At 38.4% G+C, this 121,665-nt stretch overlaps 1 protein-coding gene across 2 annotated transcripts; it reads right to left on the bottom strand.

Moving 5' to 3' along the window:
- Positions 1-62,409: 62,409 nt before the first annotated feature.
- PI15 (peptidase inhibitor 15) lies at positions 62,410-89,603 on the bottom strand. 2 transcript variants are annotated; one of them, XM_069004965.1, is made up of 6 exons: positions 89,456-89,603; positions 88,185-88,526; positions 72,753-72,871; positions 72,407-72,539; positions 72,122-72,237; positions 62,410-68,341 (listed from the first exon to the last, which is right to left on the bottom strand). In XM_069004965.1, the coding sequence occupies exons 2-6, from the start codon at positions 88,455-88,457 to the stop codon at positions 68,206-68,208; spliced, it is 777 nt and encodes a 258-aa protein (XP_068861066.1). In that variant the 5' UTR covers positions 88,458-88,526; positions 89,456-89,603; the 3' UTR covers positions 62,410-68,205. The 2 variants fall into 2 exon arrangements, with proteins under 2 accessions (XP_068861066.1, XP_068861065.1); XM_069004964.1 differs by lacking the exon at positions 89,456-89,603 and adding an exon at positions 89,084-89,245.
- Positions 89,604-121,665: the final 32,062 nt, after the last annotated feature.

Raw genomic sequence — 121,665 nt, 5'->3', positions numbered from 1 at the left:
AAGGCGATTTTCTCTTTTTTTTTTTTTTTTTTTTCCTGGATTGGTTTAGACCTTTGCCACTGGAGATGTAACTGCTACCCATAATTTAAAATTATTATAAACAGTTAAGTACCATTACATCTCTTGAAACAAAAACTAAGTATCCTTCCTTACCGAAGGCACATGCAGAGAGTGCATATGCAAACTGGTGGACTGAGTAACTGTTTTCTGAATAGCTATAGCAGCAACAACAAAAATTGCAACCAAAAACCCACTTGAAAGAAATAAGTAAGAGGTCACCAGGTACATGCTGCACAAGCACAGAGAATATGGCACTAAGAAAATCCTGAAAAGGAAGATTTTAGCCTGAACTTTGGCTAAAAGAGATTTAAAGTGTGAAGGGAAAAAGCATCTTCTGCTGTTTGAATCTTCCTGCATTTAATGAGAGCAAGTTACAGCAGTCATTGTAAATAAACAAGAGTATGAATAAAAGATATTTTTCTTCATCATCAATTTGTTTTCCTAATAGAAAAAAATACGTGGGGTATGCAAATATGGATAAGTGAGCTAAGAAAGAGTGACACCACCAATTAAGGAAGACAGACTGTAATACACATAAAGCGTATTTAACAAATCTGCTAAATTATAAGAGCTGGGCTTTTAATTGAAAACTAAAGGAAGAATCGAAATCCAGGCTATTTTTCTGTTGATTTTAAATGTTTTTAGTTAATCCACCTTGTGGTTTGCTGCTTGATGTTATAACATCACAGCACTGTATTGACCAAAAATAGCCATTAAAAAGTCTGATCCATTACAGCAATTTGGGAACATCTTACTTTTTCCCCAAAAATTACTCACAAAAACAGTGTTTAGTTGTTACCTGGTCCTTTTGGTGACTAAAAGGCAACTAATAGTTATGGGAACGTTTTTCGCCAGAAAAACCTGCTGTACACCTGAAGTTCAGCCTCTGGAGGTGTATATTACTGCATATATCACAAACCTGCTGTCAGACACATGAACTTCAGTGACTCCCAAATCAGGACCCCCATCTGCCTGTCTCTACTAACAGTGTGGCCAATTTCTTCAGACTCACACAAAAATGGCCAAGCAGGAGACTTTTCAGGAGAATTGTCTGTGAGGTGGGAGACCACTTTTCAGATGTAATCTCTTCCTGACCTGGAGCAGGTTCCTGAATGCTCCTTTCCTGAGACCTAATATGCCTGCCATGTTGCTGAGTGGTCTGAATTGATTTTTGCTTTTGGTGTCTCTTGTTTAATCTGTTGTTTTTTTTTTTTTTCTTTTTTCACAATTAAATATACATAGAGTTAGAGAAGGTAAATATATCCATGTGAAAGTTGGTGACTAAAATAAATGAACTCTGCTCAAAGCCTTGCTTTAAGCCTTTGCCCAAACAGTCCCAAACTGTGGGGTTTTTTTATTTTTTGCTCAGATTCAAAAAAAAAAAAAAAAAAAATGCAAAAGACTTCTGGAAAGGACAACAAATGAAGAAAAGAGATGATGGGTGTCAGTGTTCCTGCTCTTCTGGGTGTGGTTACAATAATGTGCAAGATTATTCCAGTGTTGCAAAATCTTTTGATAGACGGATTCTTTCAGCCGAAAATGAATGTCTTGGCCACATCCATTGTTGAGGACTTTGTGAGCTGTTTTCTTCTTTGGTAATTCAGAGACAGAACTCAGGGGAAAAAAACAAAAAACCACACACACAAAAAAAAAGCCAAAACCAAAACCAAACAAACAAACAAAAAGCCCCTATAAAATAATGGGGCATAGCTTTCCTTTGGCTAGGTTTATCAGAATAAAAAGATTCCTTAAGATCCCATACCATCTATCAGCAGTTGTGCAAGTGCCTGGACATGTTCCATGTACCAGGTAGCATTTCCTTGCATTTTCCTTTATCTTCCATGCTTTTCCTTTTGGTATTACTGCATGTTCCCTAGTAAAGTTTGTGCTACATGATGCTCATTCAAGTGTTGTAGCATCATAGAGAAAATGTTGTATCCATTTCTTTTGGTATTATACCAGCAGTGTTCACAAAGATCAGGTTTCCCATCAGTCTCTCAGAAAAATATTTAAAAGAACAGCATTTAACAGATACTTGTAGCACTTCACAGTTCCTGGCCTTCAGGAAAAGGAGCTAGATCTAGTACCAGATACTATCCATTACTAAACTAAAGAGCAAGATTGGCAGGAATGTTTTTCTGCACCATTCTCTGCAGCTATTTCACAAAAGTAACTGAAAATGTAATCATAAAATTCTGTAAAAGTAAATAGTCAAATATAAATTGTTATATAAAGATACATGAAATCTATGAAAGTTGTGCAATGATTCCTAGAACAATTAGTTAAACATAACTTTTTTATACTTGTTATGAATAGATGACATTAAGCTTTTGTATTTTTGTTACTAGTTTAAAAAGTTTCATTTAAAAATTTTAATACAGTGATTGCATGAGTACAGAACTATTATTTTATATCATTGTATTACTTTGAAAAAGGCATTCTTGTGTATTTAGAGGGATTGGAAGCAATTATTTCTGCTTAGGGGAGGTACTCCTCTGCTTCTAATTGAGACTAAGAAGAATTTATTTTTCTAGATTGATTTTGTCTAAGATCAACAATGAATGAAAGTTATCATCAATTAACATTCTTCAAGTGGTATGAAATCCAATAAAGATTTTAACCAATGGAGAAATGTCAGAGCTGCAAGCCGCTGGGGAGCTGGGGTGAATGGAAAGCAGGATATCATTAAAAAGAAAAATGTCATTATTTAAATTACTTTGAAGATACATTTTAAAGGAAAGATACAGGAAATTTTTCTGATTTCTGAACTGCAGTTTATTGTAAAACTGGTTAATTTGCTCCACTTGCCTCTTAAGTGCATCAAGATCAAAAAGTATTTTGTTTACCAAACAAAAAGCTCCTGAAATAAAGAACAACTGGACTCTTTTGAAATAGGCTCTGACATTAGATTTTAGCACATAGAATCATTATTTCAATATGCTTGTTCATAAAATATAACAAAAGACAAATAAATACTGCCTTTTCCTTTACACAGTATCACAAGAGATAACCAGCCAGCATCTGAAGGAGTAGGTTTCCATTTCCACCCCTCTCTAAAAGAATTTGAGCCTGAGTGCCCATGATTAATTTCCCCAACCTGTACATTACAGTGAGTCAGAAGAACATTCTCTCTGTCACTTCTATTGCATAAAATAATCAAGTATACTTTGAGCCAGAAAGATGTGTAGTAACACTTCTGTAACCCAGTGATGAGGGCACTTCTGGTAAAATGAAGTCACACTGAAAACCAATATTTACATTTAATGTGTCTGAAATAAAGTACTAATTGGGGGAGGTTTATGGTACCATATATATCTTCTTGGTGTAGTCTCACTTTTATGCTCACTCTCAAGCTCACAACCATATGCTTTTTTTGTTTTGGGGGAATAGGGGACTTATGAGCATGTTGGTTTTTTCTGCCTATACAGATATACCCAGACAGTTCCAATAAATTCAAGCCTTAAGCTCAGAAACACTTCGTTCTAAATCCCTTTGCCGCTGATTGATTTGGAATACAACTGAGAGCTTTGTTGGAGGTTATTGTCTCCAGCTATTTGTCCTGTAAAATTAACTGAATTAAATGTTGCTCTTGTGCACAGTGTTGCAGCAGAGACAGGACTGGAGCATTTTGCCCAAAACTAACTTGTATTCCAGGAGAGGAGTTTTGTCATGATAAGTTTGGAACAAAACCTAATATTAAATTTCATTATTTTTCTTATCTTTTATATGAAATATGGATGAAAATTTAATTACATATTCATACGTATTACTCACTTGACTTGCATGTATGAGGAAGCAAACTGAAGTTTGAATCCTTTCCTGCCAGTTAGAACAGAGCATTTAACATTGCTGTGGGATAACAGTTTAGCAGTTTAATTGTAATTGCCCAGTCTTGTCCAGTTTGACCCTGTGAGTTTCATTAATTCATTAATTCTCTGGAAAAGATATGTCTTGTTTTAGCCATGTCAGCCTTACTAAAGTAAGGTAGAAATATCAGTAATTTTTCAATACCCCTGTTGAAAATAGAATCTTTATCAATGTATAAATTACAGCCAGGAGTCAAAATAAAAAGGGAGAAAAAATGTTTACAAATGAGAGTTTATGGAGAAGCATGTCACTAGACCAAGATTTTTGCAATGAAAGCTCTCAAGGTTGGGGTTTCTTTCCATTGTTTGGGTTTGGGTTTTTTGTCCCCACCAAGCAGTGAATTCCTTCTCCCCAGGCATCCTAATTGCTTGTCTGAGTTGGCTGGCACAGAAGCAGTATTGCAGAGATGCTGTCCCTCTAGCCCTGTACCCTGAATCCAATGCCAGCCACAGACGAGGCTGTGCAGGGAGTGTAGGTGAGCCAAACACTTTCTGCTGTGTTTCTCTTGCAGACTGAGGTGCCAGACAGGGGTGAAGGACAAGCGCTGCCCCACCGCCTGTCTTCACAGCATGGCCTTCATGGCAGCACCTACTGCCTTCCAGGGGGCTGAAGGGGGAATCAAACATTTACCACCTTAGCCGCTGCAACCACTGTCACTATTGCCAGGAGTGATATCTCCTGCTGCACCCAGACTCCTCAGTTTATGTGCCCTTGAAAAGGAAGTGACAGAGAAAAGTCCTTCCTGTTGGCTTCTGTCTTTTTCCCACCTTGCTTCATCTGTCTCATTTGTTCCTTCTGAGTATCTCAATAAATTTAGTTTGTTTGATTGCTCATTTGTTTGGGGGGAGGTGATGTTTAAAGCAAATTTTTACCCTCATTTATCCTGTCCTCTTGCCCCAACCTAAGACTCACATAGACATTGAGGAGCAGATGTGGTGATAATTCTCTAAAATGAAAAAGAAGATGGTCTTCTTTGTGTTGGGGAATAAGACCCTGACATCAGTGGAGAAGGAAATTTCAGCATATACTATCACAACCTCCTTTGAGTTTCTATGGTAATAAGTAGTCTTCATCCCTCTTCTGCCTTTCCTCTTCTCCCTCCTCCCTGAGGCCCTTGCCTTCTACCACATGCTCTTCTTTTGTTGGCAAAACATCATCAAAGGCCAGTGGCAGCACACAGTGTGACAGAGTGAAATAGGAATATTGTCACCCTTTATCAAAGAGAACTATCACTCAACCCAGTGAATGGTTCTGCAAGAGCAACTTGCCAGAAAGAGATGTGGTCTCTTTGGGGAGACTTCCAGCATGGCCTGTACAGCTCAATCTGTGCACAGCTGTGGCACACACAGTCTGCAAGTATGAGCCTCACACGTGTTACCCATGGTGTCATACATGAAATCCCTATTTGTGCTTGGTCTTTACATATTAAGTGCTTTAATTAATTTTGAGTTAAATATTTTTAAATTGAATGTTAAAATTAACCCATCAGCCCAGGTACACAAATCAAGTTTTATTATTATGGTTTTCACTTGTTCAAAGCAGTTTATTTGCACCCTTCCCAGTAAAAAATCCCCAGTCAAAAGTTCCCCAGTTAAAATCCCTTTTCAAACATTAATCACTTGTACACCATAAGAGTTATCCTTCCTGTGTTTACTCTATACTTTTACAAGTGTTTTAAGATGTGTTGGATGTATTTTTTTGATGTTTTTACTTGTACTTTGATTCCAAGGCAAATTTCAAAACCCCAGTTCCAACAAACAGCCCAGCCCCCATAGCCATTACCCTGTAAGCTCCATGGCAACCTGAATTTTAATGATGCTTATCTCAACTAATACCACTCCTCTGACAACGATGAGCCATTGGTGGACAGAGATGATCTGTCAAAGGGAAAGCACCAATCACCTTAAACCGAAGGGGCGGGCTGTGGGCGGGCTGTGGGCGGAGCAAAGGCACTATAAAACAAGGGGCCAGAGAAGGGCACGCCCCCCTTCTGTCCAGCCTGCTGAGGTGGAGTTCAGTGCTGGGAAGGCCTACTCCTATTAAGGAGCCTTTAGTAATTTTTTTGGCTTTTGGACCAGCCAAAAGCCAGCCTAGCACTGCAAGCCCTTTTTCTCTACCTGAGGTCTAGTGCTGTTTCAGCCAGAAGATCTAAAATCCCTGCGCTCCTGGGGCATACCATCTATCGAGCCATAGGATCCCAAATTTTTATATTTTGCTAATTTTTGTAATTTTTCAACTTTTCTGTTTTCAATAAATTATTTTAATTTTTAACTAAGAGTTGTCTCATTTCTCATGGTGATGTCTGCAGGGCCTCGTCTCTATTCTGTTTTGAAAATTATTGGGAATATTGGAGGACAAATGACTGGTGATCTTTACTGCATGGGAAAAATGATACAGGCCTCTGTACTGAGCTACTTTGGCCACTGAACAAACTAGAGGGTCCGACTGACAGTGAAGAAGATGCTGTGGGTATTTAGAAGCCACCATCTTGGGATTCCAAATATTATACTGCGAGCAATTCCATGCTGACCTTTACTGTGTGACTGCATGTGAATTATGCATTTTGCTATCTGGAAGAAAGGTAAAGATGCATTGGTGTCAGACTAGATGTCCTATTAATGCTTGTGTGCTTTGTCCTTCACAGTAGCAGTAAGGCAGATGGTGACAAACTGTAACTTCGTGTGAAATTGTCAGATTTCAGCAGCTCTGTTACCCTGTCTCTGGGAAAAGCAGCAGTTACACAGCACTGGAATGACCAGCACTATGAGGTATCTTGAACTAATATCAGTGCTCCAAATCCTGCAGGTTCGGAGCTCTTGTAAGTAAGCTGGGAGAGATGCATGGGTGAGGTGATGAGAAGTATAGGAAATATCACTGCCCTGCCCCAGAGCTAGAAATGGTGCAAGGCATAAATATTTCCTGCTGACAGAAATGCTTGGGTCTGTTTTGTCCCTGTTATGTACATACTTATAGAATCATAGAATCATTGGTTGGAGATAACCCTTAAGATCATCGAGTTAACCGTTAACATTGTGCTGCCAATTCTGCCACTAGAACATGTCCCTCAGTGTCATTTGTTTGGTTTTTAAATCAAACACGTATGGAAAAGGACCTATGGAACTGCTTCTACATAGGCTGCTCTTCTTTACTCACAGTTTCCTGCACCATGATTGGAGGATTTCAGATGTCTTGACTGGTCTGGAGTAATCTGTCTCTAAAGAACACATTTTTGCCCTGGGAGAGACTCTGCCATGTTTGTGCCCCTATCTTGGATTCATCTTCATCTTGCCACATCATCCTGGTTCTTAAAATCTGTGTGCGATGGTGAGGATAGGAAGTGGAGAAGAACCAGCCTACTTACTTGGGTCAAACTTATGACTAGAAGAGAACAACAAACTAGGCTGACGGTGACACCAGTAGAGCCTCTTCATGTGAGAAACATGTTCAGGTGCCAATACAGAATCATCAGCATTGGCACCTGTAACACCTTACACCATCCATGCCACCCTAGTAAGCGTCTCTTTGGCAGCAGCCTTTCTCCTAGAGATCTCATACATCCAGCACCTCTGTGTAGGTACAGATATTCATTATCAGATCAGGCAGTGAAAAACAGTATGATTTACAAGTCTCAGGCCTTGCTTGATCTGAATTACATGTCTTTTCAATGTGGGCAAAATCAGTAAGAATATTTAATGCTGATTTTATGTTGCCATGGATAAACATGATAAGTCTTCTATTACAGGTTTTTAGTAATGCTTTTTTTTTTTCTTCTATATAAAGCACTCATACCCTGCTGTGCAAAAGAGGGTCTTTATAAATTATACCAGTATGGGCAGTTATGGGCAACTTATTAAGAATTAATTTATGTCATCCTACATATCACCTCAGTTTCCAATACCAACTCATTCTAAATGACAAAAATCAACACAATGTTTAAAACAAAGATTTTAATATTACTAATTTTTGTTATTATTGTATTCCCTGTAAATTTCCAGATAAGCATAATTAAATATAAGTTTCCACAAGCTCATGAGAGGAAGGAATGGTTTAAAAATTGATTCATAAAGGAAGTTTTAATTAGAATTATGAAGGACAATGAAAGCAATGAACTTTGTCAGTAGGAATATGCCTCTTTCATAAGTAGATCTTTGAAGAAGGTGGTCATTAGCATATTTCTATATTTTGCCCAGGAGCACTTCAGCCACACTTAGTCAAGTTTCATTAATATTTTAAAATTTGTGGCAAAAATGTAACTTTAATTATGGGGTTGGATTATTTGAAAATTAAAATACTGCCTTTAGCTGTACTAAAAGAGCACTCAAAAGAGACCTTGTGAGAATCTTATTTCTCCTTAAATCCCACAAGATGGAATCAATTTCTATTTTAATTAATAGCTTATTTGCCAGTCATTTACAATTCAGTGCGTAGCCTTGACTGTTAGCACCTCTAAATACTCATTCCTCATGCCGGGTAAATTATTTTCCAGCATCAGGAAAAGGTCTCTGCTGCAGTGTCTTTTTTGAGGCAATGATGGCTTTGGGAATTGATCCATGTGGCACATTTGGTTGTATTAAGGAGTTACAGTTACATGGAAGAATAAAACCATTGCAAGGACACCATAATGTGAATGGGCTGCCATCCTCAGCAGCAGCAGCCGCAGCAGCTTTCAGCTCTGTGCCTCCAGTGCAGGTGGTGCAGGAAGAACAATTTTTCCCTCATTTCTTCTTTAAACTAAACAGTGTCAAATGTTAATTGAAAGAAATCAGTCAGTTCTCCTCTCTACTTCCTTCTGTCCCAGTCCCACCCTTCCCCCACCCTCCACACGTCTGCTGTTTCCTTCCACCCACAAGCAACCAGACTCTGCACTCTCTCACAGCAAGACCCAACCCTTTATTTTATGCCTCTTCAACTTTGTTACTGCATTTACTTACCTGCCTCATATTGGGAAATCTGACTACTCCTCAGGAGCAATGTCTTTACGATTCCTTAACTTCCTACCTCACCACTCAGAATAACTGTGCACATTTCTAAATAGGTATGCCATTTGTTTACCACCTTTTCCACCTGTATAGCAAGGCTGTGCTCTAAAAAATCCTACATTTGGCAGCAGTATGGGCCTGGATATACAGGTGGCTGAAAAATATAAAGGGATGTTTATTGGAGAACTGCTTTTTCCTAAGAATCTCTCATTTCATCAGTCTTCCATATTCTGCTGTTTTGCATCCCGTAATCCAAACTTCCTCTTTCTTCTAACCCACTGTTAAAACAGAGCACCACAGCCAAGGACTGGGAAAAATGCTGCATCCACAGCTGCTGCAGTGGAAGGCAAATCCACAAAACTACTGCTACAGCTACAGAGGGTATGTGAGGATTTGAGTTGCTGCTTTGAAGGAATAGCACCTTTAAAAGAGTGCAGGATATACACATCAAAATACTGACCTGTTTATGTTATAAAACATAATTAGTTGCTTACAGAATGTGGGGCCCCAGCAGAGAAAGTTCAGGCAAGCAGTATAGTATAAGCTTTGCAAAGAAGCTTTCAGGTTTGCAAAGTCTATTGGTGCTTTCCAAAACAGCGTCGCCAACGTCAGCCAGGTAGGTGCCACTGCAAACACCACCAGAGTAAATACTGAAAGGTCAGCTCCCCTTTTGTGCCAGTTGTGTGTGCCTGTTCTTCAGCCTTTTCACTCTAAACAGACTGATATCTGTATGTGTGCAAATATTAAAACATACATTCTTACACTGGTGCCAGTGTCTGTTTTTCTTAAAGAAGCAGTATTCATATGTGCAAACAAGACAGTTACAGAGGGCATGGGCTGCAATATTTACACACCACAGTTCCTTCTTGCTTTGAAAAAAAGGGGAAAAGGGACAGGTCTTTCCTGATGAGGAGAGCTTTGGGATCTTGGCATCTTTGCAGTAGTACCTGACCAATCTGAGGAAAAACTTTGTGAGCCATATGGTCTTTTGCAACTGATCTTTCAAAGGATGCTATAAAATTCAGTGCAGCCAAGTGGAAGCAACATATCAACATTTACTCGAAGTCCACTTCCTTTGGGAAAGTAATTTGATGTGGCTTTATTTTAATTAGTTTGTACTATTTGAGAGAGGAGGTGTGAAATGTTCAAACTGCGGCTGGACTGCTGGAATCACAGTCTGGATCCTGCAGGAGACAGGGGTTTCTAAGGCTTCCTCACATCATCCTTTTGGCACACATCAAAGAGGTTGCCGAGGTGTCTGTGCCTGTCACAGTATGATTGTGCTATGGAGATGTGGTAATGTCAAGGAGCCGAACATTTGGGCTACTTGGGAAAGATATCACAGTCTGCTGCTGTTATCACTAATGAACCAGATCTGCAACTTCCCCTCATGTGAGTGCATGGCTAGAAAGGGGAAGGTTTGATTTCTTTTTTTCCTCTGTGCAAATCATATTGACTCACTAACACAGGAAAAAAAGGAGCTATCCCTCACATGTTGTTGATAGTATCTCCTTTGCAGTTAGCAAATCAAAATACCGCTGTGTTTGTTTTCCTTGCTATTGCTTGTCAGTCTCAGAATAGCACAAAATTTCTGGTCTCTGGTCAGTTATTAGGAAGGTGAAGTTTTAATACTTGGGGGTTTGTAATATATTCTGCAAGAGGTGTACAGCAGTTTGGTTTGGGTTTGTGCTTTTTTGAGTCTCATCATAACACTTTGAAAAATAGTAAAGTAGTAAAATACTGCCACTTACGTGCAAAGTTGTCAGGGTGCATATTATATTAAGGAGGTTTTCTTAAAAGGTGCTTATGCCTGGGTTAAATACTTCTCAGAAAATTCTCAGAAGTTAAAAGTCATTTTGGAAGATTGTGAAAACTGATCCTTGTGGTTTTGGTGAAAACTTGTGGATGACATTTTTTATGTATTGTGGTCTTTTTCTCCTAAATAATTCACATCACATGAATTTACAATGGAATTACTATGTATGAATGATAGCGTATCACATACTCAGAATAATACTATCATAATAAAAAGCCATACAGCATTAATGTGGTGACCCACCTGCCTCTGGGCAGATTTTAACTCTACATGTTTTCTCACCTCAGCCAGGTTTCCCTTCGCGATCACTTCCTGACATCAGGACCACCCACTCATTGACATATGATAAGGTTTTGAAAAATTACCTGTCAGCAAGACTCACATCTATACTTAACAAATCATGATAAAAATAACTGAAATTTCTAAGGTTCCCAAAATACACATTAGAAAAAATGTTCTGAGGGAGCTATATAATGCATTATTTCCAGATGTATAATAAGTATCATGCTTCTTTAAAAAATGCTAGGAAAGCAGTTTCTTCCAACATTTAAGACAGCTTAAGGTACAAAGGCACATAAAGTAAACAGCATTAAGTGCAGAAAGATGTTTTGGAATTAGTAATGTCTGTAGGGATTTCTGTAAAGAAACTAAAGCCCAAAGTCCTCCTAATTTTAAAGCTTGTAATAAGTAGCTTTAATTATAATGTATATATTCCCATGTGTAGAAGAGTTATTTAAAATATAGTGAAAATATTTCTATTATATTTCACATTTCCCACAACCAACTGCTTATTCAACTTTCATACCCTTCCAGGCTGCTGCTCTCGGTACAGTGCCTTTGTCAGTTCTTAGAGGTGCCTCCATGCCTACTCACAGCCTTTTCTTCTGCATGAGATGCTACTCCCAAATCTCTTTGGGAAGCCTTGATTCTTTCTTGGACTGTAGATATACTTCAAACCAAGCTTTGGACCTCTGCTGGTTCAACATTTTCCTTAATCTTAGGGTACATTTGATACATTGGTACAAGCCAAGGCAAGCTGCACATTACCAACTGCAACTCCACCTCCTATGAAGGTGGAAAGTATCAAGTTGACATGGAGAACCCTCAGGAAGGCAAGCTCCAGTTCAGATCTTACGGACAACCATGTATCCTTGATAGAGCCTAAAATATGTCTAACCAGGACTGATGCATTTTGAAGCCTTTCCAGAGGACTTGTTTGAATAACTCATAAACAGTTACATACCATCTACTGAATACAAAGAATCCACTAAGTTTTACTGGAATGCATTGATTGTTTTGTGTGTGCAGCATTCGATACTATACCCTATACTTCGTGTGCTTACAACTGTCTTTTTTCATGTTCTGTGTTTTGATCCAGTTAGCCCTTTTAAAAATATTTCCCACAATATTGTTGCACCTAGTTCTTGCCTGCTAGAAGGAATTTTCTCAGTCTCTTTCATTCCATAGTTTTGTTTTATGAGCCTGAACTCTTCCATGTTTCTTTTCTTATGCTCACTGTCTTTTTCTTTTCATTCTTGGAACAGGGCAGGCATTTGTTTTTCTGTCTCTCTTCCTTCAACTCCTCATCAACTGTTTTCCTTTTCCTTGACTTTATTTTTTCATCTTCTCTCCATCTGTCTTTTCCTTATACTCCACCAGCCTGACATGGTAGGTCAGGCTACACCATTGGATAAGACCAGGAAAACATGTCTTCTCCTGCTGTAAATGCCAAATACAGCAATGACAGAAGACAGCTGGCTTCTGTTCCACAGATAAGATTTTCAGAAAAAGTTTGATCATTAAATGGCAAACGCCTGTGTTTTCTTTTTCAATGTCTGCTTTTATCTTTACCCTTAAAGTAGCAATGCAGTACAATATCAATTTAATATCACTGCTACAAAATAGTTAATAGAACGGAAATAGAAGCTGCGTAGCGTGGAGGGAGGATATGGAGCTGAACCAGAGGCTGGGGCAAAATGGCTCTCCTTGGATTAACTCCGTTCATTATAAACTAATTGTTAGACTGACACACACCTCCATCCCGAATTACCTGCCTTCAAGGTGCAACCACCCTTCCCTGATGTTGGGGTTTTTAAGAGTTCTTTTAGATTTTTTTTCTGTTAAGGAATTTTCCCCCCATACTGTTGCTAAGAGGAAAAATTGCTGGATACTTTAGGAAAAGATAAGAGCTACCCACTGAGAGTGGGGTGCAACTGGCTACTCTTTTGTTTCACCTGGGTGCGTGGGCAGTTCAGTCCCGAATGCCGGAGAGAGAAGCTGTTTCTCGTCGGCTGCTTTTTCCCTCCCTGCTGGAGAAGCCCCGGGATTCCAAAGCCCACCTTCCCTGCCACACTCGGAGGCGGGCCGTAGCCGCCCTGCCCCGCCGTTGCTTCGAGCCTTCGCTGCGTTGTAGCCGTGCTCGCTCTGCCTGCCCAGACCTCCGGGGGGTTCCCTGTTTGGATACATCTCATCTGCCACCCGGGATTTGTGCTCATCCCTGCTGTTCCAGCCTGCTGTTCCAGCCTGCTCTTCCCGAGGGTCCGGCCGGACACCGGGATCGGCTGCCCAGGGGTTTGTGAAGCCTTTGTCCCATCCCTTCCCGGGATCCCAGGGCACCGGTGCCGCGTGCTCCCCGAGCTCGCTCCGGAGCGCCCCCTGCAGCCGCGGGGGAACCATCGCACCTGCCCTGCTCACCGGGAGCCGCCAGCGCCCCTGCCGGCTGCGAGCGGAACTGCACCCGAGGGGAAAGGGCCCGACAGCCGAGAAGGCTGGGACTGGGTTTGGGATTGTTTGCTGTTACTGCCATAGTTATTGCTGTTTGTTTGACTTGTTATACACATATAGATATATAATAGTAAAGAACTGCTATTCCTATTTCCCACATCTTTGCCTAAAAGCCCCCTTGATTTCAAAATTATAATAACTCAGAGGGAAGGGGGGTTGCATCTGCCATTCCAAGGGAGGCTTCTGCCTTCCTTAGCAGACACCTATCTTTCAAACTAAGACACCTGAGCATGTGCTCTACATTTTATTGACTGTATCTTTAAGAGTGAAATGAGATAATTTTACACCACTCAGTAAAAGAGGTATGTATGACTAGAGACACTCAACTTCCAACTAAACATAAAGAAATAGCATAAGAGTAAGTTAAGAATGGGGAGAAGTTAGGGAAGACTCCATCATAACTTCTGGGATCAGTTGACAGGCTGAACCTGTCTTCTCCCTGATTGGGATGTCTCTCGGGTGAGAACCATATTCTATGTTTGCTAAATTATTACCTCCAGCTAACTTTTATTGGTGATTAGAGCATCTATTTCTATTGCTTTGAATACATTTTTGCAGTCAGATACTATCACCAGCAGTTTTGAAACCTTAGCCAGTCACACTTTTCTATTAACAGTGTGTACATAAAGGTCTTATTCCACACATCATGGGTGTTCACGGCTGTCGCTGGCTGTGGGTGACATACTCACTAAGAGTGGAGATTCTGGAGGGAGTGAGGGAGTGCCTCTTATGCTGTTGGGTGTGTGTCCCTGAACATGTTCGTCAAACCACCCTCTGATCCAGCAGTGGAGCGTGCCCATAACGGGACACAGACAGACTGGTCAGGCACAAAGGTCTCAGCTTTCCTGGGGTGCTAGCAGACCAAACAAACAAAAAGGATTTTAGGAAGGTGCCCCCCTTTCATGTGACAGTCCCATCTCTTCAGTCTCTCACTTGGCTACAAAATATAATATGGATCCTGACTTCAATGTCCTTGATTGATTGATTGATTGATTGATGGTTATTAGACATACTATGGAATATCAGTGAGTGAAGAACTACAGCAAGCATTTAACTTTTCTGCAAGGAACTGAAAAATGTAGTCTACCTTGGTTTTTTCACAAGTTTTCTCTTCCTTGTCTGAAAGTATCTTCAGTGATTGTACACAGATAGTAGCAAACTGGTATGCTTGTTATAATATTTCTACTGTTTTGAGTTCCAGGTGTGCCATTTAATTGTAACCATTTCAAAGCTGATTTGTCTTTGAAGAAAATCCCTAGATGTCTGACTAAGCTCTGAAAACATGATTGAAAAAAAATAAATTCTTTGGTAAGCATTTCAATCCCCTAAAAGAAATGTTGATATGGCACAGGTAAATTGATGATCTGATGGAAAAAAAAGCTGATGAAAACAACCCACAATGAATTAAATTACATTATTTGTAAGCCAAGATCTTCTGGTGAGGAAAGTGACTTTAATGCACCTCATTTCTCCCCATTAAAAGAAAATCTGTAATAATATTTTGTTAGTGAAATGACTCTCCTTACTTAAAAGACTATCCTAGATCTCTGCAGATCTAGTTTCAGACAGATACTTGCTTTTGGGAATTAATTGTATGCATCAGAAAACTATTAATAGAATCTGGACTTAAAAATTGCCATTTTTTAAGTGATTTGATGGAGAGCTCTGATTTGCATCGTCATCTTCTTTTCATAGCTAGAAAAAAAAATATTTTAGTCCATGTCAGGGCTGTACTGTAGTTGGTAATTCTTTGTAGTTGAAAATAAGAGAAGCACTCCTCTCTGTCTGTCTCTTTTCCTTCCTGGGCTGCTGAATACACCATCTCATTTGTATTTATTAGTTAGTGCTACTTCTCTGTCTTTTCATTCTGCCTTTCTGCCTTCTTTTATATGCCTTTTTAATTAAATCTTTTTCTGTCCTTTCATTACTTATTAATGTTTTCATTGGCAAACATGGTTTTCACGCTCCTCACACAGCAGAGTCAATTTATTTCAATAACCTATTTAGACCTAGTTATCAGCAATAACACAAATAATCCATTTGTTAATTATGGGAATTGAAGTGACGATTTCAGAACACATATTCCTAACACAAGGTCAAATGGTCATACCTGGAACGTGGCTTCTGTTTCATTAGCAAATGTGCTGACTATTAATGTGACAGCATCTGATAGAAATTGTTTGCAACTTCTTACTAGGAACACTTGAGGTAGCTATCTAAAGATGGCTTCCCTCTATGCCCTTTATGAAGGAGACTTTGAACATCAAAGTTAACCTCCTCATTTTGGTCAGCCCTCTAAAGCAGCCTACATTGACTGTACAGGAGCTCAGTCTCCCAGTTTAGGTGCCTGAAGTCAAGCAGTGCAAATAACCTCTTCTCAATGTCTCTGCAAATTGCCATTTCTCATTTTAAAAAGTATTGACAAAGATACTTTAACTGCACCTCTTCTTTTAGCTATGTTCTCATGGAGAAGTTTCCTGGTGAGACTTCCAAACTTCTGTTGTCTGTAGACCTCCATGCACATTTTGTCTTGACTGCTACATTTCTTGTAAATTTGCCTTCATTGAGTAATGGTTTGAGGAAAAGACTCTCATTTTTTGTTCTTTGTCCTGGTTTCTCATCTTCTTACCTTGTCAGTGGACTAATCTCTAGCATTTTCACTCCTACCCTTATAAACACCAGTATATTTTACTATCTACAATTTCCTCCAGAAAATATTTAACAAATAAAATGTGAAAGCACCTCGTTTTGTATACTTTCTTCAATTTTCTGATATCTTCTGTATGCAGTGAGCAGTTTAAGCAACATTGTTTCTTCTTTCTGGTATTGGCAAAGACATAGCTTACTTCTAGTTCTTCATTATGCCATAATGCAGAAGAGTACAGGTAAAAGATTGCTACCTTTCTCTTGGCTTCAATCATGTGGCCTAGTTAAGGTTATAGGAAATCTTAGTGGGCTGACATCTGTCACGTGGCTACGGATAAGCTATGGTTCCAGTGGCTGCCAGGATCACCGTGGCTTGCTGGGTAACATCAGTCCAAAAGGAAAGAGCACACACAAGATAATTTACAAGTAGGAACCTCTTGCTTTCAGAGAGGCTGCAACATGAGCCCGAGGGGCTCTGTGTGGAAGGCATGGACACACTTCTGCCAAACAAACATTGAGTTCAAGTACCATCAGCAGCTTTAGAGTTGTAATCCAAATCAAAACAGACTGTAGAGTAAGGTATAAAAGTAGCTCACACCAGTGAAAAGTTGCTGAGTAGCAAGTGGATGGGTATACAAAAGGAAATGATTTGGAAAACAACCTATTTCAGTGCTTGCATGAAGGGAAAGGTGAACTTTTTCAGAGGTTATTGGAGCTTTGAAATATCCTTTCCATCTGACTCAATGCTCTGTTTCAAGCTTCTCTCCTTCTGTAGCTTACTGGCTCTGGACTAATTATAGGTTAATACGTTAAGAAGCAGTTACACAGAATTGCCTTCTGTGTATTGGATGTTACACACCAGCCTTTGGCTGCTATCCCCACCGCAACATCAGGCTGCTTGTGTAAGTGGTAAAATAGACACACTGGACAGTGAGGACAAACAAGCATCACCACGGCAGCCTCAGCCCCACAGTGGCACAACCACAAAACTAGCATTCATAAAATAAGGAACTACATACAAAAAGCTGCCTACGCTGAAAAAATAGACTTTTCAGATGCTGGAGTTGTTAAATAGAAGTGAGAGCACATTTCCACCCTGGTTCCACAGGAGTTAGCAGTGATATCTTTGCAGCTAAAATACTGTGATGACATGACATTGTATGGCATACAGACACCATTAGAGGACAATCCTTTTAATGCATTGACATCCACTCAAAAACTGATGAAGAAAACTGAGTATTGGGAAGACACGTTGTATTTAATTGCTGTGTCTGAGAAAAACGAAGTTTCCCAGAGAAGCAGCTGCACTTTACTTATTGATTCTGTAGTGTTATCACTCTCCCAGAGGTTCCTATGCATAAGACTGAACACATAGGGTCGTGTATCAGTAACAATTACATGAACACAGGGTCCTCCAAGTCCCTCAGCTGCATATAATGTCATGCATGCTTTAGCATCACATTGTCACTTATACTGAGGCACTGTCTCTGGGAATGAAAATTTCAGAAGACAAACATGAGAAAAAAATCAGACAGGTGTTTCTCACACAGAAAATCAGTGTTTTTCATTATTTTGTCCATTGTCACAGTGGCATGTGCTTTTCAAGAAGATAAGACACATTATTAAACATATCCGTTAATTTTTCAGTGTAACTTTTTCTCATGCCCAAAGCATGTTGCATAGTCATCATGTAAGCAAATAAGATTTCTTAATACCTTTTTCTCTTTCTAACATGTATATATCCATGTAGAGAATTTCTGACAAAGGAATAGAGCAATAAGCCTTTGATGCAGAGCCTACTAACTTGGTAAATGCTTTGATCTTTATTTCTAGTCTTCTGTTGTTTTAATTTGTGGTTACAAAAATTATCTCTTGGTAAGAATACTTTCCTGTATTATTTTGGTGTTTTGGTTACTTAGTCTGTAAATATACAAGGCATTTAACCTGAGCTTTAAGAGTTGTTTTGTGGGTATGATGGGAATATGGAGGGTACTGAAGTAAAAATACAAATACAGATGTTACATTTTTCTTGTGTCCATCAGCATCTGTAACTAATAAACACAAAGTACAATGTTAAACGTCTGGATTTTGCATTGCACCAAAATAATATTTCCATTTCTTAATTTCCTAATAAAACTGCAAATGCAAACACAGAATTACATCAGTTTTGAAAATACTTTAAATGTTCCTTTACCAGAACTATCAAGCAATAGACTTACTGTTATACCTTAACCAAACTTCCTTACTTGATGATACAGCTTAGTAGCAGCTAGTTATTTTTTTAATATTTTCTTGCATTGATAAAGGCATGCCTCTCTCTGATTTGTCAACCTGTACAGTGTTCACTCAAGCTGAACTTGTATATATGTATTTTCTTTATAGTCAAAAGAAAATGGCACACTCTGCCCTGAAGAACCACCATCATCATAAGAAAAAAAAAAAAAAAAAGTTAAAATTTAAATGCCCAGACACGTGTTGTTATGGGCTCAAAAAGTGAGTGACAAATTCACAGAGGAAACTAATATCAAAAGAGATCAAACACAAGTACATGTCTCATGCCTGAGGAAGCCCATCAGCCACAGATGGGCAAAACCTGGGAAATTATATTGAGAGGTATATACAGGTGCTTTGCTCTTTTGTTCCTCCTGAAGCACCCATGCTGTCTATTTACAGAGAGGCAGTAATGAAGTAGATCTCTCTCTCTGTTCTTTATGTTCTGCATATAAAGTTTAGATACCTACAATATAGGAGAAAAAAATAGAGAAAGTAATTGTATCATAAAAATATAATGTAATGCTAATTTCTGAAAAGCACTCCAGGAATCATACAACAAGGCAATGAGCCATATGGTACTCACTGTTTGAGATCAAAACCCACTCCCTGAAATGTTAAAAGCTAATCATGTAGATTATTTGCTGTTGGCTCTTGATGGTGATTTGGCATTTGACCAGTGAGTAATTCACAGATCAGGAGGGAGGTTTGCTTCCTGATTAAATGGATAACAAACATTTTAAACAGATGCTCAACATGAATGCAAACCAATAATAATGTACGTCCACATGAAGTTCTGAAATTTATGGATAATTTCACAGATACTGCATAGCAGCCAAAATGCTTGCTGGCAATAACTGATTAGATCACATAGATAAACAGCCATTCTAGTTTTATGCTTAAGGGTATACATATATCCCTTTCATTGTCAGGGTCCTCATTAGGTCCTTCCCACTCTGGAGTAGCCTGATAACGTGTAGCAAAACCCATAGGTATAAATTTAGCACGTGAGTTACTTTCGCTATTTCCCCTGAGAAAAGACACTAGTTTTATAGACAATGTTTCCAACTTGTCCTCCACAGAGTACCATGTATTATCTGCAAGAGTTCTTAAAGAAAACATGCCTGAATGGAGATAGTTAATATATCTCTTACAGCACCAGCATTTTAGGACTTGTTTTGCCTTGGGCAAGATTGTCCCTGAGATTTCAGTGTGGCTCATGAGCTTGTAGCAGAGAATCCAAACTGACTAATCTATGAATTCTTTTCTTCTTTTTTTTTTTTTTTTTTTTTTTTGTTCATATTAAATCTCAGAATTTTTCACATAATTAATATTTCTCTCCTATCTAATTGGACCTGACCACATAATTTCTAAAATTCAGTGAAGACCTTATTAAGCAAAAATGGGAATGATACAGATTATATGGGTTACCATTAGCACTGTTACAGAAACTAAGATACATAGGTAATTTGGCAATTCAGTGATATGTTAATGCCAGAAAAAATTTCAGGGTCGGTGATAAAGGAAGCGACAGTTTCAAGTAATCAGAGCTGCTGATGGCTTCTACATTGAGTACAGCCACTCAAATATAAAGTCTAAAAATAATTCTCCAAAACTGAAAATATGAAATGATTTTTATATGAAAGAGCAAGCTCTGACAAGACAAGCACCTACAATAACCAATATTTAGAAGGAGATTGCCTAAATGTGTTTAAATTATTTCACAATGAAAGGGCATAGGAACATCTAAATTTTTTAAAAATGTAACAGCTAAAATTAAGGAGAAGAATGTGTTTACAGGCATAGTTTGGCATCACTGACAAAAGCCAAATATGTAGGCAAGGAAAACAGGTAAAGAATATTCAAGTAAAGGTACTATTGCTTCCTTCTAGCATAGTCAAATCAATTCACAAGGTGTTCTAAACCTAAAACATTGTCCAAATAAGACATTGAAAAGAAATTTGGAGGATGCTGGACTCCTAGTTATTCTATTAAATTTAAAACTCTGATTTTAAAAAGCATGGGAAGAGCATTAATACAGAACTTTGAAGTTTCAAAAAGGACATTTAACCAAGATTAACTGCAATTAAAAAAACAACAGGATGTATATCAAGAAAAATAAAGTCCCCATTGAGGAAAAAACAAGATAAAATCACTAGCAATATAGTTATTACATAGACGCCAAGGAGATAATTTTAAATTTTAAAAAGGAGTAGGAATGTAATAATGAAGTAATAAGGATTTCAACCAAGAAAATTCAGAAAATATTCCAAATAATTTATAGGAATGCAAAAGGAATGACAGTTTTATGGACAAGTACATGATATGACAATAACACGAGCCAGTGTGCTCTTGTGGCCAAGAGAGCCAATGATATCCTGGGCTGCATTAGGAAGAATGTTGCCAGCAGGTGGAGGAAGGTGATCCTGCCCCTCTACTTGGCCCTGGTGAGGCCACACCTGGAGTGATGGGTCCCATTCTGGACCTCCTGATACAAGAGAAACACAGACATACTAGAGAGAATCCAGTGAAGAGCCATTAAGGTGATTAAGGGACTGGACCACCTCTCCCATGCGAAAATGCAGAGAGAGTTGGGACTGTTGAGCCTGGAGAAGAAAAGTCTCCAGGAGGACCTTTACTAATGTCTATAAATACCTGAAATGAGGGGGCAAAGAGGACAGATCCAGGCTACTTTCAGTGGTGCCCATGACGAAGGAAAATGGACACAAACTGAACACAGGAGGTTCCCACTGAACAAGAGGAAACATCTTTTCACTGTGAGTATGACTGAGCACTGATACAAGGTATCCAGGGAGGTTGTGGAGCCTTCCTTCTTAGAGATACTCAAAAGCTTTCTGGACATGGTCCTGGGCTACTGTCTCTACGTGGCTCTGCTTGCAGCTGGAAGGGTTTATCAGGTTCCTTCCCTCCTGACATATTTTGGGATTTTGAGTAAGGAGAGGTGTTGGAATCATGAAAAAGTGGGAGGTATTCACCAAATAGGAAATAGCATCCACCTGAGCACTTGGACCACAGAACTTTTGCTATCAAGAAGGGAACTATTGATAAAAAGATCTGTAAATGAAGTAGGATACATTTGGTAGACACTTGCATGAATTCGGTCTTAGGTTTAGTTCACAGCTGAAGAGAGGAAGATCAGGTGAACAGAAGTACTTAAGAGTGAGAGACAGCTGAGGAATATGTGTCCTAAAATTAATAACAAGAGCAATGCATTTACTGAGAGTAATATATCTTACACAGCTAGAAATAAATTAAGCCAAAAATCAACAAAAATCCTTGAAATCTTTATATAACAATAAGCTCTAGCAATAAGTATTACACTCAAAATAATCACACATCAGATAAAACTAGATACAATAGAAATAACATAAACCTGTGTGGCATACTCACTTAAATGCCTTATCCCATGTAATGCAGAGGACTTCTCCTTTACAGTTCTGCAGCTGGCTTATGATTTCCAGCTCTCCAGTTGCTCAGGTTGCCCTGGCCAGTATTTTCCACAGCTTCACTGAAAGTAATTTTCTCTTGCTCTGGTTCTGTTGCACCTCCAATCTTACACCTGCAGATTTCATAACTATTGTTAGTGCGGGTTCCAATGGGAAGTCATCCTGCAAATGCATCTCATCTCTTTGTGCACCAAATGGACTCTCATGACTCTTGGGAAGGTCTGTCCAAACAATCACCATGAATGTTGCTGATGACTCATGTTCATGTGGGACTCTGTGAACTGGAAAGCGAAGGAAACTGGTGAAAAGCCCTAGAGATCTTGTGTTTGTCTGTGAAGGCTGTCTGGAGCTTGTAGGCAAGCAAAAAATTGAAGAAGAATCGTGAAGCCTGAGAGGTGCATGTTAAGATTAATCATATGGCAGAGACGTCAGCAAAGAGACCTCTGCCTAGAAAGCCAAGATATACTGAGATTAATTGAGGATTTTTGAAAGCTAAACTAAGCTGTATATTTAAAGAAAACAAACAAAACACAAGTTAAAATAGATAATGGACTTCCCAGACCCATATCTGTGTGGGAAAAGAGGTCAAGAAATAAAGAATCACTATGCCATGCTGTGATGACTAGGTACAGTTTAAAGATAATCAAAATATAGTCTCAGACTAGATTAATGTTTTGCTTTCCTTCTCAGTAAGAATAATTATACTGAACATAAGGGCAAAGACAGGATGGAAAATGGGAAATGAGAGCATGGAAGCAAATAGGACTTCGACCAAAGTATAATCAAACTTTAAGATGGCCTGCTGTGTTGCAGTGTGCTTTATGAGAAACTAGTATTTGAGCTGGATAAGGAAGAGATTAGAACAAAAGTTGAATGACCTTGAGGACCCAAGTATTACAAATGGAAAGGAATTCAAGACTGCAAAGTGTAGGGTCATGCACTTAGAGACTAATAATAGGAATCTCTGTTATAAATTTGGGAGCTCATTATTGAGAATGACAGAGGAGGAGGAAAGCTTGTATATGCTGATCCATCACAAGAAATCTGGATGATGTGACGTGTCTGTGAAAAAGGTAAGGAAGGATATATCCACACAGAGGGAATGAAACAATAGTGCCTTTATATGAATCGTTGGTAGGGCTCCATGTATAACAGTAGTTGCTCATGTCTAGGGAAGCAGGATTCAGAATGAAACAAAGGCACAGAAGGTCTGTTAGGAAGACCACAAGAATAAAGTCCTTTTGTATAATAAGTGACAGCAACTGTATTTTTTTAACAAATCAAAGGTTGAGATACTCTCTCTAAAAATGTATTTAGGGTGTTTTTTCATTCAAAATTGGGAAGATACTACAGCTGTTTAAACTAAAGGACAGAGGTGAAAAAAGACAAAGTCATAAATAAACTATGACAGTACAGAGGCTGCAAATGCAAAGATTTTTAACCACAAATATGAGACAATAAAGTAGACTTTTAGTAAAAGTTCTTAGGGCAAAGCATAAATACTTTTAGTAAGAGTTTCTGAAATTTATGAAAGGAATTATATGAACTTGCACTATTCCAGGCCTTTTGTGGTCAATCATCTTGGAGATCCTTTCAGTCTTTTTAGGTAAGATCCAAGTTATCTAAACAAAGGGTATTGTTCACCCTCATTGCCTTCTGTGAAAGATCACAGCTAATCATGGTATCAGTGAAGTTCTGTCAGAACAGATCTCTGTGTACAAATATTTTGCAAATTCTGCTGCGTAGTTATTTCTCAGTAAGCTTTTGTGGGGATGAGGACAGCAGCAAAATCTGAAGTGAAACATTAAATGTAGCAAGTGCCTCAAACTATAGCTATGGATAATACCTGGGCATCTTTCTTTCAAAGCATAGAGCTTTCTCTATCCTTTTAGAAAAAGTTCAACAGTGTTGAACTATGGTCCATGAAGGAAATGTATTAGGCACAGAAACAGTTCAACTAGCAAGTTGTGCAGATTTCAAAGCCATAGATTTTTCTTCAATCCAAAGTTGTAGTAATTCCTTTATCTGTGCGACTGTATATCTATCAAAAGGATATTCTACTGTTCTGGTCACCACATGGTAAGTGTGGCCCAAGACTGTGGTAAAAACTGAGTGGCATCCTAAAGAAATTGTTCTTGACTGTGGATACATAATAGCAGAGAGGGTATGGAGGATGAGGACTTTACACAATCACATGCATGCACATGCAACATGCACAAACATTTACACACACCCCAGACAGCACATATATCACCTACTTGAACAGTTTGAGTGCTTGAAACATGTACTCTGTCTTTGGTCTCCAGGTAGTAATGTGTCATATAGCTCTTAGGACCAAGAAGAAAACATGGAAAACACAAGAAACATAAAGATCCAATATAAATGTGTTTACTTCTTTCTTTTAACCCAAACAGAAGATAGACCTCCTCATCTATGATCCTTATAGGACCCTTCCAATTTGAGATATTATACAATTCCATGATTCTGTGATCTATACATACCTTTAATTTATCTAAAATCTGTATACTATTTCAAAGAATTTGATTTTTATTTGTATAGAAAAATACATTTTGTGCTTTTCATATTGGAAAAATACAACACCCAGCCCATTCCCTTGGTAGATCTGATTCCTGTGTCAGTCTTTGTCTCAGCTGCCAGAATTGTGGTGGGAAAGGATAATAAACTTTCACTCAGGCTGGGCTGACTAAAGGTATCTTATCTAAATGAGTGCAATTACAGCTTCATTTTAAGCTCTCTCCTGATCCCATGTCTGAGTGCTGTTGTATTTGGCTTGGTTATACAGACTCTTATGGCACATATTAACATTCAAAGAGCTGGCTTGTCAGAGAATTTAGGCATTTTCCTAATTTTAGGAAGTGACTTCAGTGGGGCATCTCTAGTTAGACCCGTGTGTAAGTATCAGGCTGAATCAGAGCCAAGGTGTTTGTGAGTGTAATTCTTGCCTCTTTTCTATGTCTGCCCAAACCTGTCCTGCTGAGTTCAAAGACAGATTACACATTCCTTATCTTTTGTAAATTCCTTTGGGTCACCTTATTCCTCAAAGTCTATCACAAGTTCTTTTTGGTTTTTAAGACAAGTTGTTGGCAAAGACATTCTTCCTGAGGAGGCGTCCCTGGAGCAACCAGCTGTCTACTTTTTCAAAATGATGGCTGATTTTAATAAGTAAGCAATAAAATATATCTGTATGTTTACAGAATCATATAATTTATCCAGCTGGAAGAGACTCATTCTGAAATACATTTCAATATATTTGAAATATGAAATATTATATCAAGTATTTAATGTAAGTAAATAAATAATATAGTATGATAAAATGATCAGAAACCTGGCAACCAAGTGGCATTGAAGAGCTGCAAGTAGATATCAAGTCTCCCAGGTCACATCTCAATGATTAGATTTTTAAGTTAAGAAAATGGATTGGTGTGTAGATTATTTCCTGAGCATAACAGGTTTTCTGAGAGAAGAGGGAATAGGAAGCAAAGGGTCTCTCTCTTTTTAACACTTGCCATCTCAAAATGCACTGAGGGGGATAAGGTTACTTATCTTTTTGTGGTGTCTTTTTCCAAATTTCAGTCACCATCCAACAGGACATATAACAGATTTCCACATTAATTCATTAATTGACGTTACTGGCTCTGTACCTGACTTTTCTGGTTCAGTGTTCCTGGCCTTTTTTTCACCCATCATCATCTGCTTTAGAACTGCACTTTCTGGTTTCTAATTTTGCCTCCTTTGCTTTCTGGTGTTGCTGCATCTGGAAAAAGCACAGGGAGAGGTTGTGAAGGGTGAGCAGCCAGTGCTATATTTCTACTTGGCAGAAGCTACAACTCCCTCTGCCTTGGGCTGTTCTGATGGCAGAAGGCAACAGAGCATGAGAAGCATTTAGCACAGTCTTGACCCAGCTAGCAAGGTGTAAATCAATTAGCTGTTGAGCTAGCAGCCCAAGGCTGTAGAATGAGGAAGAAAATTATGGCTACCCTGAATTGGATTTTAGGATGTTGTTTTGTTTTGATTTGTTTGGGGGGGGATGGGTGCTTCTTCGTTGTTTGTTTGTTGGTTGGTTGACTAGTTTGGTTTGGTTTTGGTTTGGTTTTGGTTTGGGTTTTGATTGTTGATATTTTTTTATTTACCCCACAGGGAAAGCTCTCCTGGGCAGCAAACTATCAATTTTCAGTCCTAGTTAATTGTATCAATGCATCTGATACGTAAATGTTTTCAAATGAGAGGCTAATTCTGCACAGCACCAAATTCCTTCAGCTGCCAGCAATTAAGACGGATAGCTCAACGCCTCAGAGGTCTTATTTTATGAAAGTATGAGTTATCTCATCTGCACAGATTAATTAAGATCCACCAAGCATAAAGTTCTGAATGCTCTCACTTTTCAAAGTACTTCCCTATGCTGAGTAATGACTATTTTCCTGGGTAAACTTTGCCAAGACTGGGAACTTAATAAAGAATTTAGGGCTCTAAAAGGCAGCATTTACTCATATGAATTATGCCATTTTACAGCAAAAGTTTCAGACTGCTACTCACATGAGTAAGAATTGCAGTTCATTCATCATTTGGAAAGCCACAATAAATAAATGTTAAAATAAAACTACATGGCCATATCCTCAATACTGGAAAGAGGACCATTTTAAAGTGTACTAATAATTTAGCCTGCCAATAAATGTTCTTAATGAAGCCCTTCAGACTAGTGTTGGAATAATTTTGCTTGGTACAAGTGGAAAAATTGGGCATATTAACCTGATGGGGGGTCACTTGAGGCAATGTGCTTACATGTGTGTTTGAGAGGCTCTTCATGTAAAAGAGAAATATTCAGTAACAGAAAAATACAAATATCACAACATAAAAAATATCAAATAAGGAAAGATAATTAAAAGATTTGTGATTATGATCCTCTTATGATTTTTACACATTTCTTTTATGTGAAGAGTGCTGCTTGTTGAAGAACAGAGAGTCTGTATGTGATTAAATTTAAAATGCTTTTGTATTTAATGCCCAGGTATATTGTGAAACATATTCAAATGCAAAGCAAAATGCGCTTTACTTTCCTCTTGCCCTTAAATTTTGAACTAATGCTGCCATTATTCATACAAGGGCAATTTTTCTACTCCACACAAGAATTTTGTGCAAGAAACTTTCCAAGACAAGATGGGTTTTTGTTATGTTTAGCATGACCTTATAAACTGGATTGTAAAACATTTAGAGGGTTCTCTACAGAAAACCGTGAAGCCTCTGCTCCTACTAATTTCAGCTTTGCCTGCCAGGCCTCTCACCCTTCAAGACTGCAAGTGCTGCAAACTTTTCTTCCGGATAGAATTGAAAATTACTTCACAAGCTGTTTTCTTCGCCTGCGTAAAGATTTCCTGCTTCTCTTCCTTCTATGTTCCTGCTGTTAGAGACCAAGGAAACTTGACAAGTGCCACATTTCTGAAAGAAAGAGAAGACCAATTCCTGCCTCAGTTGTTAAATAAGATGGGTTTTAAAACCCGAGCAAGGATGGTGAAATGCTGCAAGTCCATGGGTAGATTGCTCCCTCTCCTGACAGCCTTCAATATTGCAGAAGAGTTTTTTAACCAGCTAAAGTTGAGGCCTATTTAATACATCTGCGTTAATATTGATTATTATTTTTGATCACGTCTTATTAAAAATTCATAAAATTTGAAAAAGTATTTCATAATAGTATCTGATCTCTATTACTGCACCTTACTAGCTACAATAAGGAAAAGTGGATTGCTAAACATATCTACTAAACACATCTGATGGTATTTCTCAAGGCCTGCCTACAACTAAACCTGCCATTTTTTGTGGAGACGGTTCTGAAGCAGGCATGCAAGATTTTTTAATGCTTCTACAGAAGAGAAGAAAGGAAGCTTATCTAGGGTCACAGATACTGGAATACCACTTTACGAGGACATCTATTATGTGCTCCCTTTCATAATTTCAACCAACCCAAGGTCATATTGGGTTCTCAGACTTTGCTATGCCCTGTTTCTAATCAAATCTGAGGCTTCCTTTTGCCTTACATAAAATCTAAAACTATTCAGGAACCTTTAGTTCTCCAGAATTTCCAGTCAATAATGCACCAGTAGCAAAAGAGACAGTGTTTTCAGTGTAGGCAGATTTTATTATGAAGCTCAGAATACACTTTTCTTTGCCCTGAAAGCTGTAAAGCTAGGAGTAAAAGCCATCTATAGTCAATTTTTAAGTTAATACCATGTGTGAGAGTTTGATTTATGAGGGTTTTGTTTGTTTGCTAAAGTTTAGAACTGATATTATTATCTGAAATCTTTTACTTCTGATAGAGTGAGGCTAGCTATTTTTTGGCTAGTTTTGAAAATAATAAAAATAATCCCAAAATTCCCAACATAACCAAAAAATATAAAATATCATGAGTCAGACACATTCGTTCAGCTTGCCCCTTTAGAACCATGGGGCCTAGAGATGCTCTTTTCTTTCTGTGTTAGAAGCTGAGATCTTGTGGCAAATAATTAATTTTCAATTTTCAGAGCACAAATAAAAAAATATTTTAAGAAAGACAATAAGCCCATGTTTTAGTGTTAGCTGAACATATAGAGGATGTCTGTGCCACTCAAAGGCATAGACACTAACAAAGAAGGAAAAAGTTGATCATCTTCTCTCTGGAAAGGGGTTTCAGGCAGAGGAAGCCCTCGAAGGGAGCATGTGACAAACTGGGTCTGGTGGGTCAGGCTGCAGCCAGGAGTCCCATCCATGTGAGATGGTGTGAACAGCACTGCTGGGGAAAGGCAGATGGACACATGCCCAAAAGCACCTTCTGCTGCCAGAACCTGATGCTGGTAACTGACTGAGCACCATGCTGACCCCCAAGGTCAGGGGCAAATGTCTGCTAATGTTAATGGAGGAATGTTTTTGTGAGAAAGGAATGTTTAATATATTTTTCCTTACAGTTAAATACATCCTGAGGAGACCATTTCTCTTCCTATTTTGAATTTGGTCATCACAATTTCTGTGGCAGTTCAGTTCTCCTGGGTGCAATAAGAATGGGTCACGTCTACATGCAAACCTCTGAGTTTAGAAAAGATCTCACCTGAATAAGGCATTCACCTGCATTTAAAATATGCAACAAAATTATATTAAGAAAAAAAAGTACTTAATTGCCATTCAGAAATGGCAATCACTCCCAAGAAAATAAAGCACCTAAATGGTGCAGATTTCATGATACTTTATGAGAACTGGGAGAAACTGAGAAAGTTTTTTTCAAAAGCTCTTAAATGAATCATCCATCCTTGATTACAGATCAGACACTGTGGCCAGTTCCATTGTAGGATATCAGAAAGTGTTTGGAGATAGGGAGTCAAAGATGAGCAAAAACCTGTTGGAAGATGTAAATTTGTCTTTGTGAGCCATCTATCAAGATTCATATATCTCTCTAGACAGAATGAAAGATATCATGATGGAAATCAAAAGGGAAAGAAACCAGGAGGTGGTCACACCAAACAGGCTAACAGGAAAGAAAACTTGAACAGGAAAGGATACAGAAAAGGACTTAGAACAAATTAGAGGGAGAAATATATTGCAAAGCCACAGATTATTATGAGATAACAACACAAGGAAAACCTGATATCCAACATTCATAGCAATATCTGAGAAATGCTTCTCAGAAAATAGAGATTCTTAGTGACTCACTGAAAATTTGTGGTTAGTTACCCATGATTTCTCTAAGTAAATAAAAGTTCCAATACTCATTAATTTTCTGTCAAAAAAAAGAAAAAGTAGCCTAGAACGATAAGGAATTGCACACAGCTATCAGACAAGTAGAACTACTGTAATACCAAGTTCTATTACAACTTGTTGAAGGTCTCTTTATGAAAACTTAAACACCATGATACAGATTGTTCAAAATTAAACATTCTTGTTGTGAGAAAAACTGATTTTTTGTAATGCAGCTTTTGTTTCCAGGGTATCATAGGCAACAATACAACATCAAACGTTGCAGAACTGAAACCTAAGTTCACGTAATAGTGCCACTTTTTGCCAGGAGTTAAGAGAGAGCAAATGCATTGGGCTTCTATGGAAACTCTGAGCATCATCTCAATTTAAAAAAAAAAAAAAAAAAAAAAAAAAATCCCAGCATCTTATGCCTGTGTTTCCACTCTGCTGGGAAAGGTTTTGCTCAAGGGAAATTTTGCATTTCATATAAAATGTCTAACAAGTGTATCACTGTTAAGAACTTTTAGAACTAGACAAAATATTAAAAACAAAACAACTTCTGATAAACATCTCTTTTTTTAATATGCCTTAATCTATTTTCTGCGAGACAGTTGGGATAAGATTGATTTGGGTTCTGTGGTTTTAATGTTTTTTTCTTTCATTCTCATGGGTCCTCCAAGGCAAAACCAAAACCAGACTTGTTGTCTTTTATAATTAGATTGAAATAGATTAACATAAACATTTACTTCATGCAGGTTGCTTTAAATAGTTGGCATTAAAGTGATCAGAGGTAGTCTTTGAAGTTCATACCACTTCAGAGGAAGTGATGAAATTTCACTCTGGTATTGGCACTAAAGGTTCCCTGGGCAGACTGGCAATAACTTAATAGCATTAAGACAGTGAGCACTAGAAAGTAGGAGGATCAAAACACATTTAAATGAAAATTTAACATCTGGCAGATGTTAACATCTGATGTAACATCAGTAAAATCTCTGCCACTAGGTTTTCAATGTAAGAATACATTTATGATGTCTTTCTTACTAGTTTTTGAAAAAGAAACTTCCTTCCTTGCTTGCTTGCTTCCTTCCTTCCTTCCTTCCTTCCTTCCTTCCTTCCTTCCTTCCTTCCTTCCTTCCGTCCGTCCTATAATGGAAAACATTGCTGAAAATATTATCACAGCTGCATAAAAATAGACAGTTTCCTTTTTAAAGACTTGATTTGTTCTGTTTGCATAAACATTTAGAAAACCATATCAGCATCTGCATGAGATACAGTAGAAAATTTATCAGAATTGTCTCAAATGTTCCTTTATATCACACCTGGACTATACATGAAAAATTTCAAAATCAGTGAGTGTCATTCAAGAAAAAGAACTAAATTATTTCTCAACTTTATTTGTTTAATGACCAATTAGTTGCTTTAGTGGTTTAAATAAACAACAATATAAGCTTTTGTGTGGTTCGTGTTCCTGTGCCATGTTGAATTTCCCACTCTTGATTTCTGGATTGTTGTTCAAAGCTTTTTCAGACACAGTCTGGAGCAGTTCCTGATCTTCTAGTCTCAAACAGCTTCTTTTATTTCTGAGTATATATTGCATGTCGCTGCAGTGAGACCCACAGCAGAGCACCTGCTTACTGCTACTGTGAGTGAGCCAGATCTGTCCCATGCTGCTGTCAGCAATCCAAATCTTGGTATTGACCACTCTCGCTCCTAGCCCTCAGCACATAAGTACCATTCATCAAGATGAAGAAGTAGTCACTGTATTAGGAAATCTTTATGGTACCTGTCCTGTTGCTGCCTGTTCCGAGCTTCCCTTCCCGCTCCCCGAGACAAGCCAGGACTTGCCTCTGCCATGTGTTCTGAACGCCTTTGTTCCAAGCACAGGCAAAACCAAATGTAACTCAAACTCTTTAGCAGTGTCTCATTGGCCAGTCACCCCGGGTCCGCCCCAGTCCTCCTCTTTCCCCTTCTCCGAATAAAAGAAAGGACCAAGGCAGGGCCTGCCCTCTTTTGGCTTTGCAACTCTTTCTGCGAACATCTCTTGTCTGTTTCTTTTTGAAAGCTCTAACTGCGGAAATTAGGCAAACCAAAAGCTATATTTCTCCCTCTTTGCTTCTGCTGGTGATATCACCTTTGCAGCTAATACATTTACTGCTTTTAGAGCTACTGAAATGCTGCATTGCCCGTGCTACCTCTCTAGGCTGCCTGAGGCTTTCTAAAGCATTGAACTACGAGCCTAGCCGGTAAAAAGCTGTAAGTATATCTCCGCACTGTCCCAGTTCCACTCCCTGGTGGTTTTCCAGCAATTTTTTTCTTCTTTTTTTCTTCATTGCAAACTGGCTGGGCCATTTCTTCACATGCCCACACCCAAACAACTCTCCTCATCCTTGTTTAACATCCAAACCAAGTGTCATTGGAATTCATCCTCACTCTTACACTTGGAGAAATGTCAGTTCTCAGTTAAATTTTGTTACATTTCCAAGTAAGAAACCTGCAGTCACTGAAAATAAACAGCAGCATTTACTCTAAATAATTCCTTATCCACAAATGAAAAGACTCCAGTGGACTTCTTTAATGGTAAAATTGAACACATATCAAGGGCATATGATGCATAAATTAAAAACTTGCTGTAGGTTCAAAAATCTCATGGAACAGAGGCTCTAGACTTTGAAAAACAAGAAAAATCCATTTTGAAGAGAATTCTATATTCTCTGCTGGTAGCTCTCCTTGCTTATTCCATCTATTTAATCTTCTTACAAAGGATCTTGATGTAGGTGTAAACTATGTTCATTCTTGTGCTATTTTTTGTATGCTTTTCCTTGAACAGATGATCATAATATAGCCAAGCCTGCCTAGTTGCTATGTGACCAGCAGTTTCTCATTGTTTATTTTATTGGTTGGCTTTTCTGCATGAAATTATTCGTTGCTTTGTTTGTGTCTTGGGTTAAGGTGAGTTATTGTGAAGGGAGAACTATTTTCAGCAAAAACATGGAGCATTTTAACAGCAGCAGTGTAGACATTGCCGTATAGACAAATGATAAGGTGTCTGCCCTATAAAGAAAAACCTGATCACTTGAGAGCTCAGTTTACCCTCTTAGGCTCAAACTAAAAAGTGCTTAGTTTTCATTCTGATGAGCCATGGAAACTGCTCTTTGCAAAGAGTAGGAAAGTTACGGGTCTGTTAAATAATTATTTGCAGGCTCTTTTTAACTTCCCTGTTAATGCAGTTGTCTATTCTTCCCTGCTCCATTAAAGCAGATGACCGAAGTGGGAATGTAGAAGAATTCTGAAAAATCACAACTGTCATAAAAAGGACAGATATGAATCAGCTGTTGACTCTCACTTCCTGGATAAGATCTGAGTAAGGAGGAGCATTTAATGAAGCCATCTACCTGGAGCTGCTTGTATGCAGAAATGTATGTCCATTATCTTTACTGAGGTCTCAACATAACCTTGTGACTTCTGTGCTTCAACATCCAGGTTATCCATACCTGAGATAGCTATTTAACATTGTCTACGTCTGTTGTAGAGTAGATATGGCTTAAGAATCAATTTTTGTTTCCCTGCATCAGTTAAAAAATAGGCCTATCACAAAACAAAATACATATGTGTAAAGTGGATGCTACCTTTCCTTATAGAGGGGGCCTTATGGACATAAGCCCTCATTTCTTCATGTAGCCACTAGATTTTATTTCATGAGGGGAATATGCTGCCAGCCTTACCTATTCCATCAATATGATATTCATCATGATCTTGAACATCCAGATGCAGTCCTAAATTGGTATGTAAAGATTTAATTAACTGAGTAGTCCAACAAAGAAGAAGACTAAGAATATAAATGGCAGTTCTGTGCTTTCCTTCTTAAAAGACAGAGTATAAAACATCATAAAATGCCTGTGAGCCATTTACTCAATCCAGAAGAAATTTTGTAGGAACCAAAAGGAAACCTACCTTGAGAAACTGTGCTGGTCCTGTTCCAGCCTCCAACACATGTAAATAGAAAAACCTCACTGTCAGGAGAACACAGGCAGTGAGGCTGTTATGTTTAATCCTTTTGAATAAGCTATTTAAAGAGGGCCAAAGTATCATAAAAACAATTAGGGGCTGTTTACCCCTTGGTTAGTGAAATCTTTGGATCTGTGGGTTTTGCTGTAATGGGAAAGGAGGAAGTGGCCATCTCTACCACCAAAGGCTGCTAGCTTCTCTTCTGGATGTAAAGAATCATTTTTTAAAATGTATTTTCCAAATATGAATATTGTCTGAGCAAAACATTTTCAAAAGTTTTCTTTGGCTATTTTGAAAATGCATGGTCCAAAAAAAATAGCTATTTTGGAATTATGTTTTCTGTTCAACAGCGTAGATGCATGTATGAATGTGATAGTTCTGAAGGTAAGTATTTCTGCTGGGAGTGAATCTATTGGCTCCAGATTGATGTGTGCAGATGAGGTGTTGGGTTCCCACAAATACACCACGAGAAAGAAGTCTTTTACTTTTTTTGCATGAAAGACAGCCCAAATGTATGAGTTTATTATTCAATGCACAGGACTCAATGCCTCTTGTTTCTGTCTAGGCTTTAAGAGCTTCAAGTTCCATCACTAGGAGTGCTCTAGCCCGGTCAACAACTGATGCACGTTCTTTGCAAGTACCGTGCTCACTGTGTAGTCCTGTCTAGTAGGTGTCCTCCATCTTGTAACAGAGTGAGCTGTCCCAAAAGCCCTCCTGGTAGGCTGTGGTAAATTATCAGACTTGCTACAGAGTTGCCTTCAGTTGGTGAAGAATTGATAAGGCTTCTTGAGAACGTGAGTTAAGGCTTATCTTGCACTAGGCTGGAGCGAGGCTTAACAACTGAATGATGCCTGGGGTGAGGGAAAAGTCTCAGAGCCAAGACCCTCATTAAGCCCTATTTGCATATTAACTTTCATACTCTTAAGAATTCAAATGAAAAGAGAGCATGCTTACCTGTATGATGACAGTCACCAAACCCCACCTGTAACATGCAGTTGTTCCATCTCTTTGCGAAGGGACAGAAGTTATTGTATAAGAAGTGGGGTTTAGGGGAAAAACAAAGAAAAGCTTAATTTATGTTATCTTTTTGACAGCCATACTTATGCAAATACAATGTAAATGGATTGTCTGTCTACTTGTCTACTTTGAAAAGATATGTGAAAGAATCACATTAAATTGCTTAAATTTTTAGGACCGGAAAATGCTGAAAATTTGCATTTAAAATTCTGAAAAGAAAAATTGTTGCCTTTTGGTTTGCTTCCAAAACAGATGAAAGTACCTCAAAGTACCTCACAGTTTTCTTCCTTGACCTGGGGAGTATTTGAGTGACTCAATGACTCCTTCAGATCTTCTCAGGAATGTTTAGGCATCTACTAGATGGGTTTAATAAAAATAATGTTCAAAAATCTTCACTAAAATTTTTCTTAGAAAATGTGGGAAGGCTGAATAGGATGTTGCTTTTCTCAGGAGTCTTTCCATTCACCTCATTTCGCCACATTATTTTGCTGTCTTCTACTGATGCCAATTGGATTGACCTATCTTAAAAGGCAAGCTTAATTATCGTTTAACTGCAAAGAAATGTTTTAACAAAATAAAAAAAGAATATTTTAATGCTTATAATATTTTACTTTTGAAGGGTGGGGGTGTGGGTGGGTGTATTTTTCCGTAATATTTATGGAGTTGTCATTAGTCAGGAAATTATCTTATAGCAGATAACCTCTTTAATGAATGTATTAGAGTAAGGATTAAACATAGATAGTTAAGGTATAATGGGGATAAACTTAAGCTCTGTTATTCAACTATTCTGTCAGGAATAAAATTTCTTCACTACTTTAGGCACAATACTCAAATCAAGGCAGAGTCAGTATGAACCCCACAAAATACTACAAGAATAAATTTTTGAAACCGACATCAAAATGCAGCAAAACTCAAGGGAAAGACAATATGTGTATTTCTGTACTTAACATCTCCCACCTTCATCTAGTAATTTAGTGACAACTCAAGCCTAGGGAAACCTAGAGTTGGGGTAAATGCTAAAATAAAATGTAACTTTTTGCTGAGCTAAATTTAGGAGGCACTTAGTTTCCATGAGTTGAGAGTCATGCACCAGATACCAGTATTGTTCCCAGTTGATATTTATAGATGAAGAATATCTAAATCTATTTTGCCTAGATAAGAAGTGATTTAGGTGGAATACTCACAAAATTAGAGTTGCAAGATAGATAGAATAAAATAAAAGGAACTTAAACATTTATTACTGTTATTTTGAGGGAAGGACGAATATGACTTCTGCAAGACTCAAGGATACCTAACATAATGGAGGAGTAAATATAACTATGTCTCTAAATATTTTCATAATTCTATACTTCAGAACGAAAACAGAAATGGGATGTACTCTGTCTGCTCTGAGGGAAGTCTGTGAAAAACAGGAAGTTTATGTTTGGTTTTCTTTTAAGCAAAGCAATAAAAACCTAAATAAATAAGCATAGAAATAAACCCCACTGCTTTTATTGTATTTTATTGCTTTGATCTCTTTGTAAACCCGTGTTGCCTGTCTTAACAGGAAGAGAGACTATTCAAGGATGTCCCACTTTCCCATTCTCCTGGGGCTCCTTCAGCTGACCTTTTTCTTGACTTACTAACATAACAATTTCAGATATAAGTTTTTCCCTTTCATTTCCTACAAGATCATCACAGTTTGGTGCGTTGGGAGGTCGGTGGTCCCACTTTGTGAAGAATTCATCTTCTCTCGTGGATGAAGTTGATACAGAATCACTAATATGAAGTTGCTTTGCTCATTAGCTTCCTTTGATTTCTAAGAACACTCAATACACTTTATGCCCAATAGATGGCAGTGAAGCACTGAAAAATCCACCAGATTTATGCTTTTATTTTTAAATGTCTTCTGCAGTGAAAATAACCAGCTACAGCCTAATGCTCCTCCTGAAGAGCAGGCGGAATTTAAAATTCCCTCTACATTCTGAGCTGATGTTTCATAAGAATCTGAAATTTTCATATGCATCATAATCCAGACTTTGCTTTCTGATACTTTTTTTGGTGACTGTTTCTGCTTCTGTTCCTCCTTTCTTAACTCTTAAAATACTTTCTTAAGGTTCACAAAAGTCTGTGCCTCTTTTCTCATTAGATGTCACTCATTGTTGACGAGGTGATGATAAATTCCAGTGTTTATCTCTTCATTAAAATAGCATAATGTCTTCCGTGTCTCCAGTATAGTGGCCAATTGAACCTGCTAAGTATATGCAGAAGATCTTTCTGTGTTCACACTTCTGAGAAATATGGAATTTTTTACTGAATCACTTGAAGTTTTTGTATCAACTACATAAAAAGAGTAGGCTTTGCAGCAATCCAGAGAAGTTGTGTTTGGAGTTTAGAGGTGGAAAGTTGTTTTCCACTGTATGTAATATTCCAAGTTTCATTGAATAGCAATAGGATTTTTCAGAAAATCCTATAGCAAAAATTTCACATGTCTTTGACTGATTGTTCCTAAGGGCCTTGGTGCCTTTTCACCATTAGGCTTCAAGCTAAAACTGGTAATTTATTTGCACTTCAGGAAAATGTGAGCTACAAAAATGGTGATGTCCTATTTTATGATTGTGCTTTCAGTCTAGCAAGATATTCAAAGAAAAGTACCTGCAAAGCAGTATTTGCTATTTAAGAATTATCTGAAAGGACAGAAGATGTGAATTATTTACAGAACGATGCACATAACATCTGATAGTCATAAAAATTACACACCCACTTTATAAACATGATTTATTCTTCCAAACACATGTCTTCCAGTCCCCTCCCCTTCCGTGGACAAAATCCTTCCTTAATAAAGAATTTGTATTTATAATTCCATTTACTAAGAGAGCTGCTTTATAGCTTCTTGCAAAAGTATGCAACTACTCCTCTAAAATTTCGAGATTTTGTCCTCACTTTTTCAGGTGGTCGGCCAGCTTTATAAGATGGTGTACATACACAAAAGAGATCTTGACAAGACCAGTATGAGACAGAAAAAGAAGCAAACAGAAGATAGTAAGAAAAATAACAATGGAAGGTTCCTAAGCAATGATTTTACCTATCAGATGATGAAATTCTTTGCAAGAGAAGATTTCTACCCAGCTAATTTCACTGGTTGACCTCTGTTGTTCCCATAAGGACTAAATTTAACATCTGTCTTGGGATATGGACTGCTTCAAAGCAAACTGTAGGCAAAGATGTTGGGGGCTTGCCACTGGTGGTAGGTTTCATTGCTGCCTTTCTGGCAGTAAAAGCCCAAAATACAGGCCTGCCATTTTGTGCTCCCTGCAGTGAAGCAGCTACTCCACACAGTCCATAAAGTGTGCAGTTTGCAAAAGAGATTCAACTTTTCTGCTTTGGTAGTAGAAAATTAATAAAACTGACCAATTTTTTTGGGTTGCTGTTTTTTTTCACCATCAGTTACTATGCAGTAATTTTTTCCTAACTTCAATATTCATATCATTTTGGCTCACACCTCTTTCCTGTAACAACGTTGTAATAGCTCAGTGGTTTGGATGGAGATGATACATCTTTGAATATCATGTCAAAAATCAGCCTAAATAGTTCAAAGAACTGTTTTGGCATTGGATCAAAATTCACTCAAAAAAAAAAAGTAAGCTTGTATTTATACAAAAAAACTGTGCTAAACAATGTAATTATGGTTCATCATGTCCACTTGAGTAAACTTGAAAGTTTTCACTATTTTTAATGCCATTGTGAAAATGTACCGAAAGTGAAAAACTGAATACTGTGTATTTTTTATTGAACCACAAAAGAAGTCTAAGTCCAGATAATACTAAGGGTCTCATTTGAAAACCACAAACTCCTGAGAATTTAGAGTTTAGACTAAAAATACAGTCTTAACTTATTTTGTTGCATTTAGGTACTGAAGAGGTGGAACTACCTAGGCAGAACGGGGTTAGTTAAGGATCCTAAACAGAGTTTGAAAATATCCACAGACACAGCATTATATGTCGCCAGTCCCATTTACGGATACTGCTATATTAATGACACAATATTTGTTTTAGAGGCCACCAAATATCTTTGCCAGATTAAACATTTGTAATCTGGATCCAACTTTAATATACTCTTTCAAATGGGAAAGCCACAAACAGCTATAGGCAACATCAACATAGTCTCCCTCAATCTGTTAATTTGTCAGAATTACAGACAAGGTAGAGCCAATAATAATAAGCACCTTCCATGAGGACATTAATTAGAATGTTAAAATAATGAGACTCCTTGCTATAAACAAATCTGAGTTTAATGTGTTGGAAGAAAAATCCTACACTATTTCAACAAAAGATTGGCAGTAAACAGATCAGTCCAGAGAAACGAGAGCAGTGTATAAACTTCCTTCCCTCTTTTTATCCAAACATGCTCATGATCTGCAACTTTTGAATACACCTGACCATCTTCTCTTTTTATGACTTGGTCCTTGCTCACCATTTTAGGCATGTCTGCACAGTTATCTGCTCACTTAAGCATAGAATATAACTCTCTTAGAAATGTCCACTTCACTTCTTTAGGTGGAACTAAAGGGATTATCCTGTATTTTCTCTACAGCCACTGGATTTGCTTTTTCAATTCCATGGGCTTTCGATGACATGGCAATAAGGCAAATGGAGAAGAAAGAGGAAAAACAGTATGAAATACATTGATCTGTAGCAACTTCAGCAGTGGGAACATTTTTCTGGACAAGGGCTGTGTTCTGGACTAGTGGACTAGATTAGTGACACAAATATGGGACACCTGGCCATGATACTGATCTCAGAGGAAATACAACTCATTTTCTGGGAAACTCTTCCTTATTCCCTCCCCTCCAGTTCTGGAATTTCTGTCCTCTGCTCTTAAAGAGGAATTCTTCTACAAAGGCAAAACATTTTCAGTGAAAAATAGTCTTTGTAATGATGATGCCATAAGGAGTTTTTGCCTTTTCTTTTGTACTCCTGTTATACCTTTTTTACAACTTCTGTATTCTTAGTGCTTTTTGCCTACATTCTTGGACTTGTTTGTCAAGCTGAGAGACTAAACATTTTAGAAGCTTCGTAGTTAGAGATCAGTGTGCCCAGACAGCAAGGTCCTCTCCTTACAGAACACATGCTGTAAACTAAGGTAGAACCATCCAGGGGAAGGCTCCTTGGGGAGGGGGGCCCATTCCAGCCTCTCATTGTGAAATTTTTTGATAGATATGCTAATTAGTAAAACATATAATTTTATACCCGATCTTTTGGGGTTCATTTCGGTGCATTTGACCTGGATGTGTGCACCTAAGGATCCTTAAAATAAATACCAAGGTAAAATCCCTCTTCCCCTTCTAACCGTGTATGACTCTTGATTTTAAGACCAGGAAAAGGCATCAATGAAAGGCTAATTGTTGAAAGGTTTGATCAGTTTTAAGGTTAAAAACTGGATATGCATTTGGGCTCTATGCATATTGTGGCTAAAGTGTCTATGCGGCAGTGTAGCAATTCTTTATGTGCCTGGTGCCTGCATCACCAGGTGTAAATATTCAAAAGCCACTGGGACAACCCTTTCACAAAAGGCAAAGAGCAAACCAACAGCAGATAATATGCTTCTGTTTTCCATAAAAATTTGCACTGAGATTGCATAGAAATAAAAGAGAAGTTCAAACTGGAAGGGGTATTTGCTTTCAGCCTGCTTACCCAATATACTATAGCCCAAAATGGAGTCTCTGTATGTTTTTGATTGCTATTTTGTCCTTTCTGTTTATCTCTGCATTGCCTGATGAATGGGTTTTGCATGGTCTGGTTTTTTGTAGTGGGGAGGCTGCAGGGATAGCTTCTCTGAGAAGCTGCTTCTTCCGTGTCCAGCAGAGCCAATCCCTGGTGACTCCAAAGACAGACATGCCACTGGCCAAGGTGATGAAATCAAATCAAGAAGTTGGTGTGCAGTTTTAATTGTGGCCAGAGAAGACTGTGGGAATATGTGAGACGAACAACTCTGCAGACACCAAGGTCAGTGCAGAAGGAGGGGGAGGAGGTGCTCCAGGCACCAGAGCTGACATTCCTCTGCAGCCCGTGGTGCAGCTGCAGACCATGATGAGGCAGCTGTGTCCCTGCAGCCCATGGAGACCCGTGGGGATAGAGAGATCCACCTGCAGCCTGTGGAGGAGCCCCACACCAGAGCAGGTGGGTGCCTGAAAGGAGGCTGTGACTCCACGGGAGACCTGTAGAGAGAGGGGCCCTGTTCCCATGCAAGAGAAGCCTGTCCTTGAAGGACTGCACCCCATGGAAGAGTGACCCATGCTGCAGGAGTCTGGGGAGGACTGTTGCCCATGGGATGGATTCACACTGCAGCAGGTCACAGGGAGCTGTTGCCCATGAGATGGACTCATGTTGGAGAAGCTCATGGAGAACTGTCTCCTGTGGGAGGGACCCCACAGTGCAGCAGGGGAACAACTCCTCTCTCTGAGCAGCAGGAGAAGTCAGGAGTGATGAACTGACCATAACCCACATTCCCTGTGTCCTTGTTCTGCTGGGGTAGGAGGTAGAGCTGAAAGGAGGGAGGGGTGGCAGAAAGGTGCTTTTTAAGGGCTTAATTTAATTCTCATTATCCTGCTCCGATTTTATTAGTAATAAATTCATTTCATATCTCTAAGTTGAACCAGTTTTGCCCATGATGGTATTTGATGAGCAATCTCTCCCAGTCCTTATCTCAACCCACGAACCCTTTGTTATATTGTCTCTCCTCTTTCCCATTGCCGAGGGGGGTGAGTGAGCAGCTTGGGCGGGTGCCTGGCATCAGGCCAGCATCAACACACAACACCTGACAATGCAGTCATTATTACTTTTAGAAAGTACATATTGACAGTCAGGGACATGGTTTAGGGGTATACTTGTCAGAGTAGGGTTGACTTGCACCTGATGATCTTAAGGGTCTTCTCCAACCTAATTGGTTCTGTGATCTTCATAACCCTGTCAGTCAGAGATGGCTAGAGAGAACAAAGGGGTGGGAGGTTGCAATGAATTAAGATGCTTGAACGGATGGATAAATAAAGAAAATGAGTTGGAGAAGAGGCTGGTAGGACTAAATGCTAGGAAATAAAGATTGAAGTTTGACAAGTACAGCATTTTTAACATACTGAGAAAGAGCAAGGAAGAAGACAACAGGGAAAGAGGAAACCTACTCGCAGAGCACCACAAGAGAAGCATTAATTCTGTCTTATTTAGCCCACCTATAGAAATCTGTGGAAACTGTGTGGTGTAATGTCACACAAAATACCTGCAAGCATAGTGAAGCATTTTCAGATTTGTTTGGAAAAAAACTCCTGACGACCACAGTAATAGTTTGCCTGTCTCCAAATTAAGCAAAGCAATGCCTGTATCTGCAAAATCAGAGTTTGGCTGCTCTGATTAAGAGCTTTGTGGTTGAGGCCCATGTCTTACAGAACAGGGTGCCCTGTATTTCATGGAGGTTTTAAATCATATTTACAGTGGTTACTTTTTTTCATGATTTGATGTTAAAATAAACTTGCAGTCCACTTCCTTATCTTTTAGATAGCATAAGATCCATAAATCCTCCCTTTTCTGCCTCACTGTAACATCTGTATAAGGATGCCTGTGTTCTGTCAGTTCTCCAGAAGGCATTGAACATGATCCAACACTGAACATGCTCCAAGCAGGGCAATTGAGTCCAGCAACTCAGAGCTGACATACCCAGATGTGGGGACACTCTGTGAGTGATGGTATGATTATTTGCCTCCGTTTTGAAACTACAGCTTCCTGAGCTGCTCCAGGCTGCATGATGAAGTGTAGCATCTGGAAGAGCTTAGGATAGGCAGGTGCCTGAACAATACCAAACTAAACACTAAGAAATGGGGGATAACAGTTAAGAACATTCAGAAGTAAGAGTGGATTTAGACACATCCAGATGGAGAGACACAGGGCTTCCTAATACTGAAGAGAGATTTACTTCCTTCCTTACTCCCTGGCCAGGGAATTGCATACATTGGGTCATATAGGAAATGATCAGCACAATAAGCAGCAGCAAAACAACCGGGATAATTACCTGCATTCAAATATTAAAATATGCAAATTCCAGTAAGGTTCTTTTCCATATGGGAGACAGTGCTGCTAAAATAATGGCTCCTGCCAAAAAGCCCAGCTTGTAAGCAGTAGAGCTACAAACACAATTCCCTAATAAAACTTCTTAACCTTAAAATGAACAAAATTTCTAAAAAATTGAGTTTCTTCTATCTAAGACAATGTTAGAGGCCTGTTTGTGTTGTTTGCTAGAAAGCAGTTAAGTTTGGAAAAAATCTTATGTGTGGAAGTCACTTAGTAGTGAACTCATTAAAACTGTTCAGATTTGTCTTTTTGGAGTTGAGACATGTTCTTATTGTGTATAATAGTCTGCAAGCACACAGTCCAAAATATGTTGGCACTGAAGTACCCAGGCTTTTGTGTTGCTGCTTGGTTGTTTTACTGTGCTTACTTTATTAGTAGATCCATACCATATGTAACATATGCACCTTGAAAGATCATAGCTGGAGGGAGTGACACTGAATTATAAAATTAGTTTTGAGTGCTGTTATTGATATCTCTTCCAGAACATAGGTTTAAAGGAAGGTGCTCCTGAGAATCCTGGTACATTGGGAAATAAATCAACTAGTATACAGGTGTGCATCACAAATTTTTTCTGCTTTTTCAGGAGTTCAGAGAGCCAACAGATTTGCAAAATCAAACTCTGTTAAAGTGCTTTGAGCTCCAACACATATATTTGCATCCAGTGGTTAAAATTGCATATTGAAAAGTATTTTTAGAAGACCCTCTAAGGAAAGAAGGTCTTCATATTCTGTCTTATTTCCTCATCTATGAAAGAAGCTGGTTAGTGTTCTCACATATGCCAGGCCATTTTTAACCAACATTTGTACATATGCAGCCAGCAATTACAGAAAGTTGCAGGACATCCAGAGACACATAAGAAAGCCTCTACCTCTTCTGGTAAAGCAGAAATGGACTCCAACAAACAAATATTTATTCAGATCTGTGAGTCACAGATGCTTTAACTTCAGGTTACAGCTTCGTCTTCAAGCCTGCAAAGTTCATCCAGTTCATATTTGCCAACTGCAGCACTCTGCTCTGTGTGCTCTTTTGCTTTACTCCAAAAGCAGAAGCTCTATGACCTGATTCCATGTCTCTTTTACGTAAAGATATAGAAATCACTTTTGTAGAGAATTTGATGATGTTCATTTAAGAACGTAGTTAATTTTTCCAATATACAATATGAGGAAAAAAAGAAAGATTTGGCCTGGTTGTTATTTTTGTGCCTGATCTGAATTTGACATACTCTTTCAGGGACTGATCCAATACCTACTGAAGGTAATGGAAGGATTGTGTTCTTTTTCCATAATAGATGCTCTCAAATTACTTTATTTATGATGTGCTAATGTAAAATATTTTTTCTTGTGTTCATCAACAAACAAGAAAATTACTATACATAGAAACAAAATTCTTAAAATGTGACAAAATTTAAAATTCATAAACCCCATCTTTTCCAAGGCAATTTGTCTACACAATCTTCAAAAAATTAGTCATTTAAAATACTCAGATGGCTCAGAAGACATGACTGTGTTCACAGGGTATAATTTTTGGTGATGTGGTATGAGAGTTGCTGTCTACGGGGTGTAATGATCTGTGACCATAGACAAACTGACCCCAGGATCATCAGCCAGCCACAAACACAACACTGGGATTTAAATGTGGCTTCCAAAACCACAGACCTCCACCCAGTGGGCTAAAACAGCAACTCTACTAGATCAGCTAATAGAGGACTGATGAGCAAACACATGAGGAGATGCATCATGTTTTCACTGCAGCACATGTGTACTTCAGTGATCACATCATTAACAGGTACCAGAAGGTTAAGGAAAATAAAAGCTTCTCACACAGAGACAGAGGCTGTACAGAGGAAGATCTATATTTGACAGCAGCCTTGGGATATGCTTGGTCCCTTTTGAAATAGATGAGCATTCTTCCTGGCTAATGGCTCCTTTGGAGTCGTTTCTCAGCCCTGCCTAATTCATAATGGTTCAGTGTTTTCTGTCTCTGTAACTAGAGGTGGAGTACAGTGAGAGCCAAATAAACAGGAAAGCAATGGGTGTACTGTAGAAAACTGAAAATTCAAAAGGCAAAGCAGCAATGCTGCTAAACCCATGACTCTTATCTGAGGGAAGAAGGAAAGAAAAAAAACTAAAGAGGGACAAAGGTTAAATTTTCAGTATGTCGTACAACATTATCAGCTCCAACAAAGAACTCCTCCTCTGACAGGTTTCCATAAGAGCATATTAAAACTGGAGAAAGCAAAATGCTTCATCTGGGCAGCCTTCATCAAGAGCCTTTGTCAGACTTAACTCACTTCTGGAACTATTATAATCAAGTTACCCAAAGACAATATTTACAAATATTCAACATCAACCTTAAATATGAAGTGAGAAGGAAGGTGAAAAACAAATCCTCTTTGTTGGAAACTTTGAAAGACTAAAAGTAAATTATGCCATGATATTGCAGAAATGTGACTGGCTGGAAATTTAAAAATATGAAAAAATGTACTCACATTCTCCCTTGATATTTACATTAAAAGCTCTAATCCCAAAGGATTTGCAATGAGTGTTCATCTTGTTCAATTAGCTCTGTGCTTAGTTTTGTTAAGAGACATCTGTGTTCCTTAGACACATTTTTTCAGAAAGCTTTCAAGTAATTTCAGTGAAAAACATACAAAATCAACAAGTAATAGCCAGATCTTCAATGGTATAAGATCAGAACTCTATTGATCTTGTCATTCTGAATCAGGCAGAACTACTATTAAAAAAATAAAAACAACTCTAGTTGTTTTTTTTCCACTCATCCCAGTCTTTTGACTGCCTGTTAAATTATCTGACCATTAGACATGGCATTCAACGGCTCCTTAAGCATCTAAGTTCTAGAAAAATTTTATTTCAAGTCAATTCTGGCAATCACAAACCTAGGACTACCAAAACTTTCTTATTTGGAGCCTGTATTTCCATTGCTAATGTTGCTATGGTACCAAACCCCTTTCTACTCTGTATGTACATATCTGCCTGCAATCTGACAGCAGTAAACTTGAGTTCTTCTCTCATAGCTCAACTCCTTCAGGGCTCATAAAATGCACATTCCTCCACTTCTCCTAAAATACTGTTTGATTTGGTAGATGATCATACTTATCAACACTTGCCCATGTCCCCCCTTCCCACACATTCCCAAGCTAGCTGAAAGAGTAATTCCTGTTTTAGTCAAGAGGCCAGTCATAAAGGTTCTGGGTGATTTTAACATTTTTCATCCCTCCTTCACCAGAAGTTTCTTCCCAGTCTATAAACAGCCAGGCTGTGGTATATTCTAGGGTTATCTGTGTGTCACTATGGCAGAGCCTTGCATGAAATTCTTGCATTACCACAGCATCCTGGAGCTGAGGTTTTAATCGCCATTCAGGCAGGGGCAGGGACTAGACTTTGAAGCCAGTCATCATGCACAAAACAAGGATACTGAGAAGTGACATAGATATCTATTACTAAAACCATATCCTGATCTGGTGTTTTGGAAAGGACTGATCTGTTCACATTATCCACATGGATTAAATATCAACCAGAAAAGTCTTGAGAATTTATAACTTTGCCTCCACTTTATATTTAGAGTCAAGTAATTTATTCCAGTAATAATAATTTTTTTCTGGCTTATGGAGTTAAAAAAGGCTATTTTTTCTGATTCGAACCTTTATAAAAATAGTCAACTTATTAATTTATTTTGGATTTTGTTTTTGAATAAAAGTTTCTAAATCAATCACTGAAAAATATGCACTAATATTTTATATACATAGAGTAATATACTTAATGTGTGTATACTGTAACAAAATAGTTCTCTAAAACATTAGACACAGGAGGAGCAAAGGCAGAATTATTTTTACATAGAAACATAAGTTTTCCTACTGAAATAGTTTGGGCCATACTTTGCTTCTGGGTTAGCAGAGGAAATAACAACGAAAACATTCCTTTGGAAGTTTTGAATGATACCTGAGAAGTTCCAGGAATTTGCTATCAAATACATTCAGTATCTTCTGAAAGAAATTAGTAACATAACTCCGAGATCAAAAGTCTTTCTCCCTCAGGAATGGTCACTGCCTATTCTTAAAAGACTAATAATTGTGCTAAATTCTGCTTTTCCACCTGTTAAGCCACAAAAACATGACTATAAAACTCTTCACTAATGCCTCTGTAATGAGACACAGTAGTTCAATGCCATGGAAGGTTTGATACCACTAATGGTTTCCTGCCCCTACAAAAAGGTTTAGAGTTTTTTCAACTGATGGAAGTTTTTTCCCCTTTAATGAACATCATGTTTATGATGTCCTTCTGCTAGCTCCAGGGAATGAAACAGCTACAGATTAATATCATGTTCTCCAACAGAGGTGCTGGAGTAATATTAAAAGAGCTGTCTCCTATTCACCACTATAAATGAAGTTACATGGTAGAACTGCTGGGCCTTTTCCATATCTTGACTTCTTGGAGTTCTCTTCAGTCTTGTGGTGAGGGTATAAGGCAATTGCCAAGGAGCTAATGATCTTGAATTCAAGGGGAGGGGCCAGTAAAAAAAAAAAATTAAAAAAAGGAAGTGTTGAATTAACACCTATTTAGCTTTTATAATAATTCTCAGACATAATTATACTGCCTGGCGATAGACATACGTGTCTCATTAACAGCATTATATATATTTATGTATGTTTTGGCAAGAGAGATGAATCCTAGAATTTTTCATAATGACAACCTTGCTGTTGTTAACTTCACCCTACATTCTTGTGATGGCACTTCATGCCAATATTTTCATACTTTTTTTCCTACAAATAACTCGGTTGGAAATACAAGACTGTTTTGAAACCAACTGCTATTTTCTGTTGAAAATAAACATCTCTTTGCATTTCTCAGTAGGAGACTTGCTTTGAACTTACTCATGGTTTTCAAACTATTCCTTCAGAGTGCCTCAGGTCCAAGCTTTCTCTGCCTGCAGCTTGATCCTCAAAAAATGGAGCACTTTACGAGCTACACCAAAAACATGCAGTTTCGGATTCCTACTGCAACTGCTATGGTACAGCAAATTTTCCCTACAAATCCACATGTGCTCAGATGCAATGACTTCTTGACAGAGCTGAGCTGATGCTAAAATGTCCTTATGATGCTTTTACAGTGATTTCCTAATTCTGTCCCTTGTGACTTCAACAAGCCACTCATGTAACAAGCAACCATGAGAGCAAACTTTCAGGATAAAGTTTAGTGTAGAACACTGGTGTCAAAGAAAGAATTACCCTTGCTCATTTTTTCTCAAAGGTCCTATAATTAGTCGGATGGAATGTGATGAGTGAGAATTTCATTTATGCTGCCTGCTTAAGGAATTTGGACCCTGACTAAGCTCTTCTGTTCCTTAATGTTCTAGGATGGGGGTTTTGCCTCTTATATTAACATTTCTGGAGGACGTGGTTTAGCAGTAACATGGTAGTTTTGGAACAATAGTTAGATTTGATGATTTTAGAGGTCTTTTCCAACCTTTGAGATTCTATGATTCTCTTCTCAATGAATATTTTGGTTCCTCACCCAGTACAAGCTGTTTCACACTCTCCATGCACCTCCTCAACTGACTGAAACCAAGGCCATAAATTTTTCAGGCAGAACATTAAAAATGCTGCAGTGCCCATAATCAATACAACTCAACTATTCTAGTGGGTTCTCAGTAAATTGGAGCACAGGGTCAAGAGTCCAAGGATGTGAAATATTCCAGCAGCAATTCCCATATTATGTGGGAAGAGAGAAGAGAAACAACCAGAAAACTCCATCCCATGGTGGCATACAGATAGGTCTAGTAGTGGGCAGCAGCAACCATTACACTGTTACACTTCTCCTACTTCCTCACTGCCAACCTCAATGTGCTTCTACACTGCAGAAGGGAGTTGGAACCAAGGTCCTGCTGCTTCAAGGAGGCCACACTGCCTTCTTTGAGAATAGCACAGCTTTGTCTTTTCACTCACATATGGCCCTTGGCAGGTGAAAGCCTGCCAGCTAGCAGTGTTACAGCTGCAGCGTAGACAGGGAAGCAAGAGTTCCCACATGCTAACAGACTGTGGCTGTTTTCTCTGCTGCAGAGTAGAAGGACTTTGACAGATTGGAGAGGTGGGCAGAGAAATACTGTCACAAATTCAACAAAGCCAAATGCAGGGTCCTGCCCCTGGGGAGGAATAACCCCAGGCACCAGCACAGGCTGGGGGCTGATCTGCTGAAAAGCAGCTCTGCCAGGCGGGACCTGGGGGTCCTTGTGGACCATAACCTGTCCATGAGCCAGCAGTGTGTCCTTGTGGCCAAGAAGGACAATGATATCCTGGGGTACGTTAGGAAGAGCACTCCCTAGTGCTCAAGGCAGGTGATCCTGCCCTCTACTTAGCCCTAGTGAGGCCACATCTGGAGTGCTGTGTCCAGTTCTGGGCTCCTCAGGACAAGAGAGACATGGAGCTTCTGGAGTGGGTTCAGCGAAGAGCGACAAATATGACTGAGGGGCTGGAGCATCTCTGTTATAAGGACAGGTTGAGAGAGTTGGGCCTGTTCCGTCTTGAGAAGGGATGACTGAGAGAGAACTCCATCAATGTCTGTCAGTATCTGAAGGGAAGGTGTCAAGAGGATGGAGCCAGACTCTGCTCAGTGGTGCCAAGCCATAGGACAAGAGGCAATGGGCAGAAACTGATGCACAGGAAGTTGCACCTGAATGTGAGGAAGAACTTCTTTACTGTGTGGGTGACTGAGCACTGGAACAGGCTGCCCAGAGAGGTTGTAGAGGATCCCTCAGTGAAGATATTCAAGAAGCATCTGGATACCAGTCCTGTGCCACATGCTCTAAGATGATCCTGCTTGAGCAGAGAGGTTGGACCAGACGACCCACTGTGGTCCCTTTCAAACTTGTTCATTCTGTGATTCTTGACTTCTGTTTGACTGCTTCTGTCAGAAGGATCACCTGGACTTTCACAAAGGGCTGGCAGACAAATTGTTCCTGTAAGGTGTTGGCAGGGAATTTCAAACCAGACTGCTAAAGCTACTCTCATAGCTCTTTACTCTTCCTCCCTGTTAACAAAAATTCTGGATTTATTTCATGAAGAATGATATTGTTCTTACAGAATAAGTATTAGGAGTTTTACAGTCTGCTGTTTTATAGGATTTTTCAATACTTGATTATAAGATATGTTAATAAATAATGAGAGGAAATTTAAAGTAGTGAAATTTGAAAATTGCAAAACTACAATAACATAGTCAGAAGATACTCAATCATTAACACTGCAGGAGTATCACAAAGTAAAATACATTGCATAATCTCAACCTTTTGTTAGTCCAAAACAAATATCGCACAATTACAGAGCAATAAAAAATAAATAATATATATCGTGGCCAATACAGCTTCTGAAAAGATAATTCATATATTGTCTGACTTGATGTGATGACAGCTTTAGTACTCTATTTACACATAGTTTTCTAGAACATCTTGTTTTAAGGAAGAAGAGTGGGTGGTGAAATTACCTTTGTTTAGTCATACTGATTTCCACATGATCTTCAAGATACTCACCCCTCATTAAGTTGAGAACAAGAAGGCTCATTATGTGGTGAAACCTTAGTTTAGATACTTTGGGATTATTGTCTTCACATTTTCAACTCATATGAATGTGATAAACACTGTTCACTAGAGATACAGCATGAGAAACTGTCCAGAATGCACAAAAATGGACTTAAAAACCTTTCAATAAATAGCTCTTTTGTTTAAAAGCAGCACATGTATATAAAATATCAATGTATGCCACACAGATTTTAGTGACACTTGTTTCAAATGTGTCCATGTCCACTTCTCCAACATTATGGCTCTCTCCTCCTCATTCCTATAGTTCCCCCAAAAACTTGAATCTGGCTTTTTAAATCAATTGACTGAATTCAGATTGCAGTGGTTTACAGGGACTAACTCTCCGTGCTCCAGATATAGCTCCTTCTGTCTATACAAAATGGATCTTTTTGCTTTCGCTTTTCTCTACACGAATGCAGACAGTGGAGGGAAGGTTACATGTAGCAGACCATGTCTGGATGTCACTGTAATATTGATTGATGACAAAGCTGTCAGCTTCTGCCCTCTGCTTCAAACAAAGCACAGGAAAATCACATGGTGAAACTGTAGGATTATGAATTTTCCTCCTTCCCTGAAAATGTTCTTTGGTAGCCTAAACATCTGAAAGTTCAAGTTTGACCTATCTTTTGTTTTCTAAAATAAGGATCCATTGATTCACTGAAATACTGCTTGAGAGAATGAATCAATCATCTCCTCAATAAAACTCCTTTGACTGCAAATTGCTGTAACTCATATAAGATGTTGAACAAAAGCTGGAACTTGTTTCTATTTACCACTGTCAGTTTCTGAAGGATGGCCATAAGGAGTTTCTTTGTCCTACCAAGGACATTGACAAAGCCCACTCCAGTATTGATAAAGAGGTGAGAAATAAAAAATGTAAGAGGATAATAACTAGAAGTAATGGGATGAGCAAGATATCCCAGACTATAAAAAACATAGTGGTTTTGTTATTTTAAAGTATTTAATTTTTCAATAATGAGTAAGGACAGAGTGGCATTCTCCATGCCCATGAGGCAGGAGAGAATCAGTCAGGACCAGGGGCAGGACACATGTATACTTGAGGCAATGTTCCAGCTGTGGGAATGAGTGGCAACTGCTTCCTGCAGCAGGGAAAATGGGTATATGAGGCTTGACCAAGATGCTGAATATCCTCAGGCCCCAGAAATATGTGCTGACACTGAATTCTGCAGCAAGAAGATCAGTAAGCAGAGATGCAGACAAAATATCTAGATCTTCTCATTTTCTTCTCCTACAGGTGCGGAAACCTTTGTGCTGAAAGGAGGAGAGGAGCACTTAGTGGTATAAAAGTAGTGTAAGATGAGAAAAATGTGAAATTAGAATGCCAAAGTTCCCCTACATTCCCTTTAACAGGAGCTGGTTTTAGGGGAAGGAAGCATGCCAACTGCCTGGGAAAAAGGTGAGATGTCTTAAAGATAAAATTAAGCAGCAATACATGTTGTCCAACATGCATGTTGAAGGAAGCAGAAGCAATGCCTTGTCCTTTTCCCTTGGGGGAGTGGGTATACATTGCAGTCCTACTTTGTCTTCATTTTCACCCTTAGATTTTTTTCTCACTCCTAGAAGAGGTATATAGAGTAGAAGTTAGAACTCTCTCCCAGCCCAGGCAGGACCAGTCTAAACACTATATAACTTTTTTTCTTTTGTTCAGTACTGTCATGTGCTTCATGTGACCAACTTGTCTTGTACCTTCACTACATTTGGAAAAAATGTTGTGTGTTGGAACTACTCTGCTGCACTTTTCTTCAGTGCAGTTTGGCTTCTATGATTACTTTTTTTTTTTTTTTTTAAAGGATGAAATAAATCTCCTTTCCCTGACTGGCTATTAGAGGGATGAATGTTTTTCGAAAGGAAAAGTTGAAATAACAGTTGTAATGACAGAGTGATATAGAATGTGGGAGAAAGTTTATTTTGGTATGCAAAAGTGGGCCATAGAATTACAAGTTACAGGGATTAAAAATGATTTTACCAAAAATGGTTTATCTTTGCCAGAAGATAATATAAGCTAGAGGTTTCTTTTAACTGTCACTCCAGTTAAATCTAATGTGCATGTTTCTATCATCTTTGTGTTTATTCTGCCTCTTACTTTTTCTGACATTCCTCCTTCTCTCACTTTCTCTGATTTCTGCCTTCTCTTGGCTTCCTGGCTATATACCTTCTTCATTCTCATCCTTCTTTGTCGATCAACTCCTGCAAGTCCTTACTTCTTCTCCTTACTCATATTGACCTACCAGATTCATTTTTTATGAAAACTCTATCAGCAATTTCATCTATGTACAAACAATTCTCAAACCATATTTTTTTTTATTTCTTCCAGTCAGATTTATACCTTTTATTTTGCCTTTAAAAACACCTTCTGGTTCAGGGACCAAGTAAGAGAAATCACAGAAAAAAATCAGCAGAATCTTGCTTTCCCTTTTTCAGAATATGTATGATATATGATGACATATGCAGATCTTAAGCTTCTGAAATATAAAGGGAAGCTACTTGCTGAAGGAAGTGGCAGGTGAGTTTTTGATACATATCTGAGCATGCACATGTGAAGTCTCAGAACTGATACAAAAATATGAACAATAAGATTCCTTCTACTAAGTGAGCTAGTTTCTCTTCTCAAACGATGCACAACTCAAAAAGATATTTCTATCTTGGTGAAGGAGCAGGAAACCAGTTATGAAAAAATCTGACCTGAAGGTTTTTTGGTAGAGCTTTGTCTGTTTAATTTTCAGTGGACCATGTCAAGAACGAGACCAGCCAGATGCTAGAAACTGTCATCTCTTACCTCTTTATCTATGTAAGTTATTTATGCAACAGTATTTCACCAAGGTTCGTTTTTTTTATGCTTTCTTAATGAATGTTCTTCTTTGCAAACTATTTCAGCTGCTAATACTGCCATTATGTCATTCATTGTAGCTACAGTCAGCTTCTACCCTAGTTCAAAGGGAAATGACTGATACAAAATTGATGTTTTAAGTCAAGCAAATATACCGTCCCATGGTTATGACTAGAAGGAAGAGTAAGAGCACAAGACAGAGAATTGGGTTTGGATCCTGTCTCTTCTAGCCTGCCTTTCTCTCTGTCTCACACAGTTTAGTAGAGAGCAACTTTCTTTCTTCATTACCCCTGAATATAATTGTTTCCTCAGGATATAGACTCCCTGGCTTTTTGTACAAAATAGTTTTCAAAAACTTTGATTCTGCCTAATGATTAATTCTGGTGGCCAGCAGTTATTTTTGCTGTCAGAGATAAACTGGCAAATTTTCCATCTTCTTCACAATGTCAGATGTGCTGGTTTTATTACCAGCAGGAAATGAAACACCAAATCAGCCACTCCCGTACCCCCACACCTTCCGATAATGGAGGGACAAAAAGGAGTGATTATGGGTTGAGACAACAGTTTACTTACTATAAGCAAAAAAGCAATGGAATATGGGCAGGAAAGAAGTGTTAGAGACTGAAAAAGGTACTTTGTGACTACACAGTAGCAAGATGGTAGCCTTGCTATGGACCTCCTCAGATATCGTTAGTGTTTCGTTAATGAAATTTTGGCCTTCTCCAACTATGCTCTGTCTTCTTATCAGCTTTCACATGCCGCAGCCATGGTGGCATGACATGACAGGAAAAGGAGAAATCTGCAGTGCTGCTCCCACCACACAAACTGTTGGGCAGAGCTGAACTGACTTCTACTGGAATCACTGGCAAACTTTGCTGCCTGGGATAGTGCCAGATCAGATCTATGGAGCTGAGCTTAATTGAAAGCCATTTAATTTAAAGGATGGGATAGAACAAGAAAGAACACCTCTGGTTATTAAAGCACAAACAGAAGAAAACTCAGCTGGTGCTATAAATCCAATGGCAAATAATGAGAATTTGTGTTTTAACTGCAGGAAAACCAAAATCATCCTGTACCAATAGCTGTTTTAAGAACAACGCTGATAGCACTTAGATTTTCTGACGGCGTGTTCTCTTCAACATAAACCCTCGTCATGTGTCTGCAGCTTTCATAAACCTAGGTGTCAAGAGTAACAATGGAACAAGCTTCAGTGCTTTCATTGGACAGCTTATGGGTAGGTAGAGACAGACAGAATTATTTTCTTTGGGTTTATCAGACCATGCTTTCATTTGCCATCATTTACAGAAATGGTTCTCAAAGTGTAGCATGCAGAACACTCACTGGTGGTCCACGAAGAATTAGCTCACCATATAATGCACATTTTGCTGCCTTTCTTTTCCTTTCTTCTCCTTTCTAAAAAGGCAGCTAAAGCTGGATTCGGTGCTTTGCTAGCACTCCTTCTCAGGGCAAGAAAATGCTGTACTACTTGCTGGAATGTTACAGGTTTCTGAATGCATTGGTTTAAAAAAGTTTATCAGTCCTTCTACTGGCATCTCCTGAAAGCTAACAGCTGGACCTCCTTAGCTATCTGGCAATCACCTGGTGCACAGCAATAAGAAATTATAATACTTGTGTTCTTTTTTTAAAACATGACATGGAGGCAATACAAAAACAAATCACAGTAATGCACAATTATTCCAGCCCTGGTTTGTGCACAGTCAGCATGCTGAGGTATTCCAAGCCAAGAGGATTTTTTCCTTGCTTTTAAAGAAAGATTTATTCATAAGGGTGAAGAGGGCAAATTCTCAACATTTCAGCCCTTAGCTGGCTTTTGTCAAGGGTTTCTAATGCATGCACATGGTGAAGCTTGGCTAAGGTGCAGGGAAAAAAAGTTATTAAGTAAATTGTATGGATTAATATATGCTCTTTGTAGTAATGGTCAGGTTTGCCAAACTTTTCATGGATGAGGAATGTGAAAGCTTAGGAATATATGCAGATCTGACTATACTTTTTTACACACACAGATAAATAGCATAGTCTTTGTTTTCTACAATGACTTTACCATTGTATTATCTTACTTTGCCATTAATCCCACTACATAAAGTCAGTAACCCTTTCAACTACACAGCTGGAATAAAAGTAGCAAAATCTGACCTTCTGGGACCCCAGCATTACATAGCTAACATCCCTCCCTTCCACCCTATGTGTAGGGTAAGATCCATGCTTATCAGATGAGGCTTTCCTTCACATTAAATTTAGAAAACATCCAAGGGAGTGCAATCAAGATGTTTAAAAATCATTTGGATTTATGTCTACTTCCTTTTTTGAATTTTTTCTGCATGAAATAACACACACTTCAGAGTTTGCTTCTACCTAGCGATTTTGGGGATTTGCCCAGCCTATGTAAGGCTTAGAGATAAAGTGATAGCCCTATCCTCAGGTAAGAAGTATACTATTCCATAGCAGGTGGTGGATTCTAGTCTGTGTTCCTTGAAATGATGCATTTTACATTCTGTGTTGGAAAATAAATGCATAATATTAGACATTTTTCCATTGCGTAGAGTTAGACATTTTGCATGCCAAAATCACTGTCTTCAGCAGCCACAGTCCTGTGAGCGGGGGCTGAGATTTTTGACTCCTCCAGTTAGGTGTCCAAACCACCACTTTTGTTTTCCCTTGGGACTCTTACATGACTCTTGTACACCTGGTTGTGCAGCAGTAGATCCTTGCCTACCTACTTTTTGACAATGCTCTTCTGCACTTAAACAAGGCTTTATTTGGGAGTCTACTGGAAGTGTCAGAAAGGGCTTGAATCCCCTCTGGTCAAGGATGAAAGTAACTCTGAGGCTCCTACTTCTCGTATGGGTTATCTAAAAAAATAAGACAGTATGTAAAAAACCTAAACATTTATATAAGCAGCACTTGCTTCCAAAATTTTATCCTCTTTTCTTCCTCCTAGAGAGCAAAAGGAGCAAACTCCATGCTCTATATCTCAGCCCTCTGTTTCTTCCCAGGAAGAAGGCTCTAGCCTTCAATACTTAGGATGTCAAAATCCAGTTTTCCTTTTACCACTGAAAACAGGTGAACATGCTCTGCTTCTATGCAATGTCCTCTATATTATGACATTGTTGGTAGAAAGAAAGAATTAGTAATCACTTTCTTAGATGTAGATACTTATATTCTGTCTAAGTAGCCCTTTAAATAAACACATGACTTTCTGGAATTTTGCCTTTTTTACCCAGCTGTTGTACCATGTGGTGCATAGACTATTGTTTCAGTACCTCTCACTCTTTGTGAGGAAGTATGAGATTTTTCTTAATATAATGGTGAGAAATTTTGAAAATATATATCATATCAACAGCATTTTGAACTTCTGGTTAAAACTAATTTAATACATCTTGTTTTGAAAGCACATAATTTCTATGAAAATAGAGAGCAAAACATGTACTGCAGTTTTAAGGACCAGTCTTTTCTGATTGGCAAAGACTCCAAAGACTGTTTTAACATTGAAAAGGACATACCATAACACTAGTTAAAGTAGAAGAAAATATTTTAAAGTGAAGTTAAAATGTAATTGGAGAAAATTTGTTGAATAAATACAACACAATTGTAAGAATTTAGAGTAGAAAGTAATTTCTGATATCACTGGGTTTACAGTAAATAACCAGCACTGTTTACCTTTAGAAAATAAGGGCCCTTGAAGAAGAAGTTAATTTTTTACCCAAATCAGATATTTTATTTATATCATCCTTTTTAGTTTAAGGACTTTTATTGGTTCTGTTTCTTCTGAAAATGCAGCTGTCAGAAATAAAAGTATTTACATTTAAAGTGAGTTCCACAGTATGATATCTTCAATGCACAAAACCAGCACGTGCTAAAGTAGAAATTTTCAAAGACTCTGAGTTTAAATTATCTTTTCCATTTACCTTGTTTCATTCAGCTGGGGTTTTATTCCTTCTAATGGATTTTCTCCTTTTTCTAACCCTGACCTCTCTGTTATATGCTCACGCACCTTTTGGAGAAGAGGATAAAGCTTGCAGGTATTTTTAAAGTTTCTTCACTGCTGAGGGGAAGTGACACTTCTTAGGATGGTCTGTGTGCTGGTTTTGGCTGGAATAATTTCTTCATAGTAGCTGGTATGGGGCTATGTTTTGGATTTGTGCTGGAAATGGTGTTGATAATATATGGTCATTTTTATTATTGTTAATCAGTGATTACACAGCATCAAGGCCTTCTCTGCTTCTCACCCCATCCCTCCAGCAAGCAGCTGGGTGTGTACAAGGAGTTGGATGGGAACACAGCTGGGACAGCTGACCACAACTCACCAAAGGGATATTCTATACTGTTTGGTGTCGTGATGAGCATTTATAGCTGGGGGAAGGAGTAAGGGCAGATGTTGGGAGTGATGGTGTTTGTCCTTCCAAATCCCTGTTATGTACGATGGAGCCCTGCTTTCCTGGGGATGGTTGTGGAGTCTCCCTCACTGGAGATATTCTAGAACCATCTGGATACAATCCTGTGTGATGTGCTCTGAGATGATTGTGCCAGAGCAGGGAGGTCAAACCAGATGATATACTGTGGTCCCTTCCAACCTTGCCTATTCTGTAACTCTTGACTTCAAAAGATTGCTGTTAGAGTCCATAGCTCTATATCTGCATAGCAGTACGTGCACCTAAATGGCACTATCTCAGTGGAGAGTTCCTTAGAAAGTATCACTACACGGGTCTCTGTGAAAAAGTTATTAGCATCCATAGATACTAGGATACTAGCTCAGAAGAAGAAAAAGAGAAAAAATTCAGATAATACGATCTCTTTCAAGCAGCAGGGAGAAAGTTATCCAATAATATCAGCAAGGTTCAATAATATCACCATCCACAGTGCATGAGCAAGAAGCTGTAAAGATGACTCAAAAAAGAGAGGATGTTTGAGGGCAAATTAGTAAGCCAGTTGTGAGAGTGGGGAATTATCTGCCTCAAAAGCTGTATTGGCCACCATAAACCTCTGGAAAACACCTGAAGAAGAGAGTGGCATAAAGATAAGATATTAAAATACCTTTTATGGAGGAATAAAAAGCTGAAAAGAGCCAACAAAGTTGAAAACCTATGCATATATCAGTGACTCCAGACCATTGTTAAAACATTTTTGTGTCACAGAAAGATAATAAATGGATAAAAATACAAGGAAAGATAATTTTAAAAATTAGCTTCCGTTTTTCCTCAAACATTCCTCACATTTTTCTCAGAGGAGCTACATGCAATAGAAGATGAGTGGACACAATTCAGGTTGAGTTTATTCCCACAAAAGCATTACATGCCTGGGTGACTGAATTATGGCAATTACAGAAACTTTAATAAAAACTGAGTAAAACATGTCTTTTTTTTAAATTAAAAGTATGTCACCCCCTTGGTCTTATGAAGAATCTTCATGCTTTAGAAAGAAAAGAAACCAATCGGGTAAGGAATTTGACACTTTCAAAGAGGGGAGGATGCTTCACTGCTGTGCATTCCCATCAGGCTGTCCCAGCGATATCCCAGCGATATAACAGATGCTTCCCACCTATGACTCCAGAGTTGCCATAGGAATTACATTTAGACCTTTAGCTGGAGCTTTATCATACAAACAACAAGGCTACTTTGTGCAATGGTTTCATGATATGGCTTATGGAAGGCAGTGAACAGACTCTGGAGATGGAAATGCCACAATGTCATCATGAAATCCAGCTGTGGGGCCCATGTAGACTTGTTTAGTAAGGAAATAAAAGTATTCTATGGCTGCCAAAGACATCTTCTGTTCCTGAGTCACTCTTGGAGTATTCCTTGCCCTCAGCTCACTGATCTGTACTGTTCTCAGGCATTAGATTTTGGTATACAGCTCCAGGTGACTACACTGGGATTAGAAGAATGGATAAAACAGATACACTCACTTAAAACCAGTGTGTTTATTTTTGCTTTTGGACATGCCCAAAATAATCAAACAGATATGTAGAAGAGGAATATTTTCCACTACCTGTGACGGGAACAATCCTTCAGGAGATGGCTAATGACAAACATTTTTCCATGTCTGATATATCAGCAGGATTCTGGCATTGCCCATAGGAAAAAACCCCACATGTCTGTGCACATTCAACACACCCATAGGAAGACACTGTTTTTTTGCAGACTGCAATCTCAGTTATGTTTGGCACATATGTTTTTTCATTGAAATATAGAAAATGTTGGTGGTATACAGCATACTAAACAGTACAATCTCTACTGAGAGGAGAATGAGATGAGAATGACAAGATCATGTAGCTGTGGGAAAAGCTAGAGCTTTTGAGTAAAGCTAAAAAAAGTAAAAACCACTTCTCTGTAATAAAAATAGAAAACATGGGGAGAAGTTTACATGGCAAGATCTGCAGGTAGATCACAGTAAGTATGAAGAATTTATCAGCACATCTGATCGTGCAAGCAAGGAGGAAATACATAGACTCTTTGAAGAATGATGCAGAAAAAATGGGGCCAAAATAAAATCCAACTTAAAGCAGCCAGCCAAGGGTCCTACAGTGCCTGAACAGACGCAGAGATGTCAAAAGTTTACAGAACACAGAATGTTACTTAAATAATGCAAATTATTTAGTCACCTTCTACATATATTTTAGCACATGCCTCTGTGTGTTCTGTTCTACATTCTAAAACACCATATGATCAAGTATAGACAGCTGCCATGGCTGCTAATGAATGTGAATTTAAATACATTCAGTTAAAGAGGAGACTTTGGATGCTACCTGGGTGAAAAAAATCTCCCGTCGTTATTCAGGGTCCTTGTTGGCTGAAAATACCATCACCTTAGTGTTGCCAATGTCTACAAAATACTGTAAAACAGCACTCCAAGGCTGTAGCTGCAGATGTATGGACTGCAAATTGACCAAAACCTCAGAGAGTTTTGGGCTTACAGACATACTTTCAAACTTTTTTGACAAAAAAATGCAGTGGAGCAAGTCCAGTGCTAGATTTCACAGACCAAATCAAATAAACCTGTCCTGCCTCGGATGAAAAGAGGATTCAAAATGATGGAGTTACAGCTCAGGATGAAATCCCACAGAAAATGATAAAAGCTTTAAGCACTGCCAAGTTCAGAAAACACACTCTCAATTGCTATTATCTGTTAAGAGTTCTTTATGTTGTGTTCCATTGCATGTTTTCATGATGTTTCTGTAAAGGCCTGTCATATGTGTAAGGAATGCAACTACTACAATGGTCCCCCACTGAAACACAAAGCAATATGTCAAAGATATAGGAAAAATTCGTCTGGAGGAAGAAAATTTCAGGTTATTGTGTTACTAATATGAAAAAAAAAACAACCTAACAGGAAAAAAAATCACCAAATTATAATATTAACATCTTTGTTGTCAAAGTCACTGGGGATTTTGGGAATTAGAGATTAAGGCAAAACTTGTTTTAAGTGGGCTCTCAGGCACTGCACTGTGCACAAGAAGGAATTTGTCTGCCTCTCTCCTAGGCTGTAAATGGCTAGGATGCCACAGTGACTATCTGTGGATACACGGGGTTATTACCCTGTGGACATATACCCTGTTGGCATGGTAGACACTTTCTCAAAAAACTTAAAGAAAATGCAATCTCCTAGTTTACATGAGAGGTTCTCAGCCTGGCCATAATCATTGTGCAATGACATAAAGGTACACCAAACCATGGCACTACAATAACATGTGGACTTGATGCCTCCTGACAAGAGTGATGTCATTCCTCCTGCTGTAATCACAGCTTAGAGCAGCTCATGTTATATCTGAACTGTGGATTCAACAACTGCTTTCAAGCTCCCACACCCCAACTACATCTACTCTCCATATCGGTGTGAAAGCTACATACACATCAGCTTCTCCATGTTCTAGTTCCTGTTGGTGAAAAATCAAAGTGCAAAGGCCTGATGGAAACCATGATTAGGAAACTGGAAGACTGAGACATGGCACTAACTGGAGATCTTCAGTTATCAGCTCTGTTTCATTCTCAGATCCGGATAAAAGGACACAAACACAGAGGAATAAATAAATAAAAGGATAAAATACAGAGAAAATGAAAAATAGTGTAGAGGATTGATGTGTCTTTCCAAAAACTGCAGACAAATTAATAGATCATGAGAAAAGTGGGAGAGGAGCAACATAGAGAGAAAAAGAAACAAGTCCATTGAGAAATAAGAAATTAGGCAAAATCACATTCTTTTCATCATGATCCAAACAAACTAGGCTCAGATCAGGAAGAGACTAGCAACAACGCTGAATATTGTTGTTCAGATACTGACATTTGACATAATCCTATTACAATTGCCAGAGACTGCCAACAGATTGTGCTGTGTTTATTCATTTGTTCATAATATTAATCCTAAATTTCCTTAAACTTCTACATCAGGAACAGGTGTGATGAAAATCATACAATGTCATTACACAAAAAAATAATATCCTAGGGAAAATGCATGGAGGCATTCTGAAAGAATCTACTCTTCCTTCTATTCTTTCCTATATTCTGTAAGAGTGTGTCCTCCTTGCTGAAACCCTAAATGATATAAAAAATAACTGTGTCACAGTGAATTTTAAGAAAAGTAGTTCTTTTGTGTCCAGCTTGTGATGGATGAATCAAAGAGAGCCAAGGATTTACACAATGAGTTTTGAATAGCTTTTGTGATGCTAAGTCTTAACATCTTAAAAATGCCTTTTCTTCCTCCCTCTGTTCTCCCTTGTCCTCACAATATAGATTCCTTTTTCTTTTACAAATTTCTGGTTTTTGCTTTCAAATGTAGCTTTTACAGCTTTGGTACCACCTTGGGAGGAAGAATAATTATTCAGGAACGAAGACCTACTCTTTGTCTGACTGTAGCATGATTCTTTCTGTGGAAAATACGTGGCCAATTGACCATCATTCCTCTGTGATTTTCTGTGGATATCTCCTTTGGTCACAATTCTGATTTTTCTTCTTGGCCAGATGCAAGTAAGAAAACATACCCTGAACACTAATTCTGATGAAGAGTTCCATCTCTCAACACCAAAAGACAGGCTCCTATCCACATAGATGGATACATGAAGACAGATTTCAAGTACATAATGGAGCTCAGGTGTAAAGCATATGCACTTATACAAATATATTCAAACTGAATGAAAATTCAGTTCAGATCTTTTTTTTTACCATCTCCTTGAAAACTTGTCTTCTTCAGGGTACAAATAGAGAAAAGAAACAACAAAAGATTCTCAAAAGAACATAAATTGTAAATATTGATAATTTTACTTTTTTATTTAAATGCATAGATGTTGCAAAATAGATCAAAATGATGCACAGTTTCATAGCATTAGAAGTTGAAACAGGAATACAAATTTATATCTCAGGTATAACATATATATAGCGTCGTATGACAACATGAAAGAAATGATACATTGGTAAATTCACTGCAACACGTGTTAGACAACAAGCTTTCTTCTCCAAAAAACCAGATACAACCCCACCCACACAATTATCAAAAAATCTAAACAAGAAAAATGAAAATATATAATGAGAGGGGGGGAAAGAGGATTTCACTCTATAAACACTGAACATTTTTTTTGACATGGGTTCAGATTAAAAAGCACAGAAATACACTTATTTTCCAACCCCCAGGATCTTTAAGCCTCAGAAAAATCTTTCCTTGTTGCATATGGAAAAAAGCATCTGTAGATGGCTTGCTTCTTAAATGAACCCTGCCTTTAAGCACCGTTTCAATTACATTAGAGCACCCTACATGAAACAAAGCTGTTTAACTCCTAAGAGCTATTGATTCCAATATTACCATTCACTCATAAGGAAGAATTTTGTTACTTTAAACGTCACATCTAACATCTAACTTCCTGACTTATGATGATCTATTGAAGCTGTAGTGAGTTAGCAGCATGATGAACAGCCAGTGATTTGAATGACAATTGCTGTTGTAAGCTAAACATATAACCTGAGAGATATTCCCCCTCTTTCCTGCTGGCCAAAATAACCCTAAGTATAATTCATATGCATTTTCAGTATGAGGGATTTTAAAGAATTTACATCCTGATTACCCAAAGATAACATGCCAAAATCTTCTTCCACTCTGGATTTTGTCTTTTGGCAGAAGACAAAGAGATAATGAATTGCAACCATTTCAGTCTGGATTTCTCACAGATCACATTCAGGGGAACTCTGCAGAATGTGGATAACAATCAAAATCTTCTATGTGTTCCACTGAATTGTGTGAATTTAAAAATGCATCGCCTTGTAACATAAAATAACTCTATCCTGAGGGCAAGTTGGTAAATTAAGGTTAAGCAGAAAGAAAGTATTGAAATTACCAATAGTAATAAATTTTGTTTATCATTTCTTGAATTAACCAGATAGGCTGTTGCCTGTCTGTTGAACTAATCAGATGGGTAATTGCTACTTTTTCTTGATTTTTAAAATTATTTTCTATTGAAAGAAAGCAGTTTGAGAAGGTTATTGCTATTTCAGGCTTCTATTCACAGAATTTCAACATTCTTCTTGTAAATTTAAACAAGAAGGTTTGTGCACATTGAGACCATCAGACCAATTATGTATGATCTGAGAACTAGCGTATACAAATTTTCAATTCTGCAGTTTAAAAAAGCACCACAAAAATTTTGTGTGCTTGGATTCCAAGACCGTCTCATTCTAGAATAGGAAAGCAAGAGTTTTGTCTTGAAAACTTAGCAATAATGGGCAGATTGCAACAGTAATTTGGGCCCTTAAAATTTTATTAGGGATCATCATATATTAGTATCTGAGTAATGAGGCTTCCCACACCCTGACTTAACACTTCTAAAAATTCTTCTGACATCTGAATAACTCTGTTTTACCTCATACTCATAAAACTTTGTATGCTAGGTAGCCATCAGCTACTAAAACTTCAATTGAGTTCTGTACTTACAAATCATGTAAAACTAAGAAACGGAAGACTTGTGCACTGCACCTCTTTTCTCAGAGGAAACAAAGTCATGTGTCTTTAAAATCAAGGCCGAAAACTTTAGATTTGCATTTGTTTTCAAAAAACCCTAAAAACCTCTTGGATTCCTATGTAATGAGTAGCAGCATTCTCAACCACGAGAGGGCATCCATGCTTGCAACCTGATCCTTGGAGAGAATACATGAACACATATATCCACCTACTGATCCATCTACCTACAGATATAGATATGGATATAGACACAGATATATTTCTTTCCGTGCAGTCACAGTACTTTTGCTCTGGGAGGTTTACTCTTTCAGAGCTCCATGGTATTTCCCAGTGCTGATAAGGAATGGCACATGAAGTTTAATTTTGCTGTTCATAAAGCTCTCATGGAATCCAATTCTTTCATTCCTGCAGAAGTTATATTAAACCTCCTATGGTTTTCACTGAGACCTGATCCAACTCACCTCAAATTCAGAGGGAAACAAACTGATCTCAAAGACTAGATCCCAAAGATACATCTGCAAGATCAAGCCCAGATTTTCTGAAGTCATTTACTTTTCAGAGAGAGGATCTGGAATCACTAAAACTTGCTCAGCATTAATCTGAAGTCATGACTCTCAGAGGTCTTACTCCCCCCATAGCTTGTTCCACAGGCATTTAACTGCTGTGATGAGGGGAAGGTGCTGTTTGTGTTGGTTTTGGAATACATTTTCCTCTCTGATGCACATAAAACTCTTATTAGAGCCTGAAATAACTATAAAAAGGAACCTTGAAAGCAAATCTGACCTAGTGGTAAGTTATATGCTTAGCTGAAAAAGATCTCACAAACACTGGAGTGTATATGGTAATATTTCCACAAAAAAATCATCTGTAACTTCAGCACCAAAACACAGAGGTTAGCACCAAAAGGTATCAATTGCTACCTATCATGTTAGATGTTTAATGAGGCAAAAAGTCACAAGAAGATATTATAAACAGCTGCATTCAATAATTAATTATATCAATTTTGTTATGTATTTTTTTACTTTTATGCCTCTCACAGTATTTTTGCCTTAATTTAGCTTGTGCATACTTTTACAATTTTATATTTAGAGCAGAAGTCTGAGCTAATTTCTCCATCTTTAAAGGCACACCCCTCTGCTGAGAAAAAATTAGTACTTCAAGGCCATCAGAATAGCAACTGGAGGTAGTTTGCCTCAGCATGGCCTTGAACTCATCAAGAACTTTCCTCAGCATGTATCAGAGCTGCCAAAGACATCTGAAGTCTTCTGCACACTTCAGTGCTTTTTTTTGTAGCAGCACTTGGTGTCAGGTAGTCAATCAGGAAGCACTGGCACTGGCAATCAAAGTAGAGCTTTACTGGCATTGTTATTGCCTGGCCCAAGAGAAAAAAATGATAATAGAAATGGGGGCAATTCAAATAGGCAATACAGAAAGGCCTTCTACTTTAAAGTGGAAGGGGAAATTTCATCTGGCAATCACATATCAGATGATCTGTAATCCTCTCTGTTAAATGAAAAATATTCAGCTAATGCTTGAGTGCTTGTGGCTGCTTTTATCAGGAGCTGCTTGTATGAAATAGCTTATATCCAGATCATTTTTTGCTGCTGTCAATTACAGTGTGATTACAACAGTTAATACCTAGCACCATTATGGGATGTTGTGAAAAAACCTGCATACCTGTTTGTTCAAAGAAAAGTTTTCTATATTCACAGAAAACAAAATATTCCACAAAATCAAGGTATTTGTAGCAACCTAACAGATACGATAACATATATACCCGTGATAACAATTTCAGCTGAATGACAGAATTATAAATTAATTTACAATGCCTAGTCCTGTTTGGAAAGTGTACCATACAACATACAAGTTGCAAGTTTCAAAGTGCATAGTCATTTATTGTTAGACCTACTGTTGTAGGCTCCATGGCTTAACCTGAATTTTTCTTTATGCTCTGCTTCCTATCTTATATTTTAAAAATAAAAATACTCAAAATGGCTAGATGCACTGCTATAACTGTGCCGTCTTTACCTCTATAGAAGATTCCTTATGCAGAACAAAAATGCGTTTTTCACCTGCATCTTTGTCAAAAACTGTGCTGGCTGAGGGGCTAGTGACCCACCAAGTAGTATTGTCTCACTCGTTTGTTTCAGTGTGTACAAAGATAATGCAAAGAGGCTGTCTTTCACTCCCAAAACAGGACTGGATTTTACTCTGACAAAGTATTTGACTGATTGAGTACTGTTCAAGTCCAAACTCCTTTGAAAACAAAAGGAAAAATGTTTATATTGTACCTGTTAAAATAAAAGTTAGTAGAATATTACAAAGTATTATCCTTTTACAACATGGACACATCTAAAGGTAATGTGCCTGTCTAGTTCTTGTCCTGTCAGATACAGAAGTGTCACTAACCAGAAATATCTGAAGAGCCATAGATCAGCTGCTGATGTTCTCTGAGGGATCAGGTTATGGGCAGATAGAGAGGAGCTGCTACATTTCACACGCTATAGATCCTGTTCCAGATATCTTGCTGGAGAAAAAGAGTAACTAATGTGAAGAATTCAAACTCCCATTTTTCTTTTTATATCACCAATATGTTACTTCATATTCTGGTGACAGACTGTCTCAAATACCCTCAAAAGACTGAATTAGTAACTTAAAGATACATATGCAGCTCTACATATGTAGCTCTAGTGAAATTATCCTCTGTTCCACTTGCTCTACTCAGTATTGCTTTTCAAAGTTCATAAATTTCAGAGGTCTAAATGTAGCAGTGCAAGCAGACTAAACACTTATATTTAAAGTGGACTACATTCTGCCCTGTAACATAAAGCCAAAACTCAAGGCTTTTTCAATGACCTAGTAGTTGAGACAGACAGCTGATTTCTTCCTTTTCATAATCTGTTTTTCAAGAAAAGTACCTGTATAATATTTTCGTTTTAATGTCTCTATTAAGCACCCATAAGGCATTCAGGTTTTGGCAGGAAGGTTTTTGGAAGATTTGGTTTTTAATAATGCACACAGGTATTTTCAGGAAACAGCACAATATATATTATAGGATACTGGCAATTGCTTTAGAAATTTGGAATTTTTGCAACAAATCTATACAAACTTTTAAAGCTTCCTAATGTCTTTTATTTGCAATTCTTACCTACTTTTAGGTCTGACCTCTCCTGATCCTCAAATGAGTTTCAGTCAGAGGGATAACATATATACTGGGAAACTTATAGTGTAAAAAACCACTATGGATGTCATGTATTGATGTATATTGCTTTGCAGCAATATATTTCTTCCTGTAAAAGAATAAATATACTCCTGAAAAGCCCCATTATAGAACTATGACTGTGTTCAGAAATACAGGAAGGTACAGTCAAGCTGTGCTGTTTTACCAGTATTTTTAAAGTGGTGTAGCTTTCTATCTAGACAAGACTTTAGGCATGTGAGTTAACAGCCACTGCAGCTTGGCCAGTGTGGTTCCTCATTCTCTCTAATATTCCTGTCTGCACACAGACATGTGATAGCAGCAGCCGTGTGCTGAACTCTTGGAACACCATACATGAATTGACGCTGCGCATGAGGTAGGTAATATCCTGCAGTTTCTCTTGCACATATGTCTTCCTCTGCTCAGTGTCCCATTGACATTGCAGGTGAAAGCACAGGTGTAAATGGGAGGAACCATTGGGAGTGTGAGGACAACTTGTTGCTTTGCATGTCACACTCCATTTTTAAAGCACAGTATTAAACAATGACCCTTCTCTTTCTGGAGCTATTATTTTTAAAAGGAAGAAATATTCTATCTTTTGATGTGCTTTTAAGATAATCTAATCTTCAGGAAGCTACACTTGATAAGATTAAAATGAGTTTTAACTCATTAACAAAATGTTAATCTAAAAGGGATAATGTGAGTCCTAAATCCCAAAGTGTTAAAATCAAATTATACTGTCCTTTGAAAGCTAATTATACAAAAGCATACAAAAAGAAAACATCAGAGTATTATTACAATATCTCTCTATATATAATATGTGCAAAATTCCATACACAAGCTTCTTGTTACTCATCTGTGGGTTTTCTTCAAAATAATGTAAACCTTAACTTATTTAAACCAGTATAAGTAGTTTGATGTTACTCCTGGGAAACAAAGATTGTCAGTACAAGAACCTCCATAGCTTGGAGGACAAGCTGAACATGGGACTCCTACTTTATATGGTGCTTCTCCAATCCAATTGCCCCTGAAAATAAAAAATGAAAAAGAATGCTTAATAATTTCAGAATGGAAGAAAAAAAATCATTAACCATACTTGTTTTTAGTGATTAAAGTTAACATCTCCACTGATATCCCATAAATGCTGTTACTAAAAACATGACATCAGTTTATTTCTGTAGTTTACTGATGAACACTGATCTAGCAATTCCCAAAAAAGAGCAGGAGAATGACTATATCAATCCAGGCCAATAATATCCATTCCACATCCTTTAGTCTCGGTGGTGATGCCCCAGCCTTCTTGCTTTTGCTACAACCAAGTGATTTTTGATTCTCTGATCCTCTGACAGACTAGTTTTTACTGGAGGTCTATATTTATGAAAAATAGCAAAATAAGCACTGGTGCAAGGTTTTCCTTGAGCACCCTTTTGTCTGGCAGTTATCTTAAAAGCTTGTACTTGGAAGACAGAAAAACAAACTGAGTGAAACCTTATTCTTAGGTTGCACTACCCTAGGTTCACATTGTGAAGTTCTGAGGCTGAATTCATTATTTGAGAAAAGGGAAGATAAAAACTATTTCCACCAGTAATGTATTAAATGTAACTGGATTGGGGCATTTCCAGAGGTCTCATAGATATGAATGAGAGGAGAAGATGGGCTCCTGTCCGGTGAATAGAGGTGTGCAATAGACCCTAGGGGGAAAGGGGTACAAAGTCTGGGGAGTGATCATATGAAAAGAGGTAACTCCGAAACATCTAGGAACATCTGAAAAATGCATCCTGACTTTTAGGAGTTTATATAAACCACAGGCTTTTAGAGAATCATGTAACACTCATGATGTAGGCAGAAAGTTAAAATTAGATTTTTATTTAAATGTTATGTCTCACAGAGCAGAGAACTTTCCTTTAGTTTGCATGTGACGTGGAATAGCAGTGAGTAATGCAATTATTTATGAAACATTTTGTCATCCCCCACCTCTCAGCCAGTAACGCTGGATCAAAAGCCCTGGTCTCAGTTGTGCCTTGGAAGAAAGTAGAAATCTCAAATAATTTGCTCATTCCTACTTCTCTTCCAAATGGGTACAACAGACTAAGTGCTCAGGAAACATATTTAGTCTGATAACAGATATGGAAATTCAGAGTTTGCTGAAACCTGATTTCTGCTTCATTTTCTACAGCAGCACATGGCAGATTTGTGTAAGACTGCTAGATAATCTGGGGCCTTTCTAAACTTTGCAATTATCCTCCTTAACTTCAGGGTTTTTTCCCCTAGTTTCAGAAGCATAAATATTTTTCAGTGTTACAGCATGGCATGAGTGAAAATTACTGGAGTTCTAAATGCTAAATCTTTGCCAAGTTCCAATCTTAATAACTCAGACTGGGTTTTTTTTTAACTCCCTTCCTCTTTAGAGGAGTTTCTGATGTGCTGGTTACTCAGAAAGGCACAGACTTTACTGAGTGGCAAAGAGATTTCTGTGTGTGTGCCCAAGGACTCTACGCCCAATGTCCATAACTCAATTAAATCTTAGAAATACAAACTTAATCCAGGGAAGACCACTCAATATAATTTTTGTGACCCTGCAAGAAGTAAATGCAAAAATCACGATTCTACTTCCTATGATTGAAAGGTCTACACAAAATCTCACAGAGAAAGAGCTTGTAACTTCAGGCTTTGGTTTGCTGTTTGAGAAGCAGTGGGACTTTTAGGCTCAGAAAATATAAAATGTCAATAATACAATTGTAACTTCAATTGTTTGTGTAACTGATACACAAACACTAAGTCAGTTTCCAAAAATGCCTGATTTATAAATCTATGTTCTTCCTATATATGAAAATGAGAGAAGTATTCTGGAAAGTTTGTCATTTTTAATATTTGTTTTCAAATAAAGATATATTAAAAAAATCTCTTAGAAACTTTGATTTCATCTTCTCCATGTTGTGGAGCTTTAAGTCAAATACAGTTTTTGCTGCCTAATCTTTGTTCCCTCACATTCATTTCTTACCATCCTTTTCCAGTAAATATTAAAGACAAAAGGACAGAGAAATCTCCTTGATTTCCAAAGGTGTTTTTTTCCCCCAAGTAAATTTTCTTAAGAAATCCTATCTTTTTTTAAGTTGCAAAACCTTTAAAAATTCTTTTACTCATGTAACAGCTAGAGTAATGACATATTCTTGCATATTCTTTACCACAAATGGACCTGTGCCACCAAGAGTTTATGGAAAACATGCTCAATTGATTACACTTAGATTCCTATACAGAGCTATGTCTTTGCCTAATGTACAGTCAGAGAAACCAGCCACTCACACTGTCCCTGTGGCTTTTGCAACAATGGTCCAAACCAGACCACAAACTGAAGCTCTCCCAGAGCCACACTTCACTGACTCATTCTGCACCCAAATGTAAGCTCGGGATGATGTCTAGGAAATGCTGGCAGAAAACTAGTTTCTGCATTTCAACCCAACAAAGACCTCTGCAAGTTATGGGATATAGGGCCACCTATGGGTGTCTGTGACCTGTATTTTAACAGACCCTAACATGGCGGGCAAGATGAGGTAGATTTGCAGACATGGAGCTTAGGCTGATGGACTTTATATGAAAGCAATGCTATGGATTATGTATCATGGTCATAAGCAAAGGTTGTGGGCAACAACATGTATCATAGAATGAATCACAGAATGATTAGGGTTGGAAGGAACCTTAAAGATAAACTAGTTCCAACCCCTTTGCTACAGGCAATGCTCAGAACTCCCTCCTGTCTGGTCTCAAATACCCCCAGGGATGGGGAGTCCACAACCTCTCTGGGTAAACTGTTCTAGTGCCTCACCACCCTCACAGTAAAGAACTTCTTCCTAATGTCTAATCTAAACCTGCCTGCCTTAAGCTAAGGCCATTCCCTCTTGTCCTATCACTACATGCCCTTGTGAAAAGTCCCTCTCCAGCTTTTCTGTAAGACCCCTCTAGGTACTGGAAGGTTGATAAAAGGTCTCTCTGGCGCCTTCTCTTTTCCAGGCCAAACAGCTCCAACTCTCTCAGCCTGTCTTCCCAGGAGAGGTATTCCAGCCCTGATCAGCTTAGTGGCTCTCCTCTGGACCCGCTCTAACAGGTCCATGTCTTTCTTGTGCTAAGGACCCCAGAACTGGATGCAGCTCTCCAGGTAGAGAGCAAAGTAGAGGAGGAAAATCACCTGATGAGCACATTTCTTTTGATGCAGCCCAGGATATGGGGTTAGCTTTCTGGGCTGCAAGTGTGCCGTGATGTCATATTGAGCTTTTCATCTACAAACACCCACAAGTCCTTCTCCTCAGGGCTGCTATCAATACATTCTGTACCCACCCAGTACCTGTGCTTGGATTAACCCAATCCAGGTGTGTTTGGCCTTACTGAACTTTATAAGGTTTGCACAGGCCCACCTCTCAGTAAATCAAGCGCCTGAACTACAGTGGGATTGCTTACCTGAGGAAGTCTAGTTCACCATGCCTATGTATAAAAGAGTGAAGAAATAAGGAATTCCAAGTAAAGTGAAGTGAGCACAAAGAAGGAAGAAAAAAATTAATAATAATAATAACAGCAATAACAGAAAACAAGTTTTTTGTTTTGTTCCACACACATCAAGTTCATTCCTTTTCTTTCTTGTGTACTGAAGTCATACATTTCTGCATGTTCAGATGGAAAGCTTGAACAAAGGAGCAGCCCACAGAAAAAGCACAAATAGAGCTCATGCTGCAGAAAAAGGAGTAAGCAGTCCTATGAGAGGACCAAAACATGCACAAAGTATAAAAATAAACAAAAATAAAAGAGAGCAACTCACTTTGGGGCATAGTTGCATACCAAGTAAACAGCTCGCCGCCAAACAGATCCCCAGACGTTCATATTGTGGCACGTGTGGATTGCGCAGCCGATGCGATTGGAAGTGGCCCAAACCATCTGAATAAATATTTATTATTGGTGAAGTCCAAATTGAAAAGGAATATACATATACATATATTTATACATATGCACATACATTTATTTGAGAGAGAGAGGTATAAATACATCATAGGAAAGTCCAGCTTTGGACATGAGATTTTGAATAGAGGAAAGTAATTTATATAACCTGTGTGTAATGGGTGCACATGGGTCCATAACATCGCATCGGGCACCTAGGGTTGCAGTCTTGAGGATAAGGGAAAGCATAATCCTTCACTTCATCATACCATGGCTTTACCAGCTGCAGAATAGACCGATACCTGGGTTTTTTTAAAAATACAGTAAGAAAAACATGTCATTTTAGATCTCTCCTCACATCACTGGGGCACAGTATTATAATATTCTTAAGCCAAATGAACATTGACAGATATAGAACATATACTACTGGTTGACACTTGCATCAGTCCAAGATCTGGATCTCAAAGGTTGTTCAAAGGCTGACAAAATAATTGTTTTGTAGGGTATCCTCTTACCTTCCAGTTCTTACAGACAAGTTCTGGCCCAAAAATCTCAAAAGATAGGAAGGTCCATGATCCCAAATGCATGTAGCAGCCCAAGCTTCAGCAGATTTGGCAAGAGTTTCATCCCAAACCTGACAAAATAAAGTATCCTTAGCAGCAGAACAGAAAAAAGCAGATAATGATCATAGTGCTAGAACAAAAGAAGCAAGTATCTTAACCCACAAATATACTATTGTAACATGTCAGATCTGGAACTAAGAAGAGAACTGTGGGGCAGCATGTACAGAATCCAGTGGGATTTGCCCTATTGCTGGACAGAATTCCTGCCCACATCATTAGAGGAAGCCATGTATTCTGAACTCTCCCTTTTTTTCTGGAAAAGCCCTTCACCAAACAGGCATTTTTCTACCATTTTCCCTTCTGTGTTGATGAGATCCATGTGTAGAGAAGAGTGAAATTTTGGCTGGGACTCAGATAGAAAGTGAAGGAGAGGAACACAGGGAAGAACAATTCAGCATAGGTATTACATACCCCACAAAACCCCAACACATTTGAAATAGGACCTCAGGAATATCTATAGCCAGAGACAATGTGTGTGGCAGCTCTTCATATTTGAGGTCACAAGGTCAAGAAAAGGGATTCCACAAAGGCAAAGACTATGGATAGTTTCCAGGTGCAGTATGGATTTCACTACTTTATTCTGCACAGGAACTGGCATTGCTCACTGCCTGATATAAAAAGATAACAGCTCTGTAAGGACAGACAATTTGACTTCTTAAGTTCTCCAATGTTTGGAACATGACAAGTGAACTTAAACACTGTCTCCTTTATATGCTTTGCCTGCTCAATTACATTCCTGATTTGTAACTCTACTGTTTCCTCCACAGCGAAACAGGTTTGTCTCACGAATAACAGAGATATTGGCAACAGAACCAACCAACAGCACCACTGGAGCTCCTGATAAAGAATATCTCACTGTTACATTACAAATGCACACAAATCCTAGTATATCTTAGTGTTTAAGGGATATCCAAGTAGGCTGTAGATTCTGGAATTACATGTATATTTGGAATTCCCTGAGTGGAGTGCTCAGGTGCAGAACAGTTGTAATGAACTGCAAGTAGAAAGGCAGGAACAGAATGTGGTAAAATTGCCTATGCAGACCATTAGTGCTTTTTAAACACAAACACAAACTCATAGATCTTAAGTGGCTATGAAATAAAGAGTATGCTCTCTGAGGCATGAAATAAGAGGCAAAGTCAGAAATTAACTTATCAAAGAATGAAGTGGCCCTCATCACAAATATTTTCTGTACTATGAGCTACTAATAATTTCTAACACTGAATTCAGTTTTAATTTCACAACCCTGCAGAGTCAAAAGACTGATCTTTGACTAGGACAGTAATTCATGCCCTGACTAGTACTTTGTGCAATTTCTCTTAGTGAGAAGGACAAAATTTAGTAAATTTTATGAAGTTGCTAAACCACTGAACCAAGCTTTTGAGAATATGGAGTGGGTAAGGTACATCCTAGATTAAAGGTGAAGAAGCACAACAGAGACCAGTAAGACTCCTTAACACAAATCATCTTCCATTCAAGAGGAACCACCTTAGGGATGGTAAAATGGGTAGTGCTCAAAGCAGAGAAGATTTATTTTACACCTGTTCAGCAAATCTTCCAGAACAAAGTCAAAGCAAATTGCTAGTACAAGGACAAAAGACAGACGTCTTAAAAAGAAGCATGCTACAAAGGAATAGTCTTCAAGCCAGGGAACACTTAGACCTCAGCTCTGAAAAATTATGGGAGTTTCTTGGAGGAGTTAGAGATAAAAAATCCAAAATCCAGGATATGCTCTAGGGCCCAAGGCGAAGAAAACTGTGCACAGACATTTCTTCTGCTTTGTATCTCTGCCATTAAGTTTACTAGCTGCATGTGGCCAGTGTATAAAAACCCCTTTATAATCCCTGTGGTACCAAAGTGGTCCCAAAAAGAGGGCTTAAAGAGTAGGTACAAACACAAAAAGTGTGCCTGGGGAGTGTGCCTGAGAGGCTGGGGCCACAGCCGGTGTTTGGAGCCTGCCCAGGCCCAGGGGAGCAGAGGAGCTCATGGATCCAGCATGTGGGTCCAAACACAGCTGCCTGGTGTGCATCCATAAGGGGCTGCTCTGCCAGGACTGTGACACCCCATAAACACCCTCCTTTGCTGGGATTAATCATGCTTCTGGCACAAGTGCTCCTGCCAGGAGGCTGAACATGAGGTTTGCGTGCTTGCTCCCAAGTGACCTGGCTGCACTCCCACAGTAATCTAAATGTGTACTGTATTCGCACAAATCGCGCCGAGATCCTGATTTCCACACTGCACATTTTGGTGTACTAAACTGCCTCGCAAAACAGCATGTTAGGTGTTTGAAAGAAATGTGAAGAATGGATTAGGTTTTCACTGTTAAGACTCTCTAAACAAGGCACAGCCCCTGCCTTCGACAGTGAGGGCATTTCTAGTTCACTTTCACTTCCCATCTTCATTTCTGCTTATCAGGAATCATCTGCAGTATTGGATTGGTAAAGTTTTGGCAAGTGGTTTCAAACTCAGATAAAATGTTGTGAGTTTGTCATGTAGAGTACACTCTGCTTTCCATTATCTATTCACTCTTGATCCCTCTCTGGACAGATTAAATTTTTGGCAAACATAAAAAAAAAAAAAAAAACAAAGAGAAGGAAAATAACTACTGACTAATGAATAAGGGGGGGGGGCATATGCAGCATCTTTAAATTTCCTCCCTTCATCCATTAGCAGGCTGGTGAAAAGCCTCTACAGAGTCCCCTACTGCTATGTAAATAATTTGTATTTCGGGGAGAAGTTGATTGCCTCACCTACTTTATTTTATTTACTTCATATTCTCAGAAGAAAAGGTGGTCTCAGTCCTTCTAGGACTAGCAGATGATCACCAGAAGAAGAGAGTGCATAAGAGAGACCTTACAGAGTCTTTCAGTACCTGAAGTGAGTCTACAAGATAGATGGAAAGGGATTTTTTGCACTGGGATCAAGTGATAGGACAAGGCTTAAAGCTGAAGGAGGGTAGGTTTAGATTAGATATTAGGAAGAAATTCTTTAGTTTGAGAGTGGTGAGGCACTGGAACAGGTTGTCCAGAGAAGTTGTGGATGCCCCATCCCTGGAAGTGTTCAAGGCCAGGCTGGATGGAGCTATGAGCAACCTGGTCTAGCGGAAGATGTCCCTGCCCACGGCAGGAGGGTTGGAACTGGATGATCTTTAAGATACCTTTCAACACAAAACATTCTATGATTCTATAAAATGGCAAATGACTAATATAGGCTGAAGGTGAAAACTATTATCTCATAATGACCCAAAATATTTTAAGAGACTGTGCCATTAGTTCACCCTTTCAAAAAAGTCTGATCCTGAGTCCACACTTGTACTAATTTTTATCTCAGTTCAGTCCCCTGTTTTGGGCATGTAAGAGAACAGAGCAAAGACATTTTGACTTTTGAAGCCATGTGGATTCATTGTTATACATAGATAAACACCATATCAAGAAATACAAATATATCCTAAAAAGAGAAACTGAAGTAACTTGAAAGTAAAAGGGACAGTTTCTGTATGAGGAGAAATGAAAAAGCTCAAGCTAATTAGCAAAGAATTGAAAAAAAAAAACAGAGTGATAAACAAAATTATAAACTCTGAAATGATGGGCAATCCAGTGCTCCTATTAAACATCTGAGAAAGCTGCCTGACATGAATGCAAAATTGTAAAAGGGGAAAAGGAGAAAAATGTCCATACTCAGTGGGTTAATATCTAAGAAGGTGACTCATCCTGAAATGCTGATTGTGCAAATTCCCAGTGCCAAACTATGATCATCCACTCCCTGGGGACAGTTAATCTTCATTTGCTAGGTTGCAAGTAGTTGAGGAAGAAGTCACCTTCTATCCAGTATAAAGATCCCCCCTCAGACTCCAGATCACTGATTTGGTCCAGCATGGAAAACTTCCTACTTCTCAACTAGGTCTAACTGAGCCACAACAGAGTTAAAGCATGTCACCACGCTTCCACTGACAACTTGAAATGAACATTCTTTGGCCAATTTATTTTTCTTTCTTGAGCCAAACATTATTTTCCTAGAAAGTTGTCTGACTGTGCTCTCTGTACTGCTCCCTGAAAAACAACACTTCCAAACTACATCTCACTTGAAAATTGTCAAGAGGACTGAACACAAGGAACAGGACAGTGCTTCTACATGGGGAGTTTCAACACCAGAGACCACTTTATGAAGCAGCTCTGGGGTGTTCTCTGCACTCACACAGCACATGCTTATTGAGTTAGGAGTAAAATCTTAGCATTAATAAAGTCAGCAGGAATTTTGCCAGTGAGCCAGAATTTCATCCTAGATTTTGTTTGTTTCCCTCTGTAAACAAATAGTAAAATATTTAATCTCCAAAATGTGTAATAAGCAGTAGAGTGTAAAACAAAATCTCTTTCATGTTCAATGAAATTTCTTGAAGTCCAAAAAGTAGGCTTCCTTCACCAAGGAAAGCCTTTTAATGTTGTGGGACACAGTTCCCTCATACATTCCCTTTTTATGGCTGTTTCTATAGCTGTCTCTCAGTTGTTCTTAGATAATTTTCTTGTAGAAAGGATGAAGTTGTCCTTTCGTGCTTGGGAGGAACAGAAGGTCCTGGTCACAACTATGCTCTCAGGTATTAAAACAAGGGTGAAGCTAAATAAACATTCTGATGATGAAAAAGAAAAGAAACAACTACAATACTGCAAAGATCTGTCCATGACATTTGTTGAAAAATAATTGGCTGTTTCCTTTCTACTTTGATACCTATGCTTTAATTTGAGGAACTGCATACATAACAATTTTTAACTATAACTTGGACTTACAAACCTGGTTCTGCTCATTTTCATTGCAGACAGAATTGTAGTCCTCACATCAATCATTTAAATGGAGTAGCTATTTCTTGACACTCTGCTCTACACAGGTTTTGGGAGGCAAACCTAATCACTCAAATGACCTCTCCTCTACTCTGCAAGTACTCTGAAATTATTGTTAATGGCAACAGGTAGCAAGAATTTGTGATCTAAATACAAAGGGAACAGAATACACAGTCATACACTGTATTAATTATTTTCTCACTCTGTGTGAGAAAATATCTGTGTGTAAACTGGATGTTTTTAGAAGCACTTAAATTTATAGCCCTCATTGACAAAAAGAAAATATGAAGGAAATGTGGTAAGTAGGAGTGCTCCTTCCATGACAGCACCAGCAGAGAGATTGTGAGATAGAAGATGTGGGCTAATTGTGGAGTCCATAAAGATATGTTTTTTACCTGGTAGCCTAAGGATTGTGCTAATGATCATTGTAAAACACTCAAGCAATCCAAACCTGTGCTTTCACTCTTCTTTTGCCATCATGATCTTTAATTTTTCCCAGCTCATTTTTATTGCCAGTAATAGGGAAGCTCTCCTCACTTGCAAAAGAGCACAAGAGAACCTCAGCAGAGCATTGCTCTGGACATTAAATACCAGCAGCAGCCCTCAGTACCTCACTGCTTGCATTTGGTTTGTTTGTTGTGGTTTTTTTTGATGTGACATATCAGCTAAGATAATATTATACATATTTCTCAATGGTAAAATGAGTACTTTAAGCAAAGCATACACACCCTGGTCACTCACTACCTTCCTAGGAATTCCCTGAGTCAGGGCTGCTGCACATCATGCCAGGACAGCTGTGGTGTGACCAGACCCTCAGCTGGCTGCCACCAACTGTACAGCTGACAAACACCGGGTGAGGTGTGAACACAAATCCAGAGCAAATAGGTGAAGTTCATTGTTTTAACCACTTCCTTCTGAAACAGCGTCTTCACACAAGTGTGGTTACATGAAGAGATGGCAAATGAAACACTGGGATATGCAATTTGAGGAGAGCTGCATGGCAACACTGCTACATTTTGAAGAAAAAGTGGCAATTTGTTTGCCAGTCATGGCATCTTGTCATTTATATATGTTTACTCTGGACTCAGTAATATTCAGATTGTTATTTCACACAAACAAATCTACAGTGATTCTTAGGCATCTCAAAAGATGGCCAGTACAACCTTCTTTCAGCAATTATTAGTTAAAAAATTAGCCCTTCCACCTCAAACATATTATTTTAGTCCCCAGTAGCCCCCTGTTTCTCCTTGTTTGCCTAGTTGAAGATCAAAAGCTCTTACTTCCAAGCAGCAAGCAAGAAAGAAGAAAACCTTGACTCAAGCAATTTCTTCCTCTGAGAAAAACACTGTGAAGCCAAGGGATGAAATCCAACATGTCCAGTCCATCTGTGCAGCTGCATTCCACAGCTGCTCGTGCAAGTCCCAGAGCGGATTAGCAGATGGAGGCTGCTACCCTCCAACACACAGGTCTTGTCCTCCCGGGTCACTCACCCTTGCGCCGCTCACTCCACTTGCGTGCGCGGTGGCTCTCTCAAATCCCTCAGCAGTGTGCAGCGCACACAGGAGTCCCTTGCTCCCCTTCTCTATCATGTAGTCAGACCTGTGGCATTTTCGGGCTTAGAAACTTTCTGTAGGACCCCCCACCATGTCCACTACCCCAAATCTGGCAGAAAGCTTAATAAAACAACCCAACAGCCCTTCGGCCTGCATGCTTTTACAGCAGAATGACTCAAAGAGCCTCATCTTTTTGCCCTCATTTCTTTCACTGCATACTGTGTGATGAAAACATATGAGCTCATTGGAACATACAGAGAGATGTGGCAAACTTTATATATTTACTTGGGCTCTGAGATCATTTGGACTCTAGATCACTCTCTCTCTCTCTAAGAATATGAATTTTTTTGTTATGATCGTAACAGCCACTTCTTAGAAATTTTTCTATGCATATTGTAATTGGTGCCTACCACACATGCAGGTACTTTCTCACATCCATTAGGTAATAATTAAAAAGTTTACACAGAAAATTCCCAGTCTACCCTCTAGAGAAAAACATCTTGACAGGAATTGCAGTTCTGTACATCATTCTTTTGCAAATAAATAGAGGGTTAATACATCAAGCTGCTTGTCCAACAATCCACTGCAACTCAAAGTAAAACTGTGCAATGTTTTATAGTAAACTTACTCTCATATATCCAAACCTCCAAACATCTGAGTCACACTTCTGAAAAGCTCAGTAATAGAAGGTCTGGCTTAATCAGGGCATCACCAGACATATTCCGAAGAAACCTCATTGCCAGAAATACTTTTCTTAGGAAAATTCAAGTCTGTGTTTTACATAGGAGTTTATATTCCTGGATGTCTATGTGGTGCAAACACGAAGTGCTATCACTTGAAGCTTCATCACTGTTAGTAGTCAATTTTTTTCTTCTAAAGGTTGTCTGCATTTCCTTTCATGTTTGGCATCAGGCTTTTAAACAACAAGAAATAAAGAAAATTGGTACACTGTCAGATTTAATAACAATAAGCTTCTCTGACATGCTATTATTTGTTTAGCTTTTGGAAAAGCTAAATATCACAGCTATATATCTTAAAATATTCAGTGCTTTTCTAACCTACTGCAAGCCTTATTTTAATTGGCAAGAGCTTATCTTAGAAGTGGTAACAAAAAGGACCAAACTGTCTAGCTCCATGTCACCCTGACAATTGGTCAGAAGTCTGAAAAGGAGCATGTTTGACCTCATTTTAAATATGATCAGAAAAAATTGTATTTTCTTAGAAACACAAAATGTGAATGAAAATGTATTTGTTTTGTAGTGTTTCATTTCTCTTATATACAGAAAAAAATATACCTTTTACTTTTCTTTGTTACTAACCACTGAAGTTTTTCATTAAAAGAAAAAATGTCCTTATTTCTTTAAGTTTTCAAAGAAAATACTTACTATTTTCTAAGTAGCTCTAGCTGAAAGGTATGGCAGCATGACATAAAAGAAAACACATAGCAGCTTCTTCTTTCCGCAGAATAAAGAATAAGAACAATAGTTCTTTATTCTCAGAAGAAGAAAGCTCAATTTAAGATTCTTTCTCTTGATACAGATTAACAGATACCACTGACAGATAGATAGATGTCCAAAACCAGTTCATTAAAACAGACCTCAAACCCCATCCCAGGGCACATTCAGATGCATTCATACATGGAGGGGCCTGAGCTGAAGGAAGGATTCGGTGTACAAAACACAAGCAAGGGGCTATCCTGGGGCTTCCATCTTTTTCTGCCTTTAGGATACACATTTTAACAGACCTGTGATAGAGTATTTATTGTTTCAGGTATAGAAAGAGGATAAAAATGTTGTGAGGTTTAAAGTTACTATCATCTCCATTCATGTATGAAACAAAGTACTGTGTACTTTGGATCAAGACTCTCATGAAAAATGCCCTGTCTGTGTTTTTAGCCACGAAGTTCAAGAGGTGCTACATTTAATAATAAAGGAATGTCTAATTCTGAGTGCTCTGGGCAGGCTGCTTTTCTATCTGAGACTTTGCTAAGTTGTTTTTTGTTTGTTTAAACTCCTAGAAGGCTTTCTGCTAATACTAAATTTAAATAATGTAAATATTCTTTTCTAAAACACCATCAAGATGGATGTTTTAAAATTGTTATGCATAAAACATTGGAACAGAGCTCTGTACCAAAGCAAGTTTAACACAGTCATTCTTTTCCACAAAATTTATCAACAGCAGCATTTTTGGGGAAGTTTTTCAGATTTTTCAAGGAGCGCTTTCCAGGAAGGGTCTTTTATGTTCCACTCTTGAACAGATCTATCATTCACTCTGAACATAACAGATGGCCTTTGTACTTCTTATCAGTAGCATCCACTTGGGTTTGACCCTAAATGAACACCATTTACTGAGACTGAACAGGCTTTCCTTGCTTTCTATCAATGAAACTGCTGGAAAAATGGGCAACATCTGACATCTCAATGATAGCCAAGAAGTACAGTGCTGCACTATTGACAGTGGTGCACTAGGAAATATATAAGTGGCTAAACTCACCTGTGAGGCAAAAGAGAGCTAGGTAACTCTATTTTGCCAAAATCAGCAGAAAGTAAGCTCCATTTACTCCTGTTTTCTCTCTCACTTCACTGTCAGTTGCCATGTTGTGCCTCCACTGCAGAAAAAAGCTGAGTATGATGTGAAACAACTGCTTCCTTTCCAGACTGTGATGCAGACTGACACAATTAACTGTAACCATGTGAACCACATCAGTTCCTCCCATATTATTCCCATTTTCTGAGAGGATCAATATTCCAGAGTTCATTTGCCCATGATCTTCAGACACTCCTAGTGCTGGGTTATGGTACTAGGCAGAAGGGACATACTCAACTGGCTAAACAGAAAAACAAGTGGTAGGAGGCAGAAACTGGAACCAGTGAACACATTCCACCATTATAAACCTTCTCATCTGTTCTTACCTCACTTGTGAATTACCAGCATAGAGCAAGCTAAAAGCTATGGCAGACTAGGATAGGAGGCCCACACTGGGGAACCTCCAAGCACCTTGAGCTCTCATCTGCCAGAAGACTATACTTACGTTATTTTGTGCTCTGGCATGATGAAAAGCATATTAAGAACTTTGTACCCTGACTCATCATCTGATTATTTCAAACTTCACCATGTATACAGGATTTAAGGGAACAGGGCTACTCAATGGAAAAAGCAGGCTGCCAGTAAATTCTTCATTGCATTATGACAGTTGGGTCTTTAGACATAGTTAAAATGATGGGCCTAATCTTCTTTGACATCTAATGGTCTTGCTCACTAATTTAACAAAGGAACTGTAAATGGAGTGCAACTGTAATTTGATCCAATATGCAGAAGTATTGTAATGATATGCACATGCAAATTTAGGAAAGATAATATGCATCTTAATGCCAAGAAAATTGTCAGTAAATATGACAAGGGTAATTTTTGAAATGAAAAAGGATAGAAATTCTATTGGCAGTTAAAAAATGCATATAAAGATTAATTATCTGAGGTTTAGTGGGAAATATTTAGGTTAGACATTTGGAAGTAATTTCTATTCCTAAGGTAAAATATTTGCCAAGAGATGTGACTGAGACAGCATCACTATATGTGTTCAGGAGCAGACAAGATGAAAACCATATGTATGTAATGCAGAAGGAAGTCCTGCAACAGGCCAGGGATAAAGTACATGAATTAAGAGACTCTATCCAACTCATTAGACATAAATCTTGACGGAACTAGCCCTGCAATCCTTACTCACAGACATGTATGAGTTCAGTGGGACCATGTAAATAAGCCAGGGCAAATGACTCAAGAACAAAATGTCCTTAAAGATTTAGAATGGTCTGTAAGAAACCACACTGAAAAAAAAAAAAAAAAAAAAAAAGGTAAACAGATTGAGAAGTTTATTTATCAGAAATGCTATTGAATTGGAGAGAAAACCTAACTCACTCTCCACGTCCATACAAAAGGCTTTAGGTATTAAGCAAGACTTTGGAAAACTTGAAGTAGGTTTTTTGGGGTTTTTTGGACTTTGTCTTACCTGTCACTTACTGCATATTCACAGAACATTTTTAAGACCACCTTCACAGCAAAAGAATTTTATCAAGACTTTCAAATTTAGAAGTGAAATAGTAAGGCAGTTATTTGCATTTGTGAGCACTAACTGGGTTATACCTTGCTTCTCTGATCTGACTTTGGAAGTTACCTGCAACTTTTCTGGGACTGGAAGTATCCAAATACATCACCTCAGCAAAGAGAGTCATTCCTGGGCCACACAGAGTGCACAGATTTCCAGAATGACACACCTGGACTCCTTCACAGGATTACAGCAGCTTCATTTGGAACACAAATACTTTTCTTCTACAACAACAGGTTGTTGTAGGTCCTTTGTTCAGTCTATCATGGTCTTTTATGTGGATTTACTAGAAATTAATATGCTGAGATTCTCCATTCTCTTCCAGTTCCTGTGCCATCAGCTCATGGGAAATATTAAATAACTCCTGGGTAGCTAAACTAACTCATTTCAGGCTAGTCTGGAAATCTTTTACTACTTTGAGTCCTACAAAGAGACTCAAAGTGACTCAAAGTGAAAAAGTTCAACAAGGGGCAGATTTTCCCAAATATAAAAGTGCAGTTACATATCACTGAACAAAAAAGAACTGAAACTGTGTCTGAACATCTTCGGTACATTAGCAGGCTCAAGTTTATTTGGAGCACTTTTTGCACTTAAAATCTTCAGACTGCATTCCACAAACACGTTTTTGAGTGTGCAATCCTGCCCCCACTATTATACTTCAGACATGCTACTGCCAGTCCACTAATAACTATGTTGATCCATACTGGGCTCTGGACTCATCCTTGCAGAGCCAGCAGTGAAACTACTACAGCTTGTCTTTTGCTATGGCTCTTCAACAAGTTATTCAGATCACCTCAGAGTACTCCTAAATAAAACAGATTTTCCCATTTTGCATGGGAATGCCACAGAGGATGGTGTTCAGTGCTCATCAAGGCCCACTTATATCAGTTACTGCTTCTGCATACAAAGCTGTAAAGGGCATGTCTGTATGTAAGCACCTGCTCTACCAGCTTTTGCAAAAACACAGTGATGTGGGATACAAAAAAGGCCATACAGACTTTGAAGAAACTGGCCTCAAGTGGGGATGACTGTAGGGAAGGTAAAAATAACTTCTGATTCTCATAGGAACAGATATTTCATGAATGAATGTTTTTGAAGTCTTTTGGAAGTCTAAGGATAGTACCAATGAACAGTAAAAGAGGTTTTATGAGACTCAAATTTCAGCTGGCAACATACTGCAAATATTTATTGGCCTACCAAGTAGCTGAGATGTTCCAGAAAGGCAACACAGGTCTCTATAGTAGAGAATTAGCATTCAGAAAAAGGGATTTCTTTGTTCACACGCTTCCACTGGATGTACAGATGTACATGCTTTTCACACTAGAGAGCTGCTGGCAACTCTATGCCTCACTTTTTCTGAATCATGAATTTTATGGAATCTTTCTGCTTTCTCCGCAAAAAATATGCAAAAACAAGTAGATGATTTTCACCCTTTGTCAGGCCAAAAGTATGGTGTCATCTTTCTTTCTGCAGCTATGCCTTCAGCTTTTGGAGCACAAGCAAAGATTGTCTTAGGATAAAAAAAGGTCCAAATCAAAATAAGGACTCATTAATTCTGCATTATAGGCCTGGAAGTTCTTCTTTTCTTTCTCTTTCATTTTGCTTCACATGTACACTGACTAGATTTGTACCTGCAGAAAAACTTCCAATTGAAGGCATCAGCAACTCCAGAACCAGAACCAAAAGGAGAACTACTTTAAAGTCTAACACATTGGGTGTGCCAATGTCCCAACAGAAGGATTTACTAAAGTGTAACTGGCATAAGACACACTGGTTTCTTTCACTGGGGACTGATACAATGCCTCCCACCATGTTTGACACCCCAGCTGTCTGATTTCATGGGGAGCTGCACACAACAGGCTGGAGCAGCACCCAGACCCACCTGTACCAAAGAGAAATAAAACGCTACCCAGCTGTGCTTATATGAACTTCCCCTGCCTAATCCATGTGCATTCAAAGCTGTTCTTCAAGACCTCTCATCCGAAGTCCTACAGCACATAAAACTTCCAGACAGTAAGGGCAGAGAGAATAATGCCCAAGGAGTGTGAAGTATCTATAACTGCATTGAATATGTGAGAAGCAGACTGTATCATGGAGAGGAACAGAATGTGTCAAATAGAAAAGCCCCAAAAAAGGTTGGGTGTGGAGAACTGGAATCACAAGAACCAAACCATGCAGCCAAACCCTGAGTTCTTACCAGGAAAGTGGAAATAAAAGCAAATGAACTGTACAGAAGTGAGAATGGGATATAGTAATTAATGAGAAGAACAGCTCCTAACAGAATTAGGAAAAAACAACAAAACACAATTTACTATAACTGTGAACAGAGAAAAGAAGAAAAAATACCTTTTTCTTGTGCTTCAAAACTGCTTAGTTTTTCTCTACTTCAACACACTTACAAAAGATTTCCACAATCTACTGCATCTGTAAGCAACTCCAGCTCTCTAACATGTGACATCCATTTTAGTCATTGTTAGGGAAAATGGGATAAGCCATTTTCTTCACTACCCCAGCACTTTTCCATTCAGGAAAGGAACACACACTCTGTAAGGTCCTTTCAAGTAAAAATGCACATTTTCTGCTGGTAATTACAATGTACTTGTTGTCTTATTTATGAAAATAAGTATTGAGAAACATAACATCTTTTTTATATAGCAGCAGCAACCTCATGCCCCTAAGATACAACAGATTCTGTGCCACACACTGAAATTATTCAAAGACCAAAGAATGGACAAAGCAAACTCAGTTACTGATAATGGTTTTTCCAGTCTTGGTATGGCTTACAGCACCAGGTCATCTTCAAGGCCTCTCTACCAAAACCCTTCTGTAGTCACAGAGGTAAGAAGTTCAATAGATGGTGCCACAGCGCAGATGGCAGAGCACACCATGTGTGATGTTGCTCACTGAACATTTTTTGCTCTGTAGTTAGACAGGATACACACAGACTTACACAATTTTGAAAGAGAATTGGTGGCAGAGCAGTGGCTGCTACTTGGGGATTCAAGCTCAAGTTGCATTTTGGATCATTACCTACATAGCTTGAGTTGCTGATCCAAATTCTGCAGCATGAAGTCAAAAAGTACCTTCAGACTGGAAAACCAAATGTTAAAGAAAGCCTTTGGTCCTTGTCCTTGAGACTACTGATGGGGCTGATGCTGCCAGGAACACAGGGACATCCTATGGCTGGTTGTTACTAGCAAAAGCAATAGTGAGAAATGCAAGGAAAAGAACAGCATGCCAGCTGTAAAGAGCTTGACTTCAATATTGATTTTGTATCTATATTGCAGCAAAGTTGCAGCAGCACACCCACCAACATAGATAAAATCTAGGCACTTTACGTATATGAGTTCATTAAAATAGATTTAAACCAGGAAGCTTGCTTTCTATTTTCAATGGTTTTTTACTGAACAGGCTAAGAACACTGCACTTCCAAAACCCTTGGAATATGACAGGGTGCTGGCTTCACTTAAGCAAACTGCAGGAGCAGATTTCTAAAACACACAAACCAAGGAAGGGCATGGTAGGCTGCCATTCCCTCAGACATTACAACAAAGTTTATTTATGCAGAATCAAAGGAAACATCACTGGAGAGCACAGCAATGAAAATGATGACTGAGCTTGACTTCTGACCTCTCTGGTTTTTCTGTCTCTGACCTTTCCACTCAACCAGATTTCAAAATCAGCCTATGGTCTTCATCCTGCAATATTTTGAGTGCACTCAGCATTCTGAGGTGCTGCCGGGATGTGCTGAACAGATTGTATGATCAAATCCAGATTTAGGTATCATCTGTGATAGGAACATGTCCAAATTTTTAGTCATTAGCTGCTACAAAGAAGGAGCTGTTATTACTGATATACCCTTTCTGTCAAGCTGATGGTATCCTGTTTCTCAAACCTGTTAACCATCCATTGTCATATGAGAAACTCTCTGATTTTAAGCATTTATTATGGTGCTGACACAACTTGTCTGTACTTTCAAAACAGTGTGAATACATTAATTACAACATAACAAAAAAATTGTTGGACAACCTGTGTTTAATATTAGAGGCCCACATTATGCATGCATGCAAAGCTGGAACACAAAGTAGCAAACACTGCTTTAGCCAGTAGTGCTCAGTATGAGATCACAGTGAATGTGTAACTTCTATCATACCTGCAGGGACAGATATTTCCTATAAGTATTTTCCAATAAGAAGAAAACATGCCTGCCACATACTTTTTTTGAGCACATTGAAATCCTGCATACTAAAGAAACATTTAAAAGCAGCATTGTATTTGATGGAAAGACAAAGGTATTAGATGTACACAAGCAATGTCCAGTAAGTAAAACACATGAACAGGAGACAAACAGTGCATCAGATTAATTACTCTGCAAATACAGTCTTACCATATTGCTTCCATAGATATTATGTGTGAAAGAACGTAGAAATGGGTATTGGTCATTGGGTACCTTTTTGCCCACATCAGGGCAATGACTTACAGTGTACTCCACAAAAACAAAGGGGCTAATGATTAGCACTTCAAACACTTTGGTTCACATGTGATCACCTACTATTCCTCAGGCCAACAAGCAGTTAACTCACCACTTCATTTACTTCATTGGGACTACACATGGAAATGAAAATTGAACAGGTTAAGTAAGAGTTTCAGAGTTCAATATTTAGCTTTTGCTTGCTGAAGTTAATGCAGCTTGAAAAATGTAAGGACAGAACATTTTAGTGAGCAGTAAAAGATAAAAAACATTTATTTAGTTAACTAAATCATGACAATTTGTTTAAGAAAATCAGATCACTGATTTACAGTTTGTTTTGCTCTGAAATAAACACAGTTCACTTACCATATATTCCATGTTGGAAGCAGGTGGGAAGACTTTGCCTCTGACTTGATTATGATAATCAAGAATGGCAATCATGTCATTCTGCGAAATGTAGCGCTTCCGCCTGGCTTTGGGAATTTTTGCAGAGTCCAGATGAGCTGCCAGAGCTGTCTCGATGTCAGTGAAATTATTATCTGACAGGAATAGGTCAGTGGAGTTGGGTAACACTAATGCACTTGTTTCACAGAGAACGGAAAATAAGAGAGTACAACTGATTGCAGCAATTACTGTCATTCTGGGGCCAAAGGAGACAGATAGGCCACAGAGGGACTCTGGTTTAAGTCAGGGCAGCAGAAAGCAAATCTGTAGAAGAGAAGATATCAAAGATGTGATTCTGTACATCTGGGTAGCAAGACAAAGTGAACTGGCAGGCTGTGACCAGAAAAATCATTCTGTCTGTCAGCTCAATCATAAAAGCAATCCATACAGAACATGTGTTGCTGAGCAATTTTCAGTAACTGTATTAAGTGATGATGGTCCTACTACTACAACACACGAAATGAAGTATCATTATACCACTAATTACATGGTCAGAGCTAGTAGTATTCCTCAAATAGTGACAGTGCTATCACACCAGATCAGTCCATAAACCACATCATAAATCTTATATGGGGAGACTGCAAGAAACCTCAATCATGTTTTCCACTGAAAATTAAAAATAAATCCTAGGCTATGCCTATCCCATAGGCGTGGACTGTTTTGACACAATGTGGCAAAGATAGAACTAGTAGGCAAAAGAAATATATACAGCATGAAAGCAGGACATCTTAGAAATAGCATTCAAATCTTAAGGTCAGCAAAATGTGATAAGCACTGATAAAACTGCATGCAAAGCAAACTTATGGAGCTGAATGGCTTACCTCTGGATAATACCAAGAAAAAAAGAACACAGTCTATTGTTCTCCCAGTATATATAGCACTCTCCTATGTGATGATATGAACCTTTGTGAAGAAGTGTCTCTTATTACAACCCCCCAAAGAACAAAACTGTGCTGGTTATGAAGCCAGCAGGAGCTGCTCACAGCCTTTATATGTCACAGCCCGTGCGAGCCAGCCCGGGCAGTGTCCCGGCGGGTCCCTCTCAGCCGAGGCGGGCGGGAGGGGCTGCGCCGAGCCCACGGCAGCCATTGGGTGGCACCCCGGAGGGTGGGTGCTTTGGGGACTCAGTTACACCCCCGGCTGCTGCAGCACAAAGAGGCAGCGCGCAAGACTCTCTCTTCGGCGTTTCCTACCTTTTTTTTCTCTCCGTGGCTGTTTGTTTTGGTTTGGTTTGGTTTTTTTTCCTTATTTCCCGAGCATCATGCTGGCCCGGGAAGCGCTGTTTCACGCAGCTCCACGAGCCCCCAGGGCGCAGCGTGAAGCGCAGAGTTTGCAAACCTGGGTTTGTCGTCGCGGTCACAGGAAACGGAACCCGCGCACTGCCGTGCCCCCGGCCCGGGCCGCCCCGGCCCGTCCCAGCAGCGCGGTGTCCCCGGGCCCCGCCGGGCAGCGGGCGGGCGAGCGGCCCCGCTCCATCCATCGCCGGCACGGCGGCTGCCCGAGGGCTGCTCCGCCCTCCGCTCGCCCCCTTCTCCTCCTCCCTCGCCCTCTGCCCTCCGAGGCACAGGCAGAGCTCCGGGCGGTCGTGGCTGTCCCAGAGCAGTTACCTGAACGTCTGCCAGTGGCTACGGGAGCGGCAGGACCGAAAGCTCCCGCCAGTGCCAGGGAGACATCTGTTTCCCATTAGCTAGCCTATAGCTGGAATTATTTAAGCACAGAATGGTCCAGCCACTCACACAGCAGGGCTAAGGGCATAACACTGAGGCCATGACGAAAGCGAGCAGAGAAGCAGCAGCAGCCAGCAATTGTATACTGGGGACAGCGTATGGGAGCTACACAATGTCAGGCTGACCCCCAGCAGGGCTGGGCGACCTGGGGCAGCCTGTAAAATGAGACCCTTAAAAGTGTAATTACAGTATTTTGTGACATATTCAAGGAGCTAGGAGAGAGAAATACAACAGGTTTAATATTACACCAAAACTTAGGAGTGCTCAAAAGTTTCAGTAGCTCTGTTAGAGGAGCAATATGGGATTTAAGTATTAAGGAGGTGCAGTCCAGTAGTTGGAGCGCAGGGCTGGAAGCCAACACTCACGCTCTCCTTTTGGCTCTGCTACTCACTTGCTGTGTGGCCTAACCCAAACCATTTAATCTCTGTGTGCAATCTCTACAACAGTATAATAGTCTTCTACAGACATGTCGTAAGAATCAAATGACTAGTGCTTGATAGTGTACTTTGTGATGAAAGGTGTTAAGTATAAGGTGTCGTAATTAGTTATATTACTATAGGTATACCCAGCCTGTCCAAAACTGCTACTTAAGCTGCAGGTATTCCTTTGCATGATTATACAAGAAACTTGAACACATAATTTGTCCTTGCAAGACTAGATGTTGGATGATTCGTTTCATTCAATTTTCTTTCTTCTGAAATGAAGTTCTTATTTGTTCGTGTTAATATCAGGAACTGTCTTTCCATTGTTTGAATACAATAAGAATTCTCAGCTCCTTTGAATTGCCGCAGGTCCTTTGATTTCATCTGAGCTGCAATAAGTCATCAAAGGGAACACACCAGCTTAACATGTCAGGAAGTTCAGAGGGCAGATTTTACTAGTTAGTCACATTTTCGATTGCTATAATTATTTCCTCATACTCACCTTACGGCAGTACTTGGAGTCTCTTGTGATACAGGGCACTATACAGAACAGCAAGGATATACAAGCAAATGTGAAATAGTCATAGCTTTCACATCTGTAAAACTGAGCTGTACTTTCCTACAAACAGACCAGTTATGAGAAAATTCTTTTATTTCCCTTACCATCTATAATTATTTGATTCCATGTCAACAGGCAGTCAGTGCAACTACTCACCTAAATGTAAACAAAAAAGGTTATGAGCAATGCTAATAAGCATTATTGGAAAAAGTATATTGTGAATGTGAAAGGCCTTAGAGCATGAGAGTGTTTCAACCCAAGTGTGTTGTACTGGTCAGTTGCCAAGGAGTTGCAAATAGTGAAAGAGTGATAGTTACTCTCAGGCTTGACAAGTAAGCTAACGAAGAAAATCACATGCACGTGTGCATTCAGTTTTCTTCTGAAAGAGTCAATCACCAGATAATGCAATGAAATTTAGCAAGCAAGACCCGTGAAGCCACACTAAAGTTCTCATGAAGGTCTGTGCCAAGGAGAGGAATGTCTAAAATGAAGAGAATGAAGAAAAAACACATCAAAGACATCAGCAGGGAGAAAAATAAGAAGTGGATGGAACCATCTGCAACATACACAAAAAGAACTATTTCCTGACTCTTCAGCCATCTCAGAAAAGACAAAGAAAACAATTAGACCTGTGATAAAAGACCATTATGGGCCAGAGACAAAGCATTAGTGAGACTTTGAATGAGTCAAAATATCTGTAAACCTAATTAAGACAGAATGAGCCAGCCGAGACGGCCACAACATGGTTACTGAGCAGCCTGGAAAAAAATAAAGGGCAATAATTCTTGTACTTAATGTCGGCAAATGTTACCAGTGAGAAAAGTTATATAATCAAGAATGAGAAAGAATGTAGAAGAATCTAAGAAAGAAAAATAACTCAGTTTATCTTCTGAAAGACTCAGTTCTAGGAAATAGACTAGATTTCAAGGTTTCAATAGAAAATATCTACATTTCCACAGAACCAGTGTTCATGCATAGGAAAATAAAAAAAAAAGGAGAAATGACATTATAACATATTAGCATAAGATCTAAATTTTGTCTGGGCAATAGGCTGTACGAAGGCATGGGTCAAAAAGAATAGGATATAAGTTTATGAAATGCAGCATCTTTATGTTCACTGCACAATAAAAGTGATGACTCAAAGTAGGCATGGTTCTTGTGCAGTGTATTCCTTTCATTAAGACTATAAATTCTGAATTTCTGAGTAATGGGTGATTATCCATTGCTCAACAAAGTAGGATGAACTTCATCATATTGAGTGACATTTATTTTAGTAAATGAATTATGAATGTATAAAAGCTGAATTGTTGTAATTTAAGAGTAGTGTATTTACAGCAAAATAATTTTATGCTGATTCCTAATATTAGGCAGTTGTTTGAAATATTTATTGCAATTTATTTTACTTTCTGACTAAGTTGAAAATACCTGCCTGGGATTTGAGATACTTTTGATATTGTATCTATAGTGGCAGACAATAATTTATACAGTTGAAGTCTAAAATGCGTTTTTTTTTTCCTGTCCTGTATCTCCAAGCACAGTAAAGTTCAAAAAACCTCACACATCCATATTTCTCCCTTGTTTTTTTGATACTTCATCATACTGGTAGCCATCATACAGAGGCAAGAATAATGTGGAGAGCAGTACCTTAACCTGAGCTCTGCAAGGTCCCAGACTACAAATCTACTCCTACCTCTGGATCATCCTGGGAAAGAATGCAAGTTTTCTGCTGTATTTTGTATTTCAAGAACCAAAAAAGGCCTTTTTAGCACAGAGTGAAGTGAGAATAGGAAACAAATTATTCACTCAAGAATGTGCTGGGAGTATCTACATCCTTCTGGCAGCATGGTGACAGAAATGTCATCAACTACAGCAGTGTTGTAGGTGGAGTTTGAAATCACGAGTCACCCAGGCCTATAATGGTAGTTGTAAGTTTAATATGATAACAACTAACTATAATTGCCAAAGAGCTATCCAAGCTCCTGAAAAAATAATGGCAGCTGAGGAGCAGTGGAGCCTAGAAACAATTTCAGCTGACTGAGGCAGATTTTCCATTGCCTAAACATCAACTTCTAGTTTCATTTAAGATGCCCAGACACTTGAAATGTCTGCTTCACAGATATGAAGGGCTTAAGAAGCCAAGGAACTTAAGAATATTTGTGCCTTTTTGAAGGTGAAATGATGAAATGATGAAATCTCAAATCACATCAGACACACACCCTGGAAGGCTGCTTGAATAACTCTCCACATCATTGACTGTATTGACTGTGTCCTTGTTAATTACACTGGAGGTTTAAGCACTCAGATTATACACAGATGGTACTTTTGGTGTCTTCATCTTGAACTGAATCCTACCTAGTATATCAAATTGTACCAAAGATAAAAGCTTCAAACAAAGATGATAGAACACTATGTACTATGTGGACAATCATATTCTCAGCATTATACATTTTTTCCAAACAGGTTTAAAATATAACTTTCATCAAACACAAGCATTAATATCATTAATATACTGTGTAGCCAATTGCTGTGCCATTGGCTACACAGTAACAAAATCAGCATATGGAAGATTCATGAAACAATTTCGCAGAATTGTTGGGCTTGGAAGGAACCTCTAGAGATCATCTGGTCCAACTCCTCTGACAAGGAAGGGCCACTTGGACCAGGTAGCACAGGAACAGTCCACATGGGCTTTGAGTGTCTGCAGAGAGAGAGACTCCACACCCTACCTGGGGAGCCTGCTCCAGTGCTCTGCCTCCCTCAGTGTAAAGTTCTTCCTCATGTTGAGGTGGAACTCTTGTGTTTTAGTTTATGGCCATTACTCCTCATCCTGTCACAGGCCACCTCTGAAAAGAGTCTGGCGCCATCCTCTTGACACCCACCTTTGAGATATTTATATGTATTGATGAGATCTCCTTTCAGTCTTCTAGACTAAACAGGCCCAGCTCCCACAGTCTCTCCTCATAAGATGCTCCAAATCCCAGTTTGCTCAGGTTTGTCTATTGTTACTGCAAGTATATCAATAGCCTAGAAAAGAATTAGTAGAAAATGAGGAACAATTATTTATAATGAGAGGAAATGCTAATTACATGTATCAAGAACTCTTCTCTGCCAAGAAGTTCCTGCTGAGTAGAGTGGATGCTAAAGAGCTGTTGCCAGTCGTAATATAGCATTTCTTAGAAATGAGGTAATTAGCACACTTTGAGGCACTGATAAAATCAGTATTCTTCTCACTGACACATCAGCAGAAACTGCTGGTCACAGAGGAGGGAAACAAAAGGGTTAAAGAATTTACTAGGCTAAGTGTACTTGTCATTTTAAGCATACATTTTCCAGACTTTCCTTTGGTTGTTGTGTCACATTTCACTACTCTGGGCATTGCTTAGGAATCTTATCATAACCAGTATAATGAAAACAGATGAATGCATCAGTACTTAATTTCTTTGGATAGATAAATTATAAAACAAAGTCTCCCTAAGCATCAGAGTAGTGTCTTCAGTGCTTGTCTTGTGGGATCATCATAACCAAACATAAGCATTTTTTTGTTCTCTCATAGCTCCTTGATGATATAGTGTCTTTCTTTATATGGTGTTTTAAGCATCTCTATAATTGAAAATGGAGTTGAAAAATCCAGTTTTTTCCAATACTAAAAAAAGCAACATTTCTCACTCCCAAGTGCAGAAGTTCATATTTCATTTCTGCTGGATTGAAGCACCCTTTTTAGAACTTTGACGAGTACTGAAATGAAAAAGAATAATATTTTAGTGGGTGTTCAACATTTGTCATCTGTCAATCAGGTTCTTACTCTAGCATTATGTCACTTTAAACACTTCTAATATTTCTTTTTCTATATAAAGCAAAGATATGTAGCAACTTGGCACTCATTTTGGAGAATGGGTGTGTATATTCTTCAGTATTTCTCCTGACCTTTAGAGTATTCATCTTAGGAACATAGCATCATAGAATCATTTAGGTTGGAAGCCTCTAAGATCATCAAATCCAACTGTTAAACCAGCACTCGCAAGTCCACCACTAAACCAGGTCTGTAAGTGCCTCATCTACACATCCTTTAAATATCTCCGGGAATGGTAACTCCACCACTTCCCTGAGCAGCCTGTTCCAAAGCTTCATAGCCCTTTCAGTGAAAAAAATTTTCGCAATATCATATCTAAACCTCCTCCAGTGCAACTTGAGGCCATTTCCTCTTGTCCTGTCATTTATTACTTAGGAGAAGAGACCAAACCCCACCTTCTTACAACCTCATTTCAGGTAGCTGTTCCCCCTGAGTCTCCTTTTCTCCAGGCTAAAGAACCCCAGCTCCTTCAGCTGCTCCTCATAAGACTTGTGCTCCAAACCCTTCCCCAGCTCTGTTGCCCTTCTCTGGACACACTCTAGCACCTCGATATCCTTTGTGCAGTGAGGGCCCCATAACTAAACACATGATTTGAGATGCAGCCTCACCAGTGGTGAGTACAGGGGTATGATCACTGCCCTGGTCCTGCAGGCCACAGCATTGCTGATACAGGTCAGGATGCCATTGGCCTTCTTGGCCACCTGGGCACAGCTGGATCATGTTCAGCCGATGTTGACCAGCACCCCCAGGTCCTTTTCCTCTGGGCAGCTTTCTGGCCTCTCTGTTGCAAGCCTGCAGCACTGCATGGAGTTATTGTTAACATATTGAACCTCATAATTTGCCTCAGCCCAACAATTCAGCTTGTCTAGATCCCTCTGCAGAGCCTTCTTGTCCTCCAGCAGATCAACACTCCTGCCCAGCCTAGTGTCATCTGCAAACTGTTGGAAGGTGCTCTTGATTCCCTCATCCAAGCCAGCAATAAAGATATTAGACAGAACTGGCCCCAGCACTGAGCCATGGGAACACCAGTTGTGACCAGACACCAGCTGGATATTAACTTAATTCACCAGTATTTTCTGGGCTCAGCCATCAAGCCAGCATTTTTACGCATCCAAGCCGTGAACCACCAATTTTTCAGAAGAATGCTGTGTGAAATGGTGCCCAAACCTTTACTGATATCTAGATAGACAACAACTGCATCCTGTCCCATTTGCCAAATTCCAGTTAGCTGGGACCTCCCCAGTTAGCCAGGACTCCTGGTAAATGATGGAAAGTGGCTCAAAGAGCACTTCCCCCAACTCCCTCAGCATCTTTGGGTGGATCCCATCTGGCCCTGTAGACCTGTGTGTGTCTAAAGTGCTGTGGCAGTTCACTGACCATTTTCTCTTGGTTTATGGGGGCTTCATTCTGCTCCTCATCTCTGTCTTCCAGCTCAGGGGACTGGGTACCCAGAAAACAACTGCCTTGCTACTAAAGACTAAGGCAAAGAAGGTATTACAAGGAGATTTGCCTTAGCCCTTCTTTTTGTTGCTTTGTATTTATAGAAACATTTTTTATTGTCTTTTATGACACTAGTCAGATTAAGTTCTAGCTGAGCTCTGGCCCTTCTAATTTTCTGTTTGTTTAACCTCACAATGTCCTTGTAGTCCTCCTGAGTTGCCAGCCCCTTCCTTCAAAGGTCACAAACTCTCCTTATTTTCCTGAGTTCCAGCCAGAGCTCTCTGTTCAGTCAGGCTGGTCGTCTTCCCTGCTATCTCATCACTCAGTACATGAGGATGGCCTGCTTCTGTATTTTAATATTTCCTTCTTGAAGAATGTCCAGTTTTCCTGGACTCCTTAGCCCTTCAGGACTGCCTCCCAGGGGACTCTGTCAACAAATCTCCTAAACAGGCCAAAGTCTGCCCTGTGGAAGTCCTACATGGAAGGGCTGCTGATCCCCCTCCTTATTTCTTTGAGAACTGAACACTCTAATTTCATGATTGCTGTGCCCAAGATGGCCTCTGACCACAACATCACCCACCAGTCCTTCTCTGTTCAAAAACAACAGGTCCACTGGGGAACCTTCCCTTCTTGACTCCCTCACCAGCTGTGTCAGGAACATATGTACTCACAATCCAGGAATCTGGAAAGCTGTTCAGCTTCTTCCTTCATATGGAAATTCTGTGAGCAGAACAACCTTCTAAATTATGTTTGAACATGAACTTTGCTTAAGGAAACTAAATTTAAAGCTGAGAAAAGTGTCTAAATATTTAAAGAATATGGGGTTTAGTGACCAGTTCACTGTATTCAAAGCAGAAAATGTCACATCAGTTTCTGGATCAGTTGCTCGCCTTCTTTGTGACTCTGGGCTATGTAGTTTATTGCTTTCAACTTCAGGCAAGAGTCTAAATCTGTGTCCTTAAATGCCCTTCTGTCTCTTTTTCTATCTTCTATTGGCACTAAACAGGTAACCTTTTTAGATCTGTGGTAGAAAAAAGTAATACCTGAGTATTGCAACTTTTAAAAATTTTTTTGTTGTGCAATGTCTGCTTGGATGTCTGTTTCTCATCTTCACAACATTTTTATTTTTATGTTGCATACTTGCTCAGTATTATGTTGTCATATAATCTGACACAAGTTTCCCACAGAGCACTGTCTAAAGAAATGCAGGAAGAGTTTCTTAAAACATGAAAGTTGAAGTGGTGAATTATTAAATGCCTAGTAGCTAATAAGATAAATAATTAAATGCAGTAAAATTTCCTCAGAAATACAGCAGAAAAGTTGAATGTGAATTTCATATCTTCATAAGGATGAATAAATATAATTTTAAGAAAAGATAAGCAGAAGGTATTTTCTTTTTTATATATGTACTCTTGGGCCAGAGGTATGAGAAGCATTTATTATTCTGGAAAAGTGAAATGGCATAAAGCAGTTATCAGCCTGTACTACAGATATTTTAGGAAAACAGAACTCCTAGAGAGAAAGAGTCTTTTAAAAGATATCACTTTCCTATGAAAACTTAAATGAGAGGATGAAACTTTTCAAGCATTTACAACAGATTTGAGACTGTCAAGTTAAATATGTGATTTTGAGGTTTTATAGAATCCTTAATTCAAGACTGAATTGTAGTAAGAATTGGAGACCCAAAATGGAGAATGAGATTGGTAGGAGAATGTGGCTTTAATGTAAACAAGAACTGCTAAAATACGCAAAACTGAAGCTAACGGACACAATAGTTTGTAGAGTACTTTCCAGGCTCTTCTTCTGTATCTTCTGAGACCTTATTCTAACATCTTTGGGGACCTGTAGACAGTCTTCTAGAAACTTTGGAGTGACTGTTGCTGGGAAAGGGTAGCTATTCCACAATTTTTCTTCTACCAAATCTATCAGCTGCTAAATACTTTTTCAGCTGTTTATGCTAAAAAGTGCATACATCTTTTATCTTGGCTGCCTTCTGATTTGGGAATGTCAAGCAGCTGCATCTGGGAAAGAGGAGGCCTTGTTCCCAACAGGGCTCTGGAAGGAGCCTAAAGGCTGACATTGTGGGAGACCATGTCCTCACTTGGAGCAGCCGTGCGTTTTTTGAGGGGCCAGGTTGCCGCATTAAGGAGATGCGGAACAAAGATCAGACATACATAGTGTCTGGGAAGATGACACAGACTCAGCAGAGGCTGAACCCCAACTGCACAGAAGGTGGGGAAGCTCTGTGGTGTTTGACTGATTGGAAGTGAAGAAGCTGATAAAAGTTGGAAAAGATTATAGACAGGTGGAGGAATGAGCCGATGGGATCTCAGCAAGGACAGATGCCAAATCATTCAGCTGGGAAGAAACCTTTGATACAAGCTGGGCCTACTAGGATACTAGCAGGGAGCAGCTCTGTGGAAAAGGACCTGAGGCCTTGGTAGACCAAATGAATATCAACTAGCAGCATGTCCTCACATCAAAGGCTTCCTGGAATGTATTAGCAGAAGCAATTATTCACTTTTATTTGACAGTTTTTAGGCCACATCTAGAACACTGCAGTACATCCAGTTTCCTCCGACACACCCTATGCAATAAAAGAAGACACCAGTAAGATGGAGTGACTTCAGCAGAGGGTCATCAAGATGATCAGGGGCTGGAGCATTTGTCCTGAGAAGAGGTTAAGAATAGGCCTTAGTCAGCCTGGAGGAGAGATGGGTTTGAGGAAGACCTGAGGCCAGTCTAGAAGAAGCTATCTGGAGGTAACTGAGCAGATGGAGACAGTATCTTCAGTGTGCTCAACAGAAGAACAAAAGAAAATGGACATAAATTGAAACAAGTAGTTCAGCCATAATATATTAAGAAGCTTTTCCTTCACGTGGACAGAACAGCAACAAAACAGGTTGCCCAGGGAGTTTGGACGATCTGTGTTCTTGGAAGCTTATAAGACCCAACTGGCCAAATCCCCAAGCAGCATGATCTGAGCTTAGAGCTGACCCTGCTTTGAAACTTCCAACCTGAGTTATTCTATGATAGCAGAGCAAAGCCAGATCAATTTCTTGGAAGGAAAACAAGACAATACCCCTACAGTAGTGAACTTGTGAAGCATAACCCCATCGAAATATCCAACATGAGGTCAAAAAAGTCACCACTTCAAAGACTGTAGGACAAAAGAAAAGTGAAGCAGAAAACATCTCTTGTTTTCCAGAAATTACAAAGACTCCATGTAGTATGAAAGCAAGTACAGCCCTAAACTGTGCCCTGCTGTTGAACAGACATTTTATTTTAGAAAAGTCTAGACTGCAGCTGCAAAGAAGTAAGATTAGAAATACACTAAACATGAAGACCACATTTGCTCTACCAAACAGAACTGAATGCAGCAGCAGCCAATATCATTTGGTCTGCATTTGTCAAGAATTATTGCAGCAAGTATTGCCTCCTGAGATTGGAACAACCATTTGATGAAGCCTTTATACATTATAAGTGAGATGCACAGGCACAGATCATCACTATAGATGAACCACAGGAAAAAAAGCTTAAAAACTTGCCAAAATCCCAGAACACACTTAAAATTTAGTCATTTGTGAGAAAGATGATTCCTACTTACTGAATGTAAAGGTAAATCAAAATCTTAAAAAGGCAAGGCTTATAATTGTTTCAGAATATCTACGTGAATGGTTTATAATAAAAAAATCAAGGAGATAGGGACAAAAATGTGGTTAAAGGCAAGTAAAACTAATCAAAGGTAGAAAGTGAAAAGCAAAAATGACATATGGCATAGAAGTTCTACAAAAATGTCAATGTCAAACCTTTGTACAAACTCAGAAAAATTCACCATGAAGAAATACTTGTTTAAGCACATGATAAAGGAAAGGTAGATGTGGAATTAGTATGGGATGATAACTTATCAAAAGATTTTTGTTCTTTCGATGTTCAGACATAAGGCAAGAACTTAGCTTTTGTATTCAGTAACTACAAGACTGATAAGATCCAAATCCTTCCTTCTTCGTTTTCCATGTCCATGGAGCTACTCTTGCCACGCTAGTACATTGGCATCATTCAGTTTCTGAGCTGACTTAAAGTGTTCCAGCAGTGGAACAAGTTTACCCTTGGAAAGGGAGAGCAAAGTCCCTGACTCTGCCCTGTCCTTTAAGAAAAACATTCATTGCTATTGAGCTGTTACTGAATATTAGTGTTTGTTTTGCTAAGAGAAGGTCAAAGATATTGACTTTGTCTGACTTTGAACTTCATCTCAACCCTATGACACTAGAACGAAGGGGAAAGAACCCTTCTATCTACAGAAGGCTTCTTCCCATTTTAGGAAGAACTCGTTAACTCTCTTCGTACTTAGGTCGAGTTACTCTGATTTCTGACATGATTTCATGTTTTGTTTCCCAAAGCCTTTGAAGAGCGTGCTATGCTGGGCTTTCAGGGCTATACTTTAGATGGTAAAATTATTTGCTCACAATGTGTTATAGTTTCGTTTTGTCCATAAGCAAAGTAGTCAAATTTCATTAAAAAGCATTCATTTGAACTACTCTAAATTTAAAACACCACTCCCATTTACTAGTTGTCAGTGAGAAAATAGAGAGTACTTATCCAGATACAGTTATATTCTGGGAAGTTGCCATCTAAAGGACTTTTTTATAGAGAAAAAAGCAACTCTGCACGTTTCTTTGACTCCTGTGATTCTGGCTTAGCCTGGTGTGCTTAAAGATGGTAAGAAATGTGAACACTTACCTTTTGCAGAATACCTTATGCCCTGTGATAAAGAGCAGATTTGTGTAAATTGTCTATTTTTTTTCTTCACTCTCTCTCATTCCAAGGAGAGATTAGGAATCCAAAAGCTTTCAATTTTTTGTCCAGTTCTGAGGTGGGATTGTCCATGCTTTAGTCATTCTCACATAAAGATAGGATAAGCACTCATAGGCCTTTCAGATGAGGAATGTAGATGTGTGAAGGATAGCTGTCTGCAGATTGTGCTACATTTACTTTTCCCCCTTCATTTAATCTGCTTCACATGGTTCAACAGCCACTGTGACATGAAAATATAACAATATTCATCAAGGTGTCACATTTACATCAGAAGAAATGAGATTCATGTTTTCCTTTTGCTGGTTATGGTTAAATATTGTCTTCTGTTGGGAAGTGCTGTTATAAAAATTTCAAGCAAGCCTAACCCTAATGACATGGAAACAAAGAGACAGCCACTAGCATCAGACAAATTTTTTACATCGATTACCTCTGGAATTTTTGCCTCACATGAGTTTGTTCTTGAGTGTTGGCAGTTTAGGTGCAGATACCCCCAATCACGTTGGATCTTGGGTAGATCAACTTTTTCCATTTGTTTTGCATTTTCTATATAAACTGAAATATGCAGCCCCTGGACCAAATGTGGTTCACAAATGTTTTCTTAAACAATATGGAAAAGCCTTACTTTCAACACAGAGGTGGAAATTACACACTACAGACCAGATCAAACAACACATAGTGCTGCACTTGAAGTAAGAGTTCTTTCATATTAAAGAACTTTCATATCTGTTACTATGTTTCTTTTTAAAATTGATGAAAGAAATGTAGCTCAGTCCTGTGATCTACTTTAAAAACTCCAATGAACTACCTCCATTTTAGGCAAAGTGTGTGAGAGTCACTGCCTTTTAAAAACTTCGTAACATCTTGATGTGAACATTTATTAGGGAAGAAGGATAAATGGCACTTTTTATTTTCAGTGAAGCACTGACTGGAAGAATTCTGGGGAAACCATATATTATGAGGCAAACAGGATGGATAAAAAGCATTTCTTACTGCTGAACAGAATGGTGGTTATGGTTTTATCAATCTTGATGCTGAGTTAAAACCTTGGACTTGGGCAAAAATGTTTTATTGTTAATTTTTTTCAACTCATTTTGTGGCACTTATTCCTTGGCGCTGAAAGAGTTTAAGAGAGATGCATTTCAATTATTTATATCACCTGGATTAAAGTTACTGTCACTGGAAGGGCTACTCTTGTACTCCTTCATTTTGAGAGTCATCAGTAGTTTTCCCCTAAATACATCTGCGTTCAATTTGGGAAGAACTGGCAAAGACTGAAGGAGACACCTTCAACTCATGTCAATCTTCTATGTCCTGTTAGATTATTTACACTTTTATGAATACAGGCAATACAATGGCCCCTTTGACCTCAAGCAAAGATCTCTGACAAAGATCTCTGGTAATACAACTAGACAAAATATTTTAAAAAAGAGGAATGGTGGTGTTGAGTTTGTTTTTACAGCAGGTTTGCCAAGTGATGCAAATGCAAATTGGAATTCCACATTCTGTATTAACAAAAGACAGAGCACAATATTATTCTTTAATGCCCTTATGAATGTTTTTTTCCAGCTGTATACAACAATTCTGATCTTTTGGTAAGAAAAGTACATTCCTTTCTTCATCAAAGTCCAAGTTCATAAAATATAATCAATTCTGATGTTAAAATCCTTTCAATTTAGTAAAAGAAAGTAATTGTTTTATCAGACATTTTGGTATAGGGCTAATCAGAGTGATTTCACAAAATTATTTTAAGCACTCACATAAATTACTAAGTGGAGGTAGAAACAGCTCATATAAAATCAATTAAGATCCACTGATTACACTGGGGTTTCATTTGGACTCTGTGCTTGCATTGCTGCTGTGTGTGTTCTCTTTATTAATTTGCTAATAACTATTTTATACTGCATAATGACCCTAAACTAGGAAGATTATCAAGTGTTTTATAAGCCTTATACACAAATAGTATCTCTCAGCACTGAGATCTTGCTCAGTCTTTAAGAGTCATCTCAAAGGATGTGTTCCAAAGGTTTTAACTCTTCAGGCAAGTTATTTCACCAGCAATTTTGTTTGCAGTTTCAGTTAACTGACCACCACAGATGTCCGCATCACCTGAGTCACACTAAAAATTAGGGAAACTAAAATTCCTAAGTCAGATCCCAGGAGTAAATGACAGCAACCAGATCTGCCAGAAAGTCAGCTACTGGCCAACAGTTAATTGCAGGTGCAAATTCCAGATACAAATAGGAAGATGAGCATCTAGTTTTCAGGTCTACTAAACTCAAATGTAAATCTGACAATCCAACACAATTACCTTGAACTGATTTTTCATCAATATGTGCCAAATCCAGCTGTACCAGCAGTACAAACTACTTCTAGGAGATCACAGCAGGAAAAAAAATAAAATAGCACCACAAAAACCCCTAAAACAAACCAAACCAAAACAGAAAAATCCTAAACCAATAGATTAAAAACTAGAACATTTCCTGTCAGTTATCAGTGGAAATGTAAGAAGGCTGAATACAACCATCCAAGTTAGGATAGAGCTAAAACATTCAGTAAAATAACTCCACTCCCCTGCAGAGTCCAGTGTGATCTTTACTGACTATACTTATTCAGGTACTCAGTTACAAATTCTATAGGAAAATCTGATCCTCCAAAATGATGCTGGGTCAGTGATACTTACTGACTTGCAAGAACAAATGCAACTGATTAAACCACCGTTTCACGTTCCATTTAATCTTACTTTGAACCTTTTCTCATGCCTCTGCATTTCTCTAACAGTGAAAAATACTTTACTGGAAGTTATATGGTGACCATGCAGGTTCTTTTCCTTATTTTTAATTTAGGTTTGCAAGTTGCTGAGGAGCCCAATTTAGAGTCCGAGGCCTCATTTCTCAAATAGGTATAATACTGGTAGATTGTGCTGTGTCAGCTTAAAGATGGTACATTTAAGGACATCTGAGGATGAGTGAAATCACTGCTGATGGGAATGATTAAACTCTGACTGTTGTGTTTATAATCACTGCACTCTGCCATCAGTGAATGGTGGTGTCATAAATATAGTGACATACAAAATGAGATTTTATGAGTATTTTTCTTACAAGCTTTTCCATTCCAAAACATCATTTGAAATTATGTACAGATTCAGAAAAGCATTCCTAGATTTTCAGTATGATTCTTTAGAGCTATAAAAATAAAAATGCTGCAATACAGGTGCAGAAAAAGATAGTAAGTTTTTGCATTTTCTTGCTTATATGTTGTAATGTTTTACCTTCCAAGACATAAAAAAGGTCCACTTTTCTCAGAATAGTCTTCAATCAACACAAAGATTAAAAAGGGAGTGTTAAAACAAGGTACACCAACCCACAGACAAATAGTCTCTTCCTAACACAGGCCTCAGTCTTTGTCAGTCAGGATCTGATCTTGCACCCCCCTCTACCTTGTGGGGCAAATTATCACCCTGGGTAAATTAGCAATGCCAAAAGATTTTCCACAAAAAATACTATTGTTGTCACCCACCCTTATTTACAAGACATTAACCTGAAAGTAGTTATGAACTCAACTAGTGCTAGCAGAATTTTTCCCTGAGAACAGAGACCATATGTTAATGATGCCATCTGGGATACACTGAAGCTGAAACATGTCTGTTCTTTAAATGCAACCATAATTTCATTCCAGATGATTATGGTAAGTTTAGATATGGTACAGGGCAAAGGAGATGGAGGATATTCATTCCCTTCTTCATGATCAAATTAGCTTGATTTGTCTCTCTCAGAATTTTTAAAGAAACTTCTCAACCTTTACAAAACAGAAGCCCCAGCCACTGTAAATCTTATATCTTCTCAGCAAAAGATTTGTTAGTTAAAACTCTCAGAAAGTCACATTATATTCACAGGACTATTTAATGCAATGCAGTGAGTGCTGGTACACGGAACAGTGTACTTGTTCATAAAGTAAATGTACTCAACTGTCCAGAAATCCTTGCCAGTTTTATATCTTGCCAAGAGAGATCACTTCAACAGATCATCATTTATATTAGCAGTTGGACAAATGAAAGCAGTGTGACGCATGAATTGTCTTAAGGACAAACACCCTCTTACTAAGATAACTGGAAATACCCCTGTCATTTCATTCTAAAATGTTTCTAAATAGGTAATTTAAAATAGTAAAAGGGTATAAGCAAGATGAAAAAAAAAATGTAATTTATGTTACACCAAGTTTTGCACTCAGTATTATTTCTTCTGTTCTTTCATGCTTTCATCTCTCTTTGAACTGGAGGAAACCTGAGTCTTTCACTAAACTCATCAGTTTACCATTTTGAAGAGTAGTGCTCTTGCTCTCACACCTGTGGTAGCATTAGTAAAAAAGAGGTCTTTTTGCTCTTGTTTTTGTACTTAATTGCAACTTCGCTGCTTCAAAAGCTGAAAATTACTTGAAAAGATAGTTTAAACACACTCTGTAATGAAGTTAGCAGATGTATGTGTTAAAATATGAAAAAAACCTCAATTATCCCAAACTAATACCAGGGGCCATATTCAGATATAAACTAAACCAGCATTAAGGAGAGTAAACCATTTGAAAATGATGGTACTGTACTAACATTGCCAAGTGAAAACTGGAAGGACATTTGATTTGTTCAAACTCCATGCCCACTGAGAAACTGAGTGGTAAAAGAAGTCTGAACTTCCTTATTTAAAATTAGCTACTGAACCCTGGGAAATTGTGGAAGAATATCTCTTATCCATATCTGAGTATATTTAACTGGTCCATTTTTTTGGTTTTTTCATTTACTATCATGAGTTCATCCCAAAATTTGTACATCCTAACATAAAGTAATGTTAGCTTCATACAGAAGAAACTACTGTATAATACTGTTACTGTCAAAGTCTGCATCTCAGGTAAATTTGGTTGCTATTTTAGGAAAGCAGGAGAAAATCTTCTAGTTTCTTTAAATAATGCCAAAACTGCTGCTGCTTACTGTAATGACACAAGATAGATTCCTCACAATCTCAAATTTGGAAAGGAAAAGATAGAACTGAATATGCAGTTCTACCTTTCATATTTTTATGAGAAAATAAAATGTAACAAAATGTTATTGTTGTCAATAATCCAAGTAGAAATGATTCAGGATGCAAACACAGGAATCAAACCTATGACTAAGGCACCATTTTTAAATTCAAAGAAAGATATTATTACAATTGAAACTTCATTACTATTTTTGTCTGCACCAGATGCAGCATTTCTGTGGGGAATAAAAAACCATGGGAGTGAAAACCCCTGAGAACGAACTAACTAACTAATTAACTAACTAACTGACTAACTAACCTTATCATCACTGTCTTTTACTCATCCCACTAAATTCTGCCTGGAGAACAAGACATATCTCTTTGACCTTAAAAACATAGAGGTCTAGATATAATTTTGCCATGAGGGAGGGATGAATGGGAAAGGATATCATATATCAATGTATCAGTATGTCCACATGGACTGGTTACATGACCCAATTTCAGTGTTTATTTTATGTAGGAGCTTAGAAGAGGATTCATGTAAGGTGAGAGTCTTTGCCTTGTCTTCCCTTCCTAGTCAATGAAGGGACAGTAGCCTTTCAGAAAGGGAAAGGGAACCTATGAGAAATGACAGGGAACCTATGTAAAATTCACCTTCTTCTCAGTGTTCTGAGTCTCCCAGGATATTCAATAGAGAACCGCAGATGTTTCAAACTTCACCTAATGGGCTTTTCTCCCAGTGGTAGTACAGGTGATCCAGCAGTCATATTGTTCTGTTCTGCTGATCCCTGGAGAGGATGACACTCAGAAGCCCTCCCTAGCCCTATCCTTTGCTTTTCTGTTTCCACAAGACCACCAGGCAAGTGACTTGAGGTCCAAGTCCCCAGTGGGGGTGATTCAGGAGCTGGACCCCAGGGTGAATTGTGTCATGTACTCACACTGTTTCTGGTCACAGCACCAAATGAAGACAATCAGAATATCAGCAGAGCTGATTTCTGCCAAGACCTCTTTCATTGGCACATTTCTTCTACTTTTTTTTTATTATAGGTTAATCCAAAAGAGCCTTTTGAAAGAAAGGTTCTTACTGTATTCTCACTGAAGGGTCTATTTTAGCCAGCACTAAAAGATGAGGTATTTGCATGTACAAAAACATCTAAAGGACCTTGCACTTTTGTTAGAGAATGTAGGCATAAGTATTTTTGCATTAAAGTATTGCTGTTATTTAATATCTCTTTGGCACCTAACATGTTAAATAAGATAAAATTAATTTACATGAGATGATAATCAACACTTGGGTTACAGAGTTAGGCCAGAGAAAGAATTGTGAACAAGTATAAGAATTTGGTAGCACCTTTTTGTCCTCTGGATAATGTGGAAAAATTATGTCCATGTGAAAGACATAGAGCTCTTTATTAATATTTTTGCCCTCACTGTTCATAGATGGAATAATTATTTAAATCCAAAGTGCTAAAAGTATGAAAAACCTCCTGTATCGTATCCTAGGTTATGAGAAAGCCAATGACACGGAGTCAAATGGCAAATTCTGCCTTCTCTTTTTCTTGAGGGGGCTTTGGGCTTTGGAGAACTGTGTCTGGAGAGCACCTGCATGAGCCATCTGGTGGCAATCTTACGGAATTATATGTTTAGGAGGCAAAAGCAGGAAGCAAAATGGGCCCAAGTGTTTTGCCATTTAAATCACCTATGTTCCTGAAAAATCCCTGCTTTAAAAATAAAAATGAAACAGAAAAAAACAGTTTTGTTGCAAACTTCAGACTGGCCCAGACTGGAAAGATAATTTCCTCTGAGGTTGTCATCTCTTGCCAAACAAGAAAGACAATTGAAAATATTTGTAATATACTTCTGTGTCTTCAAATGTAGAGTTTGAGTTTTGATTTGTATTTATATGAACTAGATATAGCTTGTGGATAAAGAAGATAAAGGAATCAGATCTCTGGCCCAGGATTGTCTCAAGGGCTGACTGATTTCCAGACATCTAGCTAAGGGATCATGCAACATTTTCTTTCCATTTAACAATTTTCCTGTCTCTTTTCTAAAAAGTTCTGTTGAGGTTTTTAAAAAGTAAGTGAAAAGAAAGTTGTTATATTTTGAGTTTTATTTAGAAATTTGGTCATAAGATCAACGCTAGGCTATCCCAGGCTTATGTATGTTTGTTTTGGCTCCATACTTGAACAGGCACAAGCATTTTCTTCGTGCTCTGCCCTAGCCACCCCAGACACATTATCAAAAATCTTCATTAAAGTCCAGGTTAGCCATCACTGTATGGCATGACCCACTGAGGTATTTGGCAGCAGCTGGGACCTGCCACCAGACCTGATCTCTAAGTCAACCTCTACAAAAGCTCCTTGTGGAGCTCTAAGAAATGTCTGAGTTCATAAAATAAATCTGAGAAATGCTTTTTCAATGGAGGCCATTTCTAGTTTTTTCATCATTTTTTATTCTAGGCTCTTATACTGTCACCCATCCCATCAAACTATGAGCCCATATATGAGCAGAGCATGTGTACCACATGGTATGGGTTTTTTGAAATGTAATAAAAAGTTATGGATACTTATATGCTTACATCTTTATTTACTAGTACCCTAATGATGAACTGTGAGGTGGGATTTTATAAATTGCCCCTTACTGAAACACTCTTTGGGGGAATTTAGCTCTTCTCTACTACTCCCCTGCACTGTGGACCAGTCTAAATAGCCTATCCTAAATCTGAGCGTCACACTTTCTGCCAGGAATAAGGTTTTCTGCATGCTGACTGACAGCCCCACATCCCTACGAACGGGAGCCAGTGGGGAACTGGTGTGTCCCTCCATTTAGCATAGCCCTGGCACATTTTATTCCTCCAGTTTAGCAGAAGATCCACAGGAACAGCTATCCTAATTTCCTTCTAAAAGTCCATACACATCCTGCACTCACCTGCACTTCTATCCTCTGTGAGACAAGCTTTTCTCATGCTCATGGTGTTCCCTATCAGAGATTCACCACTCTATGGGATATTCCCCACACTGGTTTTCCATCTGGTACATTCTTATTTTCCTCTTTGAGCACTCAAAGAGTGTTTTCAATAGATGGATGATCTCTCATTGGAGTGCAGCTTTAGCAGTTAGAATAGTATGGGAGATGTTTTGAAGCCGACATAGAATTTGATACAGTGATGTGCTCTGTGCTCTGAGCTCCCAGGGGCACTGTTGCATCAGGTTTTTTGAATGGTAGCTCAGGAGTCAAACTCAAAAGGAATTTAATATTTAGCTCTCCTAGACACCCCTGAAATACTTAGTCTTAAAGCCAAGCTAGTTTCTAAAAATATATATGGTTTTTAAAAGTTTGAGAGTAGCTGTAATCAAGCCCATTTCATACAATTCAACACTGAACTTCATCTTAAAACTTGCTCTGGAAGATTTCATGAACCCTTCATACATTTCTCTCTAGAAATCTTCCACGCTGCTTCAAAATGAGAACAGGCATTGGATGTTTTGTCTGTAACATTTGGCTGTCCGTCAGAGTGAGAACAACATTAGGTGTAAATCACAAGAGCACTTGTTCCAATTTAAATATTATTTTTGTAATGGGTCTTAGACTATTCCCTCATATATCAGCTGTTCCCATGCAGACCAGCACAAGAACATCTGTTTAAAAACAATCTGTTTATTTTATTACATCTCCCAAAGTTTTGCATGTGAAAGCATACAACAATACTGGGAAAGGGAGAAGCCACCTTCTTTCTTTGAGTTCACATGTATGACTTAGTTTGATGAAACAAAGCCTGGCTGAATCAGCTCTGCCATTTTGTTCATGTGCTTTTTGAAAGCAAAACAAATGAAAGAGAATCTAATATGCTATTTCTCAAAATTAAAAAGCCCAGGAAAAATGTGTGGCAAAATAAACACTCTAATGAGCTACTTTTATACTCTGCAACTACTTTTATATGATGAAAGTGGCTGGTTGTGTATGCCAAAATACTACATAGGATATATGTTAACATTGGCTTCAGTGTTTATTGCTGATACATTCACAGTTGAAAAACTAATAAGTTGCAGGAGTAATCAGTGCTGAAATGTTACACATACCATTTTGTAACTAATTGTTGCTGCTCTGTAAAAAAAAAAAAATAGCATATGCATGAATCTTCTTATGTGGCAATTTTGAAATGTTTTTATTAAGCCATACAGCAGTTCCAAGAATTAATCAAGTAAATCCCTTTTTACCTTGCAGGAAGGGGGACTAAGCTATAGGTAAGTTCCTACCTACATGCCAAATATGTGATGTCCTCCACATAAGAGACTGTTCATGTCTCAGTTACACAGAAAACAACCTGGCCTGCTGTTCAGCAACAAGTATCACCCATTGCATGGTTCTATAAAGTGGTTCCAAAAGGCTCAGGCTAAATCAATAGAGCAGGGAATGTTAAACAGTTTTACTGTTTCCCCAGCGTCTACAGCGATAAAAATAGATTATAGAAATATGCTGGTTGCAACAGAGCTTAATTTTATTTTCAGGAAATGCTTTGGAAGAAAATAAATTCCATTAAAATATAACATTAAATAATCACGGTTACTGTATATATTTATTTGCTATTCCAATCACATTCTTACTTCCTTACAGTTCAATTGGTATTCCTGTGTCCAGAGCATTTAGTGTAGCTGAGGTTCCAGACCAGAGGTTCTCTAGCTGTGGTACACTTGCCTCAAGAGGACCACACATTTACAAGCCCTGGCTGTACATTGGAGCAGCAGCTGCTAACATCTTTATTGCTGGGTCAGGTCTCAAATGTGCTACATTGCTGATACAGCACAGGAAGGACATTGACCTGTTAGAGCAGATCCAGAGGAGGTCCATGGAGATTATTAGAGGGATGAAGCACCTCTCCTATGAGGAAAGACTCACAGAGCTGAGGTTATTCAGTCTGGAGAAGAGGAGGCTCTGGAAGGACCTTATAGCAGCCTTTCAGGTACTTGAAGGATCCTATAAGAAAAATAGGGACAAACATTTTAGCAGAACCTTTCCAACAGAATTAGGGGTAATTGAAGGAGGGTTAATATGGATTAGATGTAAGAAAGATGCTTTTAAAATTAGGGTGGTAAAGCACTGGAACTGGTTTCCCAAGGAGGTGGTAGATGCCCTGTCCCTGGAAACTTTTGTGGCCAGGTTGGACGGGATTCTGAGCAACTTGATCTAATTGAAGATGGCCCTGATCATTGCAGGGGGTTTGCACTAGATGATCTTTAAAGGTCCTTCCCAACCCAAAACATTCTATGATTCTGTATTTGGTGCTGTATGTGGAAATAGCTCTTCCTTTTCTCCAGGTCCTGAAGGGATGGCCATTGCCAGACCTAGACTTTTGGCTTAGGACTAGGGAAGAGAACCTGAAGAGGACCATCAGGGGGTGAGTAAGGGAACAAGATGCAGATGCCCAGTGGATTGGCCATCATATAGAGTCAGAGTCCTGTCTCCTTTGGAGAGGAGAAAGAAATAGGAGTTGGGAGTGAGAATAAGGGCACGAAGCTGAATTCTTCTCACATTCAGGTCACTTAGATGCTTTTTCAGTGGTCTTGACTGAGTATGTTCTCTGCAATGGAAAAAACATAACAACAGATGGATGCTCAAGGACTCAGAAATACTAGATCATTTTGTTAATGTGCTAAAAAACAAGACTGCTGTATCAGTCCAAAATAAACTATTTTTATTGAAAATGTATTTTCAGAACATATCTTTTGGTTAAAGTTTAGAAAAATACACATCACCCCCTTTGTGGAAGAAATGTTTTTTGAGAAGGAATCCTCCCTAAACAAACAAGGGTTATTTGAGACAGTCCCTGCAACTCTGGGCATATTTTATATGCCAATTTTTGTGATGGGGAGTTAAATGGGTTCTTTAGAAAAACACCTGCAAAGTCAGGCCAAAGGCACAAAACGTGACTTGAGAGTTTTTACTGGTACTGCACAGTCTGCTGGTGAGGCTACTAGGTGCTGCAACTTTTAATCCTTGTTTAGCTGAAGGTGAACAGTGTCTATAAGTACCATATATTCACACTTTACCTACCTCATTGCTTTTCCTTTTATCTTTTGATAAAACATTGCAGTGAGGTAGGATAGGGACCCAGTACTTTCTGACCTGTCAGCATATGTCTTCTGGTAGATCATGATTACTCAAGAGGTTTGAACATTTTGACTGCCTCAGAAGAAGTGTCTCATGAGACTCCATCTGGAGTACTGCATCCAGCTCTGGGATCCTCAGCACAAGAAAGACATGGGGCTATTGGAGCAAGTCCAGAGGAGGCCACAAAGATGATCAGAGGGCTTGAGCACCTCTTCTACCTCTCCTCTGTTATTCTATGTTATTCAGTCATTGCCTTGGAAGGAAAAAGTCATTAGGAAAAAGCTGTTCATCCTGCCTTTTAGCCCTGGAAAGCCAAATGAGTAGCTAAGTGTACTATATTTGGTCTATGAATTTTATATTACATCTGCCGGCTTAAACACCTTGGAGGATGTCCTAAGCCCAGATCTGTGTTACTAATGCCAGGACCTACAACAAGGACATTAGCATGAGAAAAGTCAGGGTTTCTGCCAAAAGACATTAGCTACCACACTTTGGCCAAAGAACCCGAGTTTTATTCAGAGAGACAGTAAGGAAAGCTTGGGAGTTTTAGGTGGGTGAACTTGGAATGAGTCTACTGCAAAACATAATCATTCCCATCTGTCTGAGAAAGGGAGTGAAGGATTTGCAGGGTAAGAAATATGGGTCAGAAAACCAGTAAGTAGGGATATACAGTAGACAGGAAAAGGCCTTTTCTGAGGTTGTATGGATAAAGACTTTTTCAAACTGAAGTTGGTGAAACCAAAAGATCTTTATGATGAGGAGAGATGTATTGAGAAATTTATGAAACCTATATATTGCTTTATTAAAGAGAGATAATAAAATCAATTTTTTTAAAAGACACAGCACAAGAGAAAAAGAATTTCACTGGTTCTAAGATAGACAAACCAAAGAAAGAAAATATTAACACTAAGAGTAGTTGAAATTGTCTAATTTGTAAAGAAATGACTGTGTGTTGTCTGTGTAGAAAACTTGATCAGGTTAGTGGTATGGAGGAACAAAAAGAAATTAACATTTTACATGCACATTCAAACAATTTGGGAAACAAAATGAAGGGAGCAGAGTTATGGAATGGGATTGGAAAAAGACTTACAGAAACAGAGTCATACACGGAATATATCAAAGTTACCCAGAAAAGATAAGAATAAAAACAAAAGAGGTGAAGCATCCCTAGGATTTACTGATTGAAGAAGAAAAAAGAAAAAAGAGAGAGACAGAAAGAAAAAGGAATTTTGCTGATCTCAAGCTCATAGAATTTTAGAAGCCAACACTGAGGGAGGCTATGAAGATGAATCATTATAGTATTATTTCAGAGCAATGGCTCTTTAAACTCTAACAGTGTGGGAGGCTTTGCTTTCATAGTTATAGGTTGGAAAACAAATTCTATTACTCATAATGAGGCCTTAAAAATGTGAAATTTTCCACAGAATTACGGAGACAACAAAGAATCATACTACACACCTAGTCTGAAGACATTTTAGATACTTTGGAATAGGAAAATAACCTTACCAAGGTGTGTTCATTGACAGGTTCAGTTTAAAACAGAAAAATCCCACTACCTCTATCCCTCTATTATAAAAAGGGAAATTCTAGTTAATTAAGTCATCTGGCCTAAACACAAGACTTTTATATAGAGGAAAGCTTTAGGCAAAGTTTCATAAACTCTCTAGAACATGCTTCCATTTGAAAAGAAAAACGTGCAAGGAAGAGCATCAGACCTAGCTAAATGAATAAACAAAAAGAATATTAGAAGTAAGCAGACAGATATAAGGAATGGAAAAGAGGAATGAGCAGCCAAGAAATCATCTTTTGAGGTCAAGAAATGTCGGGATAAAATGAGAATAGCCAAAAGTCAAGCTGAGTTAGACCTTTAAAGGATATTAAAATAAATAGGAAAGAAAGGCACTTTGGGAATATAAATAAAAACAGAAGAAATAAAGAAGAAACAAGAAGGCCAAGGTTGAGATTTAAGATAATCTAGATATGGGCCCCATACTAAATGAATAGCTTGCCTTAGCTTTCAATAAGATTAATTATTTCAGTATGAAATGGAAGAGGCAAACTGAATAACAGAAATCAAGACAAAAAATTAATCAGAATGGAACTTGACTTAGAAATCAGACATCTTAATGTAGTCAAGATTAGATAATTGCGTGATCACCCATTTTTAAATTTTCAGATAATTAGCAGGTAGTTTAGGAATTTCTTTGCTGGTGTAGAAAGTATTCTTAATGAAACACGTACTGTAGTTCAAGCATAACTATGCTTGCATAAAGAATATGATATAATATCTTATTGGAAATTATGAGAAGAAATGAATTTGCTGAATGACTAGAGAAGGCAAGAATTTTTGACTCAAAGGAAGATCAAGCATAGAAAATAAATAGTGAAAATATCTAAAAGTACTGAAAATATGGGTAACAGATAATTCAGACTGAGTATAGGCTTCCCCAAACTTTGCTGTTGGTAGAAAACTTATTCATTTATGCTCTTGACAGGAAAAAATAAGTGTGTGCTAATGCCATGTTGTTGCTGATGAAAAATTGGATGACTATGAGAGTAGGAGAAATTGAAAAGAAAAAAAAATTAAATAAGCCAAGGAAAATTGAAGAACGTCCAGTAACAATTACTGAAAACAATGCCAAGGACAAACTGCTTTCAGACATGGCCATGAAAAAGGTGTAAGAAATAAAGTAGTCAACAGACAACAGGGAAATAATGTTACATATCATCCTCTTCTACGAAATGCTGAAAAAAAAATCTAGTTGTCTGCATCCACAAAAATTAAAATCAGAAGACATGCAAAAGCTGATGGATGAGAAAACCTATACTGAGCGAAGATAATCAAATCATTTGACCTGTTTACATTTACCAAAATCGGTGGCAGAAACTTTATGTAGAGAAGATCAGAGTTCTGGAAGCATACAATAACTTGAAGTGTATTTCAGGCTGTCATCTGATTCTCATGCACACTTAGAGGAAATACCTGATTTCTTTTCTCTCACCTCTCCCACTCTTGTATTTGAACACATTGAAAAAGCACTTCTTTCTAAAGTATCATTACTTTTTGCTTTAGGGTAGGATTTTCTAAATGGGAGTGTAACTGAGCCATCAGATTTCGCTCTTAAGTGATGCTTCTGGAAATCTGATCATTGTTATTATAATGTCTAATTTCACTATTGTGTTTGAAGGTTCACTCCTTTTGAGAGTGGCTGTTGTCATGGAAAACCAAAATCTTAGGCAGAAATAGAATTCCCGGCATCGTCTAAGGACTGCTCATTTCAGCATCAAGTTTTGTACTATAAATACTGTGGTATATTTTGTAGCAATAGAAATACAGTGCAGGGAAGATGCACTCTTTCCAAATCTAGATGGGATTAGTATGGATTGCTCGCAAATCATATGGCACGGGGGATATTTTTAGAAACTGTGTTTTTGTAAGAAATTTCTTTACCAAAAAAAAAAAAAAAAAGAGAGAGAGAGAAATAATTATGAAGCAGATCCAATTTTTTTCTTAATCTATACATTTACATTAACTTTACATTAAGGCTTTCATTGGTCTTTTTAATGTTTACAGTAGTAGACATGCTAACTATTTGCAGAATCCCTACTAGATGCATTCAACATGCAGGATACTTTTGTAACTCTCCCTATTAATTCACAGAAGTTTCTGGATAAACCATTTGCTGCAAACACAATTTACAGGTTCCAAAATTCCATAACCTTCTCTGTTTTGTTTCGGGGGGATTTTTGTTTGAGTTTTTAATAAATAAGCAGGTATTAAAAACCATTTTCAGGGCACCATACGCAAAATCTGCAAACTTCTGACCCTAAAGTGTTGAGCTGTTGAGTGAAAATGACTGACACTAAACTACACATAGCTTCCTTTCTAGCCAAATAAAGCAGGGGGGAAAAAAGCTTTTCAGTAGAGTCTGTAGCTTTTCTGAAGACTTCTAACAACAATTTTATAGAAATTTTTCTTATGCCTCAGAAATTTTGACCACGTGTTGAAAAAAAAAAGCTAAGGAAGTAAAAATGAAGAAATTAAAATTAAGAAATAGAGTCTGAGAAGTACTGATAATCATCTGGTAGCAAAAGAAGCTTTCTATAAATAAGCATGTTGTCAAAGATGTGTAGAACCTGTCCTCTGAGTAGCAAGAAGTACACAAACCATATAACCATAAGCCAGAAACAATGAAGAATGTGCAAATGAGAGGATGAGAATTCCCTTCCAATCTGTCCTTTCTGACATAAAATATACAGATTTTGGGTTTTTTTCTGATAATTATTCCAGTGAGAAGATAGAAAAAATATGTAAAGGAATCAGGCCAGATCTAGTTGTTCCTATAATACTTTTAGCCACCTCTCAAAGGATCAAACTATAAATCTATATTTCAGTGGGTCTTAAACCTAAGACCCAAGTTCTGTTATTTCTTAATGACTACTTTCTACAAAATTCTGAAAAATACAGTGGTGCAAAATGAGATTTCTCTTGCACTATCATGCCTTGAGTTCATGCTAATAACCAGTAGAATTAGGAGTTTATCATAGCTAAATGGGTGCTGCTAAGAGAAACTCAATGTAACTGCAATAGAAACAAACTCTCTGAAGCCTCATCTGCATTTCCTCTAATCTCCTATTCCTGCATAACAGCAAGTGTAACTGCATTTGTGTAAAGATGTTGCCTAACTATTACAAAGCACTATTTTTTATAAGTGCTATGCTACTCAAATTACTAGTGACCAGAATTTTAATAATTATGTAGTTTACAAATAAAAATGGTGCCCTCTTTGCACAAGGTCTTCTGTGATTATCCTTTGCATCGAGAGCAGCAGTACCAAGTTGGGGACCTTGATTCAACTTCAGGTTTTTTTCCATTTCCCCAGCATTTCTGGCTGACCTCAAATTAAAAGATTTCTGATACAGTTTAGCTGGCTGCTTTTCTTAAGATCTATTTTATATCATAAATGATACTTGTTCTTCTCAAATTCTTCCATACTTGTTTTACAGATTTTTTTCTTTCTTGCTTCCTGCACTACACAGAATTTGCTGGCAGCTTCTGTGACAGCTAACTAGAGACAGTCAGTCATATTCAGACAAAAAACAAATTACTTGGACTTTCACCCCAAAGCTGTAGTAGAGGGAATCTGGAGCTGAATCTTTTCTAGGGTAGAAGGAGACAGAACAAAGTTTTCTGTTTATACATTTAAAACACCAAGATCGTAGAAAAAAGTAAAATGAGTTGTAATGTTACAGTGGTTCTTAGCCACCTTTTACCTGGCAATCTGACAGGATAGCTCTATCAGCATAAGGTAATTAAAGTGCTTTTGTAAGAGATATTACTATGAGAGATATAACTATGAAAGCCCTTTCTTAAAAAATTACAATGAACAAGCAAAGAATATGGATAGTTGTGCAGCCTTTGATATATTCAAATACCAGTTTAAAATATAAGTTTTAAAGAAATGCAGATTACAGGAAAATACAGGATGACTGTAGTTGACTGTGATTTGTAATTTACAGAAGGTGACATTATGTAATCAAAGGGTCCATTTTGGAGTTACTCTTTATGATTCCATGAAAGAGAGAGGCAAGTTAAATTGCCCAGTGCTCTTCCGTTTTTCTTTCCCTTCCATCCTCTTTTTGCTCCTCCCCACGTCTACACTTAGAATAATTCCCTTCCAGTCTCTCTTGGGGAAGCAAATGAGTTTACCTCCCACAGTCATAAATTTTAAGATACAAGATTGTTAATAATTGCTTCACATTTTTGCTGTCATTCCACTTTGGACTTCCATCCACTGGCTGTGGTTAACAAGGTTTTCCACCACACTGCAGTAAATTCTGTGTATTATTGATCATGAACTCTCAATGACCCATCAACAATGAATTTTTATGGATCAAGCATCCTGCTGTTCTGTTCAGGGAAGTGTTTTCAAAAAGCTGTAATGCATCTCTGAAAAGTACTTCAGTGGGATCTTTAAATGTCTTACATTTTACTGTTAATCTTGCTGGAAATCCTATGTAGAAGTTCAGTAGAATTGGAAAGAGAGTGCTGATTATACTCAACTTTTTTTAATAAAACGCCTTCTAAATATGTGGGTGTGTTTTCTGTGGAGGGAGAGGGGTTATGTGTGACTGAGTTGGTTATATGGCATTTTATTAAAATAGGATAGAAATCACAATAAACTGGAACAATGCAACATAAGATATGACGATGTTAAACTTAATTGCATTGTGGTTCTGTTCTTGACTGTTTCAGGGAACAGCTATAACCCAAACAATTGCATTTTTGCATCTTTTATCACCAGAAAGCTAAAATCTTGTTTGTTTCTGTGGTTTGGTGCTTTTTTCTTGTTCTTGCTTTGAGTTGGGTTTAGTTTGAGATTTTTTTGTTGTTTGATCAGAAAATGCACCTTAGCTCAATTGATTGTCAGCTATAGAGCAGCCTCTTGACCGCTTATTCCACATGGACTACGCACATGGAAAGTCTAAACTATCATTTTCTCAGATCCTTTTTTACTAACTCCAGAAAATTACAGAAATACAGCTTAAAGTTATGAAAGCAGTTCTCAGAAGGCAGAATAAAAGCATTCATTCAAACCGTGAATGCAGGATTTTATCCTCTAATTCAACCTGTGGTATTTAAACTTCTGCATTTCAAGGCTAGAAGAGAAATGGTGAGATCAATAATTTATTGAAGGAACTGGGGAACAACAAGGAGTTTATAAAAACTATCAAAATGTCTTACTGGATCTAAATGGTGGAGCTATTAGTGATCAAAGAACAGATGTGTCTCAATAAAAGGATTTGACTGTTTTGACACATGAATGGCACGAAGGAGTGGCACAGATAACCTTTTTTTTTTCCAACCTAGAAAAGTCTGGCAAATAAATGGGCTATGTGCCAATATAGTTCTGCATAAAGCTGGGCACTTTATTGTTTTTTAGTTTTCACAGCGTTGAAGTCGCTACTCGATTGTTTTGCCTTTTTAGTTGTATTTCATGTGAAAGCTTCTATTCAGCACTGAAAATACATTATTATTTCATAACCACTATCAGATATTAGCATATGGTTTTCTCTGACAAAACATGCATAAAGCTGAAGGAAGTGTCAATGTGAAAGAAAAGGACTGCAGGATTGAAAGCAGATCGTATAAAGATTTTCAAGATACTCATTGTCATCACCACCTAAGGAATAAAATAAAAATTTTTTTGGTTCCTCAAGACCAAATGTACCTTTGACTTTTAATTGTCCTTCTAATAGGAAAATGAGTAGATTATTAATCAGCTGGAAAGGTAGGGTAGTAAAAAATTTGCCTCTAGTAAGGCTTTTGACATGATTCGTCATCATGTCTAGAAACCAAGGATGTGTGGCTTGAAGGAGCAAATTTTTTACATGGACTGAAAAATTACCAGGTGGATGATGCCTCAACATCCAACTGGCCAGCAGGCACAGTACTGCAACAGTTGATACATGGACCCATATCACTGGGGTATTCATTGGCAACCTGGAACACAGGACATATGAGGAAAGACTGAGAGCTGACCTTGTTTAACCTATTAAAAAGGAGGCTGCAGGGTGATACAACTCTTTACAACTACGTGAAATGATGTGACAGAGATGAGGAAACAAAACTTCCCTCTAACTGTGGCATGAGGTGTTCAGATTAGACATCAAGTGAAAAACATTCACTGGGGCAAATGCAGCACTGGAACAAGTTGCCCAGGAAGGTTATGGACTTGGGGATTTTTGAAACAAGAATGCCCTGATGGCTCTGGTCTGCTCTTGGTAATAGCCCTGCTTCAAGCAGAGGCTTGAACTAGATCACCTTTAGCCAGCATCTCTGCAATTCTATGAGTCTATAATTTGACTTTCTTCAAGGAAGGCATTTGATGTCAGACAGACTGCCAGAACTATGGTGAGCTCAGTCCCTCTTCCAGGCTTAGTCTTGTGTATCCAGAGTTCATACATATGCCAAATTTACATTGATCAAAAGGAAGTCTTTGATCTTGTTCTTTAATTAAATACGAGTTCTTAAGGTGGCATTAAATTCCCATAATCAATCAAGAAAATATGCTTTGATCTGACCAGCCAGAGAACTGGAATCATAGAAAGTTTAAGTAAAATAAAACCAACAAAAAAACCATGATTTACCTAACATGACTGTTCCCAGATATAAATGGTAAGATCAGGATAGAAAAAAAGGAGCTTAGGGTTTGACATAAATAGTTAAGTGATTTTCATTTAGGACTACATAGTCCTGTTGAACAGTAAGTATTCCTTTTATGTTTAATTGTTATAAAAAAATTACAAAAACAGGCATGTGTAGAAGGGGGTTCTTCTCCAAAATATATTTCTTCATAAAATTAATTTAGTGTAGAGAGTAGAGTTTTTTCTTACCCAGAAATCATAATATTCCTACCAGTAAAATTTTTTTGCGTACTCATATTTCATGGTGGTCTGTGAAAGGATAGGAGTTCCACAATGGATCTCCTATCAGGTATTCCATGAGGAACCTAAGAGCACAATAGAAAAAGAAAAATGTAGACAACGAAAGTTCTTTTCTGATCTTTAGTAGCAATGAATTCTAAATCAGATACAAGGCATTAAGTCAGTATTACATTCTCAAGTGCTGGCAGTTGGTCTCATAATCAGTAAGAGGTACAAAATCTAAAAATTAAAAAAGCTGCTCTTCAAGAATACTGAGAGTGTTGTGAACTTTTTAACAGCACATAAAGAGAAAGCATTTTCTAATAAAACTCGCTAGTAACTTTTGGTTTGGCTACCCTCTGTATGACTTGAAAAGGTACTGGAATGGCACTGTTAGAAGCAAAGAAATGTGCAGAATTCACAAATAGTTTTGCCATCCAGATGTAACCACTTACCTCATGCTCCCTGTCCATTTTCATGGTTGTAAATTACAAAAGTTTATGAACTCTCAAACTGAAAATTTTTATTTCTGTCAGATTTAACTCCAAAGTTTCTCATTCAGGAAATGTGAAGGGTTTGTTAAGTTTTTAATTAACCCAGAAACATGCTGATAGTTAATCTCTTAGATACTGTGGGTCTTTTGTCCCCCCAAAAAATGGTTGTGTCTTACTTTTGGCTCACTTAAATAGAACAAAATTCAGGTAGAATTGGAAGTCAATTCATCAGTCTGGTGGTCAACTATATGTTGCAATTTTGATGAAATACTAGATGTTTTAAATAATTACTGTCATTTCAGAGCAAACAAGTCAAATATTATCAAGCAAAGAATTAAAATCTTAATACTTTACACTAATATCATAAGTTGCTTGCCATCCAGAAGGGATCCATATCTCCAGATAGATTTTAAAAAATCCATTGAATCTACACAGAGAAGTGGAAACAAAACTATCGCTAAAGAAAAGAACAGATTGTTATGTACTGAAGGTACCATTTGCAAAGCAAATCCATGTGGAAATCAAAAGTAGTAAAAGGAATAATTTTTAAAATTT

This window comes from Aphelocoma coerulescens, chromosome 2 (assembly GCF_041296385.1).
Source record: "Aphelocoma coerulescens isolate FSJ_1873_10779 chromosome 2, UR_Acoe_1.0, whole genome shotgun sequence".
In the NCBI taxonomy this organism is placed as follows: Eukaryota; Metazoa; Chordata; class Aves; order Passeriformes; family Corvidae; genus Aphelocoma; species Aphelocoma coerulescens.
This window is presented reverse-complemented; position numbering and strand designations above follow the sequence as displayed.

Bases quoted from the DNA above. Each gene is read 5' to 3' on its own strand.
- PI15 (XM_069004965.1), bottom strand. From the start codon at position 88,457: ATGACAGTAATTGCTGCAATCAGTTGTACTCTCTTATTTTCCGTTCTC. The intron at 72,872-88,184 runs GTAAGTGAACTG...TTATTTTGTCAG, and splicing joins CTTCCAACATGGAATATATG to GTTTGGGATGAAACTCTTGC. The intron at 72,238-72,406 runs GTTATATAAATT...ATATTTATTCAG, and splicing joins TGTGCACCCATTACACACAG to ATGGTTTGGGCCACTTCCAA.